Source organism: Eubalaena glacialis, chromosome 6 (assembly GCF_028564815.1).
Source record: "Eubalaena glacialis isolate mEubGla1 chromosome 6, mEubGla1.1.hap2.+ XY, whole genome shotgun sequence".
Lineage (NCBI taxonomy): Eukaryota > Metazoa > Chordata > Mammalia > Artiodactyla > Balaenidae > Eubalaena > Eubalaena glacialis.
Window position 1 is genome coordinate 95,163,027 of NC_083721.1, and position 144,179 is coordinate 95,307,205.

Genomic DNA, 144,179 nt, shown 5'->3' on the forward strand with positions numbered 1-144,179 from the left:
ACATCCCGTTTCCTAAGGAAAGTTTGAGTGGATTCTCCGTCCCCTCGGCTTTTTTCTTTTTTTTTTTTTCCCCGCCACAAAATCCTTTAAACGTAATCAGTGCCTTGACAGATGAATTTTTCCCCAGTGATTCCTGTGAGCTGTAAGATTTTTCTGCCTGAGCTTTAGGAATTTAAAGTTGGGTTAAGGGGTTTGGGGTTTGGTGGTTGTGTTGGCGCGGCGGGGCCCAGGACACGGGAACTCGGAGTCTCTCCAGATGGACTTCAAATCAGCAGCCTCTTATTTAAATCCTGACGTATGTAAAGCACTGTGCTCTGGTCTAGGGAATTTCACGGATGATTAGAATAAATTCTTAGGGTTTCTAAGCCTTTTTTTTTTTTTTTTTAATATAAGCTTGCATTTGAACAAATGTAAAAATACGTCACGAGATTCTAGACTCTCCTGGAGCCAAAGTAAATTGTTAGCTGCTGCACCCGCCCCTCCCCCCCTTCCCCGAGGTCTTTTGCTGCTTTCCTCTGAAGTCTAGCCAAGAATTTATCGGTTTTCCTATAATTACGATTGCTATCATGAAAATCTTTTATTTTCTTCGTTTTCTAAATATAATATCCTGGCGCACAACCTCTTAAAAAGACGCCTCCCGAAGGTGAGTTTTGCATAGTTGCCACCTAATCGCTGGTTTAAATAAAGGAAGAAAGGAGAATCCGCTGCTGAAACCTTAAATTTCAACAAGAGGAGGAGAACTTGTACTTTGGAATGGAACACTTCTGAACGTCTCAAACAGGTCGTCAGGATTTGGGATTTTTCCTAACTTTGTCGGACCACCTTAGAATGCCTGAAAAGTTTGTAATGCATTCCACAAAATGAGTGAAGCAGTCTGGTAATTATTGGTTTCCCTGTTGATAATTGAAGAATATTTACAGTCTGCCCTTCATTTAATGCCATGATAACCGTTAGGGCGAAAGCAAAGAAAAACAGTAATTGAAATTTCACTTTGGAATGTGCTTGCGTTCTTAAACTAGGGTGTGCCCAGCATTCCAAAAGGTCTCCTCACTGAAAATACGTTAAGCTAGTGAAGAAAGCAACCTGTTTCCTCTGTGCATTGCTCCGTTAGGCTTTGCACCCAAATCTATTGATTGCCTACACGGTATCACCACACAAATTGTATGCTAGCCTAACAAAAGCTATACTTGATTCCTTTTAAGGGTTATATGGCAGTTTGACCAGCAAATAAACGGGCAATACAGTCTTCTAACATTTCCTAACCATGTGACATCCTTTTCCATTTCCTAGGCAAGTAACCTCAAGGAAATAATTTAACCTCTCTATGCCTCAGTTTGAGTTTTTATAAAAGGGCATGATAGTACTTACCTCAGAGTATTGTTGTGAGGATTAAAAGTTAATACATGTAATTAAAACATATTCTAGCATATAATAAACATTCAGTAGACGTTAGCTGTTAATATTACTACTACTTTGCTGCTGTGGCTGCTGCTACTATTACCACTACTGTTACCTCAGCTGAGGCCCTATACTTGCCTGATGGGACTGATGGTCCTCTACACCGCCTTCTCACCCCTGACCACAGGAGCAGTGGTAGCAGTGCTTCTGTTCCCTTTGCCCCACCCATCCCCAGCCACAAATCCCGCCACCCACCAGACCAAGCTTGGTGCAGCGAAGACCTCCACTGCATTCTTTTCCTACCAGAGAGGGGACAGTCCTTCTACGCCAAACCTAATCTCTCTTCTCTTTTAAGGGAAAGCCTGCAATGCTCAAGATGTCTCCTCTTGTCTCAAAGATATGGCCTTCTTGCTGCTGCCCTTGGCTAGGCTTCTGTCCCCTTCCAAGGCAAGTCCCAGCCAAGATTCTTTACGCTAAATGCAAGCCTCTTCCTTCAGGTGCCTTCACTGGAAATGTAGTTATTGAATTCATATGTCAAGAGGACAAAACTGTTTGCAGTACAGGATAAATAGATAGATAGATAGATAAATCAAAATGAGAAGTTCCTTGAAAGAATAAACCATTTAAAAAATTCTTACGTGTCATTCACAACTCCTAAGATGCTGAATGAACAGTTTTCAACAAAAAATACTAAAGGAATTGAACTAAAGTACTTAGTATATTAAAATGCGTGACATATTTTCATCAAACAATACGATAATTTCTGAGGTGGGGAAATGAAATGTGGAAGATAGAACTAACTACTGAGATTCTTCCTTTGGAGGATCAACTTCCCCACCTCCATCTCTGAATTGAGTGACACGCTGGACCATCTTTCTTGACTCTCATCTTAACATTTGTTCCTCTTCCAGTTTATTCCCTCCTCTTTATTTATAGTTCCTTTCTTTCCTTACGCCCTCCCCTTTCCATCTCCATCTTTGTTTTCCATATGTACTCCTTCAGGGCAGCAGAGAATGGGGAGTTAGGAAAGTTAGTTTGGGGTTATGGAATATCTTTCTCCACCCTATACCCACCCGCATTCACAAGTATGCACACTGCCCATGCCATCACTCTTCGAATCAGAATGAAGAAGATTTCTCACACTTTTGTAGTTTGTTCTAATCTGCTAATAAGAATTAGTATATCTGAAAAGACTATTAAATTTTTGCAATAAATGGGCAATATTTGTTGTGGTGGATTTTGTTTTTATTACCTAAAGTTGTGATGAAATATAATTTCTAGGTTTTACTTTTTATTTTTATTTTTTAAAGGAACATTTCTTTCTCTTTTTTTAAATAAATTTATTTACTTATTTTTGTCTGCGTTGGGTCTTCATTGCTGCACACAGGTTTTCTCTGGTTGCGGCGAGTGAGGGCTACTTTTCTTTGCGGTACATGGGCTTCTCATTGTGGTGGCTTCTCTTGTTGCAGAGCACAGGCTCTACATGTGCGGGCTTCAGTAGTTGTGGCACATGGGCTCAGTAGTTGTGGCTCGCGGGCTCTAGAGCAGAGGCTCAGTAGTTGTGGTGCACAGGCTTAGTTGCTTCGTGGCATGTGGGACCTTCCTGCACCAGGGCTTGAACCCATGTCCCCTGCATTGGCAGGTGGATTCTTAACCACTGCACCACCAGGGAGGGAAGTCCTAGGTTTTATTTTTAAGTATGAAATGTTATCGACCAATAATACCATCTACTTTATAGTAAATTTAACTATTTCATCATAGAATTAAATGTTTTACTGTAACTAAATATTAACATTGTAATGGCACATAGAACTCATGTAATTGTTTTTCTCCTCTGTCACCATCCTTACCACCTCAAAGCATTTGTGAAATACATAGCTATATATAAAGCCACACTAGGTACAGTTACAAAGATTCAGTCCCTCTAAGAATTTATCACTTAAGATTTTTGTTTCAAAATCTTTAATGAGTAGCCATGGAATTTTGTACTTTCTTGGAATTATTAACATTTTCCAATTAAAATGTTGTATTTCCAAGTTGGTTATAATATAGCATCTTCTAACCTGTCATCTCTGCCTGTGAAACAAGCTTTAGAAATTATAATCACTGTGAGCCAGAAGAAGCTATTTTACATACCTCAACAGTCAGTAATTAGGATATGAATCATTGCTTTATTCATATGAATCATTAGGCTGTAAATCACTTGACACAGATTTGCAATACTATACAAATTTACCACTTAAAGTTTCACTTGGACAAATAGAATTACCGTTCCTTGATGGAGCAAGAGGTTTCCAAATATGGTGAGGCCATTTTTCAAATTATGTAATTTGATTAGCAAAATTTTAGATGTGGAAAAAAAAATCTCAGTTCACTAGTCTCATTCTTTATTTTACAAATGAATTTTACCGAGGCCCGCAACATAGAGCTTATATTCCTTTACCAAGGTCAGGTAACTGGTTAATGGAAAAACCAAGATCAAAAATTTTATTTCTATTAATCTATTTTGTCCTTATTCAATTAAAGGTACTAATATTTATATTTTACATTGAACTTATAAAAGTACCAATATCTTTATTCATACTGCTTATATATTTTACTTTTGAGGACATTAAGATGCTTTCAGGGACTTCCCTGGCAGTCCAACGCAGGGGGCGTGGGTTCCATCCCTGGTTGGGGAACTAAGATCCCGCATGCCACCCGGCATGGCCAAAAATAAAAAAAATTTTAAATTAAAAAAAAAAGATGCGGGCTTCCCTAGTGGCGCAGTGGTTGAGAGTCTGCCTGCCAATGCAGGGGACACGGGTTCGAGCCCTGGTCTGGGAAGATCCCACGTGCCGCAGAGCAGCTGGGCCCGTGAGCCACAATTACTGAGCCTGCGCGTCTGGAGCCTGTGCTCCGCAACAAGAGAGGCCGCGATAGTGAGAGGCCCGCGCACCGCGATGAAGAGTGGCCCCCGCTTGCCACAACTAGAGAAAGCCCTCGCATAGAAACGAAGACCCAACACAGCCATAAATAAATTAATTAATTAAAAAAAAAAAATCTAAAAAAAAAAAAAAAAATGCTTTCAGTCCCATAAGAGCCTTGTTGGTCTTGTTCACCAATGTATCTAGCTCCAGCACCTAGCAACAGTTCCTGGCATATAAGATGTTCTCAAAAGTTGTTGCATGAATAACATTGTAATTGATCTTCAGAATCCATATTGCCTTCTTCTAATTAATTCTCCAGTTTGCATTTAGAGTGACATTATGCAAATCCAAACTCATCATATTGCTACCTCCTTAAAACCCTTCAATCCTACTAGGCCTCCATGGCCTGACCTCTACTCATTTCCAGCTTCATCTTACACCATGTTCACTTTCTTTCTCTTGAGTTCTATACCTGGCCTTCCTTCTCAAGGATTTTTGCATCTGCTCTTCTCTCTACGAATTCCTTTGATCCCCATTCTTTTAACCTAAGAGACAACTTCTAATCCTTTTAGCATTTGCTCACTTACTACTCCTCAGAAGATCTTTGCTAACTACCCATAACATCAGAATCCCCATTATACAGCCCCCAGCACCATGAGTATCTCTTTTGTGGTACTTATCAAAGATGTGATTATTGGATTAATGTCTCTCTCCTCCACTATCTAAGCTACTTGAAAGGGAAAATGTCTTTTTGTTTACCATTTTGTCCACAGTGAAGGCACTCAATGAAATATTTGTTGAAATAACAAGTAAATGAATTAATGATTAAATGAACTTATTTTTATTATAATATCAGTGATGTCCTTTCTAAAGTTATTTTAAAAGTTTTCTTTTTTTTTTTCTGATTTTTTTTTTTTGTGGCTGTTCCGTGCAACTTGTGGGATCTCAGCTCCCCAACCAGGGATTGAATCCGGGCCACAGCAGTGAAAGTCCAGAGTCCTAACCACTAGGCCACCAGGGAACTCCCCTAAAAAAGGTTTCTATTATTTTTACTTTTATCTAACCCATTATTTATGACAATTTTTCAGGAAAAATTAAGTGGCATATTTCCAAAATTAATAAATTTACAAAAGGATAAAATAATTTACATCTTTTATTGACAATTGAGTAAATTACCCAAGAATTGAATGCTTCTTATACCATGCCTATTCCAGCTATGAGTGGAAGAGAGTTAATGCTAATAGTACTAAACTGATTGGATAAAACTTGCCAGTGTTTATGAACATAGGCAATTATCCATATCAAAAATTCAGTTTTCCTACAACCTACACTTCCATACATTATACACTGATACTTATAAATTGCCTCTTCCACACTGTCAACTGACTTGTAAACATCAAAGTTATCCCAAAGTGATTTTGTCTTCAGTTTAGTTTTGACAGTAACTCCATCTTTGTAGAGTAGTACTGATATTTACTATGACAACAATTTGAATACTTGGATTGTACTTAGCAATATTTTGTTGCTGCTATTCAAATGAATGGAAAAATGGAATTGCTAATGCAATTGAAATAAAAATGGAACCCAGGTCCTCAAAAAATGGTGGATATTTGACTTCAGTTGGCATGAGGATTTAGCATAAGCAGATTAACTGTGGGTTTAATAATGAAGGAAAAATTACATGTAAATAGAAATGCATTGGGGAAGGTATTTTAAAGGTGAGATATACTGTTGTAAGTGATATTCAAGTGTATAATGCAACTATATATAAATCCTATGCCTAGAAAAAAATTAACATTAATGAAATACACAAAATGTTCTTAGTGTCTCTATCTTGACCATTGCATTTGCATTATTTCCCCTTCTCCTTTCCTTTTTTTTTTTTTGGTACTTTTCAAATTTTCTATCATGAGCATTTTAGTGGACAGTTGTTGCTTTCCTGGCTGTTGAACATTTAACCATTCCTTCCTAATAATAGTCTGATTTCCCTTTTGAGAAATCACTCATTGAATATGGTTTTAGTGCAAGGTAATGTTCATCTGTTACCATAGATCTGAGTGGAGCCACATCCTCTTCCCATGCTTAAAGCTCAGTCATCATCTGCTCTTTCAAAGGATTTTGAATTTTTAGCATGTGCTAAAGATATGGGAAGGGTTAAGGATCATATATTGATACATTCTAATAGCATCAACAGTGTGCAGACCAGCTTCTTTGAGTCCAGTAATCTTTGATGGTATTTCCACTGCCTACACCTCCGGAGCTCTCTAGCTCCTCCCAATTCCCAAGGCTGACCCTCATACTGATTCTGTGAATTTGCAGAATAAATTAAATCCTTTTTTCCTTCAAGATAGTTAGAATTGGTTTCTATTGCTTGTGACCAAGAATGTCCAGATGCATTGCTTTTACAAATCCAAATCTTGTTGGGTCTACCTTCAAAATATGTCCATAATTAAATTAGTTCTTATCCCTCCATTACCCTTTTCTACACTACCATTATCTCTTACCTGAATTATTGCAATAGCCTCCTAACTCATGCCCCCAATTTTACCCATAAATCTTCACCATCTATCCTCAAAGAAGCAACTGGAATATTCCTGTTAAAATATAAGTCAGATCATGTCACTCTGCTCAAAACCTTTATTGGCTTCCAATTTCTTTCATACTAAAGCCAAAGTTCCCACAATAGTCTTCATGGCCCTACATAATCCTCATGACATCCTCACCCTCTCCCTTTCACACCTTTACTTACCTCTAGCCACACTGGCTTCTTTGCTGCTTCTCAAAGACACGAGGCACACTCCTAACTCAGGCTGATTTCTCTGCTTTTATGTTCTTCCTTCATATGTGCCTGACTTACCCCCTCTTCTCCTTCAATTCTTGCTCACATTCACCTTATCAGCTAGGTGGCTACCCCTCCAAAAATTGCAGGTCCTCCTCAAGCTCTCCTGGTCCCCTTTGCCTTACCCTTTTAATTTCATAGCCATTATCAACTACAAGTATATATTTATTTGTTATGTTATTATTTATTGTCTGTCTCTCCATACTAGAATGTGAGCTCCATGAAGGCGGCAGGGGGTTTTTGTCTGTTTGTTCCCTAGTATATTTCCAGTGACTAAGTCAGTACCTGCCACATGATAGGTACTCAGAAATTTTTTGAAAAAAAGAATAAATGAAAGAAGAAAGGAAGGAATAAAAATAAGGAAGAAAGGAAATAAATATTTCTAAATATTACTTACATAATATAATGAAAATTTAGTTAATAGTTTATCCACTGTTTTCAAGCTTTTTGAATATTTCTTCAAATGAAATGTCACAGTGAACTCCAATACATAAAACAGATAAATGCCAAGCTGAATTGACATAGAAGAAGAGAGGTCATGATTTATCTTCATAGAGACTGCAGGAATTTTAATTCTTCTCGAACATAGAATTTGAAAACCACTGACTACTGACAGAATTTGGAAATGATTGACCATGGTATCTGAAGGGCCAAACCCTTTATTTACAAAACAAGAAGATGAGATTTACTCCTAATAGATATTCACACCCATCTATGAAGTTATCTAGCAAAAAAAAAAAAAATTCTTTTTGAATTTGAATCTAGTTAATCTCTAGATCTGATTTTTAGGAAATACAGAGAACAGAGAAACGTGATAAATTATAGCACAGGGATACAGTCAGTAAGATCTAGCCTTGTAGAAACTCTACAAGAAACCCTGATTTCTTCAACAAATAATTGAAAGGGGAAAATGAGTAGTAAAGGGATAATCAATAGATGAGACTTAAAAGACATAAAACCAAATACAACATGTAGATTTTATTTGGATCATGATTCAAACTTTTTTAAAAATTATGACAACAGGATTTCTGCTTCTCCTATAGCTGAGTAAACTGCTGAACAACCAACTCTTTCACAAATAACTATAGATATAGGGGAAAAGTACAAAAAACAATTACCCAAAGGATTTGAACAGTGAACAAAAGCAGGTAGACTCTGCAGAGGAGTAAAAACTTGGACTGACATGGGGTGTTTAAAAATGTTATGACTTTTAGAATAAGAAAACTCTGCAGTTATTGTTATGCAGAGGCCAAAACTAAAAGTCAGTCTTTCTGTCATAAGGAGCAGAGGACAGAGTTTGGGGCAACCACAGCTGCTGGAAAGCAAAGGGGTACAGAGGGTCCTCTAGAGAGCCTAAGAGAAGCATGCTAAATTCTGCATATAAAATGAAACCATCTCTAGCTGGATCCTTAACCATGCAAATACAAGGAGGACTGCAAGTAATCCTGTCAAGGAAAAAAGAACAGAACTGAGATTTGAGCTGCTGCTCAAAAGACAGAGTTTTCAGTTTGAGTTCAAACAAGTAATTGCCTGACAATAGAAAAATATCAGCATGTTTTTGAAGAATAAAACAGAATTCAGAATCTCCAAGATATAACCATCACATCTATGTTCTGTGCCATATCAAAAAAAAAAAAAAAAAAAAAAAAGGCATGACACATTCTAAGAAAAATAAACCAATAGAGGCTAATTCTGAGGTAGCCCAGATTTGAAGATTAGGATACAAGGACTTTAAAGCAGTTATTATAACTATGCTGAATGAGATAAAGGAAAGTATTCTTGTAATTAGTGAAAACACAGAAAAATCTCAGCAGAGAAATAGTATTAAAAAGAATCAAATGGAGCACAAAAAGCAAGAATCATAATATAAATTAAGAAAAATTTTATAAATTATATTTCATAAAATTAAAAACTTCTACCCTCCAAAAGTCACTGTTAAGAAATGTCAACAGTTAAGAAAGTGAAAAGATAAGCCACAGACTGGAAAAAAATTACTTTCAAAATACCTATATGACTAAAGATTCATATTCAGAATATTTGAAGAACTCTCATGACTTAATAAAACAAGCAACCCACTTTTTTTAAATGGGCAAAGAAAGATTTGACAGATACCCCACCAAAGAAGAGATACTAATGGCAAATATGCACATTATAAGATGCTCAGCATCACTATTCATCAGGGAAATACAGGTTAAAACCACATTCAGGTACTACTACACATCTATTAGAGTGGCTAGAATTTAGAATAAAAATGGTCAGTACCAAGTTCTAGTGAGGATGTGGAGCAACATGACCTCTCATACATTGCTGGTTCTTACAAAGTTAAACATAATTGCCAAAAGACCCAATAATCCCATTCCTATGTATGAGAATCATGGAGGAAATTTTATTCATAATTGCTAAAAACTGGAAAGAACCCAACTGTATATCATTAGTGAATGCATAAACAAGTACATCCAAAACATGGGAAACTACTCAGCAGTTTACATGCAACAAAATGGATGACTCTCATAAGCATCATGTTAAGTGAAAGAAAACAGAAACAAAATACATGTTGTATGATTCCATTGATGTGGCATTCTGAAAAAGACAATGGTAAAGGGACAAAAAACAGATAATGGTTGATGGAGGCTAAAGGGTAGGAGTGGAGGCTTACTGCAAAATGGCACAAGAGAACTTTGGGGGATGATGGAAGTATGCATGTCTTGATTGTGGTAGTGGTTACACAAATGTATATCTCTGCCAAAAGTCATGAATTTACTGTATTGAATAATGTCTTAATAAGCATAACTTTAAAAAAAGAACAAAATGGGAATTCTAGGATGGAAAATAAAATAGCTAAAACAAAAAATTAACTGGATGGGCTTAACAGTAGATTATGAGCCTGGCACACTGCCTACTGTGCTAAGGAGGCAGATGGATGGACCTAGTAGAAGAATGAAGAGTCAGTCAGCTGGAACATAGACCAATAAAAATTACCCAATCATAAGGACAGAGAGAAAATTTTTGGATAAAAAATGAGAGCTTTAGGAACCTGTGGGAAAACATCACATATAACTGGAAACCCAGGAGGAGAGAGAGAAAGAGGAAAAAATAATTTTAAGAAATAATGGCCAAAATTTTCTCGAATATGGGAAAAGACATAGCATTTGCCAGAAGAAAAAGTTTCTATTTCCAGAAGCTCAGAAACCCAAATTAGGATAAATACAAAGAATGTCTCTCATATCATAGTCAAATTGCTGAAATCCAAAGATAAAGGCAAAATCTTAAAAGTGGCCATGGGGAAGAAAAAAAAGACACATTACAAATAGGAGAACAACAATTTGCAAATATACTAACTTCTCATTAGAAACTACAGAGACCAGGAGACAGTGGTACAACATCAAACAAATACTGAAAGAAAAATCTATTAACCCCAAATTCTATATCTAGTGAAAATATCCTTCCAGAATGAAGGCAAAATAAAGACATTTTCAAATAAAAGAAAACTAAGAAGTAACTGCTAGAACACTAGTATTACAAGAAATGCTAAAGAAAGTTTTTCAGGCTGATGTGAGATGATTCCAGCTAGAAACTTTAATACTCATGAAGAAATGAAGAACTTTAAGAAATGGTAAATAACTGAGTAAATGTGAAAGATTATTTTTCTATTGATTTCTTTAAAACACATGTAACTGCTTAAAACAAAAATTATAGGCTTTTTTATGGGGTTTATAATGTAAGTAGATGTAATACATATGACAACTACTGCATAAAGAAAGGCAGGAGCTCTAAACGAACCCACATGGTTGCAGAGTTTGCACATGTTGTCTTAATCTGTTTAGGCTGCTTTAACAAAAACAACATAGACTGGTTGGTTTATAAACAGCAGTAATTTATTTATTTTTCTTTTTCTTTTTCTTTTCTTTTTATTTATTTATTTATTTATTTTTTGACTGTGTTGGGTCTTCATTGCTGCATGCGGGCTTTCTCTAGTTGTGGCGAGAGGGGGCTACTCTTCATTGCGGTGCGCGGGCTTCTCATTGCGTTGGCTCCTCTTGTTGCGGAGCATGGGCTCTAGGTGTGCGGGCTTCAGTAGTTGCAGCATGTGGGCTCAGTAGTTGTGGATTGCAGGCTCTAGAGCGCAGGCTAGAGCTAGCGCAGGCTAGCTAGCGCAGGCGCAGTAGTTGTGCCGCACAGGCTTAGTTGCTCTGTAGAATGTGGGATCTTCCTGGACCAGGGCTCGAACCCATGTCCCCTGCATTGGCAGGCGGATTCTTAATCACTGCGTCACCAGGGAAGCCCCAACAGCAGTAATTTATTGCTCACCGTTCTATAGGCTGAAAGTCCAAAATCAGGGTAACAGGTGGTAAGGTTCTGGTGAAGACCCTCTTCCAGGTTGCAGACTTCTGACTTCTCACTGTGTCCTCACATGGTGGAAGGGGTGAGGGATCTCTGTGCAGTCTCTTTTAAAACAACAGTAATCCCATTCATGAGGGCTTCAGCCTCATGACATAAGCACCTCCTAGAGGCCCCACATCCTAATATTATCACATTGGGCATTGAGATTTCACCATATGAATTTTGGGGGAATGCAAATATTGAGACCACAGCACATGTTATATGAGGTAGAATATGAAAAGTTGACTGTATACTGTAATCCCTAGAGAAAACACTAAATTAATAATTCAAAGAGGCATAAATAAAAATGCAAAGAGGCAGAGAAAAAAATTAAGTAAAATTCTAAAAACATTTAAATAAACCAGAAGAAGGCAGAAAAAGGGAAAGGAGAGAATAAAAAACTGAGAATCCAAAAAACAAATAATAAATGATAGATCTAAATCCAGAAGGTTTAAACAGACACTTCACAAAAGAATACAAACTAATGGTAATGACCAAGAAGCACATAAAAAGGTGCTCAATGTCATTAGTCATCAGAGATAAGCAAATTAACAGCAAAATAAGATAACACTATACACTCATTAGAATATAAAAAGACTGATAATTAAAAAGACTGATAATACCAAATGTTGGTGAGGATGTGAGAAAATCAGAACCTTCATTGTTGGTCGATGTAAAAAGCTACAACCTCTTTGAAAAAATATCTGAACCATTTCCTGTAAAATAAGTATGCACCTACCCTATGACATTAATGCTTACTCAAGAAAAATCAGTACATCTGACCACAAGAAGACTTGTATAAGAACTTTCATAGCAGCTTTATTCATAATACCCCAAAACTGGAAACAGCTCAGATATCCATCAGAGACTATATAAACAAACTGTGGTATATTCACACAAAGGAATATTATTCAGCAGGAAAAAAAGGAATGAATCGCTGATTTCCACAACAGTGTGGATGACTGACTCTCAAAAACATTATGCTGAGTGGAAAAAAGCCTCACACAAAAGAGTAAGGCTATTTATATAAGGTTCAAGAACAGTAAAATCTAATCTATCATGGAAAATAATCAGAACAGTGGTTGTCTCTTAGGTAATGGAGATAGGGAGTAAATGGGGAGGGGCATGATGGCAATGGCAATATTTTGTATCTTGACAGCAGTTTGAGTTACAGATATATGCATTTGTCAAAACTCAGTATATACTTAAGATTTGTGCATTTTATTGTTTGGAAATTTTATGACAAAAGAAAAAGTAAACAAATATTTTACTCTAGTTAATGATGTGCATATTGAAGTAAATATTTAAGGGAAATTGTACTGATATCTGTAATTTACTTTGAAATGTGTAAAAAAAAATAGATGAACTAATGGATACACAGAGGGATAGATATATGATAAAACCAGAAATAGAAAAACATTAATGGTATCATCTAGGTGGTCTGAAAATAGGTGTTCACTGTAAAATTATTTCGACTTTGCTGTATGAAAATTTCACAATAAAATGTTGGGGGAAAGATTCAGTAAAAATTTATTTAAAATAAGAGGATATCAAAGAAATGTGAATGCAGACTGGATATTTGATGATATTAAGGAATTACGTTTATTTTTGTGTGTGTGATAATGGTATTGTGGTTATAGTCTTTAAAGATATCTTATCTTTTAGAGATGCATTACAAAAAAAAAATCACATTTTTGAGACCCTTGCAAGTTTTCCTTTGTTTGTTCCCCAAATTTATACTTTTTTATTCATGTAAATTGACCTTATGGGCTTCCCAGTTCTCTGTTTTCCTATGATTGTGATATATTGACCTGAATATGATACCTTTACTAAATTCTGGAGCAGAAATAGAACAAAAGAGTGACTGTTAGCAGGATTCACAACTTATGGGATATGAGTTCAAAGGCACTGGGACTCGAGAAGTTTTAAACCCACGATGACTGAGCTACTAAAATTCTAGCAAGCGTTAGCGATCAAGTAGTATGTAAGATGCTATAGACCAGAGCCACACACAGGAAAAGAAATTCCATACTTTGGACAACAAAGGTGAATCAGCGGAAACCTAAAATTCAGGCAATTGTGTGATTCCAGAAGTTCTTAACCTTTGCCCTATAGCAAATAAGCTAATGGGTACCCCATGAAGTGGTCTGTGAGTTTTTGTGCGAATTGTACAAAATGATGTTAGTGCTTAGAATAATGACACATAGAAAGCACTCAATCAATGCTAGATATTATTATTATTATGTATTTGACAAATATTTTTTAGGTACTTATTATACATCAGGCACTGTGCTAGGCACTGGGGATAAAATTATGAAACAAATTGGTGCAGCCTTTGCCACCATAGAGCTCAGAGTTTAGTGAGCTCTATCTAGACAATCCCCACTCCATCATAGTGCTTCCCTTTTTTTACAACTGGAGTTCACAAGGCCATATAGCATGCTAACCATCCATAACAGGTAGTTTTACTTTAATATGTATAAAATAGAAAAATGTTTCCCTAATGCCTACTAACATGAAAGTTGTGATGCTTGATAGACTCGCAGATGTGAAAAAAAAAAAAAAACTAATGCTTTATGTCTCATTATTTTTACCTTCTATTTCACACACAGTTGAACTTATAGAGGCTATTAAAATATTAGGCTATTGTCTCCTTCATTAAGCATAATTTCCTTTAATTTTTTATTAACATTTTGCATGCTTCTCTTTTTGAAGATTAAATGGAGCTATTATGTATAGTATCATAGAGTTGAGATGTTTATCAATATTTTCAAATTATGTTGTTTCATTTTCCTAATTAAAATCCTTTCTTTGTTTTCTTTTTTGCATGAATGTGACTGACCAAGGAATTGGTATATATTAAATCACTGCTCTTGAGAACACCAATGTGAAATTAAAAGCCAATATCTTATCATATAGTAGATACCTTTAGACAGCACTTCTATGTTGATTTTTTTTTTAATTATAAACATGGATTACTTATATAATTTAAAACTTGGGAAAACAAAGCAGTCCTAATTATGCCATTTTCCTTATCAAACCTTTGACTTCCTGTTACCAGTAGCATATGTCCAAGCACTTTCCCATGAACATCCAAGGCCTTTTACCAACTCTCCCCCAAGCAGAAAGTACAAATATGTTTCCATGCTTTGAAAATAAGGAACATAAGTTAAAAGACCCATTTCCTGGAAACTCTTGGAATACTTTAAGGTAGAAACCACAATTCATATATGTATCTGAAGTTTTAATAATATCTAATTAGATATTAAATCATCTACCCATAAACTTTACAAGTATAGTGTAAATCTCAAAACAAAACAAAGCTTGAGTTTCTAGTCTATTCATCCATTACATTATCTTGTTAAAATTGTAATGAATATATTTAGTATCTTACTATCTTAGGTTCCTAAAGAAAAACCAAATATGTGTTTGATTATCACAAGATTATCATAGGGAAAAGAATTTTTAGTAAAACAGACTTTGTACTGTCTTAAGCAAGGTCTGGCTTGATTTCTTGAGCGTACTTTAGAATTCCTCAAGACAGAAAAAAGTTTTATTATTGTGGCACAATTACTTTTCTTGAACCAGGAGAAGGGGGTTTAAGCATAGGCTTTGTTTCCTAGGCCATAGAAATGAAGGACTGGGTTCTAGTTCACCATCTTTGGCTTATACCACATTACTGGGCTTTACCTCCACCTGCTTCACTTGGTGGTCCTTTTTTATATCTCCTCTCAAATGTGGACACATTCTGCCAGGAACCAGGGATCCCACAGTGGTCTCCCTTTTCTATGGGTCCTAAATAGCTCAGGCTGAGTCAGAGTACACTGGGCTGCACTATATTTGTAAAGGATGTGAATCTGCTCCACAATCCTGGATCCAAAAAAAACATCATTTTCTTTATTGTTCTAAATTAGATATGCATGCCTAAGCTTTCTACTCAACAGGATTGGTGGGATATTTAATCCATCTTGTTTAGCTGATTATACAGGAGAATGCATATAAGGCAGACGGGCTGCACCCCTCTCTAGTATCATAAACAATCTGGGTCATCGTATACAATCCAGAAAATCTGGGGGAAAGGATTCTGGTCTTCAGTCCATTTTGATCACCGCTGAGATGTTAATTATTGATGCCTGCATAAATTATTTACAGGCAGCTACCTCTACTCTTATACATACCATGCTTGAAGAAGAGTACCATCTGTTCCCCAAATGATGACACTTCGCTTCAGTCCCCAGGCATCCCCAAGCTGCCCCTACTCAGCAGCTGCCCCGTTTCTTACTTTTCCTGGGGAGCCGCGTGGGAGTGGGTCTGAGATCTTCATCACTCTCAGGACTGCCTCCACCATGTTTCAGGAAAAATGCCCCAAAAGTCAGACCAGACTCCATCTTCACCTCAGGGAACTGGTCTCTATCTTCTCCCTCTCCTTCTTTCCAATCTTCTGAAACATAAAATGGCCTTCTTCCTTGAGGGCAACGGCGGGAGTGCAGATGGGATCTTCAATGTTATGGAGCTTTTCACGGAAAGGAACGCTCACTCCTATATATACTTTGTTTAATGCTAACTTACTGCACTAACTAAACGTGAGTTATTATGAGATACTAAATCAAAACAAATTTAAACATTGATTATTTAATGAAAAAAGTGTACAATAAAATTTCATATTTATTAATTAAAAATCATGTCTTATATATCAGGTCTTCTTAAATAATATATATACATTTATCAAACTAAAAAACACAGATTATATTGATTAAAAAACGTATTACTACTTTTATACTTCAAGTACTTAAAAAGTATTAATACTATGGATTTAAATTTGTTTTTCATTATTTCTATACTATTCTCATTATTATTTCTCATTACTCTTAGTGGTTGCCTTCCTAGGGTTACAGAAATATTAATTACCTGGAGGGGTATAGTGCCAAATTAAAAAGCAGAAAACGTCAATGCAGGGTAGCCAAGGTTACAGTTTCTGGATTGTCGGTATGTTGGGTCTGGCTGTATCTTTCAAATCTCAGCTGCTGATCTCCAGGCTGTACTTCCTTTTCGTAATTATTTTTGTAGCAAAGACTCTAATGTGAAATTTATGATAAGGTATTTTGGGCAAAGCAGAGCCAGAATCAATAAGAACAGCAGGGGATAAACCATGGAATATTAAAGCTAAAGACCACCTTAAAGTCAGTCTCTGCTCATTTCATTTATCAAATGAGGAAAAAGAAAAAGAAAAGATGCTGGTGGTAAGGAGACAATTAAGATGGCCTTTTTTTTTTCCCCCAGAAAATTGTTTATGTGATACTCTTCTTTTTTTTAAATAAATTTATTTATTTATTTGTTTGTTTGTTTTTGGCTGTGTTGGGTCTTCATTGCTGCGCATTGGGTCTTCGTTGCCGCACGCAGGCTTTCTCTAGCTGCGGCGAGCGGGGGCTACTCTTTGTTGCAGTGTATGGCCTTCTCATCGCAGTGGCTTCTCTTGTTGCGGAGCACAGGCTCCAGACGCGCAGGCTCAGTAGTTGTGGCTCGCGGGCTCAGTTGCTCCACGGCATGTGGGATCTTCCCAGACCAGGGTGCAAACCCATGTCCCCTGCACTGGCAGGAGGATTCCTAGGCACTGCGCCACCAGGGAAGTCCAAGATGACCTTTTTAATAGCCCAGGAATTGTGATTCTATGGTCTTGAACAAGGATGGCAGCAGTAAAAAAGAAGGCAGATGTCAGAGGCAGGGTAAACAAAACTGAAGACTTGCTGCTGACTAAGTTGAAATGCAAGTTTCTGTAATTGGTAACATGCTATGGGGAGTTGATTTTATAACAAAAGTGTAGTATATTTACAGCAGAGCTTGCCTTGTTTCTAAAAGCAGTAAAATTAGTAGAGCCAGCCAGTGAATGGAGTGATTGCCATTGAACAGTGTTATATCCCCAAAAGGATTGGTTATCAAATTGGTTTTTCTTCATACTATGCAGTAATTTTAGGTGTTCTAAAACAATGTTACCTAAAGTATGATCTGTAGATCAGAACCAGTCTATATACAGTTATCAATTCACAGTGAGATAAATACAGAAATTGTGAGTAAGCATTTAGAAACTTTAATACCAATTTAACATTGCTGTGACATTCAACTGCATGATCAGAGTAACTTAACAAAATATTGGTCTGAAAGGATTGGAAAAATGCCTGGTCCTTCACAGACAGTTTGAGAAACTCTGTTTTCAAAGACAAGGGAAGACTGGTGGCGCAGCGGTTAAGAATCCGCCTGCCAATGCAGGGGACACGGGTTCGATCCCTGGTCCGGGAAGATGCCACATGCCACAGAGCAACTAAGCCCATGCACCACAACTACTGAGCCTGCGCTCTGGAGCCCGCGAGCCACAACTACTGAGCCTGCGTGCCACAACTACTGAAGCCCGCACGCCTAGAGCCCGTGCTCTGCGACAAGAGAAGCCACCGCAATGAGAAGCCCACGCACCTCAACAATGAGTAGCCCCTGCTCGCTGCAACTAGAGGAAGCCCACACGCAGCAACGAAGACCCAGTGTAGCCAAAAATAAATAAATAAATAATAATAATTCTTTTAAAAGATAAGGGAAGATATTCACAATATATGAAATTACAAAAGCAGGTGACAAAAACTTAATATTGTATGAAACTATTTTTATAAATATATACACTTATCTATAGTAAAAGTAGAAATATATTAGCCAAAAAAGAGATTAAATAAAATAATGTATATAAAATACTTAGAACACTGCCTGGTACAGAGAAAGAAATACTCCATACGTGTTCCTCATGATGATGATGACGATGCTGGGACCGCTCTGCAGTTGCCAGTCCTATTCTGGCTGTTCTATAACCATCAAGGATTTTAATTCTATTCCATAGCTGCTGCTACTGCCACCACTGTGCTTGCTGGTCCCTCACTGTTGGTACAGACCCCACCCCAGGGTCTCTGCCTTATCACTGTGCCATTCCAAACACACATTCATCATTAATCATGGATTGTTCCCTCAGCAGCCAAGTCTCATGGCTCTTTCTCTTTCTGAGTCAGTTTCAACAGGAGTTAACAGGATGTTAAGCCTACCAAGAAACGTAACAATACCTTAGGCTGCTTAAAAATCAAAATGCATAGAGTTGCTTGTGAAAGTCAGCTTACATCTTCCTTGCCGTTCTTATCTAGATTTACGAAAGAATACATTTATTTAGAAGGGTATAGCTGAAAGAAACACAAGAGATCACCTAATGAAGGTTAAAGAGTAAAGCTTTGGTAACAATGTGTCAAAGTCCATAGTCCAGCTCTGCCCGTTGCCTAACTGTGTGACTTTGGGCAAGTTACTTAACCCTGCATAGCTCCTCTCTTAGCCTGAGATAGTAATATTACTTATCACTCCTTCAGCAGTGACTAGCAAAGTATGTGCTCAATAAATAATAGCTGTTGTTATGAACACAACCCTACCATTGACAGAGAAGGAAACTAGGTCAAAGAGGCCCAAGATCACATGATTGGTGCATTATTGAACTAGGACTAGATGCCAATGCTCTTTCTCATACCCCTCGCTGCCTTTCACAACTCTGTTCTGAAATTCTATAAATCCTCAGAGATGCCTCAGCATTGTGTTTATTTGTGTCTTGGAAAACATGGGCAAAAATATAGATATCAGGTTCAGCATATGTTTTTATTTTGTGCATTCATTAATTCTGGAAACGGGGTGGTATAGACCTATAGATGGATGTATATAGAGGAGGAGAGGAAAGGAGGAGAAAGAAATGCAACTAAGCTGTAATTCCTCTGTATCCTACAGATGTGCCACCACTGGCTAGCCTCTACCTTCAGGAATTCTCATATATTAATGAGCTGTGTTTATAAAATATTAAAAATCATCATAATTGTGAATTTATTCTGTAAACGATTGTATCTGGGCTTTCTGTTATAAACAACAGAACCAACTCAGTCTAGCTAGTTTTAACAGAAAAGGACCAATCATTCTCAGAGGCTAAAGCTTCTTGGAGCCGTACCCAAAGCCATGAGACTGTCCACTGTGCCTCTGGGAACAATGAGGACAAACAGTACCACCCACATTCACCTCTGACACCGCTGAGAGCTCTGTGCCTCTCAGCCAGACTCTTCATGATGCTCTTTTGAGTCAAAGGCATTCCATGAGTGCTGCTAATGGCAGAACCTAGGGCACGTACTGGGTGTCTGAGATGTGAAAGGGACTGGAGAGGTGACATTTATAGCTTCTAGCTTGCAGACCTGGGATTTACAATGTGGGAAATTACCAACATTTAGAGTGTTCAAAAGATTCTGAGAGGCCACAGATTTACAAAATGCCCACTATGATCCTCATGCAAGTTTTTTTTTTTGGAATAATGTCCCATTCACATGCCCCCAAACATATTTACTATAAGATGTATGAAGAGTCAGATGATTCACCTTTTAACATGGAATAAAATGAATATTTCTGAGGAGTTAAATAGTTAAAATTTTTTCTTTTTGTTCTCTTTCCCTCCAACACTCCCTCTTTATCCCCTACTTTCCTTCCTATTCTCCCTCCTTTTTCTCTTGTCTTTTTTCTGTATCTGTGATTTCTCTAAATACTTATCAATAACCTGTATAAGTGACAATTGTCATTAAATTTTAAGAAAATATTGAGTGAATTTACCAAGTTTTTTCATACTGTTAATGTTTTAAGTATTCAAATCTACATTTCACTAAGATCTCTCTCCTGAGATACACACCTATACATTGAACTGCCTCCCAGAATCTCCCTTTGGAAGTCTCACAATTACTCAATCTTCAGTAAGCCCCAAACTGAACTCAATATTATCTTACACAGACCTTCTTCTGCTGTATTTTCTAAGTGAATGGTGCCACCGACCCAATTGTCCATGACTTTAGAAACTTTGGAATCATCTTCCACTCCTCCCTTTTTCCAAGCTGTAATAGCCCAGCAATCCTGTGTACTATGCCCCTCTAAAATCCATCCAGTTATTTCCACGCCTTCTGCTGCTATGTTATTCAGGGTCTCAGCTCTTTTCACACAGACCTTGGAAGTGATGCTTCCAGGCTAACATCCTGACTTTCATCTTGCCCTACCCACTACAGCAAGCATATGTTATCAGAATTATCTTTTTAAAAATGTTGATCTGATTATGTTATTTACCTTCCATTAGACTATCTCAAACAACTTCCTTAGCCTTCAGGTCAGTATAAAGCTTAAGCTACACCTTGACAATCAAAGTTCTTCATGATGTATTTACTGTCCCCTTCTCTTGCCAAGGGGTAGGGCTTGCCCTGAGTTGTATATTGGAGTCCAAGGGTCCAACTGGGGCAGGGCACTCTACCTATCGAAGGATGGCATATATGCACACTTTAGACCAAGGATAGCTTTGCAGCATTCCAGGGTACCTTCCTCAAGTTTTTGAAGGGCTGCATTTAGCAAGTGAGCGATATATATTTGTTTAGTATCTGAGACCATACAAGATTGAACATTTGTACTTACGAGATTAAGCTTAATCAGCAGGGATTTTGGTTAGTCTTAAGAGAGATAAGTGTTTTCCTGTTAGTTTGATTAATCCTGAAAGCAAGTTGTCAAATCTCTAGAAGTGTTCAAAAACATAATCTTATTTTGAGTAATTAGACATTAATCTAATACCAGGAGACATGCAGTTGTAGGAAAGGATTTTTTTTAAAACAAAACATTTTATTAACAAAGTAATGGATTTAATATACACAAAAATATTATATCTTATCACAAGAAACCATGGTCCACTCTACATACTAAGGGGATAAGACACAAGCTTAAAGTTTTATGGGGAACGTCATCCCCCCAGTCCTGTTGGAGTAGCTCTGTATTCATCCATTTGACCTCATTTGGAAATAATTCAAGGTTCATCTTTGAGGTTGTTTGTTGGTGTGAGTTCAGGGCCAAATGGCCCTCTGCAACAACCCCTCCCTCCAGTTTCTGGTTATGACTCTTATTTTAAAAGAATACTCTTTGTTCAAATAATTAGTACAAATTAACAATGCTAAAATAAATAGCTACACAGTTTCAGGCAATGCTTTCCAGAAGAGTCTCTAAATGTTCACTGATTCATCAAGGGTAGGTTCCCACATCCTCTTTTGAGGGGCTTTAACTTGCTGCAGAAGACCTTGGCAAAGTGATATGTGATGGTTCCCTGCTCTGCCCCTGAGTGTTGGGCTGCAAAACAGGGCCAGGATCAGGCAAGAGAAACACGGATTTTAGAGCTGAGCCCCAGCAGAAACTTATTTAGAGTTTGTGTCAGTACTCAATATGGGTGTCTACAGGGCATTTACTGTTCCCTAGGGAAGGGTTATATCACCTCAGCACTGAGACATGAATGGGGTTTCAGTCAGGCCAGTGGTCACTGTCACAAAACAGCTTTGCCCACTGTGCCAATCATACTGTCATTCTTGTTGACCTAAAACAAATAGACTGCCAGTTATTTCTCCAGCAGAAAAGAAGTGAGTTTATTCAGGATCAGCAGAGAATTGCAGTTTGGGTTCTACAACCATGATGAGCCACGGGCAAGTCCTTGCATGGCAAGGGAAGGAGAACTCTTTTACAAAGGGGTAAAGAAAGTTGGGAGGGCTATAGTAAACAAAGAGTCCATGGCTTTTCATTGGTTGAGTCCTTGCCAGGAAACCAGTCTTTCTTCTTCCTGTTGGGGTCTGCTATCATTCAGGGTGTGCGAGCTCCACCTTCTGGCTTCCCAACTCAGTTTTTTTGAGGTTTCTGTTCATTAATTTTTTAGTTGTAATAATTGTTATCATTGGATCAATACCTTCTAATTTATATCACTCTTTACAGTTTACAGCATACTTTCACTTGCATACTCTCAGATTGTTCTCCCAACCATCCTATGATGTGGGCGTTATTATACTCCCATGTGTCAAATAAATGAGGGGACTGAGGTTTAGAGAGATTATCTCACAGCTAAGTCATTGGTATAGCTGGGATTTGAATTGAGAGTCCACATTCTTTTTTTTTTTTTGGCCGTGTCACACAGCTTGTGGGATCTTAGTCCCCCAACCAGGGATTGAACCCACGCCTTCGGCAGTGAAAGCGGGGAGTCCTAACCACGTGCAAGAGTCCATGTTCTTAACTGCTCCACTGCAACCATCTCAGCCAGAGCCTCTCCATCCCCAAAGCTGGTGCCAACCAGACTCTATTTGTTGAAATAGTCTGCTTTAGTGACTCAGCAGTCAGTGCAGTGGAGTGAAACGAGCATGGCTGTGCAGTCAGACTCAGGTTCAAATCCCAGCCATCTATCTGAGTAACCTTGGGCAAATGACCATGTCATTCTCAGCCCCAGCTTCCCATTGCGAAATGAGGCTATTGAAAGTATGCCTCAGGGAATTGTCATGGGTGATGGATGAGGGTGGGCAGGGCAGGGCAGGGCAGGAAGGGCAGAATTTGCTACTTCTTTTACCTTTATTGTACCTGTGGCTATGTTGTATGTTGAATGTCACAGGTATGATCTGGTCCCTAACTTCAAAGAGGGGAGGGCCATATGTAAAGTGGGAAATGAGTCAGAGAATTCAGAATAGGAATTAATTCTGCCAAGGGAGGCTTCACCCAGAAGAGAGTATGCAAATAAGGCTTTGAGAGAAATGAGGCCACGGGCTGGGTACACTCACATCTGCACAGGATATGTGGTTGACAAGGAATCTCATACCTGTTATCCAGTTGATCTCCACAGTAATGCTGGGCTGAGAATGGTCTTTAGCAGATTACACCTTTGCAACTGGGGAAACTGAAGCAGACTATATTCAGTCAAGGTCACAAGTCAGCAGGGAGCTTCCTGCCTGTCTTCTGACTCTAGACCAGTGCCCGATACCTCTGTTCCTCTCATAATAAAGTGACCCCAGGGTACCCGACTATCCCTGAACAGCTTGACTGAGCTTGTGTGCCCTTCTCTGGTCTCTGGCTGAAGAGACCAGGGTCATTCACATCTCCCTGGATTCCCACAGGGGACAGGCCCCACTTACTTCAGAAGGGGGAGGTGCCCAATTTGTGCAGATTCTCCTTCAGTTTCCCGTAGTCCACCTCTGCAGTGTCAGTGGAGGGGGTGGTCATGGAAGTAGATGCTTGTGATGCCCACCTTCCTCCCCTCCCTGAGGCCCAGCCACCCAGGTTCCTAGACAAGTTCAGGGGCCCAGCATCTCTGCAGGAAGGAGAGGCCCATTTGGTCTCCGCCCCAAGGGAGGCTGGGTTTGGGCTCCTTCCTACCCCTATTAATGATAAATGTGTCTAATTAAAAATTTGCTACCCCCTGACTTGTCAGCCCTGGGGCAGGCCTAGGCTGGGTGGACTTAGAACGTCCACATGGACTTAGAAAGAGTGGAAAGGATAACATTTTAAAACAACAAAAGTAAAAGAGTTAGCATAAAAGATAATTTTTAAAAACTAGGGAAATGCAGTTATTAAGTAGATGATCAAAGAATTTATAAAATTAATGAGACCTTCATTTAATAGAAATAGACCATTATATACAATAAAAAACTCATTATATATGTTTTTCAGACTAGCCTGAGAAGTAAGTTTCTTCTTACTTCCTTACTAGGACTAGAAAGAACACAACTTCCTTTGTTGGATGCTGAGATCTCTACCACTGATTATAGAATTGATCTTGTAATTCAATTCATTAAAGCTCTATTTATAAAGTAATTAGTAATGAGTTAGTTAGTCATAAGTATTGCAAAAGCTGAATGATTCATTTTACCTAAGGAAAGGAAAAATAACTTTAGGCCAGTGAGTCTAGAAGAGCTTAATTATGCTCCATGTTTTTTCCCAATGATAGAGTTTCTTGCCAAATATACATTTCTGTGAATTATGATCACCTATTGAACTAATACTGTATTTTAATGATTCCTTATTTTTTCCCCACATAAATTACTTTTTTGTGTGATAGTGTTTGTATTTTTCTTATAAAAGTACATTTTTAGAGCCTTAAAGTGCCTTTTGGAATATGATTAGCCTGTATTTGCATTCTCATATGACTGGTAGCTCTTGGAGCTAGAAGAAATCTTAGAGATACTAGGTCCAAATTATTATTTTACAGATGAAGAAACTAAGAGTCAAGAATGATGAGTAATTTTCCCTAGGTCATATAGATAGCCTGTGATAGAGCCAAGTCAATAACTCCCAGCCAGCTTTCTTACTATTAGGATAGGCTGTTTGAGGCAAATAAATTATAAAGGATTGTTTTATAAATAGAATTTTAAAATTGGATAAACAGATGTAAATAATGTAACTTTCAATGAAAGTCCAGGTTTATCTGGTATAAGATGGTTCCAGTACCAATTTTCTTTGGCATCTTTGTGACTTTTTGTTTCTAAGTTATTTTAAAAACATTATAGAGTAATGAATGAAGAAAATTGAAAATTTCAAAGTAATAAAAAGAAAATAAAATTATTCAAAGTTCTATTATACAAACACAAATGCATTTGAGGTTTGGGTGTATTTCCCTCCATTTATTGTATTTGTGTTGTTTTAAACATAATTGTTACCATAATATATATTCATTCACTTATAACTAAGCAGTTGTTTGTGGTGGTGGTATCCTGTTTTTTAAATTATTTTAAGGAGAAGGTATTCTATTTACATTTAGATATTTATTTTACTATGTAGAAGAAACTTATTTTAATATGTAGAAGAAACTTATATGTATTTATTTTAAAATAAATATTTTTCTACAAGAAACCATTTACATAGTTTCCAAGGTGTTTTTAAAAAAAATGTAGATAACTAATCTTTACTAAAGAATGTTTTCTACATAAAGATTCATAGCATCATTTATAAAAGAAAACTGGATACTGTCTATTTACCTACCTTTCCCAACATCTGTATGATCTATTCTAACTTTATAATTTTTTGGAGGAAAAACAGGACCCTGGAAATTATTTTACATTCCTTGACTCTTGGAAGGTTAAACATTTTCCTATGTGTCTCTTTACTACCTGTGTTTTCTGCTACATGAATATAAACATTGTTAAAATGTACTTATTTTTATCAATGGAGTTTTATATTGACACAAATTTTAAAATAACAGAAATTTTAAATGTTTAAACAAATGTATCAAAAGTCTACCATATTTTTTACTATGTGTAGCAAATTATCATACCTGAGTTACAAACTTGAGGGAAAAAAAATCCTAAAACAGAGTTGACATGATACAATGCTACAATAGTTGAATCACTTTTCAGGAGTCTTGAAATTACAACTTGCTGAATTAATTGTAAAGCTCCCCCTTTAATGACACACATGCACAAGCAAAAAATAAAATCCTGCACATTTTAACAATTTTTTCCCTTACCTTTTAATTATTGGTTTCAAGTGTTTGTTTGTTTGTTTGTTTGTAAGGGTGGGGGCACTGATATTAGTATGATGGTGGCATAGATATCCCTCATTTCTGTCTTCCTTCCCACCCCAGCAACAAAAAAGTGAGCATCCATCCACAGACAGAAGTGCCTTTGAGGGGGCTGTGGGTCCCCGCATCATATGTCAAGGGACCCAGGAGGAGTCTTGCCTACCCCTGTGTCAGGTAATAGGCAGACAAACCTTGACTCCAACTGTGGACCTTGCAGTGACCCATAAACCATTTCCAGCTTTTCTCAGTCAAGATCTGGGAGTCCCTAGAGAACACTGACTTGGACAATCACTCACAAACCAAAGAGCCTTTGTGGAAGTCCATGTTTGCAGAGAAGTTCCCACACTCCATTGGAGAAAAAAAAAATTTGAGACACATTGAACTGAGCATTTAGTAAAGACTAGAGGAAATGAGAAGACAGCAACACAAAAACTCCAAGGAACATGAAAAATCAAGGACACATGATACCACCAAAAAAATCACAATAATCTTCTGGTAACTGAACAGAAAGACATGGAGATCTCTGACTTACTGGACAAAGAATGCAAAATAACTATTTTTAGGAAACTCAGTGAGCTACAAGAAAACACAGAAAGACACTTCAGCAAAATCAGGAAAACGATACATGAACAAAATGAATTTAACAAAGAGATCGAAATCATCAGAAAGAACCAAACAAATTCTGGAGCTGAAGAATACAATGAATGAAATTTAAAATGCAATAGAGAACATAAGAGCAGACTTGATCAAACAGAAGAAAGAATCAGTGATATTGAAGACAGGAACTTTGAAGTTTTCCAGTCAGAAGAGAACAGAGAAAAAAGAATGGAAAAGAGGAAAGAAAGCCTATGCGAGTTATGGGATACCATCAAAAGGATCAGTTTGTGATCATTGCTGTTACAGAAGGAGAAGAGAGGGAGAAGGGGGTAGAAAACTTAATTAGAGAAATAATGCTGAGAAGTTCCCAAATTTGGGGAGAGATTTGGATATCCAAGTTCATGAAGCTCATAGGTGACTAAACAAAATCAAAGAAACCCTTCCAAGACACATTAGAATAAAAGTGTCAAAAATCAAAGACAAAGAAAATCTTAAAAGCAGAGAGGAAAAAGGGAAACCCTCAAAAGGCTATTAGTAGACTTTTCAGCAGGAACCTTACCAGCCAGAAGAGAGTAAAATGATATATTAAAAGTGCAGAAAGAAAACTGCCAACCAAGAGTACTTTACCTGGCAAAGCTGTCCTTCAGAAATGAAGGAGAGATGAATATTTTCCTAGACAAACAAAAGCTGAGGGAATTCATCACTACTAGACCTTCCTTACAAGAAATGCTGAAAGGAGGTCTTCATGCTGAAATGAAAGGATGATAATTAGTAACATGAAAACATATGAAGATATACAACACACTGCTAAAGGTAAGTATGTAGTCAAATTCAGAAAACTCTAATACTGTAATATGCTGGAGTGTTAAACACTTAACTCTAGTATAGAGGTTAAAAGACAAGAGTATTAAAAATAACTACAGCTACAATAATTTGTTAATAAATACACAATATTAAAAAAAGGTAAATTGTAACATCAAAACCATAAAAGGGGAGGAGTAAAGGGTAGAGTTTTTGTATGCAATCAAAGTTAAGTTGTTACCTGCATAAAATAGACTGTTATGTTTATATTTTATGTAAGCCTCATGGTAACCATGCAGCAAAAACCTAAAGTGGATTCACAAAAGATAAGGAGAAGAGAATAAAAGCATACCAATACAGAAAATCATTAATTCACAAAGGAAGACAGCAAGAGCGGAAGAAAGGAACAAGGCAATTGCAAAACATCCAGGAAACAATTGATAAGATGGCATATGTAAGTTCTTACCTATTAATGATCTCTTTTTCACAGTCAGCCTTTCAGATCTAAATATTAGACTTTACCAGCTATAACATTTATTGAACTTCAACTATGTGCCTAGAACTGAGAAGAGACCTGGATATAGGGCTTAGAGCTGGCACTGGAGTAGGTAATAACTATAATTTTGCATTCAAATTTTTAAAAAGAATAACTTTCTGGGAATATGCTACAGAACTAACAAAAGTAAATGCCCAATAGATCTAACCAATGGTTTATTTTTCCAAGATGAGTATTTAAAAACCATGAGGCAGTAGAGAAACCTAACTGTGTACATAGCTCACTTGATTTACTTTTAACATATCTAGTTGCTAAAATTAAAATGTCATCTTGACTACTTCGCCAGTAGACATTTTTAATAGCTAATTATTACAAAGCATATTTTTATCAATATAAATCATTTATTCCTGAGAAGTATACACTGATTATGCTATCATTAATTTACATAAATGCAATTAAATCACTGAAATGAATTATGATTGTAAATCACTAACTCAGGTCCCACCAGTAGTTCAGTTAAAAACAGACTTGTTTATGATTCATAAAATCAACAGAAGTTGCTCCTTGAAAGTGTCATGCCCTTGCACCCAAACCTTTGATTACACAATATGCTTGCATATGCCTTTCTGCCCTTGTCTGTGTACTTCTACTCAGATATTCTTTCTACACCTTTCCTATAGCACTTAGCAAGTTTTCTTCTGTTTATTTTCCTGTTTATTTATTTTCTTTCCTACTAGACTGAGAACTCCTTCCCTGCAGGGATATTGTCCCATTCCCAAGAATGAAACAGTGTTCAATACTTAGTAGGTCATCGGTAAATGTCTACAGATTTTGTAAATAAATGACATCTATGTCCAAAAATAATAAGGGAATTGTAACATATTGTGATATTATATAAGTTTAAATATTATCAATTCCTTTCTACATAGTTTCATGCATAGACCATGAAAAGATATCTGGTTCTTGAATGAACACATAAAATGGAAGGAGCTACTTTATATCAAGAACTATGAAATCATTTTCTCAGGGTTAAAAGGAATATAAGCCTTAAATGTGTTACCCACAGTCGTTTGCATCAATCTGAAATTCTGAAAAAAAAAATGGAAAATGGAGAAAAGATACTTAACCAGAACCCTACTAAAAGGCTAGCTTTTAAGCAGGCAAATATTCAATAATCTTTCCGAAACAAGATTCTGAAATAAGAAAATCATGTTAGTATTTCAGAAATATTGAAAATTACTTTAAAACAGGTTTCTTCAGGATATAAATATCCAATAACATAACTTTCTGTCTAACTCATCCCCTTTACCCAGAGGTAGGTCATTTAAGTTGGCTTTGTGAGAAAGGTAAGAGTCTTAACTGCTAACTGATCAGGTAGCAGTTACAGAAGGTGCTTCTATGACAAGCTTCAAGGTCCAAATGTATTACATGCTTAACATTGTAAGATATTGTCACTCCGAGGAAGTGACATTTAAACAGATACCTAAATAATAAGAATGGGCCAACTAGGATGAAAGGTAGAGGGCAAAGAGTGCCAGGTAGAGGAAATGGCACAGAATGACACAAATAAAGACCCAGAGGCAGAAGAGCCTTCGCAGAACTGACTTACTGAAAAGAAGCCAGTGTGGCTGCAGCATAGAGGACAGGTGAGGAGGGCACTAGGTGAGCTACAGAGTAGGCAGAAGCGGACCAGCCAAGGTTGGTAGGCTTGGGAAGAACTTTGGAATTTATTTGAAGATTATATTCAAATTCACAGGTGATTGACTGGAGCCCTGATTTCCAACTCACCACTTTCCATCAGACGCACCCCAGGACCAACAACCATGCCCAGTCATCTACCTGGGTCACACCTTTTCTGGTGGATAGATACACCAAGGACACCTTAATAACAATCAGTTCCTGGGAGAGCACAGAAGTTTTTAGAAAATGGAATGTGCCTGACTTTAAACGAGAAATACCTTTGGTCAAAGATCCCAACTTGTATCTTATTGCTGAGTACCTTTCTCCTTTGGCAGTACCTGAGCTAATGCTGACCAGATGCTGGTTTAAAAAAATGGTCTCACATGTTTTCTACTGACCTTATTTACCTTCTGATTTGTAAATTTCGATCTTATTTTAGAAGATGTGTGTGTGTGTGTGTGTGTGTATGTGCATGTGAACGCTCATGCACGCTGTAGATTCTTTGAGCAGTGCCACGGCCATGTTTCTGCAAACAGCCATCACCACTGGCCATGATCCTCCCCACATATACTCTTCTTCTATCAGCCTGAAATCTGAACAGTACAGTTTTGAGTTAGAAAGCAAAGGAAGTATTACTTCCAAGAGGCCGTCAGTCAATCATAAGGAAAGTTCCTATACATCCCCTACCCTCACCCCACCCCTATTCCCATCAGTCTGAATTAGTTATTAGATTAGGTGTCAATCCAAAGACAAAAGACTGAGCTTCAGAAGATGAGCAAGGGGAACATCACCTGTATAGGAACTGCCCAAACTATCTCAGGAGGCTTGGGAACCATGTGCACAGCCACTGTGGGGGAAGGGGCAGGATGCCCAGCTAATGTGCTTCCATTACTCATCTGACTCTTGGGTACCATACTGGATTGAATAGTGCCACACACCCTTCCCAAATTCTCTTCCTTCCCAGTACCTCAGCATATGACCTCATTTAGAAATAAGGTTGTTGCAGATGTAATTAGTTAAGATGAGGTCCCATTGAGATAGAAAGGACCCTTAATCCAATATGACCTATGTCCTTATAAGAAGATGAGACACAAAGACCTGTACACAGGGGGACAGTCATGTGAAGACAAGAGGCAGAGATTGGATGCATCTACAATCCAAGGAACGCTGAGGATTGCCAGCAACCACAGAAGGTAGCATGAGCGAGGCAAGGAAGTATTGTTTCCTAGAGCCTTCAGAGAGACCATGGATGTCTGACACCTTGATTTTAGACTTCTAGACTCCATAACTATGTGACTATAAGTTTCTGTTGTTTTAAGCCACTCAGTTTGTGCTACTTTATTACAACAGCAATAGGAAGCTAACACATTACTGAGGGCAAGATCCAGGAAACTGGGAGATTGGACGTCGCTGTGGTCGCTGAGTTGTGTGTTTATAATGGGAAGAGGAGGCAATATGATGCTCCCAATCAAGGAGCGTCACGGCTGTTTTTGTGAAGTTGCCACAGGCTGGTCCATGCTGGATCTGTGTGTGTGTGTGAAGTCATAGATCTTTGGATGATACTATAATAGGATGGTTGCAAGAAAAAAGAAAAACTTCCTTTTGTTCTTTGAACACAAGCCAAGGTTTTCTGTCTTAAGTGAGTATAATGTCACAATTGGCAAGATCAAGGATGAGCTTCAAACCATAATCAGTAGAGGGATTATGAAAATTAGGCACATACATTATAAATATGGTAATTCACAAACTAATTTTCTTCAACATATCATGTAGTGGCTTTGACCTTAATCAAGTATTTAACACTGAATTTAGATCATATTGATAAGGATGATGCTGAATATAATTCTTAGTACATCACAGCACTGAACTCATCATCTAACCCTCAAACCTGCTTTGCATTCAATATTTCTTATGTCAGTTGATGACATTACTCAAACCAGAAACTTTGAAGTCATTATTGACTCCATCCTCTCTCTCCCCTTTCAAGAATCCAGTTAGGAAACTCCATAAATTTAACTTCTGAATGATTTTCTCTCACTTTCACTATCCATCATTACTCAGTTGTCTAGATCAGACAGTCCCCTTTCTGACCACTTCTTCTTGGCCTCTGTTGTCAACTTGTCCTCTTCCTTCTCCTAATCAGTAAATGTCAAGGCCCTCAGGCCTGGCTTTCTTCCTCGCACTTCCCAAGCTCTTAGCTTCTCTCTCTTCCACTGTCAGGGCTTCAGTTATAGGATGAAGACTCCCACACTTACATCTCTAGCTTGGACCTCTCCCATGAGCTCCTGACTTGTATGTCTAGGAGTCTACTCAATATCTCTTCTTGGATGTTCCATGGAAACCTTAAACCCAAATACTCCCCAGTGAATTTGTCATTTTCCCTCAAATCTTTTACTCTTCCACCATTCTTTATCCAGTTGCTTCAACAAGAAATCTGGGAAATCACCTTTTCCCTCCCTCTCCAAGTCCTTTTGATTCTACCTCTCAGATCTCTTCGGACTCTTCAACCCCATTACCAACACTTCATACAAGTCTGAACTACAATAGCATCATCTTTCTCGGACACGTTGGAAGCGACACACTGCCAGCAGCTTCCCCTGCTCTCCTCCAGACCGCCTACCCTCTCCATCATCACTAGATCTAACGTAAATCATCCAGTGCCTCCCCACTGCCTAGGGGATAATGTTCAGGCTCCCTGGCACAACCCACCAGGCCCTGCATCGTGTGACCTCTGCCTAACTCTTCAGGTTAATCTCTCCACCTTCCTGCATTTGATGCCCGAGAAGTACCTGAACTGCCTGCAGCTCATACCACATTTCAGGACTTTTGTGTGTGCTCTCTCCTCTCTGCTTGGGATGATCTTACCTAATATCCACCTGCACACTCCTGTCCAACCTGCCCAATCTGCTCAGTCATCACCTTTCTTGTAGGTCTTCTTACTCCTCACTCTTCTAGAACAGATCTACTCATGACTTCCTCCTCTCTATAGCTCTGGAATTTGTATATTTCGAATAATAAGAAGTTTATCTGACTTTCTCTCTGACTAGAGTGGACATTGTTTTGTGGGAAAGGGACCATTTTTATCATGACAGCACCTACCACAGTGCTTTGTAGACAGCAGGACTCAGTAAGTGTTTGCTGAACTAAAGTTCTGCTTGTCCTTAGATGAAGAAGCCCACTTCACATGGCGTAGTATATGGCGTTTTGGGTAAATTATTTCAAGTAATAAAAGTAAAAATTCTGTTAAGCAATGATATTACTATGTCATATAATTAGGAGATCTTAATAAAAACTAATTTAAGATATTCTACATAAATAGAAACGTCAATTGCCTACACATCAAATCACACATTATTTCCTTAGAAGCAGAGCATTTTATTGACTCTTCTCCTTTTATCACCCTTCACAATCTGTGAGTATGTCCTGTCTCCCCTATCTCTAAAGTGTATTCTAAATCTGCCCCTTCTCTCTGTCCCACCGTTAACACTGCCCCTCCAGGCCACCATCATCTCTGATCTGGATGACTGAAAAAGCCTCCTGTTCTCTACACGGCAGCTGGAGTGCTTCCTTTCAAATACAGACCAAATTCTCTTGCTCCCCTGCTGCAAAGTCTTCAATGGCTTCCCATGCCACCTCCTCATCATGACCCACACAGTCCTAGACGATCCACCCTCCTGCATCCATGCTACCTCTCTGACTGTGCCTGCTCTACCGCCCCTTGCACATGACCCCTACCTCTCCAGCACTCTCTCTGTTCCCTGACCTGGTAACACCTCAGGGCCTCTACACTTGTTCCCCACCCTCTAGATTCCTGCATGGCTGTCTCCTTAGTCATTCATCTGTCAGCTCAAATGGCATCTCCTTAAAGAAGTCCCCTTCATCACCCAGTTTAAAGCAGCAACCAGCCACAAGGTATCACACTACCCTGTTCTATTTTCTTCCCAGTCCTAACCACTTGGCAGCAGAGTTGAGCAGTAAAGCACATGAGCACAAGGGCCAGACTCCATGGGCTCAAATCCCAGCTATACTTCCCACTACCTAGGTGACTTTGGGCAAGCACTTCATCTTTCAGTGCCTCTGTTTTCAGAATAAGAAGAGCACATACTTCATAGGAATTGTTGTGAAGACTAAATGAGTTAATACATTCAAAGTGTTAACCACAGAACCTGGCTTGTGGTTAGCGTTCCATGCCTGTTAATTGTTATCATTTATCTATTGTTTGGCTCTCCTTTCTCTACTTTCCTTACTCTCACCCCACAACTATCATCACTACCAAGCACGCAAAATCGAAAAGAGCAGAGACCTTACTGCCTTGCCCCCACTCCTTTATTTCCTGGTGTGGACCAGGTATATTTGTGGAATGACTGAAGTATTAGAAACAAGTGATGAAGGTGTTTAAATTTATCTCAGATTGGTTTCATTTTATAAAGACTCTCAGATCTACAGAAGAAGCACTGAGAATCATAGTGGTTTCTTTGTTTTTTCTTGGTTTCTATTTCTTAGTGCACTGCTGAAGGGAAGCTTCACAGCACTGAGAGGCAGGAGAAATGAATATTGGTTCTATCACTTACAAACTAGAAGACTATGAACAAGCTGCTCTGGGCCTCAAATGACTCATCTATAAACCAAGCTTGTAACTACTGGCTGAAGATGGAAGGATGGGTCAGGTGTGGGGTTGTTGTTGTTGTTTGTTTGTTTTGTCATCAGCTCTAAGATCTATGATTTTATGAATATAATCAAAATCCAGGAAGAAAATATTAAAGTCTACAAGGTAAAACTTTGAATTATTTTACAGATTACCTGAAAGAAAATTATGTGAATCAATCCAGTTGTCAATTCGGTTGGTAGCACTGGAATTGTTTGTAATCACCCGTAGAGATTAGCTTTTAACTTTATGCACATACATTCACTCACAAACTTATATATCTCTTTCTGTTTAGACTTATATGCTTAACTAGTAACTACAAAGAAAGATAAAATGATGATCTCAAACTCGAATGCTTGAAACATCATTGAAGTTTACCCCTCATATAAATGTTTTATTCCAAACTTTGAATCGGAAGCCAACTTTCTCCCAAGAATATCATTTTCAGTCCCAAATTTATGATTATTTCATTACTTTGGATTAGGTTAAATTTAAATTACTATATTAAGTTGCAAAAGTATATGTACCAGGTGTTTTAAGGCCTCGATCAATAAGTTTGGAGTTATTCTCTAACCACCTCCTTAAAACAGTTCTTCCAGTTTTTTCCTTCTGGATCTCTGGTTGTAATTCTGCTGGTGAAGTTTCCCTCTCTCTCTCTCTCTCTCTCTCTCTCTCTCTCTCTTTATCTCTCTCATTCTATATCCCCTCCCCTACCCTCATCTTTAATAGGAAATCTGGATTCAAATGCTTTTTGTTACCACTGACCCACTTGAAAGAATTTTTTTCACGTGGTGTTTCCCTATTTATTTATATTAGTATAGACTCCTAGATATTTATTTTATTCAATGGTTTGTAATCCATCATTATTTATTTTGATGGTAAAATTATCCCAGCTTTAGCCATGGGGAAACCCTTCAAGCTGCCACCTGTGTCCTTTTGACCAGTTCCCATCATTTTTTAGCACTTCTATCTTACAGAACAACAGGTTCATCCTGTACTTTACCTGTCCCAGCCCTATAATCAGGCTTTTCTCCACGGTGCCATGGCAAAGAGTCATGGTTCCTTTTATTGGAGAATGAGATCTGGAAACCAAGATTTGGGTGCTACATGTACTACTGGCTTAGCATTGCCTGAGCTATAAGAATTTGTTACCTTCTCTCACCACATAACAGCTAGAATTTACATTCCATTGCAAATCTGGCTGAAAACAGTGGATTTTTATCATTATCATTTTATTATCTTTCTCACATCGGACTCCATTTTGAGTCAGACTGGCCCCCGTGCTTTGGACAGACAGAAACTCATCACACCGAAACTATTCCGGGCATGTTTCCGTTTGGGAACATTCAGGAGGGAGCCCTTGGTCACAAGGGTGCAATACACACCTGTGTCCTCCGGAGTCCGCTGTTCTGCGCCCAGCACAGCCCCAGAACTTTCTCAAACCTGGAGTGTCTGCAACACTTTGCAAGGACACAGTGGAGGGGGCACGTCAGCGCTCCGACTTCCTCCCGACGCCGCCTCTGATTGGCTCCTGGATATGTAAGAAACCGGTGAATGAGCGGCTGGCCCTTGCAGAAACTTGCCTGAGGTCTTTGGTGGCATTGCCCTTTCCTCCTCGTCAACCCGGCAGGCCAGCCGATGCGGGGGAGGATGAGGTCGTCGTGTGTCCTGCTTACCGCCCTGGTGGCGCTGGCCGCCTATTACATCTACATCCCCCTGCCAAGCTCCGTGTCCGACCCCTGGAAGCTGATGCTGCTGGACGCCACTTTCCGGAGCGCACAGCAAGTGGTGAGACGTAGCCCAGCGCTGATTCTCTCTCCCTTCTCTTAAGCAATGTTTAAAGGGGGAAACAGAATTTCCGGACCTTGTCCCACGAGAATACAAATTTTTCTAACGCAGTGTGGCGATCGCTTTTTAAGGTGGCTCAGGCTGACATTTGCAGGGTGTCGCATTCGCCTCTTTGCTAGCGGCGGGTTAGGTCTATGTGCGTCTCTTAGTCTGTGTTGGTAATGGAGAAGGTGAAGTTCTTGAATAGAATTTGACGACTGTTTAATCCTTCGTCTTTCCTAAATGTCCCCCTCTTTCTTGGTTTGCAGCGCCAGAAACGGATCTTCCAGCCTTTTATAAACCACCCCTCCTCCATTTTTGTTCTCCCATAGAGGGCGGCAGAGAATGAGTTAAATGTTTTAGGAAGGCTCTGGGAAAAACGGGTTCTGGTTCCTGGGAATGCAGCCACCTTAAAAGCAGACTCGGGCGCGGGTGACCTCCCAATGTCCCCGACAGTGGAGCCCCCCATTCCCGGGGGCAACAGGCTGGGCTCCTCCAAGTACTTGGGGAACAGCACAGATCTCGCATTTCATGCGTGGCACTCATCACCTCAGCCCAAGAAAAGAGGCCAGGAGACCTGGCTGGCTGGAGAGGCAGTGGCAGCCGGTGTTTGCATGATGCATTTCTTTCCTGTCTGCCCTGCAGAATTTAGTTTGTCTTTAACTGTCGAGGAGATAACCTTTGCCTGAGCCAGGATACCCTGGCTTACCCTGGCAGGGTGACGGTTCTCTCTACTGTGTCATGGGTGTGTATTTCTTTAACCCCGTAGACAGGAAAATGTAACTTTCTGGTTTATTCTATGTAAGAGGCATTATTTTTAGTGCCAGACAATCTAAAATCTAAACTACAATCTGTAGTCAAGGCTGAGCCCTATGACTGAACAGTATTTCTAAGCATCCTGCTCTATCTAAACTCCTAACCCTCCTCCAAAACCGAGTCTCCTCCCTTCCCCCAACCTTGGGCTTTAATCTCGGGTTATTTTGGTAAACTCCTTTCAAGAATGACAACTAGAGAGAAAAAAAAAACCACATGATTTTCCTAGAGGGTCGATGTTCCTTTTCCCTGTCCGTTCTAATTGTGTGTAGGATTACATAGTCTCTGAAGCTTTGTCCTATCAAAAAGTCCCTTAGCTAGGGTATTGTAGCACATTCCTAGGACTTTGCTTTTCTTGAATCCAGCATCGTTCTCCACCCCTAAGTCCCCTATTGTCTCTTAGGTAGGGCCCATTGAGGCTATAGAGCCTCTTCCTGACCTCCTGCTTACTACAGTGTTGACGTGGTGAAAGAATTACCATCCCCTTCTCTAGCATTGGCTCCAAGAACGGCAATTTTCGTACAGGAAGCCCTACAATCACTCTCTTCCTCCAGAAATTATGTAGCTGGGGAGTAAAACCCTTTAAAGATTCTAGGGTACAATGGTATTTACCTGGGTGGCTTAAATGGCCCTCTACAATAAAAAGAATAATGACTAATAATAATAAGAAGAAAAACAGAAAAAAAGAGTCAAACTACTATGTTGGCCACAGAAATTATTCTTCCTTTTCTGGTCACCAAGGAAATCTTCCCTATCATAAGTAATTTGGGAAAAGCCAGGTTTGGAAAAAAGCTTTTCTTCCCCAACGAAGCAGCCAACCCATTAAGGCCTTTGGATCTTACAGTCCTCTGCAGAGTATGCTCTCAGCTGGTGTCTGGGAATGATAATGTTTGTAATGCCGGGTCACAGAGATAGATAAGGTAACAGAGTGTCCTTACTTGACACTGTGGCCGGAGGTGGGTTAGCACAGAAGTGGCTCTCATCACTTGTCTTCTGAATTGTAAAATATCAGAAAGATCATTCAGACCACAAGGAAGCATATTCTACCCAGGAAAGCAATTTACCAATGTCACTTCAAATTGTCCTGGGGAAAAGGAAACATGGCTTGACACTTGGTAGTAAATAGAATATGACTGTTAAAGTTAAGAGTCATGCTTCCCTGAATCCCACCTCAGCCAGGCCACTTGCTGGCTCTGAGGCCAGCCCATTTACTAACCTTCTCTGATCCTCAGCTTTCCTTGTAAAATAGGGCTAATAGCTACTTTGTAAGAGTGCCATAATGTATTTAAACGGCTAGAACTGGTTGTAGTTATTCTTCTAAGAGTTGTCCCAAAGGGCCACTATGGGTTGTGGGGAAAATCTGTGGTACTGCCCAACTTTGTTGAAACAATAAAGCAAATGCAAACTGGAAGTAGTTTACCTCCTGGAATGAAACCTGGAATGCTGTCACTAAATTGCATGGCATAACATTTGTTACCCAAATCATTTTAGTTTGAGTTGGTTAGCTTAACTACAAAGGCTATCAATACTTCAAAGATAAGGCTTGGCCTACTTCCTAACACAGCAGGCACCTGACTAGCATCAAGAAATGTGACTGCTCAGGACTTCCCTGATGGTCCAGTGGTTAAGACTCTGCCCTTCGACTGCAGGGGGTGCGGGTTCGGTCCCTGGTCTGGGAACTAAGATGCCGCGCGGCCAAGAAAGTGAATGCTACTCTTATCCTGTTGTCATTGGCAAATGATTCACCCCTAGCTGCCCCTTCTAATCTCCTTTATCTTCTGCAGATGAGTCAGATTATTGAGATTATGTTCCTTGTACTTTTCTTCCTTGGCATCCTCCAGTATTACGTAAGAAGAAACTACTTAGGATCTTTCTTAAGTCATCTCAAACACAGATGCTACATTAGAGTCACCTAGGGAGGCTTCAAAAATCCTAAAGCCCAAGTCACACAATATACCAAATTTATTCAGAATCTTTGGGAGATGAATCCCCGGCAGCAGTGTTCTTAACAGTTCCCAAGGTGATTTCACTGTGCAGCAAAATTGAGAACCACTGCCCTGTAAGTTAAATAAAATGCACTGCTGATGTAGATAATATATTTTTGTTAAACTGCTCGAGTTATATTTCACACATGTGGCTGGAAATGAGCTCCTTAACATTAGCATGGATTAGTTTATCAGATTTGTTGGTTGATACTTTGGCTCTAAGAGTCTAAGGGGATAAAATACTAGCTAGGCAACTTTCAGTGTTATAGCAAAGCCATTGTAAGACTTGAGCAGTGGAAAAGCACAAACAAAAATAGATCTGGGAAGGACAGTGGAGAGAGGTTTAGATGAAGATTGGGCAGCAGGAGACTAGAAGAACAAAAGCAGGGAGTTTGGGGGAGGTTCTGAAGACATTTCAAAATGCTGTGCAAGCAAAGATTTTTTAAAAATGGTAATCCCAGTACAGGTAGAGATATTGAGAAGTATACACTGCTGGAGAAAATGTAAATTTTAACAACTTTTTTGAGGGCAGTTTGGCAATATCCATCAGAAGCTGTAGAAGCATTTATTCTTTGACCCAGAAATCCCTCTGGATGAATTTATTTTAAGTAATTGTACATATAGTCAAAGCTGTAGCTATAAAGATAGAAACATTTCACAGGTACAGAAATCTTTTTAAACTAGTCCAAAAGCACTGCCATTTATGAGAAATATGAGGGAACATTCAGCAACCTTTCTTTTCTTTTTTTTGCAGTTATTTAAAAGAATTTAAGAACAATAAGAGATTAAGTAAATATGGTAAACCCATATTTTGGAAACTATGCAGTAAAAAAATTTAAGTTGTAAAAATAAAGTTTAATGGTCTACAAATGATTTGTACTGTGTGTTAAGTGGGAAAATGCTACAAAACAGCATATATGCTGTTATCCCATTTAAAATATCTATTTATCAAAACATACAGTTTTATATATCTATATATAGATTATAGAAAGAGCTAAAGGATATAATTTAAAATATAGTGTTTTTTTTCTGGGCCATAAGATTATATCTTCAGTTTTCCTATCTGTATAGTCTAGTTTTTCTACAATAAACATGGAATAAGAAATTAATTTAAAACTTTTTTGTAGTAGGTTTTCTACTTCTAAAGCAGAATTGATGTGCAATGCATATCAATGTGATTAATATTTTAGTAATTGTTCTATGAAGAAAATAGATTTCTTTCTTTCTTTTTTTTTTTTGGCTGTGCTGCATGGCTTGTGGGATCTTAGTTCTCTGACCAGGAACTGAACCCCGGCCAAGGCAGTGAAAGCGCCGAGTCCTAACCACTGGACTGCCAGGGAATTCCCAAAAATATTGGGGAAAAGTTCCTTCGGTTTTTAAGTAAAAATAAAAGACACATTTTTCATTTTCACCAAGAACTTTATTTAACAATGTATTCACTGTTTTGTTCCACTACCTTCTGTCATTTTTCAGGCAACTTCATAATTCCATCTTCCCAAAACTTTTTATCTTTTTTGAGCAAAGAACTGTTCCAGGTGCCTTTTACAGTCTTCCAGGGAATTTTCCATTAAGAGAATTTTGGGGCTTCCCTGGTGGGGCAGTGGTTAAGAATCCACCTGCCAATGCAGGGGACACGGGTTCGAGCCCTGGTCCAGGAAGATCCCACATGCTGCAGAGCAACTTAGCCCGTGAGCCACAGCTACTGAGCCTGCGTGCCACAACTACTGAAGCCCAAGCACCTAGAGCCCATGCTCCACAACAAGAGAAGCCACCGCAATGAGAAGCCCGCACACCACAACGAAGAATAGCCCCTGCTCACCGCAACTAGAGAAAGCCTGCACGCAGCAACGAAGACCCAATGCAGCCAAAAATAAATAAATAAAAAATAAATTTATTAAAAAAAAAGAATTTTGTAAAGGCCAAAATAAATGGAAATCCGAAGGTACAATGTCTGGTGAATATGAGGGATGAATCCGAACTTCCCAGCCAAGCTGTAACAGTTTTTGCCTGGTCATCAAAGAAACATACAGTCTTGCTTTATCCTGATGGAAGATTATGTGTTTTCTGTTGACTAATTCTGGATGCTTTTCGTCCAGTGCTGCTTTCAGTTGGTCTAATTGGGAGCAGTACTTGTTGGAATTAATTGTTTGGTTTTCCGGAAGGAGCTCATAATAGAGGACTCCCTTCCAATCCCACCATATACACAACATCACCTTCTTTGGATGAAGACTGGCCTTTGGTGTGGTTGGTTGTGGCTCATTTCGCTTGCCCCACGATCTCTTCCATCCCACATTATTGTACAGTATCCACTTTTCATCACCCGTCACAATTTGTTTTAAAAATGGAATGTTTTCGTTAGGTTCAAGTAGAGCTTTGCATGCGGAAATATGGTCAAGAAGGTTCTTTTTCACTTAACTTATGTGGAACCCAAACATCAAAGCAATTAACAAAACCAAGCTGGTGCAAATGATTTTCAGTGCTTGATTTGGATATTTTGAGTATGTCGGCTGTCTCCCTTGTGGTATAACATTGATTGTTTTCAATTAATGTCTCAACTTGATTGTTATCAACTTCAACTGGTCCACCTGACCGTGGAGCATCATCCAGTGAGAAACCTCCAGCACGAAACTTTGAAAACCACTTTTGACGTGTTTGATCAGTCACAGCACCTTCTCCATACACTGCACAAATCTTTTTTTGTGTTTCAGTTGCATATTTACCTTTCTTGAAATAATAAAGCATAATATGCTGAAAGTGTTGCTTTTCTTCTTCCATCTTCAATATTAAAATGAAAATTCACCAATTTTGATAAGTTTTTTAAAAATGCACGCTGATATGACAGCTGTCACAATACAATCTAACAAAATTGTTTCGAGTGAAGTTAAAGACAACTTAGTGCTACTAGAGCCATCTTATGGAAAAACCGAACAAAAGAACCTTCTGGCCAACCCTATATATACATTTCTTTTAAAAACACATCCTGGATCCTTTGACAGCTATCGTGATAGCAGGCTTCACGCTCAGTCACTTAGATGTAACACAGATTGAAAGCTTACTGTTTGAGTCTGACCTACAAGAAATTGCAGCCTAGTACGATGAGAAGCCATGTTAATATACAACTATTAAAAAGGCAAGGGACTTCCCTGGTAGTCCAGTGGTTAAGAGCCCACCTTCCAATGCAGGGGACTCGGATTCGATCCCTGGTTGGGGATCTAAGATCCCACATGCTGCGGGGCAACTAAGCTCGTGCGCTGCAACTACTGAGCCCACCCCTCAACTAGAGAGCCTGTGTGCCACAAACTACAGAGCCCATGCACTCTGGAGCCCTTGCACCACAACTAGAGAGAAGTCCGCGTGCTGCAACGAAAGATCCTGCGTGTTGCAATGAAGATCCCATGTACCGCAACTAAGACTCAACACAACCAAAAAAATAAATAAATAAAATAAAATGTAAAAAAAAAGGCAAGAGCTGACAAGTTTTTCAGAAGCTCATAGGAGGGAGTGGTTATGTACAGTTCAGAGGGGTGATAAAGATGGTGACTAAAGGTAATAATGGTATCTCAAAAGAATTCAGAGCCAGAGTGTGGCTTGCCTTACCTCAATCATTTCCTAGCTTTCTAGTTCTTACCCTACGTATCTTTTTGATGACATAATATAAAAGAGAGATTATTGAACCTGCTATTTCTGCTGACTTTATTTCTTATAAATGGCAGTGCTTTTGGACTAGTTGAGCAAGGTTTTTCATCCCGTAAAATATCTCCAAACTTGTTGAAATCTAATGTGACCTCACCTGAATTCTCTGTGCATGTGCCTTTGGACTGTGTGGGTATGGTTTAAATGACAGCTCAGCTGGATGCCATGCAGAATTCCAACTTGGTAACCTTTTTTGTAACCATTCATGAACTGGAATGTTTACTACTGTCACGTAAGTTTAACTTTAAAACATTAGTAAATAATAACTTTTGCCTACTGCCTTCTATATTTGCCTTGATACATATTTCTTCATGTAAATTAGAGATTTCACTAAGCACAATTTTTAGCTGATTTAGTGGGATTTTCTTTAAACACCTGGCAGCAGAATGGCTTTAAGAATAGCTTAAGGGCACAGTATTTAATCAGCATTAGTTCTGACAGGTGCTCAATATGAGTTGGTCTCGGTAGACAGTACCTGCCGGTGAATCCAATCAAATATCAAGGTCAGATTGAATCAACTACAAGTGTGTAAGACAATACCTAATTTATAATTCTCCTTTTTATTTTTCCCAGAACTCTACAAATATGGCCCTGAGCACAGAAATGCCATTATTATTACTCTATTTTAATGGGACATCCTATTTCTAACATGTGGCTTGAGCTTGATATGAAAACATTTCTGTGAGGTGTGAAAGTGTAATAATTGTTCTTAAACATTCTATTAATGCACAATTACTTCTTTTAAATTAGTGAGCATATTTTTACTTTTACTGCCAAGTGAAACTATATGGGAACTATCACTTATTTTCTTCTTCATTTATATTTATAAAGAATTAAGACATATAATTAAATTTCCAAGTGGCAAACCTAGCTATATCCCCTACCTAATCTGTCTTATTATGAAATTTTAACAATCTATCTTTCAGTGTTTCCAAAATGAAATTAAAATCCTACTTTAATATCCTATCCTTAACAAAATTAAAATTCAGAAGTCATCGTTAATTCAATGAATATTAACTGAACCCTAATGCTAGGAGTTGGTGAAACAGAATAAGACACACACCTAATCTGGAGAAGTTTACAGTCCAGTGAAGGGAGATAAACCTACTGACAATTACAGATTGTGCACTTGACTGATAGAGGAAGAGTTATGATGGAGGCATTTGTGGGTTGCCATAGGAGCCTTAAAAAGGACATCTAATGTTGACCTGGGCATTAGGAACAGATGTCTCCCTTTCACATTGATATCTACTGTGAATTATCAAGATTGAGCATTTATGGTAAAAATAACATCTATTAAGGATATAACTCAGCATTTACTCTGTGCCAGATACTGTGCTATGTGCTTTACATGCAATTCATTTAATCCATGCTATAATTCTATGAGATGGACGTTCTTATTTTCCTTATCTTACAAGGGAGGAAACTGAACTGTGAAGAAAAGTTAACTTGCTCATGATAACAAAGCTTATAAGAGGTGGAGTCACAATACAACTCGAGCCTGTCTTACTGTGAGTTCAAGAGTTCAACCATTGTGCTAGGTTGACTTTCCGTAAGAGCTAGCTGAGTGGAAGAGGTGAGGAAGAGAAGAGGAGAGAAAAGAGGGTGAAAAGGGCATTCCAGCCAAAGGGATTGTTCCAATGGGAGAGGATGGTACAAGCTAAGTCTCTAAAAGTGGTTCAGAGTGGCTGGAGCATAAAACTAAGAAGTCAGAGAGATGAGGTAGGAAGGAAGCACAGGCCAAGTAATGAAGGGCTCTGTGGGCCAAGAAAGGAGCCACTGAAAAAGATTTTTAGTAGGGAAATCACATGCTCAGATCTGCGTTTGAGAACAGTCTTTCTCAGTGGCAGTATAGAGACTAGAGTTTAAGAAACCAAATGAGGGTAAAAGACCACTTGGAAGCAATTATCCAGGTAAGAGGGGAGGGCATGAACTAATAAAATGGGACTGGTTTAGAGTGAGGCTGACCAGAGTTGCTGATGGAGGGGGCGTGGGAGGTTAATATGGAGTGAAGGAGAGAAAGGAGTCAAAGATGACTCTTGGGACAGACTCTGGAGTAACTGGGTGAATGGTGATGATGACCCTGATTAGGAAAAGGAGCATATCTGAGGGTGAAGGTAATAGAGTTTGGCACCTTGCTTTGAAGTGTCCGTGGGACGGGTTTAAGGATAGCTGTTCATAAATAGTTTGCATATACAAGACCAGAGCTTGGGAGTGAGAGAGAGAGAGAGAGACAGCTGGGCTCGAGATATGGATTTGGCAGAGGTCAGTGAAGGGGTGGTGGTGGGAGTGGTGGGAATGAATGTGTGTGGGGTGAGAGGAGGGTTGGTGATCCTACCAAGGAAACCCCAGAGGCTCACCAGTAAGAGGAGGAGGAGGCTAACCCTCATAGAAATGAGACCCTAAAGAACATAACTTTTTGTTATACCTTATATGTATATAGCACTCCAGGTTTTACAAAGGGTTTCACTTACAGCATCTCATTTTATTTTTACAATGAATAACTGGCTGGCATTAGTTATTTCCATTTGTCAAGTGAGGAAACAGGTTCAGAAAGGGTCGATGATATCCCCAAGGTCACATGATTAGTTATAATGGCAAAACAGAACTAGAATAAAAATTCCTAGACTCTTAATTTCATGTTCTCACTGCTGGGCCAGGGTGACCTGAAAACAAAGTCCTCCATGATGGATTTGCCCGTTTTTGTCCCTGGTGCTTGTTCTCTGCCAGGCCCCTCATAGCTGTGGCCATGCACGTGGGAATGCTCATGATAACTTTATCACAACTACACTGTATCTTGACTTCTTTTTGAGCTCCTACCATTAAATTAATCTACACTGGTGTTTCCCAATCTTTTTTCATGTCAGAGACTTGATGACTTTTGTATGCCAGGAAAAAGTGGAGGAAATACCAGGGGAATCTATAAGGGCTTGAATGACAGAATTCACAAGATTCAGAAAGAAAATTATACAAATGGTTCTCAAAGAGAATGCCAACTCTGACAAATTTTGAATAGTTATAAAAAATGGTTTTAAGTTTTTACCTCTGTAAAACACCTAACCATCAATATCTTATAGCTCATCTGTAACCCATTAGCAGCCTACCTGTTGGGAAGCTCTCTTCCTTACAGTTTGTAACTATTTAAATACACGTTTATTATTACTGCTATTAAACACAAACATACAGTCCTCAAGTTACATATACCTAGGTAGCCACATAATTTATTGTCCAAACCATGACATTTTTGAGAGTGATAGGGGCTGCTGTTAGTAATCATGCCAGGACAACCGTTTTAAACCAGAACTATTCCCAGACAAATCTGGACATATGTTCAGCCTGCATTTTTGTGACTTGCATTGATCAGCATAATCAACGCAAAGTTATGGAGTGATTCCTGTGCTCCCTGTTCTGCCCAGATTTGACTGTTAACCCTCCAGGGAACCAGCTCCCATCCATCACCCCCAGGCGGAATTCCTGTTCCCTAGGATAGTGGCCAAATAAAAGTGCTAAGTTCCTTAGCTGGCACTTAGGGTCTGCTCCAACCTGGTACCACGCTGCTGAATCTAGCCTCACAGTGTTCCCATGATAATCCTGACAGTTTTCCTCCTGTTGTCACCTCTGCCTCACATGCCCTCCCACCCTCTTACTTTAGCCAACATCCCACATGTCTTTCAACACCTACTCAAAAATCATTTCTTTTGGAAACTTCCTCTTTTTCCCCAGTCAATCCTAATTTCTCTCTCCTGTTATACTCTGCTAGCATTTCGTTTTTCTTTTATGGCCCTTGTATGTTTCTTTCCTAATGTTGATATTTCTTTACGTACAAGCTCCCCACCAAATCATAAGCTTTCTCACCTATCATAGACATAATTTTTCTCTTACTATTTTAGGACTTTTGTTTTTTGGGTTTTTGAGAGGGGAGGCTTGAAGATCATTCATGATAGAGGAAATAGGAATTCATAGTTCTGCTTTCTTTCAAGCCTCTGTGTTACTCCATTTGCCCCAAAGGGCAGACCTGGTGCTTTCTTGTGCTTCTGACTCTGAATTTATTCCCAAATGGCTTTTTGTTGTCCTTTGCAACTTTTTTTTTTTTTTGCAAGCCTTGCTGTTTTCTGGGTTTCTAACTTCCTCATAATATTTTTGTAGATTTATGGTTGTTTTTGAATTTGTAATGAATCATGTGTTTCTAGCTAAACATTAGTTATAATTACAGGCCATCTCCTTAAAAGATCACTAGCAAATTCCCACATTCATTTTGTATCATTCTACTTTTCTCTTTTCCTCCACAATGGATAATTGATGAATGCCCCCTGAGAAATTAATTTGACCGACACTCTTCTGCGCTTCCTGTCCCATAATATTTTCTCTGCCCTAGGACACAAATTACCTTTTCCTTGACCATTCTAAAGTCTACTTTTCTAAAATGCAAGATGTTTATTTCACTATTCCTACTTTATGCCATTTCGTGGCATAGTTCTTCCCTGTTAGAAGCAAGTCCAGAGCAGCAATAATCCCTGCTTCCTTGACTTTCTTAGCAAGACAAATCAATTTTGCTTTTAAAAGATGATCTGCTTTTAATAGAATAAGATTACTGGCAGATATCTGCATAATAATGGATCCATTTATTGAATAATAAACACAGCCACCTTTGAAATAGCAGTTAATGTCCTCACTTAACGAGAAGGGAAACAGAAGCTCAGCAAGGTTGGGTAACTTGTTCACAAACACATGACTGCCTGGGAGGCTGGCTGTGAACCAGGTCTGCTGGACTCCACAGCCCTTTCAACTGTATTCCACAGCTTCCTGTTATGATTGTTCAGTCTCCCTTCCTCTCCTTGTCACTTGCCCACTCCATTCTAAAATCTTTTGTGTAATCCACATTGAACAAGCATCACGAAGGCAAGGAGTGTGTTATGTACTACTTACACATTTTAGTCCTGGAGGGTTTTAGTATATGTTACACATTGAAAAGTGTTCCATGATTAAATAAGACTAGGAAATGCTGAGTTAAAGAAATCAGGATTTCTTTTTTAACTGTGAAACATTTCAGAATTCCTACCATACTAACATGTATTTTGAATTTTAAAGAGAGAATATTTAGTGAGTCCCATATTTAATTGACTATAGATCCTTATTTGAACCTCATGATACTGATGGTGTATTTGCTAAATTTGGGGGTCCATTTTCATAGTGTTTAAGAGCATGGATTTTGGGGTTAAGAAGACCGTGCTCAAATCCAGGCTTGAGCTATACTAGCTGTGTGACCTTGAAGAGTATATTTAACCTATGCGTGTTTCCTGATCTAGTAAGTGGTCACGATACTTAGCCCATAAAGTTATGATGAAGATTTCATGTGATAATGTGTACAGAGCTTTATCGTTTGTCATCATCATCACACAGTAGTTAATACGTAAAACACTTGGAAAAGTACCTGTCACATAAGAAATATATTTGGTCCAAGTCTGATTTTTGGCAACTGTCTACACTATACTCCAATAGTAATATGCAGTTTTTTTATTTTTAATTTTCACCATCATTCTTGTCAATCAGCTACTCCTCTCAGGTTTGTGGATTTCTATACAGCTGTAGATCTTTTTCACCTGGACTGCTGTTGGCTATGGCTACTGGGCTTAAATCGTGACTTTAGCAGTTACTAGTCGTGAGACTAATTGGGCAAGTTACTTAAACTCTCTAAGCTTTAGTTTCCTTATCTATAAAAGTGGGATAATGACAGTGCCTCCCTCAAGGCTTGTTATATGGATTAAATGTGATTGTGTATATAAAATTCTTAGCACAGTGACTGGTATACAGCAAGAACTAAAAACCTCTTCCTGCAGTTAAAATCTTGGAGTCCATGGGCTTAGTTTGCTGATGTTCTAACTGGATATATGAGTCATCGTCATCATGGCCAACTCATGCGGTCTGACCATTTCACATATATATTAATTCAATCTTTATAACAGCCCTGTGAGGTAAGTACTATTATTCCTATATTAGAAATGAAGAAACTGAGTCACAGAGGGGTTAAGTAACTTGCCCAGATCATACTCCCGGAGCCAGAACGCTAATTCAAGCAGTCTGGCTTTGAAGTTAGTGCTCTTAAAGCTGAAGAAATTGAATGTCTTTTAGACTGTCATTGTCTTATGTCAAAGATCTTCATCAGACGCTGCCAAGGTATCAATTCATTTTAGAATAATATGTGTCACCTGAAAAGAGTTCTTTAGACTTTAGGTACCTAAGGTACAGTTGGTGACATGACATTTTGTTATATAAATTAAAGTGCTTCGCTTGAATTCCGCCCTGATGGTGAGCCATATGCCACAATGTGAAGGTAGTAAAGAAGCACTTTACTTCGGGGTTGATACTTTCCTAAACAAAGGGCTTTGGATTTGCTCAAATGATTGCCATCTGTCGGGCCCAGAGATCTGGCCTATAACCTTGGAAAATATGACATTGACCTCTAAGGATACTAAAGGCAGGTGTCTTCAGCTGACCACCATAATAGAAGAAATTCACCATGGCCTCTATCACCTGTTTAATTGAGCAATCATTAAGTGCTGGGCCCTGGGGTTATAGCAATTCACAAAACAAATAGCACTTGGCCTTCCTGGAGCTACAACACTGAGCCAAAAATATGTGGCAAATAATTATATAAAGGAAAATCCAGGAAATATGGAGAAATTTGTTGGCAGGTCACTGGTAACTGAAATCCCCTAAAGACATGAAAGTCCCCTAAGGAAACAGTGTTGAATAAGAGAATAGTTTTAGAGTTGAGGAGAAGAGGCGGAGCCAGCAGAGGAGATAGAGCAATCAAAGAACAAAGGAAAACTGGGGAAACTAGAGTGTCAAAGAAACCAAAAACCACCGAAGAGCTCCACTAGGAGCGGGTGGTCATCTGTGTCGAATTCTCCTGAGAAAAGAGGAATCTGAGGATGGAATCAAGCCCATCAGCTCTGCATCCTGGTGGACCTCTCAGTGGATCAGCCACAAAATGTGCTTCCAGGCAACAGTGGCTTTTACATTTCAGTGTCTCAACCTGTAGCCTCTTCATTGGAATGATTTCAAGGATGTCTGCCAAAACTAATGTTTGACTTTGGCAATATTGTTATTGAGCTATCACTTATGACAGGAGATAGCCAGAATATCCTTTATAACTTGCGATTAAAAAACCTGAGATGGAAGTTACCGATGGATATTACTGAGGTACTAAATAGGTTTATCTAGAAATATATATGATAATTATAAATATATAACTACTTAGTACATTAAAGAAGTAAATATATATTTAAAAATAAAAATGTATATTTAAAAAATAAAAAACAAGGGGAAAGAAAAAGTCAAGAAACACCCCCTCCCCAAATAACTATGTCTAAATTTGTGTTGGTTGGTTCATCTATGTGGAAACATATTTTAAAATCTAGACTCTTACAGGCTAAGTAGCTTTTCCTGTCTGCTTCCCAGTGAGGTTCACATCAGATGAATATTAAACTTGCTCCCTTGCAGGTTGTTGCCTATTAATCCTATAGTTAGCAGTGTACCATTTAAATGCATGTGCTATACTTTTGTCAAGGATAGTGGGCCAGTATTTTACGGGACACACAGTGTGCCAGATTCAGGGCTTACTGGCCCCCTACTGACCAAAACCAATAACTTCTCAGTCTTATTGCCTCACATAGCTAATCCAAATGGCACCATCCTGCAACTTAAATGAAGATGTATCTTGGATGAAAAGAAGAACATTGTTATTGGTTATGTCTACAGAAGGAACCTGTTTGGAAGTGATTTTCAGTTACTCTAAAAACAGTAACATGATTTCCTGACTCCATAGAACCATATTTTGGGGCAAATCATAGAATTTAAACTGCTTAAAAAGTTGAACTTTCATTTAGGTGTTGTCAGTGGTTAAATGTATTCTGCCATTATCTCCCCCACCCTCCTTTTTTGTTTTTGTTTTTGTTTTGTTTCATTTCCACTTTCAGATTTCAGAGAGTGGCAAGCAACCATGGGTAGCATTTTTTAAGTTCTATACACCTGTGTTCCTTAAAGTTGCTGCACTACAGATTGGTTCCTGTGGTTTTTAGTGCATGTGGGTGAGCCAGATTTCCTTAGGGTCTTTTTGTAACTATTGAAATTATGCTTAATGTATAGTGTTATGCTGTTTCACCTATTTCTCTTTCTGTTCATGGAGGAAAATGGTGCATTGTTCATTCTCTAAAGTGCTGATATACTTTCAGCAATTTATTGAAAGGTGTCAGACACTGCAGAGACGTTGAGGTGCTCACATTCTAGTTGGGAAAAGCCAATGAGACACTTCCAACAAAACCTACTAAGTGCTGTGGTTCGTGGTACGTAGTGGGTGCTGTGGGAACCCAGCAGAAGAAGCTTCTGTGTGTCTGGGGAACTCAGGCAGAGGATCCCAGAGGAAGTGCTGGCTCAGCTGAGTCTGGAAGGATGAGAAGAAACACATCACACAGGTGTAGAAGGAAGGGCATTGCAGGAAGAGAAGAACAGCAGGTGCATATCCCTGAGGTGGGACAGCATGACACATACCGGGAGTTATTTCTATTGCATTTCTGAAAGGTATAAAATGTTTGAAGGAGATGTTTGCATAACTGGGCCATGGGTGGAACTAGTCTCAGTCTTGTGTTGTTAAGATACATTTCACAGTTTTAATTATGGTAACTTTAAGTAAGCTAATATGATTATGAAAACACACAACCAATATATGATTCTTCAAGAATAAGTACTACTTGGTAAAATAAGCTTTAATCTACTTATTAAAAATATTCTCTGTTATAAACCGGTAGAATAGCATTAAATTCTGGTGTCCAAATACATTAAAAAAATTTTTTTTTTATTTATTTAGTTTTGGCTGTGTTGGGTCTTCGTTGCTGTGCACGGGCTTTCTTTAGTTGCAGCGAGCGGGGGCTACTCTTCGTTGTGGTGCGAGGGCTCCTCATTGTCGTGGCTTCTCTTATTGCAGAGCAAGGGCTCTATGTGCGCGGGCTTCAGTAGTTGTGGCACGTGGGCTCAGTAGTTGTGGCTTGCGGGCTCTAGAGCTCAGGCTCAGTAGTTGTGGCGCATGGGCTTAGTTGCTCTGTGGCATGTGGGATCTTCCCAGGCCAGGGCTCGAACCCGTGTCCCTTGCATTGGCAGGCAGATTCTTAACCACTGCACCACCAGGGAAGCCCCCAAATACATAATTTGATTGAAAATAAATTATCTTTCTACTGTTGTTTGGTTTTAGTAACTTTTTGTCTTAGACTGACTTAACGAAATTGTTTTCCTTGTTGTGTTCCTACTGTGCTGCTGCAGAAAGTCTTTCTTTGTTTAAAGTTTGAAACAGACACTGCAGTTGTTGGCAGCTATGGTGCCTTAATTGAGACAAAAACTTCTTGCTTGGTCATCAGAGGAGTTAGGTGTCTGGTTAGAGACCTCTTGTTTTAACCACCCAGTCTAGTTTCTGTCTCACCCCTATTTTCCTCTCTCACTCTACCCTGACTTTTCCCTCCATGGAATATACCGCTATTGGTGATTGTTTCTTTAATTACTCCTAAGTAATTTGTCTCTCTAAGTAATCCTGTCTCCCCTGCTAGGTTGGAAGCTCTGTGAGGGGAAGGAGCAGGTCTGTGGGCTTCCCTGCTGTGTACCCAGCTCCTAAAAGTACCTGGCAGAAAGTAAACGCTCCCATAATTGCTGAGTGACTCAATGATAAGTGATTCAAAAATCCCTGGACAGCTTCCACAATAAAGAGGGTTGGTGATAACAACCGGCCAGGAAGTTTTCCCTGTACATCCTACTTCTCAAATAAGGCATCATCATCAGTAGGACCAAACAGCAAAATGTGTTTGCTTTTACCCTGGATTCCTGTTTCCTTTCCTTGAAGAGCCCAAGTAGGAAATGATAAGGGGTAAGCTGCCTGCTTTTTCAGAAAGCAGGAACTTGGAAGCAACAGTGAAAGAAAGCATAGTCAGCAATATAAGCCATTCATTCAGCAGTTATACTGAGCACTAATTATGTACCAGGCAGTGTGGTAGACCAAGGAGAACAAAGGTGAAGGGGATAGCTCTAGAAAATTCATAATGACAATACAGCAAGTGTCAAAAATAGAAACTTGAACCAAGTCCTAGAGAGCACTGAGGCAGGAGCAACTGTCTGAGGAGTGAGTTGGATAGGGTGTCACAGAGGAGGGTGCATTTGAGATGGACACTGAAGGAGGAACTGGAATTTGGTCAAGCGGGAGAAATTCCATTAGCAAATGGTGCCCTGCAGTTCAGCCTTCTGTTATCTTTGAGGAAAGTAAATACTTCATGGGCAAGACAGACAAGGTTTATAGGCAAAGGTGTGTACAGGGAAGTAGTGTGTAGGAATATGAGTAGGTATAGGGTGTGTTTGAGCAGTAGGTGGATGTCAGAGAGTGGGGAGTGTTTTGTTTTGTTTTTTTTAATTTATTTTTGGCTGTGTTGGGTCTTCGTTTCTGTGCGAGGGCTTTCTCTAGTTGCGGCAAGCGGGGGCCACTCTTCATCGCGGTGCGCGGGCCTCTCACTATCGCGGCCTCTCTTGTTGTGGAGCACAGGCTCCAGACGCGCAGGCTCAGTAGTTGTGGCTCACGGGCCTAGTTGCTCTGCGGCATGTGGGATCTTCCCAGACCAGGGCTCGAACCCGTGTCCCCTGCATTGGCAGGCAGATTCTCAACCACTGCGCCACGAGGGTAGCCCGAGAGTGTTCTTTAAGTTCTATAATCTCTGGCTATCACAGCCACTTAAAAATTTTTTCCCGTAGACGCATATTTCCTTTAGTAAATTAGAGGACTGGATTATTTTATATACTATAACAGGTACATAATTATGCTATAGAAAATTTAGAAAATAGAAAAATTCACCTACTCTAACTGTAACACAGCCACCATCTGCTTTTTGTTATATTTCCTTTCAGTCTCTCTTTTTGTGTATTTGTTGTCTTTTGTTAGATGCTGTCATATTATACAACTTTATGCACAACTTAATTTACTTGTCATTATACCAGAAGGATATACCACGTTATTACTGCATAGCATTCCTTTCTCTTTGTAATGGACGTATCAAAGAGCAGGTGCCATTTTTAACATAACTATTTCCCTATTACCAGAAACTTAGACTGTTTCGTTTCTTGCTATTATAAGTAATGTTACAGTGAACATATTTGTGTCTATAATCTTTTTTGCTTTTAGGATTTTTCCTCAAGAGATTCCTCCAAATTAGAACTACTAGATCAAAGAGTATAAATATTTTTGCAGATCCTCCTTCTTATTTCCAAGTTATTTTCCTATTTATATGATTAATAGCAATGTGAGAAAATGCCAGTCGTGCTATATTCTTTCTAGCGTGAACTGTTGTAATTGATTTTTTAAAAAACTTGTTAATTTAATAGCTTGCATGGATACCTTGTTTAATTGTAATTTCTTTGAAAACAGTTGACATTAGAATTTTTGTTCATTCCTTCAATGACTATTTATTGCATATGTATTTTGTATCAGCTCTACTCTGGGGAAAAAGTGGTAAACAAGTGTAATTCCTGCTCTCACACTATATATTCTTACATTTAAAGAAACTTGCATTTAAAAAAAAATACTTGAGAGGTAAAGTATTTTTTAAAAACTCATACAGCTGGTAAGCCACTAAAAAGGAATTTTAACCTAGTCTCTTATTTCAATCCCTTGGTCTTTCCAATCTGCTACGCTACCCTTCAAAGGGAAATATAGTGACTTGTTAGTAGAGTGCCTGTTCCTCCAGGTATCTTCCTCTAAGCTTTAATCTAATGATGATGCCATTGCTAATACTCAGAACTTGTCTAAAATATGTATACTTTTTAATTTTATTTTTATTTATTTATTTTTGGCTGCGTTGGGTCTTTGTTGCTGCGTGCGGGCTTTCTCTAGTTGCAGCGAGTGGGGGCTACTCTTTGTTGCAGTGCGGGGGCTTCTCATTGCGGTGGCTTCTCTTGTGGAGCACGGGCTCTAGGCGCGCGGGCTCTAGGCGCGCGGGCTCTAGGCGCGCGGGCTCTAGAGTGCAGGCTCAGTAGTTGTGGCACACGGGCTTAGTTGCTCTGCGACATGTGGGATCATCCCGGACCAGGGCTCGAACCCGTGTCCCCTGCATTGGCAGGCGGATTCGCAACCACTGCGCCACCAGGGAAGCCCTGAAATATTTTTTAAGAAATTTCATTCCAAGCCATTTCATGTGGTGCATGTCAACGTCATTCTCATTACTTTATAGTCTCATCTTGTTTATGAACGAAATGTGATCCTCAGCTTGATCACACACCTTGTTATCTAGAGGAACTTTGGCTTTTCCAGAAATCAAATCCAACTTCAGGGAAAGAGGATTTGTCCCCATTAAGGGTATACAGAGGAGTGAACCAAGGTCTCTGAAAGCAGTTCTAAAAAAATACTTTAGTCAGTATTCTTAGTCAGTTGGATCACACATGTGAACTCCCTACTTCTTTGCAAGGGTTAACATTTACATGCTATGGAAGCTGCTTTAGTTTTCGGTTTGTGTGAGAACTGTCAGCTTCCACTCCTGCTGGAGTTATAGGGCCCTGCATGTCCAGAGCACCTGTGGGTTATCACCAAGTGTTTAACACGTCTGTCAACTTCAAGGAAAAGGGCCAGTGACCCTTAGCACAGTACTGGACACCTATCATTGTAACACCCAGTTTTAAATAGCCCACTTCATGGCATCCTTGGGGTGGAGGGGAGAAGAAGGAGGTAGCATTTAGGCAGCTTGGACCTCCTTTCATACTCATATCATATGTCATATCATATTATAGTCTCTTTAACATATTTTCCTTTTATCTTCTTACTCTAACCCAGCTAATTGTCTCAGAAAAATTAGTCTTTACCCCCCATTTCTTTTGTGATCTCTCAAGAATGACCATAATTACCTCTAACAAGACTATAGTCAAATCAAGGAAAAGGAAATCTGTGTGGTTTCAAGGGAAAATAATTATTTTTTATTAAAGTATAGTTGATTTACAACACTGTATTAGTTTCAGGTATACAGCAAAGTGATTAAGTTATATGTCTACTATATATATTTTTCAGATTATTTTCCATTATAAGTTATTATAAGAAATTGAATATAGTTCCTTGTGTTATATAGTAAATCCTTGTTGCTTATCTATTTTATATGTAGTAGTTTGTATCTGTTAATCCCATATTCCTATTTTATCCTTCCCCCCGCCCTTTCCCCTTTGGTAACCATAAGTTTGTTTGCTATGTCTGTGAGTCTGTTTCTGTTTTGTATATACCTTCATTTGTGTTATTTTTTAGATTCCATATATAAGTGATATCATATATTTGTCTGACTTACTTCACTTCGTATGATAATCTCTACGTCCCTCCATGTTGCTGCAAATGGCAATATTTCATTCTTTTTTATGGCTGAGTAATATTCCATTCTACGTATGTATTACATCTCCTTAAACCAATCATCTGTTGATGGGCACTTGGGTTGTCTCCATGTCTTGGCTACTGTAAACAGTGCTGCTGTGAACATTGGGGTGCATGTATCTTTTTGAATTAGAGTTTTTGTCTTTTCTGGATATATGCCCAGGAGTGGGATTAGTGGGATCTCAATTCCCTGGCCCAGGGATTGAACCTGGGCCACGGCAGTGAAAGCCCAGAATCCTAACTGCTAGGCCACTAGGGAACTCCCTATTTTTAGTTTTTTAAGGAACCTCCATACTGTTCTCCATAGTGGCTGCACCAATTTACATTCCCACCAACAGTGTAAGAGGATTCCCTTTTCTCCACACCCTCTCCAGCATTTATTATTTGTAGACATTTTGGTCATATCCATTCTGACTTGTGTGAGGTGATACCTCATTGTGGTTTTGATTTACATTTCTCTAATAATTAACGACATTGAGCATCTTTTCATGTGCCTGTTGGCAATCTGTATGTCTTCTCTGGAGAAATGTCTATTCAGGTCTTCTGCCCATTTTTTGATTGGGTTGTTTGTTTTTTTGATATTGAGTTGTATGAGTGCTTTGTATATTTTAGATATTAACCCCTTGTTGCTTGTATCATTTGCAAATAATTTCTCCCATTCTGTAGGTTGTCTTTTTGTCTTGTTGATGATTTCCTCTGTTGTGCAAAAGCGTGTAAGTTTGATTAGGTCCCATTTGTTTCTTGTTTGCTTTTATTTCTTTTTCCTTGGGAGACTCATCTAAGAAAATATTGCTATGATTTATGTCTGAGAATATTTTGTCTATGTTCTCTTCTAGGAGTTTTATGGTGTCATGCCTTATATTCTTACCTTCTTTGTCATAGATTAACTGACTGTAGGTGTGTGGGTTTATTTCTGGACTTTCTATTCTGTTCCATTGATCTATATGTCTGTTTTTGTGCCAATACCATGCTGTTTTGATTACTGTAGCTTTGTAATATTGTCTGAAGTCTGGGAGGGTTGTGCCTCCAGCTTCGTTCTTTTTCCTCAGGATTGCTTTGGCAATTCTGGGTCTTTCGTGGTTCCATATAAATTTTAGGATTATTTGTTCTAGTGCTGTGAAAAATGTCATGGGTATTTTGATAAGGATCACACTTAATCTGTAGGTTGCTTTGGATAGTACAGACATTTTAACAACTTTAATTCTTCCAACGTAAGAGCATGAGATACCTTTAAGGGAAAATAATTTTTAAAAAGAAACAAGTGCATCAACCTGTGCAGTCCTTGGGAGGACCCATAACTCCCATTCAGAGTCTCTGTAATCCCCATTGCCATCACCTTCTAATTAAACTGCTTCTATGCATCACTGTAATTTAAAATGTAAAATGAAAACAAAAAAAGCCAAATATTTCTAATTTTATGCCTTAGTTTTGTTATTATTGTCCAGGTTTGGGGATAGAACATTGTCAATTACACACATTGTCTGTCTAAAAAAGTGATCTGACTTTCTCAAACAGCAAGCGTGAGAGCTACAGATTGACATGCAGATATTATTTTTGGTCCACACTTTTATTAAACATTTAAAAATTCATTGCCAACATCTAAAATTCAAAATATCTCACACAATAATCTGGACTTCCTATTTTTTGAAAAATCAGATCATCTGACAGCACTGGGCCAGACTTTCCACATCACACAATCACCTGGGGAGCCCCACAGCTTCTTCCTTATTCAGGGCATTGTTTTTCCAGTTTGCCGCAAGCCTCCCCACTCCCTGATGTTTACACCTGTTTTACTCATTTGCATGAGCTGCCCTGGCCCCTGAAGACATGAGTTTATGACCTATGTTCTACAATTAACACTCATTTAATGTTTCATGTAATTAACAAGTATGTTTCATTTTGCACAAGTGTTCCAAAAGGTTCCTATGCTTGAATGGTTCAGAATCTATTTGGGGAAACAAGACATAATTGCATAGCCAATAAAGTCATAACAGGAGCATAAACCTAGAGATGTCAGGACTCAGTAAATACATGGGTAATTTTCAAATGGGCAGTGGAGTTAACAAGGGCTGTAAGCTCCAAGATTGACTGGAATGACCTTGGGAGGGTTAAGATCAAAGCTGTACCTTAAAGAGTGGGTCAGAATAGCATTGCAGGGAGGCTAGGGGAAGGGGAGTGGGGGAAGAAAAGAATAAAATATGTACCAAAGCAAGTTGGTAAGAACGAGCATTTGGGGGAAATGTAAGTAGGCCTGTGAGTTTAGTTGGATAAAGGAGCTGTTTAGCAGAGTATGGGCTGCCCCTCATCAGTGAATACTATCTGACATCCATCCTTTAATTCTTCCCATCATTGTCTATTCACTTTACAGTTGTTCTGGAAATGCCCACACCAAAGGTAGCAAGCAATTTGTGCAAACACTTGGCCCACCGCTCTTTATGCAAAGCATGTTATCCACTCTCTTGAAACTCCTTCTTTGTGTTATTGCTTCCTAGCTCTCCCTCCCTCAAGAAAATATGGAGAGGAGACCTTGATTCCTGGCCTAATAAGGTCTCTAGAATCAACTAGGAAAACTTGGAGAAAATGAAAAGGAAGCACAGAGAGGAAGGAAGGGCAGTTTGACATGCACCAGCAAATTTTTGGAGAGGCCCACGTTCACCTAACTCTTTTACCTAGAGACTAAGGCCCCCATCTAGAGAGTCTTACCCTCAAATTGCCTCCATGACATTTTGCTTGGGACTTGTTCCTCTAATTCCCTAGAAACCCCTGAGAAAGATCCTTAGGATGGCTTTGCGTGCCTGTGTCCCAGTGTTTAGTGTTGCACAGAAGTTGTATAACTGAGGAAACCCAGCACAGTCCTATGTTGAATGGATGTAGGATCAAGCTGAAATAATATGATCAAGCATCCACCCTTCTCATCTCCCCCCACAGGCATACACTACATGAACATTTGTAGTCCATCCCAGGACAAAGGGTTGGATCTTGAGTGTGCTGAAGACCAGAAAGAATTGGATCCAGCAGAGGGGAAATAATACTTAAAGAGTAGGCCCTGGCCTGAGACTCAGAGCTGGATTGGAGCCCTGGCTCTGGCCCCAAAGTAGAGTAGGACCCTGGTCAGTCGTCATTGAAATGCGGATTCAGTTTTGATTGTAAAACAAGGGGGGGTGGACTAGGCAAGGCCTTCCCCAATCAGTTTTTTTTTTTAATTAATTAATTAATTTATTTATTTATTTTTGGCTGTGTTGGGTCTTCATTTCTGTGCGAGGGCTTTCTCTAGTTGTGGCAAGCGGGGGCCACTCTTCATCGCGGTGCGTGGGCCTCTCACTATCGCGGCCTCTCTTGTTGCGGAGCACAGGCTCCAGATGCGCAGGCTCAGTAGTTGTGGCTCATGGGCCTAGCTGCTCTGCGGCATGTGGGATCGTCCCAGACCAGGGCTTGAACCCGTGTCCCCTGCATTAGCAGGCAGATTCTTAACCACTGCGCCACCAGGGAAGCCCCCCAATCAGTTTTAAGGGAATTTAATAGGTGGAAAAGATGAATGACTCAGCAGAGTTAAATAAATTTCTTGTTTTCTTTTGGGACTTGTCAGTGTCTTTAAAAACCTGATGTGCACTGTGAATCTCTGAGAAAAGAATTGATATGCAGCATATCCTAAGCTTAGTTGATCACAGGATCACAGAACCCTTCACTCTTTGTCCTCTGTGTGAAATCATCACCTCAAAACTGCTGCTCCATAGAACTCAGTTTGGGAAAACGTGCTCTGTAGTCTTCCTTTCAGATCTCACATGCTAATATTCTAAGTATGTAAAGAGGCGACAAAAGCCTAGAAAGCCAGAGGTATCAAAGAGAGCTCAAGAATCATGTCTTTGGACAGTTCTGTAAAGGTTTCAGATGGTGAGGATTTAGGAGGATGCTGTTGAAACAGGGATGCTCTAGCTGTAGTTTTGGGAGGCAGATGGAATGGTAAAGTGGGAGGGTGGAATTAAAACAACAAAAATAAGTGTAGAGTTAAGCAATTTTGCTATGAAGGGGAAGCAAAAAAAAAAGGTTAGGGTCTTAGAAACTTTGAGGTAAATTGAAACTTTTTTCCGTAGAGATGTAGTGAAAGAACCTGAGACTAGGACTCTGTTGACCTGAGTTGTGGTCCAAACACGTCAGTAACTGGATGATTTGGAACTTGTCACCCCACCTCTCTGTGCATCAGTTTCCTCAGTTTTCAAAGAAGACAGTCTATATGCATAGGCCCTTAAGATTTTAAAATTATATGACTTTATTGGCATCTAGTTTAAGTTAGTAAGGATTGAGCCCTTCAGAAAGGGATTTGGCGAGAAAGATGTATGAGTAAATGAGAGCAGAGACCTAGATTAGAGAGAATTAGGTCAACAGAGGCCCTTTACAAGTTCCACAGGGATGGGTCTTTAATGGTACTCTGTGAAACAGTGTGTTCCAAGTACTGGCACTTCGCTGCAGCATTGCACATAGTATGTGTTCAGTTGGCTTTTTAATGTTAATGTGGTTTAATTTCTGAGCTAAACCCACCAGACATTTGAACTAGATGAGTTGTCATGAACTCTGCTGAAGAATTGATTTACTTGATTAACTTTCACCCTGATTTACTGAGTTGGCCAAAAAGTTCGTTCGGGTTTTTCCGTAAGTTACGGAAAAACCCGAACGAACTTTTTGGCCAACCCAATTTTTTTTCTGTTAGTAGAGTTTCCGGATAATGACAGTTTAGTGAGCCATTGCCAATTTTCATTGTTTGTAGTCTTGTGACATTTTCTACATTTGATTTTCTTGGGTATTTGCTAAGGTAGAATTAGTTTTAGTAATTTCATAATTATGAGACATGATAATGCTTGTCTTGGTAAATAGTTTAGATATATGAGAAGTACCAGTGTATTTCTTTTTCAAGCATTAAACACATACTTCTAAGTGTGGTTATGGACACCCATTTGTTCCACAAGTGTTTGCTGTACATGTACTGAATGCCCCGCAATGTACTAGAGATGAAGCAGTGCACAAATGCATTGTTATTATCCTTACAACCTGTGTTGATAGGTATCTAGCTTCAAAGAACTGTTGCCTATGCAAACATTCACTCCTTAATTCATTTTTATTTAATGATTCTATTCATTTTGTGTTATAAAAGAATGATGAAGTGGCAACTTTCAGCGAAGCATTGACGGAAAGAAAATGTGCTTAGTCACCTTATTTATCCAATACTCAGTAAGACAGGAAGAACATCTCTGACAATGCTAGGTTTTATTAATACCACAGTGGTAAATAACCTTAGGTTTATGTTTTTTTAAAATAAATTTCTGAGTCACGCACAATTCAAAACCCACAAAGAAGCTGAGTCTTCAAGTTAAATGCACTCTTCCTGAAAATTCTTAGCTGCTGTGTCTATCCTTGAACAGTAACATTTTATTATCTACCATTCAGTATCTACACAGCAAAATAATGAAGGCACAGCTAATGCAAGCAAACTTAAATCTTTTCTGCTTCTGAGCTGGGGGTGTGGGCACACACTTGGATTGGTGGTTTTCCCAGACTCATTAACAATAATGTCCTGATCTCCATCCAACACAAGCTTCTCCGAATCCATCACTCTCTTCTGAAGTGTAAAGCTGATGATCTCTGGGTTACAAAAGACAGCATTTTTCTTGGGTTCTGCTTTTTTCCGCACTAGGAAATTTCAGGGCTGTGAAGGCGTTGAAGAATTAAGCATCAAAAACATGTTAAGTTTTGGCTTGGTGTTCCATGTGTAGCATGCTGTTATGATGAATGGGTTTCAAAATGAAAATCTTTACCTTGTACCTACTTGACAACCTTTATAAGCCTCAATTTCCAATCCTCCCAGAAGAGCTCACGAAAAGGTCATCTCAAGGGTAAATCTTCTCCCACACCTTTGGATATATTTATTGTGTTCAAATGAAAGTCAAATTTAAAACTAAGGGACTGGCCAGGATCTGACTGCTTCCATTTCATATATTTTAAGAATGTCGGACCGGGTTCACATTGTATTTTAATGATAAACCTGGGCGTTTCTTAAGTTCACCAATATTTTAAAATGCTTTAGTGTTTTTGTTTTTGTTTCCTTAGTTTTCTTTCTCCTCTTCAAGCTCTGCCCTTTCTTATTTCTCTGGGTCATCAGACACTTCAGAGTGGGGATCCTGACCATTAAATACACCTCGTTATCGTCTTCTTCCTCTTCCTCCTCCCACCTCTTCGTCCCCTGGCCCTCAGCCTCTAAGGGTTCATCCCTGTCCCTCCATTTCGCCTGTGGGCTCGTGGATCTTGGCAAATGAGACCTTAGAGATGTCATTGTACTTGTTTCCCAGGGACTGAAGTTCCTTCAAATATGGCTTCTATCTGATCTTGTCGCTTCTGCAGCTTTTTGAGGGCAAGGACTGGGCTTTTCACAGAGCGCATCAAGCTCTCATGGAAGCCATTTTTAGGCCTGGTACATTCTCCTCCGGGGCCTGGGGCTCCTCTTCCAGGTGACCAGTGCACCCTGAGTCCCCACTGTGCTCCGGCTCTTGTGCCACCGCCTCTTCCACCGTCTGGCTTGGCTCCGGGGGTCCCTTGTTCCCTGAGTCTGGGGTGTTAGAGAAGTGGCAAAGGGGAGGGGTGGCATTTGTGAGGGCCCAGCTGCAGGGAGAGAAACTGGGCCGCGCCTGGGAGGGGCTGGAGGAGGTGGGAGAGGGCAGGCCTGTGACCGGAGCTCCTGCACAAAAGGAGGCTGGGGAGTAGAAGCCTCCCCTGTCCGGCAGCTTTGAGGCACATCTAACTCCCCCTCTGTATCCATTCATCTCTGCGTACCAGCTGCTTGGATATGCAGATTTCTTCAAATGGGTTCCTACTCTCAAAGAGTGGACGGGAGAGCAGGACACAAACCAAACCTCACACTGAGAAAGGAGAGGTGCAGAAAAGGAGATACATTCAAGCCACATCTTGACACACAGAGTGTGACACACAGAACACAAAGAGATCAGTTCTGTGCCGAGGAGGGTACAGTCAGGGGGGGGCCTTTACAGATGAGGTGTCTTGAAGGATAAGGAGGAGTTCAGAGAAGGGATCATTCAAGCCTGAAGGAAGCCAGTGTGGTCATTCAGACGTTCCACTGTGGCTTGTCATTGCAAGCCCCGCCCTTAGCAGCATTGTCCCAGGACTTTGACCCATTGCTGTTGCAAAGAAAATCAGTCACAACAAAAACTGCCTAATGAGAGACTGTTTCACACTTTGAAGAGTATAGGCCAGTGTTTCTCAACTCTAATGTGCAAGAGAACCACCTGGAGAGATTCCTGGGTCCCACTCCCAGAGATTCTAATTCAGTAGGCAGAGGTAGGGCACAAGAATTTGTACTCAGATGCTGCCAGTCTGGGGAACACCCTTTGAATAATCTTGGACTGGACAACTTGCCTGATTGTGTAATGGTGATAATAGAAATAAGAGACAAAAGAACTAGTTCTCAATGACCTTCTCTTAAAAACAGGTGAATTTTTAAACCGAATAACTTACTAACCTATTGTTTTGCCAAACTCCTTTAGTCTCTTCATTTGGGATTTATATCTTTTAGTGGAACCAGACTTTTGCTTCCCTAAGTTTTGTCCCTGGGATTGAAAGGGACGGGTGCGTGGAGAGGAAGAATAGATGTTCTTAAAAAGTATCATGAAGAGAGATGATTCAAAGTCATATCATAGATATGGACCATTTTCCTTATGATGGGATATCTAACCTATAAGTTCACCTTAGGACAGCAATACAGTCAGTCCTCGGTTTCCACCGTTCCTCACCTGGATGGATATTCTATGCTTCAAGCCCTGGATGTAGAGAGCCTACTGCATTACGCCACTTTATATAAGGGGCTTGAGCATCCACGGACTTTTGTATATGCTGGGGGTGGTGGTGCTGGAATCAATCCCCCACTGGTACCAAGGGACCACTGTATAGTTATCTCATCTGTTATACAGATATTTTGACTTAGACTTAATATGTTATACATTAAACACATTAGATTGTTGTGGATCATGATTAAACGTTTGTGAGGAGTAAATTGTTTCAACTTCCTGAATCTGTTAAATCGAGAAGCCTCTCCTGGGGTAAAAGTAAAACCTCCATCATTGGGGACTCCAGATTCTATCACAACAGCCCTGCCTTCTGCTTTCCTTCTTGAGCCTGGTGGTCCAGCCTGTCTCCTAATGCCTCAGGCCAAGGAGTGACTGAGCTGTATTAACTTGACACTGCTGGCTGTAGAAATTCTAATTGCTGTAAACACTGGCTTTTGCACTGATGCCAATTTTCTTAGGCACTGTTTACATAGGCAAACTGGTCCAGCTACCCAGCCCAGCAGATCTCCTGGCAAAGAGAGTATGTAGCCGGTAGGGTAGAGTTTGGGATACATTTCATGACCTTCTTCCCCTCTCTACCCTGATTTTACACTTTTTACTCCTAAGTGTTCAAGACCTGTGTGATGGGAAAAACTCAGCTTTAAACAGTGGTTTGGTTGTTGATTTTCTTCTGAGCTCTGAGTAATAACATTCAGAGTGATGGGGCAGTCAGCTGGGCTTTTGGGTACCCATACTCACTTTGTAACTTGGAGCTTTACGATCCTGGGCAAGGCATTTAACTTCTCTAAGCCTCAAATGAGCAAAAAATGAGTGTAATACCTGCTCTTCCTATTTCACAGGTCCTTGTGAAATTCAAACCAGTGAAAGCTCAAATGGTCATAAACTAAAGTACTGTACAAAAGAGTAATTATTATAAATATTGTAATTTATTATGTATTTTATATAGTATGTATTAATTTATTATAATCACATTCTGAATGTGCCAAAGGGGTGTTAATTTATTATAATTATCATCTGAATGTGTCTCTTCAGACATGAGTAGATATCTATAAAAATCACTTGCCTTTTATCTTTTGGGTTTATATACCATTTAATAAACAATTTTTCAAAGAGACATCTAATTTGCTGCTTTCTCCACTTTACATAGAGCAGAAGATTAACTCAACTCCTGGAGTATCCTGTGTAACACACTTGTGAAGCCAAGCAGAGGGCATGAGTGGGCAAGCTCTGAACTGCCATATAGCAGAAGGGAGTTTAGGAGGTTTTGTTTAGAAGTTTAATTCTTTTGTGCTGCGCTGATTCAGCTGCTATTTGGAACACTCAGATGAAGACAAATGCTGCTTGTCCTGACAGTGGAGGCTTTTTGCAGCTTGAGTAGCCTCATAAAGGACATTTGTTTATGACTGTGTACATGGGACACTGGAAAAAAATTTGATCTCCAAGCCTCAGACCTTGCCCCAAGGAGCTCACAATCTAGTTATTGCTGTTGTAGGTAACAGAGATGTGAGTACAAAAGAACTCTAATTTTTTTAATCAGCTCTCATGTGCGTGTGTATGGAAGGTAAAGGGGAGTAAGATAGGAACAGGACTGAGAAAGGTGTTAGCAGAGAAGGCTTGGGAGAGAAATGTGCTGGTGAGGAAGAGCTGGAGGACAGGGGCAGAGAGGAGTGCCTTCTCAGCCCAGAGCGGTCAAGGCTAAGCTGCTGTTCCTGGGAGAGTCATGTATCCATTCTGGGCCTCAGTTTCCCTTTGTGTAATATGGGACACTAAAGGGTCATTCCAGATGTGAAAATCTTCCAGTTTTCTGAAGTAGGTTTGAGAATCAATTGACTAATGAATGGCTATAGCAGATGATGGCTGAAGGTTCTGGAGCCAGAGGGGGTTCAAATCCAGCCCACCACTTTATGCCTATGTGACGTTGGGTGATTCACTGGAGTGCTCTTGGTCTGAGACTCCAGACTAAGAACGGTGACTGGCAGAGAGCAAATGTCAGTACATGTGACCTCTTATCCCCCTTGAATATAGGAGGCTTTTGGAGCTAAGCAAGTACATTGGCGATACAGAAACTGTCGTCTGTGTGATAGTAAAAAAATAAACAAAAAAGTTTAGGGACTGGAAAGAGACAAGCCTCTCCTTTTTGTGTTCCCCCAGGTTGAATTGCAGTGAGAGAAGAAACTGAAGGCTTTAGGGTGAAGGAGTTAGGGTGTCAGATCCCTTTGAGAGCTCTTGCCTTTCTCTCTTCTAGATTACCTTATTAGTGAGTGGTGGTGAGGTTCTCCTCAGGTTTGCTTTGTAACTTATAATAAAGTCTTCCATAAAAGGCTAAACAAGTATGAAATTGTAATACAGCAATCTCATCAGAGAACCCTACCGTTACATAATCACATTTGTGCTTCACAGGTTGGCTTCATAATTCCCTCCAGTGCTTTGCTCTATGGAGAGAGTGCCCTGCACAGAACTCTTTTGGTCCCTGACTGTTCTCAGAGTGTGGGCCAAAAGGTTTACTTTATAAAAATAATGCTGACTAAAGGAAATAAGGGAGAAAGGACAACTATAGGCAGGGTCCTTAACTGGATGGGGATCTACCAAAGGCCTGAGCAAGAATCCTGCCAATTCTGGGCCTCTGGAGAGAGGGGACAACGATCGATAACGTGGGTTTACTCCGCACGTGCACTCTTTTTTACTCCTTTATCTCGGAAACTTGGGCCCAGACAACTGGGGAAGCTTGCCCAGGTCACGTAGCTAATAAATGATGGAGCCAGGACTTGGCCTTGGGCTCTGTCCAAATTCTGTGCTCTTGTCTCTCTATCTTATTTTGTTAAGCCTTTCTGCCCTTGCTCAAAGAATCTCAAGGCAGGATCATGAAAAGTGATTCTTCACAACCTTTTCTTCTGAGGAAGCCTTGAAGATGGGGTTTACGTCACTTAAAGGGCTCTGCTACCCAGAAGTCCTTATATAGCTCTCAGTTTAGGAACATGCAGCTGATGATTCAGCCTGGCTCCAAGCTACTGTGAGATTTACTTTGTGAGTTACCAGAGCTGAGCTAAGGTAGCAAGATTTCATTATAGGACAGACTGAAGTGCTATGAAGCCCCCAATTTTACAGATGAAGAAACTGAGGCATAGAGAAGTTTGTGACTTGCCCAGAACTACCCAACTAGCAAGTATCAGAGCCAGGATTGAACCTTGGCTGACTGCCTTTATCATCCACACCCTAAAATGCTATGCTATGCTCTGGATGAGTTGGGGATGGGGAAGGGTGAAGTAGAGGCAGTGGAGTGCTCTCTGGGGGTGCGGCGTGGGGAAACGCTGATTTGGAGCTATTGCTGATTTCCATGATATAAATACCCACCCCACCCCCATGGTCTCTTTCAAGCTACTGACCTGATGTCAACTGACTTGTACATTTAACAAGTTGATTTTCGTGACATGGCAAGAGCCGGCTCCAGCACAGAACTGAAGGATATTGCCAAAGAGAATAGCAGGTAGTGGAAAAAATTGAGTTATGCAAGTTATGCCTGGGTACGTTTGACTCTAGAGAACTAGAAAGTACAAAGGGTGGGGTAGTGAGAAATGGAGCTGGAATGTAGAGAGGGACCAGACTGGAATGTCAAGTTCAGATTTTTTTTTTTCTGTAGGAAACCGGAAGTCAGTGGAAGTTTTTAAGCAGCCAGGTATTGTGGTCAGTCTTTTAGGATAAGAACCCTGACAGCAGTGTGGAGCAGGTTATAGAGAAAGCAAGTGCTCTCTAGAATTCAAGTTAGTAGGCAAATGATGAGCATCTAATCAAGGCAGCTATGGGAGTCGGGCTAGAGTCTTGGGGTAGAGCTAGATTCAGAAAATGTTGGCAGGTAGAGTTGACATGAATTGATGATTGATTAGATATCATGTGAGAGAAGGAAGGAGCTGAGGAAAATATTAAGATTTCTAGCTTGGAAGCTAGATTTATGGTCAGTTCAGTCATTGAAAATTTAATGGAGTGAGTTGCTGAGTCAGGAGTGGAGAAGCAAGTGTAGAACATGTTCATTTTGAAGAGCATATAGGGTATAATCCTGGAGATGGTTGGAAAAGTGAACCCAGAGCTTAAGAAAGACAGATCATGGATGGGAGATGTGGAAGTCACCAGCATACGGATAGAGATCGTAGCCATTTAATTTATTAGGCTGCTAGTAAGCACTTCCTATTTGCCAGGCATTATGGCATGGTGGCACATTGGTCTGCTCAGGGAAAGCAGGAATTATGTAGCTGAATAAAATAAAAAATGGAACCTTGGGGAAAACCATCATTTACAGGGCCAAGGGACAGGAAAGGAAGAAACAATCAATTAAAAACCCAAAAGAAAAAAAGGAGGAATTAATTATTAGCATGGCAAGAGACTAGAGAAGTTCAGGAGGAAGAGAGCTTCAAGAAAGAGCAAGTTATTAAATGCTCCCCGAGTAGGTCATTGGTGTTGGCAGTGGGGTCATGGTGTCATTGGTGAACCTAATAAGTCCAGTTTCATTAGAGATATGGGGCTGAAAGCCAGATTGTAATGGGTTGCCTTCAAAGAGGGTAGTCTTTGAAAAGTCACTGTCTTCTCTAGGGTAAAGGCAGAACTGACTCAACAGAAATCAAGTTCTATTTAGAGGCAGATCTTCTCTGCTTTCCTCCCTGCTTCCTATACACTCCTCTCTTACAGCTTACCCCAAGTCTAACCCTTCCTTCTGTTTTCTATATCCTATCTCCCCTTCATCCTCCAGGATCTTAATTCACACATCATTTCTTTTCTCCTCTGTAACCTTTGTTTCTCCTTGTTCACAGGCTCTTTCCCTAGAAGTGTGCTTAAGTGTCTCTCATCTTGGAAAAAAAAAAAAAAGGTTTTTCTTTACTGTTTCCCTCAGGCTGTTGTCCTACTGCCTTCTTTATCTCTACAGTGAAAGTACTGTCTACATTCACCGTATCTATTTCTTCACTCCTATGTACTTTGCAACCCATTACAATCTGGCTTCCAGGCCCACATCTCTGACTAAACTGTACTTGTTGGGTTCACCAAGATCCCATGACCCCATTGCCAACACCATAGACCTACTTTTCCTCTCTGCTGGCATTTTTTTTTTTAATATATTTATTTATTTATTTATTTTGGCTGCATTGGGTCTTCGTTGCTGCGCACACGGGGGCTACTCTTTGTTTTGATGCGTGGGCTTCTCATTGCGGTGGCTTCTCTTGTTACAGAGCACGGCCTCTAGGTGCACGGGCTTCAGTAGTTGCAGCACACAGGCTCAGTAGTTGCGGCCAGCAGGCTCTAGAGCGCAGGCTCTAGAGTGCAGGCTCAGTAGTTGTGGCTCATGGGCTTAGTTGCTCCGCGGCATGTGGGATCTTCCTGGACCAGGGCTCGAACCCGTGTCCCCTGCATTGGCAGGTGGATTCTTAACCACTGTGCCCCCAGGGAAGTCCCTCTGCTGACATTTAACAGCTTGCTCTTTCTTGAAACTCTCTGCCCTGCTGAACTTCTCCAATCTTTTTTTTTTCTTGCCATGATAATAATTACTTCCTCTTCTTTTGGGGGTGGAGGAGGGATCTTTTAATGATCGATTCTTCTCTCCTGCCTGCTATCCCTCTAAAGGATGGTGTTCCCTAAGGTTTCATTTTTATTTTATTCAACTTTACGATTCCTCCTTTCCCTGAGCAAATTGACTTTCCCTCTTTGGTGCAATTTACCATGTAACCTAAAGCCTGCCAGCAGAACCCCATCCTTTCATCAGAGTTGAGTTAGATTACAGATCCAACCCCCAGCAAATAAAGGGATGTTTTTATCCTTGTAATCTGGGTGGGACTAGGAAAGAGGACTTCGATGCCTTCTTAACCTTACTGGAGGAGGGTGATGCTGAACACTTGCAAAACAAAGTAAGATTAACGGGCAGAAGACTGAAGTGTGGCCCACATGCCCCACAACCACAGACATCTGTGTGCCTTTCCCCACCCTCCTCTCCTTCACCAGCCTACTGATCACTCATTAAACTCATTTCAATCAGCTGCTACTATCTCCAGGCAACCAGAAGAGGCCGACTCTGTCTCTTCTCTCCTAAGCTGGTTATACTGATACATACTTTTGTACTTTAAGGTACATATCTCTACTTTTTAAGTTTCTGCATCATATCATAATCATCTATTATGTCTAGGATGTTCCCACGTTTATATGTTCCTCAAAAATAGGCCATTGTGCTTTGTTCATCCTTGTACCCCCAATGGGCAGAACAGTCAGACCAAATAGGTACTTAAATGTTGGTCGAATGAATTTGTTGATTTACATAGTGATTCTCAACTTTGCTATGTATGCAAGGAATTCCTCTAGGAATTCACCTAGAGAGCTGAAAACAATACCTATGCCTTAGGTCACATTCCCAGAGATCATTGTTTAATAGGTGTGGAATGGGACTCAGGCATTGGTAATCTTTAAAAGTTTCCAGGTGATTCTAATATGCTTCCAGCTTTGAGAACCACTGGCTTAGAGGAATAAAATAAGATACACCAATGCCTGCTATGTGCCAGATGTTTTAATTACATTCTCACAATAACCAAATGAAAGGGGATGAGATTTGATTTTGTTAACACACGGGAAAAAACTGAGGCTCAGAATGACATAATAACTTTGCATAACCCACAAAGTTGGTAAGAGGCAGGGCTAGGACCTGATTCTGTTACCTTGCATTACCTTTCCAGCTTCCCAGGCAGCTTCCCTCCAGTGGTGAGGAATCCATTCAATCTCTTATCCATTCTCTCAGAGGTGGAGCGCTGGCCAGCTGGCTGAATTGTGTAACATTAGAAGAAATGTGTGATTAGCTCTATTCGACCTCCAAAAGTGAGGTTGGATTGGAATCAGCCCATGTAAGAACTTGTCTGTGTCACAACTTCATGTCTTTCACATTTGTAGGACAGTTATGCCTTTTTTTCTTTTTTCCCTGGGCTGGGCACTCAATCTTGCCTCTGGGTCTCTTTCTCTGAAGGGTGGCCATTCCAGTACCTTCTTAGTCAACCCTTTACACACCCCCTCTTACCCCTTCCATCTCTGAAATGAGCCTATAAATCTAATTTTTCTTTCCAGGTCACTTGCAATTTCTTTAAGGTCCTGATGCTAACAGTGTTTCTCCTTCTACAAGTTCTATATGATATATATTTATTACAAAGAGAACTAAAAAAATCACTTAGAGTTTTTGGAGAACTTTATAATATCTCAAATTCATTAGAAGATATGCTGGGATCTTACAAGTTAACCATAAATTACAAGTTAACATAAAAGTTACTGATGGCCAAAAGCAAGTCAAGTTGTTCTAAACATTTAGTTTGTAAATTTTAATAAATTAAGCAAACATTCTCTAAATACTCTAGTTAGTCTTAATTAACAGTAAGTTAGACCTAACTATTGTCAAGTTTGTAATTAACAGTAAGTTAGACCTAAATATTGTCCAGTTTGTTCTGTGGGATAAAAACTAAGTAACACTTTCACAATATTAATTATGAGTTGGTAATCATAATAGTTACGTAGTGTTTGCTATGTGGCAGGCACTGTTCTAAGTGCTTTCTACATGTTAACTCATTTAATCTTCAGAAACACTCTGTGAGTTAGGTACTATTATTCCCATTTTATTTTTATTTTTTATTCCCATTTTATAGATGAGGAAATTAAGGCATAGGAACATTAACTAAGACATACAACCAGCATGTAGTAGAAATAAGATTCAAACCTAGGCAGTCAAGCTTCCTAGTGTTTGCTCCTAACCAGTTTTCTAGATTTGCCTAACACAAAGCTTGGAAATTAGACCAGTTTTGCACATGAGTGAGGAAGACTGATATGGTGCTGTAATTCCTGAGTACCACTTAGCCTGGACTGACACTTTTACCACTTGGCTTGAGCAACCATGAACACGGGAATTCTCTGCAGGTTGGAATGGGAGGCATGAGAAGATCTTGACAAAGCCAAAAGGTTGGTACAACCATTAAATCTTTAAGGGAGCAGTAGTCGGAATGCAGAGCTAGCAATGACGAGGCTGTTGAAATAATTGGATTATGCCTCCACAATGTGCCTAAAACTTCTCCTGGCTAGTAGTGATGACTTCCTAATTATGTTAATGGCCATTTTTTTAGTCCTCAGCTCCCTCAAATTGCCAATTTATCAGTCTTATTTAAAAATTCTTCCAAATTTGACTTTTACTTTCTGATTCACTCTCAGTTTTGCTCTTGCCACTCTCTGGATTTCTCCCTCTAGATTCTTCTTTTCAGCCTGTCAAAGAATGTTTTCCTCCCTGGTCTATTTCTTTGTCACTGTGTTCTGTCTCTTCACTAAATTTCCTGAGTCTTACTACTGTCTGAGTTGTTAACAGTTACCTCTGAGCTCTTCCTCCAGGCCTGACCTCCTTGAATATCTGACCCTGCATTTGCTATCTGTCTTTTGGACCTATCTACCTAGATGTTCCATTGGCTTTAAATGGAATAATTTTAAAATGGAACTTTTCTTACTTTCGCTGACTGTTCTGCCTGTGTTCTCTGTTTCTCATTCTCCAAGTGAGGACCCTCCAGGATCTTTCAATCCTTTCTCTGTGTCCTACCAGCCTGCCTACCTGATCCCATATACTACTCTGTGAGCAGTTACCAAGGCCTATCAACTCCGTCTCAGTGAACTCTCTTGAATATATTCCCTCCTCTATATTCTCCTGGGGCAGACCTTCATTTCTCTCCTGTGGACAATTGCCAAACTATGATAGCTGTTGCCCTCTAGTCTCTTCTCCCACCAATCTACTGTGTACACCTCAGCTGCATAATTTTTCCCAAAGTATAGTCTCATTAAAGAGTGTCCACTGTATAGCACAGGGAATTCTGCTCAGTATTCTGTAACAACCTAATTGAGAAAAGAATTTGAAAAAGAATAAATACATTTATATGTATAACTGAATCACTTTGTTGTACATCTGAAACTAACACATTGTTAATCAACTATACTCCAATATAAAATAAAAAGTTAAAAAGAATGTCCAAAATCTTTGTTGTTTAACCATTAACAACTAAGAGCATTTCATCTGCCACCACCTTTCCAGCTGCACCTGCAGTAAGACTGGATCGTCCTCTACATCAGAAGTTGCAGCTTGTGGCCCTTAGTCCAGATTTGGCCTGCAGGCAAGTTTTGTTTGGTCTGCAACTTAAAAAAAAATTAATCTGAATCAATGCTTTAAAACCAGAGGATTTCCCTTAAAAGTTAAAGTCTTAGAGAAAGTTCAGAGAACTGTGAAAACTTAAGGACAGATGGAAATTTGCGGGAGTCAGTCAAGATTTAAATTCTTAGCTACGTAAGTTCTCAGTCCATCTTTCACCCATCTTTGTATCCTTGTAACATGTAGCAGAATCTTTACATACAGTAGGTGCCTAATTAACACTTGTTGAATTATAGTTACTTGACTTTTGATAGTTTCTTGGCGCAAACATTGAGGTTGTTTGTAGAACAAAAGTGCTGCATTAGTGAATCACAGGTGATCTGTACAGTGGTCTTAAGTGAAAGTCATATGATTTGTGCACCAATAGAAAAAAAAATCTGCATTTTAAAGTATACTCAAACTTTACAATGTTTAAAAAAATGTGACCATAAATTTTCATACAGGTACGTGTTCTACGAAATTGTTTTCCTGTAATAGGCAGAAAGAGAGCAGAATTTGGAGGGGAGAATTTAAAAGCTGCTTGACAGAATGAAATGGCCATCACTGGAAAAGTTGGGGAACCACTGGCATGGAATGCAAAACTTTGAATGTGAGAGATGAAGCAGGTAGTGAGTTATAATAGATGCTCTAACTATTTAATGTGGTTGGTTCATGTTGAAATTTGACCACATGCTAAGTTATTGATGTGTGTGGAATATCAGTGTACTATGGCTTTTCCCCACCTCTCCCTCCCACGTTGACATGAGCATACAGATGAACTTTTTAGAAATAACTATTTGACATCTTTTTCACCTGTAGTAATTTCAGAACTTGGTGATCATTGGGGTCCTAATAACAAATGTACATACTGGGAGAAAATGATAGTCTCAGCTTCCCTGGAAACATCGAGCTATCTGTCCCTGGGCTCACATTTCTTCGTGCAGTGATCTTCCGGATCAGAGGTGTGACAGTAACGGTAACTAACTCATAGAAGGCTTGGTATGTGCCAGGCACTGTTTTAAGGGTTTTTACTTTTTTAAGCTTCACAACAGTATTTTGAACCAGTTAGTATGTCATTTCTGTTTTATAGGTGAGAAATTGAGGCACAGAGAGGGTGAGGAACGTGCCCAAGACCCCACTGCTGGAAAGCGGGGGAGATGGGCTTTTAACCAGGTATTCAGTCTGCAGTCTGTGCTGCTGACTTTGGCTTCCTACCTGCCTCCTAGACTGAGCCTTTTATTGCCAGCTCCCCCTGCCTACACTTGCCTTACTTAGCTTTTCTTCCCATAGGCATTTGAATTATAACACTTGCCCGACACTTTGGCATCTTGGTTTCCTATCCTTTTCCTTGCTACTCGCACTTCGTCTTCTATTAAGGCACAATTCAGAATAGATGCCTTATCGGATTTCATCCCAGAACGAACAGACACAAGTAATTCCTTCCTTCTCTGGGCTTGTGCAACCCTTTATCTAGGTTTCCCTTACTAAGCTTGTATTGCTTAACTAACATCAGCTATTCATTTACAAGTCTTGGCTCTCCTCTGTTTCCCTGACCTCCAGAAGATGGTCTTTTTCTCCCCCTTAAGTTTCCCTGCCCGTTGAATAGATTTTCTAATTTGTATGGTGAATGAATTAGCAGAGAACAACCCCATTCATAAACTAACAACGAACATATTTTAATAAGCAGAGTATAGATTCTGCTTGGCTGCCTTTGATTTTTGCTTGTCCTCTGACCTTTGGTCATCAGACCTGGGTAGGGAGCCAGTGGCCACCTATTTTGCTGTATCTGGTTCTACTGAGGTGTAATGAGTGCCCTTCATCCCTTCCACCTCCTCAGGCAGAATTCCCTTCTACAGCCTGGAATGGTTATGGGGCAAGTTTTAAGACCTCTAGTACTGCCCTGGGGTACTTCAACTAGCCAAGACTGGGTCAATTCACAACCTGTGAAATTCTTAACACTTGGCTTGCTTCTTTGTGCTACTGGAGTTTTCCAGCTACTTCTCAATAGGTTTCAGGAAACTTTGTTAACTAGAGAATGTTTCTTGGGTGGATCTGAATCTCATTTCACAAACTCAAGGATGCAAGAAATATAACTTGATCTGTATTTTGAGCCTTCATTCTTTAGGTAGAACTTAATTCCAATGAATTTAGGTATTCCCCCATCACTGTTTTCTTTTAGGTTTTGAAGTGTCTCATGCGATGTTGAGGCATAATGCTTGGGGGAGCCATCTGGGTACTCATCCTTAGCCCACATTCATGTTCCACCTGGTCCATGGTGTTTGGTTCCTACAAGTTGCCCTGGGATATCCTTTGTTCTTATTTATAAGAGCCCTTCAGGTCCGTTAGTGCTCTCTTCTATTCCTGTTAGACCCTTGAGAACATGTAGTGGGCCACGGATAATGGAGAAGTTGTCTCAGACCCATCTGCAAGACACTTATGCAGCCTTCCTATTTTTATAGCTTTTTGGACACATGGAGTCATTCTGCTGCTCCTGCACAAGCTGGAGCCTGAGGGGCTCTCTGAGGCCATTTGAGGCACCACCTTCCTAAACATACCTTGCGGTCACTCTTCCCTAGAGTCTTGCCTTTTTCCACGGTTCTGTCTGGACATGGGGCACATGTCTGTTGCTCTCAGATTCCATAGACATATCTGAGGGTTGTTGTGTCCCAAGGTTCTTTTTTCATTGGATCTCAGATATCAATCCGTTCATTCCTCATTTCATCTCTAATAATTTCTCCTCCCCTCTTCCACCACCTAGCTCGGAGAATCACTTTCTATTCTAGGAGACTTCTTACTCATCATGTAATCTCCTAAATCAATGTCTTTTTTAATTCTCCAAAGGATATAGGCTTTTGAAAATCAAAAGCAGGAAGACATTTCTGTTTCTTTGCTATTTGTTCTCATATCCCTTCCCTGAAGTAACAACTACATAAAGGCTTGGCTACTGATTTTACTTGTTGGACAGTAGGGATGGGAGGGGAGTAGTGAGAGGACCTAAGGGAAACAGATATTAGGGAAAAAAGTTAGATACCATTCACAGTTTGATCATGCCACATGACAGCACATACACATACAGATGTCATCCTATCCTGGATAGGACTCAGAGCAGCTTCCTGGGCCCACACTACTGTTCTCAACCAGCATCTCTAGGGTAATTCTTTATGTCCTGCAGCCCTCTCATAGTTCCAGGAATCTAGCTTCTATACTGGTTACTTAGTCTCTAAACTTCTCTTCTCTCTTCTTCACAAGGAGGAAAATAACAGAATTGTAGATGGAATTCAACAACCTCTCCTCATACTGTAGGCACTCAGGCAGTGATAACTATTATTATTAATAATAGTAACGATAAATTGGTTAATGACAGATTACTGCTTGATTCTCTTCATTTTCAAATTTTGAAACAAAGTCAGTATTGTTTGTAGGATAATGATTTTTCATTCTCTAATTTATCAATACAATTCCAAACATTAGCACAATTTTATTTTAACACCTTTCTGGATTCTTCTTTTCCCACCCATCCAGCCTTTCTTACACCCATCTGCTTATCTTTTTCTCCTTCATAAACAAACTATCCCTTCTCCAATCAGCACTTCTGCTCCCACACCACCCTGTCAATGTTGTGAACAATGCAGATAGTTGTTCAGAAATTCTATTAATGCAAGTGCTCATAAGCTAATACAGCAGAGGTGCTTCTGGAAAGGTATGGGCAGATTGAGGCAAGTCTGCATGCACTCAGAGCATGCAGTACACATAAAGGAAACCAGGGGTGGATTCTATGAAAATGAATACTCTTCTCTAATCTGCCTTGTAAAGACAACTCACTTGTTTTACAGCTTTCCTTTAGTTGAAGAAACTCATATGATTTGTCTTAAATATTCAATGAAGTCTTCGTTTAACTAAAAACAAAAAATGTAGTTCAGAAAGTAACAGAGCCAAGCCTGCCATTTCTTTGTTCATAGTTTATTATTTGATGCCTATCAAGCTACTTGGCCTGTGAGAAATGGAATGGATCTTGCGTGTTCTCTGTTAATTGACAAGGGTTTATTGTGTGAACTCTAGAAATCTTAGTGAATACATTCTCAGCCATGTCCTGGCAGATCTCCATATACTCCAAGTTAGACTGACGTGTTACCACGAAACTTAAGTGATGATTGTTTTTTCCCAATTTGCCAAAGACCTTAAACCCTTAAACTTGTGGTTAGATCCCTCTGTATGTGTGTGCGTGCACACACTCACATTTGTTTGTTTCGTATCGAGAACGTTAACAGTTGTTTTAACTTTTTCAATAAATTGGTCAATTGTACGTATAGAAATTGAATTATTTTCTTAATATTCGTTTGCTTTCCTGTTGCATATATTTCCAGCAAATGAATATTAATAGAATTACTGGAAAAGCTGTTCATGGTTAGACAAATTGCCTCTTGTTCTTGTTTTTCATGAACACTCGCTAATGGTTTTATAATGCAGTCTTTCCAACTCTTTTCACAGCACGGCGTATGTATACAATTTTATATGGGACACTGGGGTAAACAGCTCAGGAACTTGGCTGCCCAGGGGCTGAGGGGATCAGTGTCACAGCACATCTGTATCCTCTTCAAGGCATACCAGTGTGCCCCCATGTACATGCTGGGAAGCTGTATTATGGTGTACTGCAGACTACATACAGTTCTCATTTCTATTAGTAACATTGTTTTCTTGATCTTATGAAGGCAATAAATATTTCACTAATCATCAGTGTTCTGTTTCATATTCTACAGAAGGGCACTGTTACTCTACAGCTGCTCCCCTTCAAGGTTTGAGATCCACTAGGCGATACAGTATCTGAGTTCACGCACCTGTGCCGGGAAGGTTTCTAATCACTCTGTGACACTTCTGGGCCTCTCTACCTTAACTAGTCACTGGCTTCCAGATGGCTTCTAATTCTCTGACTTTGAAACATGGCCAGTAGGTCTCGCAGGGAGGTCAGTTTTATAAGTGTACTCAATAGGAAGAGCTTGTATAAGAAGTAGAAAGAGGGAATACACTCCACAGAGTCTTTGCTGGGTGGATGGCCTGGGTCTCCTCTCCAACCAGATAACTTCCTGTGAACACTTAATGCAGAGCTCAATGCCCTCAGGGCTCAAAAGGGAAGCGACAACAGGCTGCATGTTCTTTGTACATTTCTGCAAAGCTCCTGGTTGTGTCTGAGCTGGTCTGCTTCTAAATGCCAGGGCTGCAGTTGACTCTGCTCCTTTCCTCTCACACACTCATTCCTTTCTCTCACTCTCAAAACAACCAGACACACTTAAATATATAAGCTTAAAAACACTTTAAAAATACTTATAGTAAATATAAAACTCTCCTCTCTTCTATTTGTATTCAAATAAAGTATTCTTCCTCCGTTCCTAGTATGTTATTGGAACTGTGATGTGCTGATTTAGGGTGGGCAGGGGTCGGGGGAAGGGACTGAATCCTGGAATTCACAGTTCCTAGGTTTGAGTCGCAGAACTGCCATTTATCCAGCGAAATGGGCAAGTTCAGCTAGTTTCTAAACCTTCTTGATAAAATGAGACTGATGACACATTTCCCTCTCAGAGACTATCTGAAGATCAAAGGAGATTTACTCTGATATTTTCAGATGAAAATAACTCTCGAAGCTCTGAAAACGAAAGGTAAATATGATTTGTTATTGTATTAAAAGTAGCCAGTGAGTCCTCAAGGGCAGCGACAATTGCTTGTAAGAATTCGAACACTGAAGGGTTGGTGAGTGTGGCTCAGGTGATAACTCAGCTGACACACACTCTCCCTCATTCCCCCCTCATCCTGCAGAGCAACCTGATACACTACTTGGGCCTCAGCCACCATCTGCTCGCGCTGAACTTCATCATCATTTCTTTTGGCAAGAAAAGCGCATGGTCATCTGCTCAGGTGAAAGTAACTGACACTGACTTTGACGGTGTGGAAGTCAGAGTGTTTGAAGCCTCTGCAAAGCCAGAAGAGCCGCTGAAACGCAGCGTTGTTTACATTCACGGAGGAGGCTGGGCCTTGGCAAGTGCAAGTATGTCCTGGTCACGTTCAGGTTGTTTGGGGTTGTAGCTGGCCCACAGAGATGTGTGATTGAATTGACTTTCTTACTGGGTAAGGAGAAGGGGGCCACTGGATTTGGTTCCCCTGGCAGTCCCAGTTATCCCTATTGTCTCAGCAAAATTATTCATAGTGCCCCCCCTTTCCATTCTTGAAAGGGTCCTGGTTTGGATGATTGATTATATAGCTACCCTACATCAAGGGTTTTGCCTGTTTGTTTGTTAATTCAGGCAGACTGTTTTGAAAATATTTCCTGTAACCTAAATCCTAGACTAACTTATTGTGAAGTACTGAAGTTGCTTTCTGCACCAAAACAAGGTAAAGTTTCCCTGGGCCAGAATATGAGGCAATTATCTGTAGCTCTATGCCAACTTGTGTTTTAAAGACATCTTTCTATGAAATAGAACAAGTATTTCTGAATACACGTTAACTCATCAACATTTCATCTGCTTGTGAAAACAAAGATGAAAATATAAAACATATGCCACAGTTAAAAGGAAATGACCTTGCAAAGTTCAAGAACATTCTCTTTAGTATTGGTTCATTTAGTATTTAGTTCATGAGCAGAGCACACATTAAAAATGTCAGGCAGCCAAGGGGAGCAGCCTAGTGAAAAGCATACTAAGGAGGAAATAAGGGCCTTATCTCTGCTTGTAATTATCATGGCGCTACTTTCTCATCTTCAGCCCAGAGCTTTTGGCATCCCCTAAGTTTAAAGGCGATAGCAACTTGTTTTAGTTTGTCTTTTTTTTTTTTTTTTAATGCAGCAAAAGCCAAAAAGTATAACTTTTCCTAGTAATCTCATTTCATTTAGCTCCATATTCATCATTTATTCTTTTATTCATTGATTTGTTCACATTTCCATAAGATGATTACTGAATATGTAGGTTTGCCCAGGACTGAGTAGTTTCCCAGGGTGCAGGACTTTCAGTACAAAAACTCAAAGAGTTGTATGCAAACCTGGACCTCTGGTCACCCTAATGTGTGCTTGGTGATGGGGATACAGAACTGAGTAAGACAGAGTCTCTGCCCTAGAAAAGATTGCATCTGTAGCACTGGACACTTGCCAGGTGAGATAGTATCAGTACATCAGAGGCCAGGAAGTATAAGTGCCAGGAATGGTATGGATTATGAGTCAGCCTGGCCTTTTCCACATAATTTTGACTGATCACTTCTGCCAGAGGAAGAGCTAGAGGTAGGTATGCAGGTGTTTATGTAGTTATTGAACTTCTGGTTCTTAGACTGCCTTGGAAAACCTATAAATAAGGTAGTATTTGGCTTTCTGTTGACACAATCCAGCTCTTAATATATTATAAAAACATTAATATATTAAAAGAACAGCCTAAGGGATTAAATTTTTACATATTAAAATTGCTTCTGTCATTGCAAACCTTTGGATTCTCTTTCTAAGAAATGCTAAGACTTCCTAAAATTCTATTTGTTCTGTGTTGGTTTAAACGAAACACCATATTCTTCAAATTGGTGACTTTTCTGAATCACAGCAAATGATGGTGTTAAAAGAGAAAAATTTTTTGGTTCTAAGGAGGAAACTGCTTATTTTCTATGACTTCTGGAAAGGCATACATTTGAAGAACTACAAAATCAGAATGAATCTGATGTACTTCATATAGTCCATTATGAAATAATTTTTTAGTTAGTTAAAAACACATTCAAAGGTAATCTAATATGGATTTCCTGTTATTTTATAGTAATTGCATTTTATGAGAAACCAGATTAATTTTTTCCATTTGTACATGTAGCTCTGTTAATGAGGTATATGTTCATATTTACTTTTTATTGTTTTTATTATTAATAACTTAAGTCCAAGTCTAAAAACAATCCATAGTTAGCAGAATTTAAGAATGGACAGTATTAAATAAGCTGCTTTATAGTGAGTGATTGCTCCTTTGTCTCTTTCAGAAATCAGATATTATGATGAACTGTGTAAAGCAATGGCTGAGGAATTGAATGCTGTCATTGTCTCCATTGAGTAAGTAATTAATAATAGTCACAGAAAAACATTCAAGAAGGAATCCTAGATAACCATCTAGTTATTTTATTTTACAAGTGCTAGAGTGTAAAATGAAAGTCCAGAGAGGTGAAGTGATTTTCCCAAAGTCACAGAAAATGATTTCTGATGTAACTTAGAATTTCTTGAACTAGCTTTATAATGCCTCAAACTATCTTTTTATTTTAGTTTTGGAAACTTCTGGAAACAGAATTAGCTGAAATTGAGAGAAATATATAATCAGTTATTTATAGTATATAGTTTGATTACAGCCTTTTTTTTTTTACTTTAGTATAGCTCTGTATTATTAGACTATTAAAGTGTAAGAAAGCCATGCAATGCCTTTCAAGAGGAATTAAAGTATAGCTAACTAACTTTAATAAGTTATAGTTGAATCATTAACCTTGTGAACTGCAAGGTCAGACAGTGTTCATGGAATTTCAGGAGAAAAACCCTAAAGGGAAAGATTATTTTGTTATGCTGTTATGTGGAAATAAACTATGATAAAAGCATAAGAGAGAAGGGATTTTTTCCATCAGGTTTTTTCTTAGACAGCCAAGTAAAAGCATATTCTAAAAATTACCACTATAAATTTCAACTAATGTTGAAGTTAAAAAAATTCCTGTATAGTGTGACTGTTTTCTGTGTTAATTCTCTCACTTTACCTTCACAAGTGCTGAGAAAGCAAAGGAAGTTTGGACATACCAGATAATTCCTACTATTCCATCAGATCCACTAATTTTTTTTTTTTTTTTTTAGATCCACTCATTTAAAATTAAGTGGAAATACAGTTAAGTCCCCTGCAGTAAGTCTCAGAACGAACAAGTTCTGTTCCGAGAGCACATTCCTAAGTCCAATTTGTTCGTAAGTCCAACAAACACAATCGTCATCGCTTGGTGCTTCTTAGCAGTGTACCAGCTACTTCACCGCTTCTTTTACACTTGCTTCCGGACACCCTGGGCTTGAAATAAAGATACTGTACTACTGTACTCCAGACAGTACTATACATGATTACTGCCTTTTTAAATCTAAAAACCAATCAGCATTTTAAGAGAATGTCTCCTACACCAAGAGTTGGAGAAGTTATTCTCCTGGAGTTAGGTTCTGTAATTCAGACCTTGTAAATAATAGTGTGTTCAACCAATCTTAGTTAATGTAGCTATTATTATCATTATTAGTATTAATATTAATATCAGTGTTTTGAGTTGTTTCTACCAGTTCTATATTAGCTATTTTTCTGGGACACTAAGAAGAAAGTGAATAATAATTATAATGATTGCAGTGATGGTAATAATACAAAAATCATGGTACCTATTCCATGGCAGGCATTGTGCAGGTGCTATGTATATATTGTTTCTCCTCCTTCAGATCTTTGTTCAAATATCATCCTTTCAGCAAGGCCTTCCTTGACACCCCTAAAATTGCAGTCCACTTTTCTTCTGCTTTATTTTTCTCCAAAATTATCATCAACATCTGACAGACCATATATATAACTTATTATGTATTTATTGTATTGAATATAAGTAGACAATGTAAGTTTTATGAAGGCAGAGGTTTTAGGGATTTTTGTCTGTTTTGTTCATTGCTGATCATTAGTGTCTGGAAACGTCCCTGGCAGATAGTGGAAATTTATGATACTGTGATTTGTAAGAAATATATATTTGGTCATTCAGATGACCAAAGTGTATTTTTCACATGTACTTGGTCTTTGTCCAAAGTTCCTGGGTCACAGCTCCCCAAATCCTTCAAATTTCCTAAGTGTTCAGAGAGTTAAAGGAGTCTTTTGTGGGACTTCCCTGGTAGTCCAGTGGTTAAGACTTCACCCTTCCACTGCAGGGGGCAAGGGTTCAATCCCTGGTCAGGGAACTATACCGCCCCTGCCCCCCTTGCACGGCCAAAAAAAAAAAAAAGGTGTCTTTTGTTATGTGAATGAGGTGACTTTTGGAAGCACCTAAGGATGGGGGCTGGTTGCCAGGAGAACCAACCATGTGATTAGAGGGTTGGGACTTTCCCACCCCGCTGGCCTCTGGGGAGGGGAGATGGGCTAGAGGTTGAATCAATCACCAATGGCCAATGATTTAATCAATCATGACTAGGTAATGAAGCCTCCATAAAAACCCAAAGGACAGAGTTCAGAAAGCTTCCAGTTGGTGAACAGATGTAGATTTGGGGAGAATAGTGCACCTCCAGAAGGCATGGAAGCTCTGCACCCCTTCCCACCTACCCTGACTTTCGCATCTCTTCCATCTGGCTGTTCCTGAGTTGTATTCTTTTTTTTTAATTAATTTATTTATTTTTATATTTATTTTTGGCTGTGTTGCGTCTTCGTTTCTGTGCGAGGGCTTTCTCTAGTTGCGGCGAGCGGGGGCCACTCTTCATCGCGGTGCGCGGGCCTCTCACTGTCGCGGCCTCTCTCGTTGCGGAGCACAGGCTCCAGACGCTCAGGCTCAGTAGTTGTGGCTCACGGGCCTAGTTGCTCTGCGGCATGTGGGATCCTCCCAGACCAGGGCTCGAACCCGTGTCCCCTGCATTGGCAGGCAGATTCTCAACCACTGCGCCACCAGGGAAGCCCAATACGTATTTATGGAATGAATGAATAAAGAGTCTTGCTTAACTTTCGTATAAGTCATCCAAAGTAAGTGTTTTGATATTTTCCTCATAGATGAGGAAATTGAGGTCCAAAAATTAAGTAACCTGCAAAAGGTCACATAGCTACTTAGTCACATATGTGGAGTGGGGAATTGAGGCAGGTGGAATCACTCCCCAGGCTCCTATGCTTCTTTGACCCAGTATCAAACTAATATTGAAGGAAGCTGATGATGCTGAGTGACAGGGTTATGGCAACATCAGCCACTTTCCATGCCCTACATCTATTCAATGTAGCATCCGGTTTATCAGCAGATAAGCATCACAGCAGTGGGCAAGTACCATTACTCAAGGCTGTGTAATCTCAGCTGCCTCTCTCTGCCAGCTGCACTCCCATTCATAACTCATCTCCTTCTTGCCCCTACTCCAGATCGCAGACCTAAGAGAATCCTTGCTTCTCCAGTTCCTTGGAAGGGTTGGTCTCCTAAGTCATTTAGGCAGCTCTGACCCTGTGAACAGGAGCCTTAGAATCAGAGTGATGCTGTGGCTTCCTCCTCTGCAAATGTGGCACTGGACAGCTCTGGACAGCTCCCAGGCTTCCCTGGATCCTCAGCTGGGCCTCCCAGATCACTCAAGGGCCCTTGATGCAGTTTTATAATGCAGGAACCTTCAAGTAAACGATTGTATCATCTGGCCTGGGTAGCTGCCCAGAGGAAGGCAGGGCTGTTTAAGCAGCTGAACCCCATTATGGAGCAAGGCCCTGCAGCTTGGTGCTGGTGAGCTGGCCTTAGCTCAGTGCCTCTTCAGTGGTTTCCTGTGTAGCTCCAGCTCCGCAAAGGCCTGAGGAAAGGAGAGAAGGTGGACTTGTTTTACTTGGTACCATAAGGATTCTCCACACAAGCCTTATCCTCTAGGGCTAATGTAAGCAACTGGCAACATGCCTAAGCTCTTCCTACATGCCCTTCTCCACCGGTTAGCATCTGTCTCCAGTGACACAGGTGTTCTTTTAAGTCTATGCTTATCATAAAACAAAGAAGGATGGATAGGGTGTTTTTGGTTTTTTTTAAAAAATAAATTTATTTATTTATTTATTTTTGGCTGCATTGGGTCTTCGTTGTGGCATGCGGGCTTTTCGTTGTGGTGGCTTCTCTTGTTGCAGAGCATGGGCTCTAGGCACGCGGGCTTCGGTAGTTGTGGCTCGCGGGCTCTAGAGCGCAGGCTCAGTAGTTGTGGCGCACGGGCTTAGTTGCTCTGCGGCATGTAGGATCTTCCCGGACCGGGGCTCGAACCTGTGTCCCCTGCATTGGCAGGCAGATTCTTAACCACTGCTCCACTGCATAGGGTGTTTTTAAGAAGATTTTTTTTTAAAAAAAGAACTAAAATATAGAAGGGCCCTGCTTTCATCTTCACTTGCCACTGCACCAAATCTATTCAACGTAGCATCCGGTTTATCAGCAGATAAGCATCACAGCAGTGGGCAAGTACCATTACTCAAGGCTGTGTAATCTCAGGCAAGTCACTTAACCTCACGTGCAGAATGGGGTTAGGAATCTTTCCTGTGTATGTAGAACGTGAGCTACTGGGAACAAGAATCATGTCCTCTTTCCTTTGGGCCCACTGCACCCAGTACATGGCTTCAACATGTATGCTAATAAGTAGATACACTTTGAGTTGGGTTAATGATTTCAGAGAGTTGTTATGAGAATCAGTTTGGACATTTGAGATAAAAGGGTTTCTGATACTCTAAATCACTAGACAAGTCTGAAGGGTTAGTGCTCTAGCCATAGGACAGAAAGGTCCAACTTAACTAATTTATTTATCAACGTGTTTGGAACTCACAGCACTTTTCTTTGCAGAAATAATGAGCTAAGGTGATTAGGATCCATCCAGGCGAGCCAACCCACAAAGAGCCACATAACCTATGCTCTAGTTGAGGTATAGCCAACATCATATGATCGTGATGTTTCTCTTGGAAAGTATGTTCAGAGGTCTAACGTGGGACCATATTTCTTCTCACTGCTCACCTCTTTCTTTTATTCCATAAACACCTATTGAATTCCTGTTATGTGCCAGCTATTGTGTTAAATTCTGGTGGCATAACAGTGTAAGACAGGCATAATTTCTGTCCTCATGGAGTTTACAATCTAGATGAGAAATCAAACCTTGAACAAGTAATATTAAATGTGATAAGTGATGTGAAGTAGTAATGGAGGCATCGAGTAGGTAAGATCTTACCTAGTTTGAAGGGTTTGAATCGAGCTCCTAGGGATGAGCAGAACCTAGTTAGACAGAATGAATTGGTCATGGAAGTCCAAAGTGGTGTAATGAGAGGGCTTGGGAGGACGGGAGGAGGCAGAGAGCATTAAGGGAATGAAATATGAGAGAAGACAGATGGGGGGACTTATGCTTCTGGCAATGACTAAGGAAAATAAGAAATAAGGGTGGATGATCCTGAGAGCCTTCAGAAGGATGGTGGACTCTTGGTTCTCTTGGAATTCCTTCTCCTATCAGGGAGGTTGTCTGGAGACAGCTGCTCCTTATCCTTGAGGCCAACAGGAGTGGGTAGTGGTGTCATGGCTTTACTTCATGTAGGGAGTGGCCTTGTGGAAGGTTAGTTATAATCTGAGGAAACTGGTAGGCAAGGGTTGGGGGCAGCCCTGGTGATGGAATCACTTCACATGAAGCAACACCAGGAGCTGGAACTTCTGAGTTTACATCACTGCTATTGGCTCAAGATTCTGGGAACAGATCCAACAACTGAGGTAGACAAAGATCTCAAGGTATAAAAACAGGCCATGACTTCTATTTAGTAGCTTCTACAACACTATGCTATTTTTACACATAATTGCACAGTAAGTATTTGTGAAATAAATGGAAGAGTTCATCTAATAATACCCAAGATACATGGATGTATCCTCATTTACATAATCTGGGAAGGAAGTTTATATTCATAAGCTTATTTTCATAAACTTCATTGCAGTTTAACTATAATATGGTACCTTTTTACCTGTAGTTTATATAATAAAACACAATACTAGAACCATAAGACATCAGGGAAAAGGAAGATTTAATTTCTTTTTTCTTTTTTTCTTAAATTAATTAATTTATTTTTATTTTTTTGGCTGTGTTGGATCTTAGTTGCAGCATGCCAGATCTTCATTGAGGCATGCGGGATCTTTTGTTGCGGCGTGAGGGCTCTTCGTTGTGGCGCGCAGGTTTTCTCTTCTCTAGTTGTGGCATGCGGGCTCCAGAACGTGTGGGCTCTGTAGTTTGCCGCCCGTGGCCTCTCTAGTTGAGGTGTGGGGGCTCAGTAGTTGCGGCGTGCAGGCTTAGTTGCCCCGCAGCATGTGGGATCTTAGTTCCCCGACCAGGGATCGAACCCATGTCCCCTGCATTGGAAGGCTGATTCCTTACCACTGGACCACCAGGGAAGTCCCTAGTTTTGTTTTTTTTTTAATTTATTTATTTTATTTATTTATTTTTGGCTGTGTTGGGTCTTCGTTGCTGCGCGCGGGCTTTCTCTAGTTGTGGTGAGCGGGGGCTACTCTTTGTTGCGGTGCGTGGGCTTCTCATTGCGGTGGCTTCTCTTGTTTTGGAGCATGGGCTCTAGGTGCATGGGCTTCAGTAGTTGTGTCACATGGGCTCAGTAGTTGTGGCTCGCGGGGTCTAGAGCGCAGGCTCAGTAGCTGTGGCGCACGGGCTTAGTTGTTCCGCGGCATGTGGGATCTTCCCGAAGCAGGGCTTGAACCCATGTCCCCTGCATTGGCAGGCGGATTCTTAACCACTGCGCCAGCAGGGAAGCCCCCTAATTTCTTTTTTTTAAAAGATAAAATGCTAATGTACAGCATGGGGAGTATAGTCAGTAATATTGTATTAACTATGTATGGTGACAAATGGTAACGACTTATTGTGGCGATCATGTCATAATGTATATAAATGTCGAATCACTATGTTGTGCCCCTGAAACTAATATAATATTGTATGGCAATTATACTTCAATTACAAAAAGATAAAATGCGAGATAATAACAAAGTAGGCATGTCAGATATTATTAAATTCTACAAGGCATTTACATTGCTTTTTTTAGTTGTCAAAAACGGTTTCAAGTTGTGTTTTGCTTTTAACTAAGTTTTTACGACACTAAAACTCTCTATTTTGTGTCAATGGAGACCTATTCCCATCCACCAAATATCAGGCGGCACTATGCACAGAAAACTTAAAACTTGACAGAGCTGTAAAGAAGAACGTTGCTCACGTAGACAGAATAGAAGCTGGACCGCGTATCTTAGTCTGCTGCTAACAGAGTTATAAGCAATGGGACTTTTATGACTCTGTCCTGCTCATCCATAAAATTAGATGAGTGCAAGCTGACAAAATCACAGAGCTTCTAGAGGCACAATACAACACACATCTCGATAAATAGTTGTTCAAACAAGATACTCTGAAAGACACGAGCCACGGTGACCTAGCTGTGACTCTCCCTCTGCTCCTTTTCCTGCTCTTCTTCCCAGACCTGCACGCAGAAATCCTCATGCCTCACCCCCACCTGGGCAGCCCTGGGAGACGGGCAGACTGAATTCCTCAGGGTTCCCCTCCAAGAAAGGGAAGATTTGTCCAAAACTTTCCTTCTACTCAGTCCAGGCTACCTTATTAGCAAACCCAAAGGCCAGTGTTACAAATAATTTATTAATGCTACAGAAAGATAATATTGAGGCTTCTTTTAAGAAGTAGGTTGTTTTAGTTCCTTCACTATCATTAACTAATGAATCTCCTTTTTAGACATATTAAGCTAATGTCTTCTTGGCTCTGTTTTCTACTAACATTAAAAAAAAAAATCCACTGGTTTCTCTCTTGTGGTTTAGGTCTTTTAGATTTGGGGAGGAGGGGGGCTTGGAGCTGTACAGAAAGCCTGTGCTGCACACTGCAGCGAGGTTGGGAAGCCTAGTTCCACCCACACCTGAGCCCAGAGCTCTGTTTAGCTTCTGAAATCACACAGAGAAAGGAGGTCCGAGGGACTTGGCACCAAGCCTGCTTGGGCTTCTGTAGCCACCTGAGGGAATGTTTGGCTCTCTATTCCCCCTTGAGGTTAAAGGCGAGGTTTATATCTGAATTGGGGAGGGGAGGCCTGGGGAGCTCCCTGCCCTGTCCATAGAGACGTCTCAGGAAGTCTTAACTTGTAAACAGTGTCAGAGCATCACATCATTTAAACGGATCACAATTCTAGGTTCAATCACTCCTAGGATTTTGGTGACACATCCTGACATCTGTCAGTTCTTTTGAACTTACTTATTATCCAATCAGCCAAGCCTTTGTTAAGCTCCGCTCTGCCTTGCTGAATGACTGGTAGTCAAAGCTATCTCCAGAGCCAATTTTGAGAGTAGAAACAGAAAGGAAGACCCTTCCTCAATCTTTATTCACAAACCTCATTGCACAAATAGAAAGAGAAACAATTATCCATTCACAATCTTTCCACTTTTATGTAATTTTATTATATATTCTTTTAATGGAAAGGAAGCTTCTACCTATTAGAGGAATAAATAGATTCTTCCCCTGGAGTTGTCGCCCTCAAATAACACAATATGACTGTAATTGTTGATTTGTTTCAGATAACCCCTACTGATATGGGTTCTTTAAGACTGAGGAGAATGTTAGCCTTTTTATGTTCTCAAGATGAATCTACTGAGCTCTTCTTGGGAGACAGTGAAAAAGGAAAAGAAAAAAAAAAAAAAGGCCAAAATGGAATGTGATTTTATCTCACTCCTGAATCAAATAGGAGTATAATTTCATTCCGGAATATCACATGTACCTTTCACCTAACTGGCACTACGTGAAGAGAACTCAGTGTCCTTGCCCGCTGCCGAAGACTGTCTCAGTGCTTCCAGGCTAGGTTATTTTGAGGGAGAATGCACTTTACAGCACTCTTAGAGCACTAGTATTATTCAGGGCTTCCACATCCTTAGTCTTGGAAGCAACTCACGTTTCCCTTCAGCTCTGGGCTTGTGTATCTGCCTTTGACTTAAGGAAGAATTTGTCAGTCTTTCTGAGCATTGCTCCATCTCCCTGGTCACTAACAAAGTAGGTAATAAAGTAATAGATTGTAGAAATGGTGCTGCTTATTTCAGGTGGGTATACATCAAACTCTAGTACGTAGCTGTGACTTTCCATCTACTCCTAGAGGAAGTTGACATGTCTGTTATGACCTATTGTAAGAGAGACTTTGAGGGCTTCAAGAAAGGAGAGTTACTTTTGGCTGGGCTCTTAGAAGATTTCATGGAGGAAGTGGCATTTGAGATGAGACTTAAAGAATGGCAACATTTGATGAGGAATTGCTGGGGGAAGGGCATAGGGGATGGAGAGAAGGACCAATGCATTGGGAACAGGAACAGGGAGTTGTGTTCGGAGGAGAGTGACAGTATGGTTGGATTCAGTAATATTTCTAAACCCCGGCTGCACATTAGAATTACGTGGGGGAATTTTTCTTCAAACATAGATGTGCTGGGCCCCACCTCAGATCAAATAAATTGGAATGTTTTGTAGAGGAGCTCAAACCTCAGTGTTTTTTTATAAAGTTCCCAAGATTATCCTAAGGTGCATATAGAGTTGAGAAACTCTGAGCTATGCAGAGCATACAGGCAGTCCTTGGAGATGTGCCCAAAGAGTAGGTGGGTTAGGAACAATTTCTTTTTTTTAATGTTTTTTAAAGGCATATAGCTTATTACTTTTCCCACCATAATAGTATGTAATAAAATGACATATTTTATATGTAAAAAGTATAAAAGAAATCTCTAAAATTTTGTTTGGGACGAATAAAAATATCTTATTAAAGATGTACCATGTGCCAGGTACTCTGCCAGGTGGTTTGTTTTGAGAATATCGCAAAAACATTGAAATCATGAGAGAAGTTCTGGGATGTCAGAAATCTACAGTTTTGAGAACTTACTGCTTTGGTGAGGTAATGAGAACACACACACATACATTTAAAGGCTGTGGGTTTGGAAGAATGAGAATATTTTAAAAGGGGGAGGCATGTGGATTTTGAAGTCAGTTGTGAATTCAGATCACAGCTTTGCCACTTACTAGCTGTTGTAGACTAGTTATGCATCCCCCTTGAGCCTCATGTTCTCAACCTTAAACCCACAGGTTTGCTCTGAGATTTGAGTGAAACATCTGTAGAGTACCTGGTGAGGTACCTCACCTAGCAGGAAAAAGATAATTTTTATAGAGTGTACATATTTATTAAATTGAGTAAACCTCATTCCTGAATTGACACCAAATTTTGTTCTTGTAGTGGGAGGCACGTGCAGTAATAGGTAGGTAGAAGCTGACACTGCAGAGTCATGTATCCTGCCCTGAGTTGGGCAAATTGAGACTGTATGTGCCACAAATTCGTTAGGTGCTTTCACTCAAGATCTACAATTGAAAGAAAAAAGAAAAGGTGGACTCGTCCTTCAGTACTTTGCAGGGACACAGCCTTGAACAAAAGCAGCAGATAAATGTATTTATGCATGCTTTCTTTGACTACGCTACTCATAAATCTCCTCCTGACTCTCAGTTTTCTGTGTCTATAATGATATTACAGAACTTTCGTGATACTTCTCAGGTCAGTTTCAAGCTACTTTGAAGGCTCATCTTAAAAATATCTAGTTTCACTACATCCTTCAGTCCATGAAAATAGTATCCCTTCTTATTGTATAAAACTAGAGAATGTTTCCAGAATGAACAAAGATAAGGGGAGGAGGGCTTAGGAGATAGATCTTCAAGGGCACCAGAGGACTAGGATATTTACTCTGTTATCTGAGCCAGTTATTAATCAACTTATAAGATTTGAGGCAGTAGCATATTTTTTAGATTACCAGTTCCTCTTGATTCAAAGTCATTAAGACCTTTTGTGAAACAACATCTGAAAATTTGATTCACATATGTGTTCTAGCAAAATATGTTCTGACCTCCTGGGCCACTAGGAAGATAGTCTATCATGCTATCTGGAATCTTCCTGAGACAAAATAGCCTTTATTTTCACACCTTGAGTCATGAAGTGCATTTGTTCTTATTTCATTGAAAGAATTAAGAATTCAGCTTGGTAATATTGAAAGTAACAAATTGAGACCTCATCCCAGAACTGAGGGTAAATAGAATCATATGAGATGACTCCACCTATTGGACAAAATGTTGTACTCCTACTCCTTTTACCCATTATTAATGAATGAAATAAAGTAGCAGCAGCTTCACTAAGACACTGTGAAAGTCAGCTGGAGAAAAAATATTTCAGATGATTACTTGATCATCACAGATGGAAAAAAAAAAGAAATTAGAAAACTTATTTTATCTGTTATAGGTCAACCACTAAGGGAATTTCTTATTGCATTTTGTGTTTTAAAAATATAGTAATTCCTGAAAGAGCAGATCTACATTCACTACTTATCAAAGTATTTCACAAATATTTGTCAGCTTGATTGTGTCTGCACAGAATGTCAAGATTTTTTTTTTTTTGGCTGCGCTGTGCAACTTTTGGGATCTTAGTTCCCCAACCAGGGATCGAACCTGTGCCCCCTGCAGTGGAAGCACGGCGTCCTAACCACCGGACCACCAGGGAATTCCCAGAATGTGCAGATATTTAATTAACTATCTGGAATTTAGATGGGGGAAATGAATGACCTTATATAGAGTAGTAAGTATAGAAAAAACTAGTTTCTGAGAATAAATATGCTCATTACAAATTGGAAATCAAAAGACTTGAGTATTAGCTGACTATTATTAGGTTTTAATTAATTAGTTCCTATCCTACCTTGTTTTGATTTGTGTTTGGTTTATTTTACAAATCAAGTAGTTTTTCTATGCCTCAGTTTTTTCAGTTGCAAAATGAAGGTATGTTAATACTCAGAAAAGTTTTACTAGATGCATGATTATGTGCTCAGCACATTGATAGATATACACTGGAAACACATAGTCCCTGATATCAGAGAACACACTCTTAAGAGGAAATACGGAAAGAAATCATGTTACTATGAGGCAATATGAACAATATACCCTTGCACATAGAAGTATCAAGGAATTGTAGCCAGCTGAGCCCCAGAAGCAAGTGGAGTTGTAGTCAAGGAGAGCTTCCTGGAGAAGGCAAACCCTCAAGTAAAGCTTAAAGGATGAGTGAGAAATAAGGAGGGTGGAGGCTGAGAGGGCACCTCAAGCCGAGACTACCAATGGATTTGTAAGGTGATATTATATATAGGTGGGGCATTTGACAAAGCCAGGGCTCTTGGGACTCTTAAGGGAATCTGAATCCTACTAAGTGTACAGAGCAGGATCCCAGAGGGACTCTAATCTTGCAAAGTGGGGCAGTAGGAGAAGCCCCAGAAGTGTCCCAGCAGGCCTGCCATGGGCCATCTGGAAACTTGGTTTCCCTTTTGCTGGTTGACAGCTGACGTTTTAGTTCCAGCCTTCCAGGGAGCAAATACATTGCTTGGGTTTAATGTCGGGCTGGCATGACCTCTTCAATGGAGTACAGTTTTACTATATTTATCAAGTAAATCATGAAGAATACCACATGGACTCATTAAACTTGAGACCAATGAAGTGGTTAGTGCTGCCGAGTCACCTTCTAACCCAGAGGTGTTGTGAACGGAACACTGACTTCCAGAAATAAAATTCCAGAATCTTTTGTGGTTCTATCTGTATTTTAATAATCAACATCTGCCTTTTACTTCAAAGTTTTGTTTTTGCCTTGGTGGTGGTTGTAGGTTTTTGTTTTTGTTTGTTTTGTTTTGTTTGGTGGCCCACAGTAAAAATTACTATGACAAAATCATTACTTTTTAAAAGTAAGTATTTGAATTGCAAGAAAATGGTTTATTTTTATATTTATTATAATTCCTTACCTGTTTGTTTCTGGCTTCAAAAGAACCAGTTTCCCCTTAAAGTTTAAATGGCCTATAAAGACTTGGTGAAGTCCTTAAATGAATACAATTTTTGTCTTCACAGATACAGGCTAGTTCCAAAGGTTTATTTTCCTGAGCAAATTCATGATGTTATACGTGCCACAAAGTACTTCCTGCAGCCAGAAGTCTTGCACAAGTATTCAGTTGACCCAGGCAGAATCGGCGTTTCTGGTGACAGTGCTGGTGGGAATTTGGCGGCTGCCCTGGGCCAACAGGTAACAGAGAGCCCTGAGGTGCTGGTGGAAGGAGAGCATGTGATAATGTTCAGCAGACCAACAGATCGTCCACTAGGCATGGCAAAGGCCTAGCTGGGTGGGCTGGTCACTTGGGGGCCAAGTAATTCAGATGACTGCACTTGGAAAGCTCTCAGAGATCTTTTGAAGTAGGAAGAGGGGTCATTGAAAGAATTGTAATCTCTGAGTCCTTGGAAGGGCCCTGATTACAATTAAGGTGAGTAATGTGAGAGGAGGGCTAAGCAGGGCTCCCTTACTCCTCAGGGATATGCATGGAAATTATCTTCTGCTCCTTTTCCATGTTGGACTTACAAAACAAGATAATTTTGCTTAAATTCCAATTGCTAAGATTGTTTCCTTAAACTTTGAGCCAAATTAAAAAATTTAAAAGTGTTTCCCAAAGGTGTTTTTTTTTTTAATATAAAAGAAAGAGTTAAATGGTTCATCCACTTTAAATGTTACAATACAAGTTAGCCTGAGCTTTAGCTGGTTAAATTCTTTGAAAACTGTCTAGCTCTAGTAGCATCCCCAATTTTGGGCAGCTGTGTAGACTCAAAGATAAGTACATTTTCTTCCTTTTCTGGGTTAAATAATTTAAGAATAGCATCTCTGTCTTCTTACCTCCAAATTTCTTTTGGCATTCTCAAATAGCATCTGCCTTTTCATTTGTGGCATGTCCTGGTTTCTTCTCTTTTGCTATAAATAAAGAACTTTGTTCTCCGCTTGGCATTGGTGGGTTTGGTATCCACACGTCCAAAGCAGTAAGAAGAAAGTCCTGGTACAGTGGGGAGAACATCATGGGCTTTAAAACCGGACACAACCAGGATGGAATCCAGGCCCCCCTGTGAGAGCTGTGGGGCTTTGGCAAGTCTTCTCACCTCTCTGAGCCTCAGGAAAATGAGGCTCATGCCATCTGATTGCAGGGCTGTTGCCAGGATTTAGTGATATGAGGTATATACAGTTCTTGGCACACATTAATAATACTATTAACTGATCATTTCCTCCTGCTTTTACAGAGCAGTTACATCTTCCCTCGGGATGGGGTTCTAAAGTGCGGTGTGAAACAAAATTTTATGCCTCACGTTACCTTGAAGATTGTTTAGCTGCTTGTGAAACACAGTGACCTAGTTAGCTGCCTTTTAGATGTTATATAAAAAATATATCATTTTAGTCACTAGAATTACACAGTGAGGCAATATATTTGCCTTTTGGGGAGGCCAGGGGGAATGGAGTTCTGCGGGGCGGGGGGATTCATTCACATTCCATCTCAACTGTACTCTCAGGCACATGCTCATTAAGTAGATTGGAAGGTGCACTGCCAGCACGATTTAAATTCTCACCCTCTCACCAGCCATGGGGACTAACGGCTCATGAGAGGAGACACCCTGAGGTCCTATTAAAACACTTTGGAGTCCCATTACCTGTTCATTTAGCTTTTCCTACCCGTCTACTCTGGAAGAGTCAGACTAGTTTTTTCTCCCTAGTAAGCCATTGCCTTTTGGGGCCTTTCAGGGAATACAAAACTAAATAAGATTCACACATTATCCACCCATAATACCCAGCCGGGTGAGTATTATGCCACAGGATAGATATAAGTAAAGTGTTGATGGGGATTTAAGGACCTAAGAGATCATGTACCTTTGAAGTGTTCACTCAGAACTATGAGTTGCAAACATCACACCTTTCTCAGTAAATATCCAGCAGCTTGAAGGGTGGTGGTAGTGGTGGCAATGGGGAAGTATTTATTTTTTAAACTACATTCCTTAATACCATGCCTGGTAGAAATGTAACACTTATACCCCTTTGATTGAGTCAAGGTAAAGCACTGGGCTACTTTAAAAGGTATGGTTTCTGTGAAAGAAGCCATTCAAAATGAAATAATGTGTTCGCTTTTTCTTCTCCAGTTTAATCAAGACGCCAACCTAAAAAGCAAGCTCAAAGTGCAAGCTTTAATTTATCCAGTTCTTCAAGCTTTAGACTTTAACACGCCCTCTTATCAGCAAAATGTGAACACCCCCATCCTGCCCCGTTATGTCATGGTGAAGTACTGGGTGGATTACTTCAACGGCAACTATGACTTTGTCCAGGCAATGATAGTTAACAATCACACTTCACTCGATGTGGAAGAGGCTGCTGCCCTCAGGGCCCATCTAAACTGGACATCCCTCTTGCCCGCATCCATCACAAAGAACTACAAGCCTGTCATGCAGACCACCGGCAACACCAGGATCGTCCAGGAGATCCCTCAGCTGCTGGATGCCCGCTCAGCCCCGCTCATCGCAGACCAGGAAGTCCTGCAGCACCTCCCAAAGACCTATATTCTAACCTGTGAGCACGACGTCCTAAGAGACGATGGAATCATGTATGCAAAGCGTTTGGAGAGTGCAGGTGTGGAGGTGACCCTTGATCACTTTGAGGATGGCTTCCACGGATGCATGATTTTCACCAGCTGGCCTACCAACTTCTCAGTGGGAATTCGGACTAGGAATAGTTACATCAAGTGGCTGGATCAAAACCTGTAAAGGAGTGAAATTTCTAAAAGGCTTGAGCCCCTCTTGATCTCCTGCACCTGCTCTGGAAAGACATTCACTCTTTAGTTGACTAATTTCCCCTCGTTACTTGAGTTATGGAATCTCTATTCCCTGCAGACATTATGTTAATTTAATTTTAAAAAATGCTTTTGAGTAACATAAGTGCAAAAACATCTGAATCTCTGGTTCTCTAAGTGAGCCAGTCTCTCTATTCTTGTTTTAACCAAATTACTACTAACACCCACAGCTGCAGAAAGCAGGGCTAGGAGCTGGAAATAGCTTTGGGTCTTGCCTCCACCAAGAAGTTCTTTTTAGAAGAAATTCTACCAGCTGCGGATGACCTTTAATGAGTAAAAAGAAAATGTGGGCTCTTCAACTTGCTAGAGTTTACTTTGAGTTAAGAGCAGTGTTAAATGTGTTCACTTCAAGGTCAGTGCTGGCTACCAAGTGCCCTCTGTTCTCTATGGATGGATGGCTTTGTTTCCTGTGGGAATTTTGGCAGAGCTGTTCTAGCAAGGACAAGTTTCTCAAATGACTTTCCTCCTTTAGAGTGTTAATTTTATGTGATAGCTATCTCTAAGTCCAGTTGGATTATGATAATACTTGAAAGTTACTTTCTACCACTATTATTAGAAACTATGAGGTTGCATGCACTGGATATCTGTACATCGTTAAGTTTTTTGGTTATGCCATCTCCCTGGGGGAGATCTTTTGGGAGCAAATTAATTTAGATTTAGAATAAATTTTCCTTTACAGAACAAGTAAAAACAGACAAATGAACCAACCTATTGTTTTCATAATGAATACTTCTCACATAAATTACCAAGAGTGGTGTGTATATATTTGGCATAGTCAGAAAAGAAGATACATTTAATATTAAAATTATGAAAAATAGCTTTAGAGGGTCTAGTTTATTCTTGAAAACTCAACTTTTTCACTTACATGGCTTTAAAATGGGGCTATTTTGGTATATATAATGTACTGTATTGTTTATTTTTTTAAGTTATTTAATGTTAATATATATAGCTAGACAAGATTTTTCAGAATACAGTCAGTAATGAATATTAAAAATAATGATTTTTTTAAAAACTACCTTAGGGTTTAAAAAAAACAACTTTAGAATTATATCCACATGTAATTTTATGGAAAGAGGTAAAATAGCTATTAATATTACTATATATAAGGCCTAAATATTTTGATGTTTATATGCATATACAAATCACAATAATTAGAAACTATGCCTACACCTAGTAAAGTCATCTAAGTTTATAGTTCAATAGCTTAGACAAGACACACATTGGTCATTTTTGCTCTCTGTGGTCGGAGGAACTACTTCATACTCTTCTGGGTGACACCCTTCATTATCGCCTTCCAGGTAGGTCTAAAGTTACAATAGACCAGGCTTAATTTCATGTGAAGGCTTCACTGCCAGTGGGACATCTTTGGCATAGAAAGAAACTCCAGTTCTGATTTGACTTGTGTACCTTCGCCCTCCCTCCTGCCACTCTTCCTACTGCTGCAATCTGTGCTACTTTCAGGGACTGCAGAGAGCGGCCACACAGCCAAGTCATGATCCAATAAATTTATCAGTGGAAAGAAAGTAGAGCCTTTTCACTCATTTGAAAGATGGGTATTTCCTACTTATGAGGATGAAATAACAAATGAAAATCTGCATGTTTATTTTTCATTTATTATTTAAGTCAGGAGCATTTTATGTACAAGACAGAAGTAAATGCAACAGTGAGTATCTGTCTGTGTGCCTGTGTATGTATAAAAATAATCATACAAATTAACATGCTAATGGATTCAGGCAAGTCACTTACCGTCTCCGGGCCTGTTTTCCCTCTCTAAAATCAGAGAATTGAATTACTTAATCTATGAGGTGTCTTCCAACTATAAATTCCAACCATTTTGTCAGACTGGAAAACTGTATTGGCCTCTTCTTCAACAGTGTTTTTTTTGTGTGTGTGTTTGTTTTTGTAGGTCATTATTCCATATACACAGACAGGTACATGATCAATTTTTTCCCCTAAAAACATGGGATTTTAGTTCTTACTCTATGACAGCTACCCTCCTCATTTAATACTATTCTTTTTGATGCCATTTGAAGGAACCAATGTTTTGACCTTATTTTGAGGTTACCCACCTCTATGAAAGCAAAGAAAATATAATACATGCACAGAATTCCTTAAAATGACATTCCCCCCCCCCCAGAATTGTGAGCCAAATCTTGTACTAACTACAGACAATGAATGATTCTAGGTCTCCAAAGGGCTCTCTCAGGTGAAAAGAGGGAGTGAAAGAAAAAAGGGGTCAAGCACTGTTTCTGATGAAGCATCTAAGTTTCATTAAAGCTTTTATTGGGAATTCCCTGGTGGCCCAGTGTTTAGGACCCAGCGTTTTCACTGCTGTGGCCTGGGTTCTACCCCTGGTCGGGGAACTAAGATCCCACATGCCACGCAGCATGGCCAAAAATAAATAAATAAATAAAGCTTTTATATATGTGAAAGTGACTTGTACTATATCCCACCTCAGACCTTTCTTGAAGGTCTTCCTTGAAATTTTCCTTGGTATAATAATTGGGAATCATGATACACAAAAACCACTAGATACAAGAGAGGCTAAACCAACCAAAAATCTGAGTGCTAAGAATTCCTTTGGGAAGCATACAGAGTTTATATTGAAGATATTTTGGCTTGGAATCAGTTTATTTTGTTTTAATTTTTGTTCTTATAAAAAATGTTTATGCTCTGCAGATTGATTTTTTTTAAGTGATACGGCTTTGTTTTGTTTTCCTATTTTAAGAAAAAATGGATAGTCTTTTTATAATATCGTTGTTGTTTGTGAAATGTGACCATAAATATATGATGAAAAAATCTTGAAGTGCTACAAAATATAGTGAAGTATACATTAGTTACTGTTTTATCATTGATTTGTGAAGAAGTTAAGACTGTTGTATATCTTGGTGGATATAATATTTTATGCCTGACCTTTTCACCTTTGACTTTTTGCTTATTTCTCACTGCAAAGGGCAAGGCAGATTTTATGAAGGATTTTGGTAGCCAGTCTATTTTGTAAGATGAAAATCCACTGTGGAGGTAGGAAAGTATAAATCTGTTTTGATTCATGTTTGTAAATAAAATGTCTCCATCTGGAAATGTGCCTCTTTCACTTCCCCTCATCTCATTTTCTGGTCCCCACCTCTCTTTTTCTTGGTATCCTAGATCCCTAGCCACAATTCAGCCCAAATCTTCTGCCCCCTGGAGTCCTCCAGCTGCCTTTCAATTACTGAGAGGTGACTCAGTGGCCTCTCTGATGACATCCATTTCACGTCTGGATACAGTATGTGCTGCTCGTAATGGAAACCCGCCTTGGACTGGCTAGAATATTCATAAAAGCTAGGCAGGCCATGAGACAATTTGGGGACTTTCCATACATATATTAGGAAGGGTTGATCACAGTGCAAATGAATTTGGATTTGACTAGTTCAGGCAAAGAAGTATTGATACCACTGAAGGCAAGTTTTCACATTGACTCTGTCATTACAAGCAAAGCTAATAATTTCATGCTTGAGTTCATTATACTTAGTTCACTTCAATATCATAGGAATTTGCAAAACTTTTTTTTTCAAAGTTAATTGTTTGTGTTGGTTCTAAATGGTCACATATGTGTGGGTAAATTAGATTTTCCTATTCAATTAGAGTTATTTTCATCTTCTCCAACAAAACCTCTGGTGCGTGGCTATATTTTGCTGAAGGGATCCACTAATGGTTGCAACAATTCTCCTTTAGGGCATTTAAAATGTACTCTATGTGTTTTAACATTGTTTTTTCTTGTGATTTTCATTCTTTTTTAATCCCCCATTTTTTAAAAAAAATAACATCTCATATTTTCCAATGGATCCCCTATTTAAACATCTAGAAGATACTGATATCAGCACCACATTCCCCAAATTTCAGAAATTGAAAATGTAAATGTGATTTCCAGTAGGCATACATGTATTGTTCAGCCCTGTCACTCAGCATTTTGTGTCATTAGAGAGGCTGGTGACATTTTGTGTCTTGTTAGAAATGTCCCTCCCAGATTTTCTCACCACTGGTATTTCAGATTGAGAGCTCCATCTTCTAACATAGGCTGCCTACCAGACCAGCTATTTGTTACTGTTTTTCTGTCATAAGTGTAGAGTGGAGTTTTCCAGCTGCTACTTGACATGTGGCGTTGTAGTAGGTGGGCTGTAGAGGCAGATATGAGAATCCAGATGGCTCCTGTTAAGCCATACATTAAAGAGTTTTGCAAACACGTAAAACAATGCCACGCTTCTCACTCGTTTGTGTTTGGAAAATTTAGTGATTTTTTCCCCCCATAGAATATAGCTTAAGGTAACATGTGATTAAGTATATGAATAACTATGTTTACAATCTCTCAGTTTTAATTCCTAATACAGTAAACATCAATAAAGTTCATATGAACAGAAGCTATTTGGGGTCCTCAATAATTTTTAAGAATGTAAGGTTCTGAGACCAAAACAGTCAAGAAGTGCTGTTGTACAGCATCATCTATGGCAAGACCTGTATTCTGTGCTAGGCTATATAGCCAGCCAACGCTGACCTTATCACCATGGAGAGACACATGCCATATTTCTCTTACCTACTACTCTTCCCTCCACCCAGAAGCCCTTTCTTTGCCTTTCCTTGTCTTCCTTTGCCAGCCTGCTCCAGGAAGCCGTTCCTAACTCCTCCCTCCTCAGGATATTTAGGTGTCCCTCCTCTGGTCCCACATTGCACTCAACACATGGCACGTAATTGGCTATTAGTGCGTCTGACTCCCTCACAAGACGGTGGGATCCTTGATGTGGGGTCATGTCAGCATCACCTTTGTGACCCCAGTGCCTGACACAGTGCCTCTCACAGAATAATCACTCAATAAGTCTTTGCTGAACAAATGTTCTTATGTTGTTGCAATTAAAGCATAGTGTTCTTTTCAATGGCATGTAAAACTATGACTGGTGCTATTATATATGTTTGCTTATTTATATTCTTAAGACACAAATCTCTGTTTGTTTTGATTTTTTTCCCCCTGCAGAAGTTTTCTTTCTACTCATGCATTAAAGACTTATTTGGTCAACAAATGAAATCCTGGAGCCCACAGAGTATTTTTAAAATTCAAGGCAACTGCCAGCAGAGGGCACTCTTGAAAGTAGATGGCATTAGCCATCCTCCACGCTGCTGCTTATGTTTCACCTGGAGTTTAAAAAGAAAAGATTTCCCAACAGCTTATAAAAGGTAAATAAAAAGATGCTATATTTAATCACAGAATAAATTAAACTGAGTATTTTTTTTAAATAGACTTTAAAATCCTCATAAGTACCTAGAGAAAAAGACTGCATTTTCAAAACAAAGAAAAACAAAACTAAAAAGCACTCACATTGATTCTTTGTTAAAGCATGACTCACCTCTCTGCCCACCAAAGTGTTTTGTCTTTTTTTTTACATGTTTTTATTCAAGGTAGGTATTTGCCATCCATTTGGAAAAAGGCTGACAGAAAAATGGTGTTCTACATTTTTGAAGGACCATTTAGTACAGCGGGAAATATAGGACCTGCATCTTTTGTTGTGCCCGCTGGCCAAACCCGGCACACAGCACCAGATGAATCCTTAGTTGGGAAGAAACTACCTTTGAAAACAATAAGTAAGGCAGAGCTAGATGGCCTTCAAAAGCTAAAGCACATTTTCAATTCAAACAGAATTCAGCAGTGACATTTTCAGTATTGCCATACTTTTTTTTTTTAATTTTTAAATTTTATTTATTTTTTTATACAGCAGGTTCTTATTAGTTATCCATTTTATACATATTAGTGTATATATGTCAATCCCAATCTAGTATTGCCATACTTTTAAAAACAGATATAATATGTTCCATGGTTAAGGGAAAAAACCTTGCCATTCAGCTCACGTGGAACAGAGGAAAGGGCATGAACTAGAATTTAGGAAACCACAATTCCAGTTCCAGCTCTGCCAGAAATTTCTCAGTGAATTTAGGTAAGTCTTTATTGGTAACTTGGTTTCCCCATTTTTAATTTATATTTATCTAAACTTTTTTTTTAACCTCTTTATTGGAGTATAATTGCTTTACAATGTTGTGTTAGTTTCTGCTGTATAACAAAGTGAATCAGCTATATGTATACATATATCCCCATATCCCCTCCCTCTTGCATCTCCCTCCCACCCTCCCTATCCCACCCCTCTAGGTGGTCACACAGCACTGAGCTGATCTCCCTGTGCGACGCAGCTGCTTCCCACTAGCTATCTATTTTACATTTGGTATCTAAACTTTCTTACTCCATGAAAATACTTGAAGCAGCTTATAATGTAAAAATACAATGAAATAGAGATATAGAAATGGGAGCTTATAGCCAAGGAAAAGAACAAAAATATGCCAAATAGAAAAATCAGTTGTGGTTAACTTCTGGTTTGGCTCTGAGTCCCCTGGCAGTTGAGGAAAAAAGTAAAAAACATGATTAGTGATTTGGCATTTCTGTCAGTGTTTCTGAGGCATTCCACTTTCTTAGGGTTGATGGTCTTTCCCTAAGAATTCTGAATTCCAAAAGAAAATCCCTCCATGTGACTTAATGGAAAATCTCCTCAATTATTTTAAAGCAAATACAATAGGAACTCTTACATAGCTATAATTTATTTAGTCAATTTCAATGAAACCTGAGGACATGATTTTAAACCTCAGTGTATCCATATGTTCACTCAACGAAAGTTAATAGTGCTTACCTTACTGCCTGCCTCAAAGGACTATTTAAAAAATAAAGCTAAAGAAGGACATTTTTTTTTAAGTTATGAGTTTGTTAACCTGAAACAAATAGGCTGCCAGATATTTCTCCAGCAGTGATGGGTTTATTCGGGATCAGCAGAGAATTGCAATTCAGGGTCTGCGGCTATGGTGATCCACATGCAAGTCCCAGTATGGCAGGGAAAGGAGAATACTTTTACAGAGAGGAAAAGGAAACTTGGGAGGACTATTTAGTAAACAAAGAGTCCAGTGGCTTTTCATTGGTTGAGTCCTTGTGGGGAAGAAAAGGAGGCTGTCTTCTTTTTGGGCTCTACTATCGCCACAGGGCACAAGAGCGACCCCTTCTGGTATCCCAACTCTATTTGATTGAGGTTTCTGTTCATTTTTTACAAGTTAGATGTTAGATATTATTAAATGTATCCCTCTAGGTATAGTAATAATAAGATGATCAGCTTTCTGTTCTTTTATTGATGCCAAGAGGGAAAAACTCAGGGGGCATTATAGGTAAGGTACGTAGGAAAATGATTAAAGGTTATACAAGACACTTAACTGGTTACCTCTGGGGAGTGAAGATAAGGGTCCTAGGGGAAGATCTTTTTCTCTACCTTGCTTCCCTCTGAAATTTTTGAATTTTTTATAATGACTATGCATTATTTAATATTTAAAAAGCATAAAAGAAAAGGCAATCTACTCATAAATAATATCTATACAATCTAGGGTATGCAAAATAATGCCAAATATCTATTTTTATTTCCTTTTAGTGGTGATTTAGTTCATCTCTTTGCAAGTCATCTCTTGCAAGAAACAGATACTCATTCAAGCTAACTTAAGTAAAAAAGGGAGGTTTATTATAAGGATACAACCAGAAATCTTCTGTACATCCAAGATAAAAAATGAAAGAAAGCCTGCTCTCACGGAGTTTGGTACAGAAAATTCAAGGAGCCAGTCTTCTTCCTCTGTCTCTCAGTGTATCTAATTTCTGCTTCTTCTTATCTTTCTAAATAACTAACTTCTCTCAGCAGATAGGCTTTCTTGGCTTGCTTTATGAATCCATCATAACTTTGTACGATCAAAAGTGACCACCAATTCTGGATAGGGTTAAAGCACCCACTACTGACTTTCTAAAATGTTTATGCCTCTTAAGCCAGCACTTGTCAAATGTTAATCTGCATTGGAATCACCTGAGGATCTTGTTACAACACAGATCCTAATTCAGTAGGTCTCTGTGGGTCCTGAGAACCCTAGGTGATCCCCTGATGCTGCTGGTAAGCAGACCACACTTTGAGCAGCAAGGCCTACTAAAAATAGCACGTGCACATTTCTGAGAGAAGGAATATGATTGGTGGCTAGCCAGCCAATGCTTTGGGTTGGATGCAATCATCTGGCCTGGGGTAACTATATGACATGCCCGCTTAGCATGAGCTATGGATGGAAGTAGAGTCTCGGAGAAAGTGGGGAGGCACCTCAAAACATAGACATTTTTCTCTTGTCTGCATCTAAAGTTGCCACAGACATGACCCAGCTACATACAATAGAAAAACCCTCTCTCCCTGTTCCCAGTAAGTAACAATCTAAATAAAGTCAGGTCCAAAAGTGACTCTGGTTTCCTCAGAGCTCACAACTTCATGATGAACATTCTTCCTTCAGGTTTGTTGCCGTCAGTTCCAGCTGTGGTTTTTCACCGTTTTGAGCTGATGGCATGATCAGTGGTTCCCAAACTTGAGATTCTGATTCAGTGAATCCGGTGTGGGACCTGGGCATTGGGATTTTGAACAAGCTTCACGGGTCATTCTGATGCATCATGGCAGTCCAGTCTGAGACCACTAAACTGAAAAAAAAAAGTCCTTTCCAGTGGAGTGGAGGGTGGGGCAGTAGAGGATAGTGTCCCTAACATTAAAATGCATGGGTAACCATATGTTACATCAGTGGTTTTCAAACTTTAGCATGTATTAGAATCCTTTGGAAGGCTTGTTAAAACACAGACTGTAGCACAGATTGCTGGCTCCCAAATTTCTGATTCAGTAGGTTTGGGACTAAGCCCCATAATTTATATTTTTACAAGGTCCCAGGTGACACTGTTGCTGCTGAGGCTGCACACATTGTGAGGGCCTCTGTGTTATATGATACCACTACTGATGATCACCTACCTCACAATCCTATGAGTATAGGATTGGTGGAAAGTGTGCATGTAAAAATTTACGGAATAGCTTAGAGCTATAAAAATGTCCCTTAGTTGTCAGTGAATAAGAGAGGAATGGATAGAAGATGGTTTCCATTCAGCTACTGGCTAATTTTTAAGGACCTAAGATAGAAAGGCCAAACTCACAGATGCATTATATTCTCTCTGCACCCGAGGTGTATCAGTCAGAGTCCTGGCACGTGAGAGATAGCACACTTAAATTGGTTCATTTGAGAAGCATTTAACAAAGTGACTCTATGCAAAGATGTGAGTAGGGTTTAAGGAAACCAACAAGAGACAGGGCAGTACTCTGGGGCTGGTAGCAACAGGGAGCTGTTATCTAGCCCTAGTGACACAAAGGAAGGAAGTAATCCCCCATTCTAAGAGAGGGTGGCTGTGTGAAGAAAGCCTGGCATCCACTGTGTCTTTTGGTGGACCATCAGAGAAGGAACCAGGGGAATAAATTCCCAAAACGTCATTCTTCTTCTGCCCTCCGTTCTCCTGCCTGTGCCTTCCCTGTTCTAAACTGGAAGTGAGGGAGCCCATTCACGCAGCCCATATCAGTCAGACTCTGTGGGCCCCCAGCAGGATAGAGAAGAGTAGAGAATGGAGCTGCAAAGAGGAGACACCCAACACACAGGTTCTGTAGGCTGAACCCCACATCTAGTGCTTTTGTAGCCCAGGGTTTAGCAGCAGAGATAAAAAGGAGAGGTAGATGTTTTCCATGTCAATTTCACACAGGCAGATTTTAGCTCTTCATGCTCTCTGAAGTAATTATACTTAAAAAAATAGTAGAAGTGATATTTAATTTAGGATGGCACTTAGCAGAAGTAATAGGTGTAGCTGTATTATGACATCTAGCCCTAGTGGTTACCCTGGCTCAAAATTTGTAAGCACAGTAACTAACAAAAAATACACTACTAGCCTTTCCTTTTAAGTATGAGTTTTAGGATCAAATGATTTTTCCTGCCTACTTCAGAGAAATAGCTTTGGCTTATAGTAGGCAACAAAAGGACCTCATAAACTGTAATTCCAGCATTTATAGGGATGAAGACTTCACTTAAACTGTCAGTTTACTGGTCAGTCAAGAAAGAGAATTGTGCTTCTCTTCTATGGCCAATGAGGACCGTTCAGGCACAGAAGGGACACAAGGATGGTACATTCAGCAAAATATTGGGTCTCAAAATACCCTCTTCTCCCGTGGTCTTTCATTGATTCATTCATTCATTTAATAACTGCTGTTGCATCCCTCCTAAATGCCTGGCCCAGTTCCAATCTCTAGGGATCACTGGTAAACAAAGCACTCTCCAGGCTCTCGAGGAACTTGCAATCCTGTGATGGAAATGCAAAAGTTAATGATATTCATCTAATTATGGAAATAACTAAACATGTTCATAATAATCCATGGTTTACCAAAGCATTTTTTTTACAGATGTTATCTTACTTAATCCTCATTCAACTTGGGAAGTAATTTTAATTGTCCTGATTTTACAGGTAAATAACTGAGACTCTGAAAAGATGGGTACTGACCAGTGATTGGCGGAGATGGAACTGAATCCCAAGTCGTAGGACATACACCTCTGTGCTGGGCATTGCTCTGTAATTGCCATCTTTGTTTAAAAGCCAAATACACAGGAAGGGTAAAGTATCAAGACAATTCCAAAATATAAGTCAACTTTAAGCGTGACAGGAATGGAACACCTTGAGAGAACACAGAAAAGAAAGTAAGTACGTAATGAAAGTTGGCCTGGAAAAGAGGAAAACAGCATAAAAATAGAAGATGAAGGTCACCAACAGGCAACAGTCTCTGCGTTATAACTTCGCTCAGCTCTGGCCCTGTTACCTACACAGTCTCCATGACTGCTGCCCCCAAGATTCATTTCCAGGCTTGAGTCTATAACCAGGTCAATTATAATTAAGCTGAATTATTTGTCTAGCTTTGCTGAGAGAGAGTGGGATACCAGGTTAATGTGATAAACAATGTTCTATCTGTCCTTGTGGTCAGCATTTGTTCTTTTCCTTGGGGCCATAATGAATTTGTGCCCCAAACAGCACATGAAGTTCTATGTAGCCAATTAAAATGCCCTGTAAGTAGTCCCAACAGCATGCTTTGTTTTGTTTTTTTTCCAGTTTCCAAATTGGCATGGCCTAAAAGGGAAAGAGTTTTGAAAACAAGTGGGAACACTTTGTTGTCCATCAATGGAGACGTGCCCTATTTCCTCCTTGGCTTACCTTGCCAAGTTTGGTACATCAGACACCCAGTGAAGATTCAGGATGTATCAAAATCAAAGCACATGATAGAGGAACATGGAACATACTAAGTATTAACATCATGGTCTGGTTTGATTTTCAAGACTTTACTAAAAGTTGTGGATACACTTTGGTGATTTTAAAAGAACACTGAACATACCTTAAAAAACAGTACATTCAAGCTACTCTGATTCATCTTCCATCTACAAACTATTTTCTATTTTACCTAAAGTACCAAGTGCAGAATAATTATTCTTTGGAACAATGCTATATAAATCCTGAGGGAAACACTAACAATAATAGATACGATGTGCTGAATGCTTACGTATGTGCTAAGCACATCACAATATTTTCCCCTAACAATCGGCAATATCTTGTACTTTGGGGATGAGGAAATTGAGAGGTTAATTAGCTTATCCAAGATCACATAGCTACAAAGTGGCTGAGATCAGGGATTTGAATCCAGATCAATTTAACTCTAAATCTGTGCTCTTTCATCACATCACTCTACCTCAAGGAGGTGAGTTTTCTGATCCCAAGCTCCGACTTTAAAGTCTTAAGAGCTGCATTGATTGTTTTGGGCAGTGGGGGAGATCCTGTTAGAACAACTCGTGATGGTTAATTTTATGTGTCAACTTGACTGGGCCACGAGGTGCCCAGATATTTGGTCCAACATTACTCGAGTGTGTTTGTGAGGGTGTTCTTGGATGATATTAACATTTGAATTGGTAGACTGAGTAAAGCAGATTGCCCTCCCTAATGTGGGTGGGCCTCATCTAAACAATTGAAGGCCTGAATAGAACCAAAAGGCTGACTGCCTGTGAATAAAAAGGAACTTCCGTCTGCCTGACTGTCTTTGAGCTGGGACATTGGTCTTCTCTGCTTTTGAACTTGGACTTGGACTGGAACTTACTCCATTGGCTTTCCTGGTTCTCAGGCCTTTGAAATTGAACTAGAACTATACCACCAGCTCTCCTGGGTCTCAGCTTGCAGACTGAAGATCTTGGGAGGCCTCAGCATCCATAATGACATGAACCCATTCCTTATTATAAATATCTGAATGAATATATATATATATATGAATATATATATATACATGTATATATTCAGCTTACCCTTGAACAACACGAATTTGGACTGTGCAGGTCCACTTATAAGATACGTGGATTTTTTTCAATAAATATAGTGCCTGTATTTTCATTTTACAGATCTTTACGTTAACAAAGTGTGGAGGAAAATTTGTGTTCGATTAGAGAGCGCAATATGTGGAATCAACAGAACTAAGGTTTGAGCCCTGATTTTATTCAAACTGTTTCAGCCTCCTGTCCTTGGGTGTCACTGATCAATTCCTTGTTTTTGAGGAAGAGATAGCAGTACACAGATTTTTGATTGGTTGGGGGCTGGGGTTGGTTGGCCCTCCTAACTGCCCCACATTGTTCAAGGGTCAGCTGCGTATATGTGTTTTTGTGTGTGTGTGTGTGTGTGTGTGCGTGCATATATGCATATATATCTCCTATCTCCTATTGGTTTTGTTTCTCTGGAGGACTCAAACTAATACACAGCTCTTCTCATCATGTATTCTGAGGTCAGCCAGTTGGCCAGCTGTTATTTAAGTTTCATTTGGTCCATCTCCAAGCCTCTGACGCATTCATCTCTCGTAATATTCTGGAAATTCCCACTACACTTCCCTGATGGCAAAATTCACACCCACTTACCCTTGATGTTACTGAGATTTTCAGGAGATAAAAGTGACTCACCATCCAAAAAGAACTAAAACCTTCTATCTTTTAAATTAAACTTTTAAACATAAAATTTATGTTTTAAAAGGTCAAGTTCTTTGGTTCAAAGTAGAAATTTATTTTATATTGAAGTTTGCATGTTTGGTTCAACATTCTTTTTTTTTTTTTTGGCTGCGTTGGGTCTTTGTTGCTGTGTGCGGGCTTTCTCTAGTTGCGGCGAGCTGGGGCTACTCTTCGTTGCGGTGCGCGGGCTTCTCATTGCAGTGGCTTCTCTTGTTGCTGAGCTTGGGCTCTAGGCACACAGTCTTCAGTAGTTGTGGCTCGCAGGCTCTAGAGTGCAGGCTCAGTAGTTGTGGTGCACGGGCTTAGTTGCTCAGTGGCATGTGGGATCTTCCCGGACCAGGGCTCGAACCCGTGTCCCCTGCACTGGCAGGCGGATTCTCAATGACTGTGCCACCAGGGAAAGCCCCTGAACATTCTTAGTAGATAAAATATACTGCCTAAACTACTTCAAGTATATCTCAAGCCGTATGAAACTCATCTTTGGGTCAGAAAGGGGGACATTAAAAACTTGAAATGCATAAAAATCAAAATGGATAATTCACCCAATTTCTAAGACCACATTTTGAATTAGTATAATCAACTGTGCCATACCTAAGAGGGTTTTCCAACCAGTCGCCTAAATTGTATTGAGGAGTCTGTGAAACAAACCAGTTGAATAGGATGTTGCCCTCGGCAGGAGCATCCTGACCCACCTGGGAAAAGGTTGGCTGCTTATCTGCCACCAACGGACCCTGGCCTCGGCTCTCTGACCTATTTGACATTCAGGGGATTTTCTGTGACTGCCCTATCTCTGTGGCTGTAAGAGTAAATGTGCCCACAAAGGAGAGCAATTTCATTTCCAGGATATTAATGAGATCAGACCCAAGGACAAGTGAGCAAGAATCCTATTTTTAAAACCTCAAAAAATTGTTCATGAGTGAAATGCAAGCTGAATCTGCAAGTCACTGGCTACATTCAAATATCCCAACAAGGGGAGGTGTTTCTGTGCATTATGATATATTCTCCCAAGCTTGTTTTGTAAATATATATTAAAAATGTGTACCTATTTGCCTGCTACATCATTAACTCATTTATTTATTATTCATTTATTCAATACACATCCATTAGGTATCTTCCATTTTTGAGCCATTATGCTGGGTACTGTAAGAGGTTTTAAGATAAATAATAGAAGCGTAGGGGGAAGACAATTACCCAAATAACTGAAATGCAAAACAGCTTTATATGTATAGGCGTATGAGGGAAAACAAATGGTTATCAGGATTCAAAACAGGCTAAAATTTAAATAGCGTACTGCATGAAGTAAATTAAGATATACTATGTGAAAGATGAAGAATGTGATTTTAGCATTGAAGTTTGGCAGACACTTCAGCAAAGGGCCACTATGAGTGTACATGTGTAAGTGGGAAAGTTCACTGACCAGCACAGTTGGTTGATGGGAAAAGCATGGGCGATTGGAATGGGATGATGGACCCAGCCCTGATCAAAGGAGAAACCAGAGAAGCATACAGGAATTAAAGGTTATACTCGACCAGAAAGAAATTGCCCTGTGCATACCATGGCCAGTATGACACGGTGGAGCAGGTGCTGCCAGGTCTGTGAGTCAGAAAATCTCTACTCTACTCTGGGCTCTTCCTTGTCTTCTGGGGGCTCATTTCCCCTCTTTGGGTCTCAGTGTCAATATATGTGAAATGGGAGTACTACTCTGCCTACTTCACAGAGTCCTTATGAGGATTAGACAATGCAGATGATTACTGATTTCCAGTGTAGCGTGGAAGATCAATTGGTTAGCACTATGCTATTCAATTTTTGAGAGCTCAGAACACTAATTCATTTTTAATGTAAAAACATCCCTCAAAATTCTGCTTAAACAATATAACTACTAGATGTAGAGCAAAAACAATCTAATCATATTATAGCAATGATGATAAAATTTACTTTGATTTTTTAAATAACCCTCTTGATATGGATACTATTATCACCCCTAATTCAGAGGAAACTGCAAATTAAAGGGAGTAAATCAGTTGCCTACAGTCAATGGACTAGAAAATGGCAGAGTTGAGTCTATAAACTCAAGCAGTCAGTCATGAGCCCGCACCAAGCTACACTACTTTCACATAAAGCAAGAAAGACATAACCTTGCACATGGTTTTAATAAAAGAAAAACTATATACCTTCAGTGTCTATTGTCCAAATGAGTCTTAGCCCAAAGAGACCTAATATTCAATTCTCTCCTTTCTTAAAAAAAGTGCACAAAAGAACCTTATTTAATGTTAATACTATAACTCAATGAATTGAAATTAAATGAGATACTACTTTAGTTAACATTATAGCAGATCCTTTAAAAATCATTTGCATATATTTTTCTGATTTTAAATTGACAGGCTCATCATAGAAAATTGAAAAAATATTGAAAAGTATAAAGAAGACCATAAAAATAACACACAATCCCATTATTAACATTTTCTTTTGTTTTTGTTTTTTGGCCGTGCCGCACGGCTTGTGGGATCTTAGTTCCCTGACCAGGGATCGAACCTGAGCCCTCGGCAGCAAAAGCGCAGAATCCTAACCACTGGACCGCCAGGGAATTCCCTAACATTTTGTTAAATGTCTTTTCAGCCTTTTTTAAATCCAAAGATAATATTTTTAGGCTTTTCTGTCCCTAGTGAAATATAGCTACTTTGTTAAAAAATTAAAAATATATGCATCTGAAGGTCTAGGTTCCTCAGCAACAGAATTTTCACTCACTGCTAGCTTTTTCCTTTATTATATATAGTTATATGTATATGTAAAATATAACAGGTATAACATAAATTACACCTATATGTTTAATTTACACACAAAGTGTACACATCTTAAGAGTCTAGGTCAGTTAATTTTTACATACACCCATGTAACCACCACCTATGTCAAAATATAAAACATTTCCAACATTCCAGGAGGCTCACTTTTGTCACCTCTCTGTCAATACTGTCCCCCAACCTGGGATAGCTATTGTTCTCATCTCTCAACCTTCCCAGCTTGGCTTGAATGACTATCCTTGATCAACCGATCAAAATTTTACAGTCTGTCTCTTACTTATTATATAACATAAACATCTGACAATGCAAAGCAACTAGGTGGAAAAATGAAATTGCAATTCTTGCAAAAGCAGAATTTCATGACGTTGATAAAAGTGAAGTTGGAGAACTGTTCCAATCTCATGTATATTCACGTATCAAGAGACTAGGTAAAAACTGAAGAATAAAAGAAGAGAAAATGGTTCCAAAAGGTACTGGCTTAAATACCAAAGAATTTTTACAAATCTCTTTGGAAGATTGAATAAAACCCTTGATTTTTAAAAATTCTTAATTTTAAATTATTTTGGAAAAATGATCCCCTTTGATAGTGTTGCACAGGGTAACATGAACTAAAGGATATTGCATTGTGCCATTCTACAATTTTGCCCAAGAAAATGTGTCTTCTCTCTCCAAGCCAAATCAGCTCCCTAACATTCTTTGGAGTAAGAATTTGTGCATTGTTGCAATTAATCATAAATTCTGTTAACTTTAAGATAATTATTTTTATTATATACTTTGAAATTTGCTCCTTATTATGAGAGTTAATTCACTTTGACCCTTTGCTGCTACCATTTATCCTTGGATGACAAGTGTTTCTTGTAACTCTGGTCTCTGTGATGAAGTTTAGAGATGTAATTTATTTATTGCATCCACACTGTCCTCACTTGGCCAACAGAATAGAAGCATAGAGCAGATAAGTGATCTGCAAGGGCCACAGTGATGGTGTTTGCATCCATGTCTGTCTGACTCCAGAGTCTATTCTCTTTAGGTCAGAATTCCTCCCAGGACCTCAAAAGTGGAGGCAGCCGGAAACCCAGGGTGATTCCTTTTACTTTCCAATCCTCAGTCCTTTGAATGAGAAAATGATGTCTGTATTCTTACTCTTATTACTAATACGAATGCTTTATGACTGCAAGGGCAAACCACCTCCACACACATCTCATTTGGTCCTTACTACCACCCAAGAGGTGGCGGAGAAACAGGCGAGCAGGAAGCTGAATGACTCGCCCCAGGACCCCCAGCTCACAAGCAGCAGTGCTGTTAACTGGAATTAACACCTTTAGACTTAGAGAAGAGCAGTACTCTTTTCTCTTTACAACTGTCTCCTGGCATGAAAAGAGGTCTGGGGAAGTTAGAAAAGAAGTTCACTGACCAAGTTAACGTCTAAGTAACATCTCTACCTAATATATGGCCTTCTATTGTGATATTTTCCAGGTGAACAACCATACTGTCTCCCCCTAAGGGCGGTGCCTGCAACCCCAGCGAGAGGGAGGCTTTGAAGTCACAATTCTCACCTTGGAGGCTCAAGAAGTTTCTAGCATTTGAATTCTGTACCAGTAAGAAAACCGGCCCCACCCAGTGCACTATCCAGGGGAGCCGACAGAGGGCAGTGACCCAACACAGACCCTGTGAAAATCAACCCCCTGAGTCGTTTTCTTTCAAACAGCTTTAACAGTTTTACTTTCTATTTCTTGAACTAACTTCTCAATTTCCATTCTTGTCAGGGGAAGGCTGAAGACCACAGCAGCAACACACCAGGATTTATAAATCCTGTTTAGCCCTTATTTCCCATAGAACCCTCGGCTTTTCAGACCTATAAGATTTATTCTAATAAACCCTGATCAACGTACACTCCCGCCCCTCTGGATATGACTGGTAATAGCATAAAAAGCAACAGGGTCAAATGTGGGGACCCAACATTGCAGGGCGGGGAAAAAGCACAAAACCAACCGTTTGGTACTGCACAGCCTATGAGAGGAAGCAGCAGCTTGAAATAGAAACAAACACATTTTGAAATAAAAACAAAAACATACACATTCTGAGCTCATCTACATCTAAAGCTAGTTTGAAAAAGTTATTATTCCTTTTTCCTTCTCTATCATGTTTATCAGGATTTTCTCTCCATCTAGGGAAAGATTTTTTTTTTTTCTTTTTTAGATTAGTAAAGCTTTTGCTCAGTTTTTCAGTCGAAAAAGAACATGAACTTTCATATCATCTTGGAGTTCTTATCTAAGAACTCCACCCAGTTCTTGGCAAATTCCAGATTAACTTCCCGCTAGCTCTAGTTAATCAGTTAAGCTGTGTGTTAGCTACTCAGGGGAGCAGTTTCTAGATGATTGAACCTGCTTAGCTGAATTCAAATGTCTTCATGTCCCCTGAACCGGCACACACATTCTCTACCTGAGGAATAAAGTGTAAGGGTCAAAGTGAAGTAACCCTCTTATAATAAGGAGCAAATTTCAAAGTATATAATAGAAATAATTATCTTAAAGTTAACAGAATTTATGATTAATTGCAACAATGCACAAATTCTTAGTCCAAAGAATGTTAGGGAGCTGATTTGGCATGGAGAGAGAAGACACATTTTCTTGGACAAAATTGTAGAATGGCACAATGCAATGTCCTTTAGTTCATGTTACCCTGTGCAACACTATCAAAGGGGATCATTTTTCCAAAATAATTTAAAATTAAGAATTTTAAAAAATCAAGGGTTTTAATCAATCTTCCAAAGAGATTTTTAAAATTCTTCGGTATTTAAGCCAGTACCTTTTGGAATCATTTATTGTGTCATTATCCTTACCATAAGATAGACAAGACATTTCAACAGCTTTCAGGATATATATGTACAAACTATATATATTCATTTGATATATATGAATATAGACAATATGCAACATCTATCTGTCTGTTTATCTATCTATCGTCTATATTGGTAGCTAGTTGTTAAAGTAATAATAATTCTTTACCTCTGGAGAACTCAAAGTGTAATTACAGCTATTATTCTCCTGTCTGCATTGTCTTTGGGATGGAGGGAGGGACGGAAGGCAGGAACGAGAGAGGGAAAGAGGGAGGGAGAAATCAAAACCGAGATTCCCTTCTCCAGAGCTGCTCAACTTCTAGACCCCCTTAACCATATTTAAAGCATCATACTCCAAAAAAAAAAAAGTTGAGCAGCTCTGGAGAAGGGACCCTGGGGAGGAGGTATATGGTTCCCTGGCTCCTTCCTCCAGGGCTTCTCTAGGCTTTGGAGGCTGCCACGTCCCCATTCACATAATCGGGCTTCCCGCCGTCCTTGTCTGGGCTTGCTACCGGGGAGGAAGGTGCTTCCCTCGGGACTGGCTCTGCGACTCTCACTGTTGGATGTAAGCCGAGTTCTGATAATCCTCAGAGCCCTCCTTCCCTTGGGGAATTTGGCCAAGTTTGAACAAACAGGAACACCTGCCTGTTAGACTTTGACGCTTGTGGGAAAACTTCCAAAGCACATACACACTGGCCTTGATTGCCTTAAGTGGCTTAGAGTGGATTTGCCTGGGTTGAGTTCTGGAGTCTCCAGAATTTTAAGGAGAAACAGTAAATTATTTCTTGGTCTTTGCTGTGTTTACAACAAAGCCAGCATGACAATCACATCCTCAGGGACATGTGGAGGAAGCTTTTTTAGGACTCTGAAGCTCTGCTTCTACCCCAGCACACATCACCATACACACATTATGGCTCAGAACTGTGTCTTCAAGGGGCCTAAAAATGCTGGGCAGGAAAGGGAACAAAACAGCCTATCTCTGGCCTCTGGACCTCTGCCCATCTTTCTACCTGCCACCCTAAACTAGGAGAGGCAAAAGCTTTAAGGAAAGTTCACCAGTGGAGATCCCAGTGTTAAAGAAAATCCACTGGGATATTTTGGACTGAACTGACGTTTCCTTTCCTTTCATACAATTGTATGGCTGGAAGTCCAAGAGTCTCAGAGAAGCCTTACCAAAGGTGAGTGAGAGAGAGGCAGCTGGACCCAGGAAAAGTATTGACTAACTCTTCCCTCATCCTATCCTAGCAAATGCAAAAAAAACATATTAAATCTTCTTTTAACTGAATGCCTCACCTGTCAAGATTTAGCTTATCCTGCTTCTTTTTTTTTTTAGAATTTTGTTTATTTATTTATTTATTTATGGCTGTCTTGGGTCTTCGTTTCTGTGCGAGGGCTTTCTCTAGTTGCGGCAAGTGGGGGCCACTCTTCACCGCGGTGCGCGGGCCTCTCACTATCGCGGCCTCTCTTGTTGGGGAGCACAGGCTCCAGACGCGCAGGCTCAGTAATTGTGGCTCACGGGCCTAGTTGCTCCGCGGCATGTGGGATCTTCCCAGACCAGGGCTCGAACCCGTGTCCCCTGCATTGGCAGGCAGATTCTCAACCACTGCGCCACCAGGGAAGCCCCTTATCCTGCTTTTTGAAAGAAAAAAAAAGTCACAATAATAAGGATCTGGCATCTGGCTCTGTGTAAAAGCTGATGTTCTTAAACCCCAAGGGTCTCTCTGAAGAATTATCATTATTTCAAGGAAAAAAAAATGCATTGGGGAAAATAAACCTACATACTTGTATATTTAATTTGTAAAGAAGAATACGTTTTCCTGCTCTTTTCTTTAGGAAATGACTCCACTGATTCTTTGTAATGTTTCTTCTTATAGTAAACACATTAAAGGATATTTTTCTTATGCTCAGACCTAAATCCTTTTCCTGTGTTTTCTTTTTTTCTGTCTTCTTCCTCTCTTTACTCTCCTTTTCTGATCTCTACTCTCTCTGATTTTCTTCTGTTTCTGAAGATAAAATCAGGAAAAGAGAAGAAAGAAAAAAGTTAGGTGTGTACTTACCACACTGGCAAGACTTCCATACGTATTTGTACTGGAGTAAACAAAGAGATAAGCCTGAGTATACCTAGATTAGCTGGCAAAATGTGCCTTAAATATTCTCAGTTTAGTCTGAGAAGGACCAGTGTACTATAGTTCCATATCCCAGAAGTAAATAAATGCCTGTAACACTATCTCATGAATCCACTCACGCTTTTTTTGAGTTTAAATAAAATAAGGTGCTTTCATGAGATGCTTTTTTCATAGCTTGTGTCTGGGTGTTCGTGTGGAAGAGTGACTGTAGGTATGTGTTTGAATGTGTAGGTGTTTATTCATGTCAAGTGTTCTTGCCAAATTTTGAGCTGATGCCTTATTTCCTAGAATTAGCCCATTTATAAATATGTTTCTTTTTGCTTAGCTTTCACTTTTGTTTACCCTTACCTCAGATGAACTGTAGAGGCTTTTGGTTTCTTAGAAAATAAGCTTGGAGTTTCTCTTCTATTAGCCTCTGTTGATTTACATTTGTTCAGTTCCACAGATCTTGATGAATTACGGTTCTGGAATCAAGAGCTAAATCTGAGGCATTCTGTCATACAGCAACAGTTTCTAGAGCTTCATCCATTCTGTAAGTGTTCAGCATTCAACTTGGCAGTGGAAAACTCTAGCCCTGTAGCCTGGGTTGGAGAAGAACAGTTCACCTTCCCCTTACCCCATGTTCCACGTCATGGAATGGTTTTTACAGTGGGGGTAATTGTCATCTTTGCCAATAAAAAGAACCCAAAAAGATGTGTTAGGAGCTGAAGAATCAAACTCCTCCAGGTCTCAATCTTATGTCCAACCACATCCCCCTTTATTTGCTTTCCCTGACTTTAGTTTGGTGCAAAGAATCCAGCTTTTTAACTCTGCAAAGCTCAAGTCTATCCATCGTTCAACCATATTGGATTTATGGTCATAGGCAAAATGTATCTTTCTCAGAAAAGCTGTATTTCCTTCTTCTCTGCCTTTCAGGGAGGCCACACTTGATAGAAGCTTCTCACTTGTATGATTTTACTGAAGTTTTCAGGACATAGTCAACACATCCTAACATCCTGATATTGTCCCATCAAGCCCTCCAAAATCAAGGCTTGGTACCAGGCTGTGCTATGATTTTATTTTTAAAAAACAGGTGGGGAGAAAATATTTGCAAAAGGTATGTCTGATAAAAGATTGTTATCCAAATTTTATAAAGAACTCTTAAAACTCAACATAAGAAAACAAACAACCTGTTTGGAAAATGGGCAAAGGACCTGAACAGACACCTCACCAAAGAAGATATATGGATAGCTAATAAGCATATGAAAAGATGTTTAATGTCACATGTCATTAGGAAATTGAATATTAAAATAACAATGAGATACCACTACACACTTATTAGAATGACTAAAATCCAAACTACTGAAAGCACCACATGTTGAGGAGGATGTGGAGCAACAGGAACTCTCATTCATTGCTGGCGGGAATGCAAAGTGGTGCAGCCACTTTGGAAGTCAGCTTGGCAATTCCTTACAATACTAAACATACTCTTACCATATGATCCAGCAATTCCATTACTTGTTATTTACTCAAGTGAATTGAAAATGTATGTCCACAAAAATCCTGCACACAGATGTTCATAGCAGCTTTGTTCATAATTGCCAAATGTTGAAAGCCACCAAGATGTCCTTCAGTAGGTGAACGAATAAACTGTGGTATATCCAGACAATGGAATATTTCAGCACTAAGAGGAATGAGATATCAAGCCATGAAAAAACATAGAGGAAACTTAAATGCATATTACTAAGTCCAAGAAGTCAATCTGAAAAGGCTACATACTGTATGATTCCAAATATTATGACATTCTGGAAGAGGCAAAGCTACAGAGACAGTTCAGTGGTTGCCAAGGGTTAGAGAGGAGGGAGGGATGAATAGGCAGAGCACAGAGGATTTTTAGGGCAGTGAAAGTACTTTGTTTGATGCTATAATGGTGGGCACACATCATTATACATTTGTCAAAACCCACACAATGTCCAACACCAAGAGTTACATATACCCTAATGTAAACTATGGGCTTTGGGTGATAAGGATGTGTCAATGTAGGTTTGTCAATTGTAGCAAATGTACCACTATGGTGTGGGATATTGATAGTGGTGGAATTTGTGCATGTATGGGAGTAAGGGGTATATGGGAACTCTCTCCACTTTCTTTTTTTGGCCTTTGAGTCGTACAGAAACCCAACTTAAACTGGCTTATTCAAAAATGAGAATGTATCAACTATATAACTGAAAAGTGCAGGGATGAGACTGGATTCAGGTTTAACTAAATCCAAGTGGTTAAAAGATACAGTCAGATTCCCCTCACCTCCCCTCCCTGCCACCCACTCCAATGAGGGCTGGCTCTCTCCATGTGGTGGCCATATGGATACCAGCACCTCTGGACTCATGTTACACTGGTTAATCCATAGTTAGAAGAAAGAATGCTCCTTTCTCAGTAAAATTTAAGCTGCTATCTCATTGGAAAGCTACTTGCTGAAACAACTTTAGTCCACTCTTTCCAAAAGTGTGTATGCATGTCACTAGTGCTCTATGAGATGATTCAGTGGTAAGCAATCATTTTTCTTAACTTCAAGAATTACATTAATTTTCATGTATATAAAAAATAACTAGTACAACGAAATTTCTTTTATACTTTGGGTGAAGCTGAAATATTATAGAAAGGAAGGTAGTAAGCCACTTTTCGTGGCTAGGATGAGTGTCAAGTAAGATGTTCAGGCATGTTCATGAACATTTCAAACCGTTGGTAATCTGAATCACTCACCAAGTTTTCATCTTTTCCATGAAGGCAAAGTGTTGCATAGGCAGAAAAATCTAAGCATGTTGTATATTGAGGGGAAAAGTTTAGGATAATTTAAGTCAAGGATTCTGGAAAGATCCTTGTGATCCATGCGATTATTCATCAGGCAACTTTTGAAATGAAGTCGATATGCCACAAATATTTAGTATTTGATGGTTTCACATTCCATATTACAGTTGATAAATGAAAGATTTACTTCTGTGGAATGTCATAATATCATGTATGACCCAGGGGAGTTTGAATTAATGAGGTATGTAGGCCCATAAGTGTACCTTTGAAAATTTTTTCCCCACTTGAGAATAGTGTCATTTTAGTGTAAAGCAAAATTAATTACGTGACTGACTCACCCACAGTTAAGTTCCTTATCAACCAACATTACATAACTGATTTTTGTTCCTTCTGATTTATTTTCATGCAGTTTGATTTCCGAGATAAAGCAAGCTTCCTTCTTAAGTTTAATTTGGATTCTATTCCAGGAACAAACACAAGTTGTTTCTTTTTACATTTTCTTTTAAGGTATCACTTTTGCTTCTCTGTTGTTTCACTATGAGGAGTAACCCAAGGAGGAAGAAGGCTGTTATAATATGTTCGTATTTCTATACATGAGTGAGTTCTTAAAAATTCCTTCAGGTAAGTAGAGTATGTAGTTAAAATGTAATTTTCATGAATTTACAATAATAAAAATTTATAAGGATTCATCCACCACAAAAATATAAAATAAGCTTTCATTGCTCTATATAAATGATTATTCTACATGATGACCAATATACCAAACCTAAATTGTCTATATCCTTCCTATGGTCATTCCAATTGTCTATATCCTTCCTATGGTCATTTCTTTTTATTCATTTTGTCACGAAAGAACTCAGTGAACCCATACCCACAATCAGGGCAAAACAAAACTGAGGATACATCTAAACAATGGTCAAAACACATACAGGAAAGAAGTGAAAATTAAAAAGAAGCACTTGTAAACTAAGGAAGGGAAGGAAATAGATATTTACTAAGCACTTTATTACACATGCTATTTATATAGTACTCACATGTGGAATATTATTTCTGTATATATACACACACACATATATATATATATACACATATTTTTTAAGAGGTTAAATAATTTTCTCCAGTTCATCTGGCTTGTAAGTGGTATTTTGTTTGACTCCAAAGACATTGCTTTACCATTCAGCCTCAGGAGGAAAATCTCACAGGCAAAATTAATGTAACTTATTTAAAACTCTTTGGAATTTCTTTTGTGCATTCTAATATTTCCTGCCACATTAGAAGGTGATTTCTCTAATAAAATAGATTGGAGGCCAGAAAAACCACTATTTGGCTAACCTGCTTCTTGAGCACAGCCTGGGTGAAAGGTCTTGCTCAATAGTAGGAGAGGCAGACACCTGAGAACCCATAAGGATCACTCAAAGCATGGGGGAAGCAGCTCAGAAAACTGTAAAGGCCTTGCAAATACCATTATCCATGTACAATTTGCTCTCGCCCAAGTACCCTCTAAGCAACGATAGTGAAACCCCACGTTTCCAGTGTGGGGGAGGGGAGGGGACATTCTGAGGCCTTCTGTCTTAAGTGGAGAGTAAAAAGCAACTACCAGTTGAAATTCTACAGTGAGGCCAGGCCCACACGGACAGGCCACAGTAACAAGGAGTAGCCAGTGAACTAGGAAACAGAGGGACTGTTTAAAACCTAGGTGTGGCCTTATTGCCAGTCATAGGAGCCACACAGATCTACCACGCTCTGCTATTGTGATAATAACACAATAATACACAATATTATTATTGTGTGTTATAATACACAATAACACAGTAACAGTAATATATATTTTTTAAATGTATTTATTTTATTTATTTTTATTTTTGGCTGCATTGGGTCTACGTTGCTGCACACGGGCTTTCTCTAGTTGCGGCAAGCGGCAGCTACTCTTTGTTGTGGTGTGCGGGCTTCTCATTGCGGTGGCTTCTCTTGTTGCGGAGCACGGGCTCTAGGAGCGCAGGCTCAGTAGTTGTGGTGCACGGGCTTAGTTGGATGTGGGATCTTCCCGGACCAGGGCTCCAACCCATGTCCCCTGCATTGGCAGGCGGGTTCTTAACCACTGCACCACCAGGGAAGTCCCAACAGTAACAGTAATATTAATAATACTTTATCATAGGTGCTTTAGATATATTATTTCTTATTCTGAAAACAACACTGCAAGGTTAGTATTAACATTTTGCTGTGAGGTACAATGAAGTTCAGAAATGCAAATCCACCCAGCAAGGGTGGAGCTGGAGCCCTCCCAGGTCCTGGGCTACTTGATTTCTCCAAGTCCCTGCTTGTTACACAGTCATACCAAGCAGAACACATGTGTTAAATGTGTAGCCTTTCACTTAGTACATGCTAGGGCACTCAATAAATTTTAGCTCTCTTCGTCTTGCCTGTGACTTGCCTGTTGGAAAGAAACTTCTGATCTTGTTTCATCTTTGGGTCTGATTGTTGGCTGTCTTTATTAACATCCTATTGCTGCTACAAATTTAATGTCTTTAAACAACACAAATTTATTATCTTATATTTCTGGAGGTCAGAAGTTCAAAATCAATCTCACTGGCCTAAAATCAAGACGGTGGCAGGACCGGTTCTTTCTTGAGGCTACAGGAGGGAATATGTTGCCTTTTCCAGCAGCCAGAGGCTACCTGCATTCCTTGACTTGTGGCCTCTCATCACATCTCCTTTTCCTCTCTGTGCCTGTCATCACATCTTCACAACTCTCATCCTTTTGCCTCTCTCTTGTTAAACCTGTGATTGCAGTGGACCCACCTGGATAATCCAGGAGCGTCTCCTTAACTCAAGATCCTTAATTTAATCCCACAGCAAAGTCCCTTTTACCGTGTAAAGTAACATAGTCACAGTTTCTGGGGATTAGGGCATGAACATCTTTGAGGGGCCATTATTCAGGTATCACACCATGTGGGTGACCACTGGGTGGTCAGGCTGTGCTGCAGGATAGAGTATAACATGAGTGGGGCCCAGGCTAAAGGGCAGGCATGTCACCCAGGGAAGAAACCAGTACATGATTTGAGGTCACTGCGAACAAACAACGCACACACCAAGCTCAAGTGGCACAGCATTTATTCATAGCAAGAGGAGAGAAAGCGTGCATAAGATCCAGCTCCTTGCAAAGCGTTGGGCCCCCAGGGCCAGCTGATCCACTTAACCACCAATTCAGGTAGCGTGGCTGCACGTACTCTATTTTGTGCTGCAGTAAAATGACCCAGACTCCAACCCCACACCTGTGGGCTCTGACTTACAGAAAGCTGGGAGTGTGCCTGAGGGCACTGACACATGCACACGGTCCGGTCATGTGCATGCAGACGGTCATGCACAGTCCTAAGCAAAACAAAGGAGCACACGGTGAGTCTGAAACAGGGAAAGCTATTCCCACACAAGGCGGTAAACCCAGCACAGGTGTGTGGGCTCCCTATCTCTTGGGAAAGCCCATTCTTACGTGGCTGAAAGACTGCATGCTTGAGACTGCCTTTCCCAACACTTTTTTTATCCCCTTCACTGGGAGCTGGTTTGGGAGCTGCAACCGGGAAGTATAGGAAGAGGGGAGTGGCCAAGATGGTGGGGTAGGAAGACTCTGAGCTCACCTGCTCCCACGGGCACCCAAAATTACAACTATTTACAGAGCAACTATGGATGAGAGTGACCTGAAGACTAGCAGCAAAGATCTACAACTAAAGATATAAAGAAGGAGCCACAATAAGATGGTAGGAGGAGCAAAGGCACAATGTAGTCAAGACTCACACCCCCAGGTAGGTGACCCACAAACAGGAGGATAATCACAATTGTAAATGTTCTCCCGAAGGAGCCAGGGGTCCGAGCCCCACATTGGGCTCCCCAGCCCAGGGGTCCTGCACTGGGAAGACGAGCCCGCAGAACACCTGGCTTTGAAGGCCAGGAGGGCATACTTTCAGGAGGGCCAGAGGGCTGCAGGAAACAGAGACTTCACTCTGAAAAGGAGCTCACACGCTCTGAGACCCAGGGCAGAAGCAGTCATTTAAAAGGAGCCTGGTCAGACCCACCTGCTGATCTTGGAGAGTCTCCTGGAGAGGCAGGGGGCAATTAAAACTCACCCTGGGGACACAGATGCTGGCAGCAGTCTTTTGCGGAGCTCGGAGCTCATGCTACCGTAAGGACACAGGTGCTGGTTGGCACCGTTTTGGAGTCCTTCCTCCAGCTTTTCAGCAGCTGGGACCCATCCCCATCCACCAGCTGGTCTGCACCAGTTCTGGGAAGCCCCCAGGCGAAGCAGCCAGGAGGCTGTCAGCTGCCATAGGTCCCTGTGAGCCCACCTAGGGACCCCGCCTTGCCCACCACCGAGCCAACACTAGCCACAGACCAGCCTCACCCACCAGCAGGCGGGCAACAGCCCCAGGACCCACCCGGGGCCCTGCCTACCTGGGGGTGCCATTCACAGAGCACACATTGTAGATCTGTGTGTTTATTACATCAATTTTCCAACAGATAGAAGTAAAGTGTCTTGAGAAAAGATTTCTTTTATTAATCTGCACAATGGTGTAGCGCTGGCAAGCACTGGTCCTGCTCTGCCCTGAGAAGAAGAAAAAGCAACTCTGGGGTTGGGGGGAAGGGGAAAGAAAGGCTTATCACAAAGAAGGCTGGTTCTCATCAAGAGTTCCTTAACCACCTGCTCAAGGAACTCAGCTTAAGGATGTTTAAAAGAACAGTTATCACTTGAAGATACCAAGTAGACTAGCAAGTTAAGTCACCCCCTTATTCTGAAATTTTGACTTGATGGTCTTAATTTTCACAACATTTTACAATTTGTTTTAGTCTTGGGAGATTTGGAGCAATTCCTATGAAAATCCAGCTGAAGTAATTGCCGGATAAGAAACATTGACAAGGTAAAGTCTTTTTTTTTTTTTTTTTTAATAAATTTATTTATTTTATTTATTTATTTATTTTATTTTTGGCTGCGTTCGGTCTTTGTTGCTGCACGCGGGCTTTCTCTAGTTGCGGCGAGCGGGGGCTACTCTTCGTTGCGGTGCGTGGGCTTCTCATTGCAGTGGCTTCTCGTTGCGGAGCACGGGCTCTAGGCGCGTGGGCTTCAGTAGTTGCGGCACGCGGGCTCTAGAGCACAGGCTCAGTAGTTGTGGCGCACGGGCTTAGTTGCTCAGTGGCGTGTGGGACCTTCCCAGACCAGGGCTCGAACCCGTGTCCCCTGCATTGGCAGGTGGGTTCTTAACCACTGCGCCACCAGGGAAGCCCCAAGGTAAAGTTTTGCTTGTGTTTTTTGCTTCCTTTCTACCCTCCAGGGCTGCCTTAGCTGGGCTCAAATCCTGAACCATATTCAGGAAAAAGTTCTGTCATCTACAGGAGGGAAAAAAATGGCTGCCCATCCATTTAACCTCTATATTACTCCGCCTCATGTGTGTTTTGTGAGATCTGTAAAAAGAATGGTGTCCAGCTTGCATCTCTGGAGTAAAACTACTTACTGTGGACATACCCAGTGCACAAATTACACAGGGAACTATACTCAATATCTTGAAATAACGTATAATGGAAAAGAAGCTGAAAAAGAATACATATGTTCACTTTGTTGTACATTTGAAACTAACACAATATTGTAAGTTAACTACACTTCAATAAAAAAAACTTAAAAAGGGAGCCCTACCTATGCTCGTCTATGCTGGATGATGATGGTCACCAATATGTGAAATATTTTAAAATTTGGTATAGATAAACAGAAATAACCTCAAACTGTAGTTTTCCTTCAATAGATCTTGAAATATCTAAGGAAAATCATGGAATGGAATCATGCCTTTTTTGCCTATATGGCTTGATGGTGTGTGTGTGTGTGTGTGTGTGTGTGTGTGTGTGTAGTTGGGGGAGATGAAACTTACTACCAAATACCCAAGATCTCATTGAGGACCTCAAGGAAAAAATCTCAGTGGACACCTCCTCAAGTAACTGTAAAATCCTTCTGGAAAATGGCCCTCAAGACTGTCCTCTGGTCTCCACCCCACCCTACACTTGACAGGAGTATAAGTCTGTTCAGTTAGGCTTCTCTCTTCCTCTGCTCCCAAAGTCCCCTAGACCCTCTCTGTTCTGAATCCTCAGGAGCCTCCCAGTAAACCATCCCCTGAGACTCTGTGATCCCATACATCAGGTTGCGTCAGAATAAGGTTAAGCCTTCAAGGCATTATCTCTAAAATCTTGAAACAGTTAGGAAGATCCGCTCTGGAAATAATGGACTCAATATCTGGGACATTTGATCTTCATAGTTGGAAACTGGAAAGAGTCAACGTGAAGTAGCTGTATCCTCAGAGTAAGCCTAGATTGCAAACGGCAGAGGATAGAGCAATGGCTTGTATCAAAGAATCTGAATCTAGCAAGCAGCATTGATCCTGAGATTTGAATAAGTATAACTGGAAGCAACTTGGCCTTTACATGTGAAGTAATTTTTGTTTTACAGATTTAAAAAATATTTCCACAGGAGCTTAGATATAATATTAACATACCTTATAATTATAGGATATTTAAGGCAGAATTGGTTTGCCCAGCAGGGACTCATGCATTTGAATCTTACACATACCATACATTTAGTTACTGATGATGAACCAAATGGTGGCTTAAATGAAATTTATACACAGAACTTTGGCGATTCAGTGGCTGACTTTTTCCCTCCTACCTGTTAAGGGACTTTTGTTTTCCTCTGAAGTAAAACTTAAAATCTTCTAAAACCTGAGAATGGTCACCATAAGAATATGAACAACCTCAAATTGAAAAAGAACAAACAATCGCACATTAGGTGTTTCTATAACATGTAGAAATGAAGGATTGTGAATGACTGTAGACCAAAATAAGTTGACAATACATCCATAATGAGATGTATTCTAAGGACAAAAACAAGTGAAAGAAAATCTCGAACTTCATCCCATCATCTTATAGTTTGTATTAATGGTGTTATTGTTTTGGAGTTATTTTCTTTTTATTGTTAGGTAAAAACTAATCAGCAATAATATTTATTTTGTTAAAAATCAAGATTTTTTTTCAGCATAAAAGAAGTGGAGTTACAATTATAGAAAATAATTTAAGTAATAGCACAATAGTGTTAGAACTGAATGAGAAAAATCAATATAAACTCACGCGTTAAGAGGAAAAAAATGTGTCTTTACTAGAACTATCCACTAAAATTGTTTTCTAACAATGACATCCCAGGTGGAATACAATGACTATGTATGTTTAGTATACATATTATGGTTTATAATACCATATTTCCACAAAAACAAACCAGGACTCCTTGGAAAAATAGCCAATTCCATGTCTGGGTCTAGAAAGGTGTAAGGCAGAAGACAGGAAAACTTTCCAAGAACAATCTGCATAGGTGCTTTAAAAAAAATTTTTTTTTTTCATTTTGATAGAATTTCTGTCTTACAGAGAAGTTGCAATGTTATTACAAAGAATTCCTGAATGCTCTTCGTTCAAATTTCCCAAATGTTAACATTTTAGTGCATTTGCTTCATTTTTTTCTCCCTCAATATATATTCTGAAATATTTGAAAATAAATTGCAGGCATGCTAGCCATTACCACTAAATACCTTAGTACATTCTTCTATATAATCACACAACAATAATCAAAATCAGGAAATTAACACTGATATAATTCTTATCTAATATCAGATCTTATTCCAATACAGCAAATTATTCCAATAATGTCTTTTATAACAAGTGAAAATCTTGGATCATGCATTGCATTCAATTATCATGTCTTTTAAGTCTCCATTAATCTGAAATAGTTCCTCAGATCTCCTGTGTTTTATGACACTAACATTTTTGAAGCACACAGGCCAGCTATTTTGTAGAATGTCTTTCGGTTTGGATTTGTCTGACATTGTCTAACCATTAGATTAGGATTATTTGTCTTTGTCAGGAATATCACTCAAGTGTTGCTGTGTTCTCACTGCCTCACACCAGGAGATACATGATGTTGATTTGTCCCTTTACTAATGATGTTGACTTTGGCCAGTTGCTTAAAGTGGTGTGATAAAGGTTCTTTTCTGTATATTTCTTCTATATGTTTCAGTTTGCTTTGTTGGGGGTTATAAAGGAGACAACTAAGTCATATTTGTTAGCAACTAAAAGTAAAAAAATCAGAAAGTATTTCAGCAGAGATTATATTTGAGAAACTATTATATCAATATACACTGGGAAAGCATTTAAATGAATATAAAGGATTGTTATTATTTTTAATAATTATTCTACTTTTAACATTTCCCAAGAAAAAAGTTATTTAATACGTGAAAGGGTAAGCCACTCAGCTTTTTAATCTGGATTTTGTCAAGTAAAACAATCACATGAAAGTAGTATCAATCCAAAGTCAAATGCCCTAGAACTCTGGATGAAGGATGACTTCTATGTTTCTCAAAGTCTTATGATCTCAGCTCATTCACCTACACCTTGGATAAATTACCTAGGGTCTCCAAGTATTAATTTCTTCTTCTATAAAAGAGAGAGGCGGGGGGGAGAGAGAGAGAAACCCTTAGTTTCCAGAATAGTTGGGAGGAACATATATAAAGTACAAGGCACTTAGAGTAATGCATGATGCTTGGCAAGTCACTGTGAAAAAGAAGACATTATTGTGGAAGTTGTCCCTATCCTTATGTCCTGTGGGTCCCCATAAGATAGTTAGGATAAGCATTTGTTATTATCTCCATTTTAGATGTGGTAACTGTCTCCAAGATGACCTAAATCAAACTAGATGTGGGGCTGGTGCCTGCTTTTGGGTTACTATTTTATTGTTGTTTCTTCTACATTATGGCCATGACCTTGTGTTTGTGCTTAAAGAATTAGTTTCACGTTTAATGCATATACAGTTTTGCTTACACTTTTCATAGCTTTCATGCAGATCAAAAAGTGATCATGCAGGGAATTCCCTGTCTGTCCAGTGGTTAGGACTTGGAGCTTTCACTGCTGTGGCCCAGGTTCAATCCCTGGTCGGGGAACTAAGATCCCACAAGCTGCGCAGTGCGGCCAAAAAAAAAAATGATCATGCAAAAGATAATAATAGCCTCTATTTAATATCAATTAAATAATTTTTTTTCACTTATCTCTTGTGTTGAAAAGAAAGTTCTCAATAGAATGAAAGGTGACCTGAGTATGACTGCAAAACCAAGTCATATATCAGTGCTGGAGGCAACAGCTGTAAACATTTCTCTAATCTGAATTCAGGGGCATTCTCACCAATCATGCTGGCAGAAAGCAAAGCAACATTGCTTTTACCCAGAGCAACCTTCCATCTGACCAGTAACCATAAAAACATGTGATATATTCTGTTGAAAATATATTACCTTGAAACCTCACCCAGGAAAGACCAATAAGTCTGTTTCTGTGGCATTCAGTTTTCTAATTGCAACTTTGTTTTTATCAAACTGTTTCTCAGATCTAGATCTTTAGCTTATAAATACAGTTGCCAAAATGTGAAGAAAAAATTATTAGTTTTCTTTGGTTGGCCATATTCTTTGGTTTGGTGTTATATAATCCAGAAATGAAAGAGAGTCAGAACACTGCTAAATAGTTAAACAACTTCAATTGCTTAATAATTTGAAAAAGGTCCAATTAGTAGGAAAAATTGCTAATAGGAGGCTCCCAAGACAGTGTCTATTCCTGGAACTTTCCCCACCTCAGGGAACCCAGGAGCAGGGTAGCAAATCCACCCAAGCATAACCACCTCATTCCTATCCCCCAGATCATATTCTCCCCCTTACCCACCCGCCACCTCTCTCTCTCTCTCTCTCTCCTTTCTGTTTCCTGACTCATACCTTTTTTGTGAAAACAATCTAACATTAATTTAAAAAGTAAAGGCTGGATGCTGACAATCTTAAAACAACTTTTGAGAGAAAACCTCTTTGGTCTTCTTCTTATATGTAAATGCAGATAATATTGTGATGGTTTTTTTCTTCTTTACCGAATTGTAAAATGGGTAAAGTTTTGTTTCATTTCCCCCCTCTCAAAAATATGTTTTCCATTTGACCTTGATGATTATGGGTATTCAGTTTGTGTAGATGTTTTTAGTCAATTGTGAAAGCTCAGACAAACCCATTCCAGATCCAGGAAGCCTAGAGAGTTCCAAATAAGATGACTAAGATGAATCCAAAGAAATCTACACTGAGACACATTATAATTAAATTGTCAAAAAGTTAAAGACAAGGAGAGAATCTTAAAAGCAGCAAGAGGAAGACAGCTCGTATGTACAAGGGAATCAAGTTTTTTAGCAGAAACTTTGCAGGCCAGGAGGGAGTGACACACTATATTCAGAGTGTTGAAAAAAAGAAACTGCCAACCAAGAATACTATAATCAGCAAAATGTTTTTCATGCTTTTTTCAAAAATGCAGAAGAGATAGACTTTCCCAGATAAACAAAAGCTGAGGAAGTTCATCACCATTAGACCCACCTTACAAGAAATACTAAAGGGAGTTCTTCAAGTTGAAATAAAAAGATGTTAACCAGCAACATGACAGCATAAGAAAGTATAAAATTTTTGATAAAGATAAATATATGGATAAATACAGAATATTGTAATGATGGTGGGTAAGTCACTTCTAATTCAGCATAAAAGTTAAAAGACAAAAGTATTAAAAATAATTATAACTTTAAAGATGTTAATGGGTACCCAGTACAAATAGATATAAATTGTGACATCAATAACAGTGCATGTGGTAGAGGGAGAAGTAAAAGTGTAGAGTTTTTATATGTGATTGAAAATAAGTTCTCATCAGCTTAAAATAGACTTATAACTATAGGAAAATTTATGTAAGCCCTATGGTAACTACAAAGAAAATACCTATAGAAGTTACATAAGAGAAAAAGAGAAAGAAATCAAAGCATATTAATATAAAAAATAAATGAAACATGAAGACAGCAAGAGAAAAAAAGAGATGAATGAAGTACAATACAAACAGAAAACAGCAAAATGGCGATATTAAATCCTTCCCTAACAATAATTACATTAAATGTAAGTCAATTAAACTCCCTAATCAAAAGACACAGAGTGGCTGAATGGATTTAAAAAACAAGGTCCAACTGTGTACTATCAACAAGGAACTCACTTTGGATTGAAAGACACACATAGACTGAAAGTGAAGAGTTGCGAAAAGATAGTCCATGAAAATTGTGACCAGAAAACAGCATGAGTGGCTATACTTTTATCAGACAAAATAGACACTAAGTCAAAAACTGTCACAAGAGACAAAGAAGGATGTTATATAATGATAAAAGATCAATTCAACAGGAAGACACAACAATGATAAATATATATCCATTCAACATCAGAGCACCTATATTTATGAAGCAAACATTGACAGAACTAGAGAAGAAATAGACAGCAATACAATAATATTAGGAGATTCAATACCTCACTTTTAATAATGGCTAGAACAGCTAGACAGAAAATCAACAAAGAAACAGTGGACTTGAAGAACACTACAGAGCAAATAGACTTAACAGACGGATATAGAACATCCCACCCAACAGCAGCAGCATAGGCATTCTTCTCAAGCGTTCACAAAACATTCTCAAGAATAAATCCCATATTAGTCACAAAACAAGCAGACAACTTATCTGATTCCACAGGTTCACAGCTGGAGAGGAATTTTGCTTCAGGATGAATCGTACCTGTCTCACCCATACTTGATTTAGATATTTAGATGAGATTTGGGACTTAGAGTTGATGCTTAGAGTCAAGACTTGGGGGCTATTGGGACTGGGGGGGGGGTGAATGTATTTTGCATGTAAAAGAACATGAATTGAAGGAGACAGGATATTATGAGCTGGATTGTGTGCCCCCCAAATTCATATGTTGAAGTCCTAACACCTAGTGCCTCAGAATGTAACTGTATATGGAGATAGGGCTTTTAAAGATTAAGTTAAAATGAGGCCATCAGACTGTGCCCTCATTCAATCTGACTGGTGTCCCTATGAGAAGAGAAAATTTAGATGCACAGAGACACCAGAGATGTGTATGCACAGAGGAAAGACCATGTGAGGACATAGCAAAAAGGCGGCCATCTGCAAACCCAGGAGAGAAGCCTCAGAAGAAAATCAAACCTGCCAACATCTTGATCTTTGAGTTCTAGTCTCCAGAACTGTGAGAAAATAAATTTCTATTGTTTAAGTCACCCAGTCCATGGTGCTTTGTTAAGGTAGCCCTGGTGGACTAATACAGGAGTCCACTGTTGACCACTGTCTCACCAGTTGACCTTAGCAGGACCCTCCTGCTCTCCAGGCTCTGGGTTCCACATCTGAAAATGACAGTTCAGATTAGATGGTATATGAAGGTCCCATATGTTTTTATGGTCAACCATTCCAGAATTATCATTGATTTTGATCTGACAGATTTTACTGTGAGAGGATAATCACTAGAACAGGTGTGCTTTTGTTTTTTAACGTCCCATTGTTCCTCATCTCTAAAAGCCGGGAGGTTATAATTAGGCACTCAGCATCTGTACTACTACAGGGCTGCTACAACAGAGTATCACAAAGTAGGTAGCAAAAACAACAGGAATTTTTTGTCTCACGGTGCTGGAGGCTGGATGTCTGAGGTGTCAGCAGGGTTGGCTCCTTCTGAAAGCTGTGAGAAAGAATCTCCTGCTGCCTCTCCCCTAGCTTCTGGTGTTTTGCTGGCCATCTTTGGCATTCCTGGATGTACAGAAGCATCATCCCGATCTCTGGTCTCTGCCTTTGTCTTCATATGGTTCTCTTCTGTGTGCATGTCTGTGACCAAATGCCCTGAGCACTAGTCATATTGGATTAGGGCCCACTCTAGTGACCTTATATTAACTTAATTACCTCTGTAGAGACCGTATCTCCAAATAAGGTCACATTCTGAGGTGCTGGGTATTAGGACTCCCCCATAGGAATTTGAGGGGGACACAATTCAACCCATAAATAACAGCATCCCTAATGGCTCACCTCCCACCTTCCAAAGAAACGATCACAGAAATCTTCCAGGGCAGCCTCCTGTCATTGTTCGTCTCACACCCACATGCTCATCCTGGGTTCTCTTGCCTGCTGCTTTGTGTCTATTACCTGGTTCTCTGTCTCTGGAAGCTCCAGAGCTGACAACAACTTAGAGAATCTGTTTGGTAATCACCTTCACCTTCCATTGGAGGTTACAACAGTGTAGGTGCATATTTTCCCAGCCTCCCTTAGATCCATATCCTCAAGCCCATGGACACGCCCATTTTCAAAAACCCATGCGGGCCAAAAATCCCCACCCAAGTCAAAACCCTAGATCCCACCCTCCAACCCTACAATCTTCTGAGAGGGGAGTTGAACAAGAAAACTCACAGATCCTGAGATGGTAGATTAAAAACGATCTCTAAAACAATAAGCAGAAGTAGAAAAAAGGCAATAGGGCAAGGAGTACCACCCCAATTTGTAAAAACATTCATTTTGCCACACCCCATCTCCTTCCTAGCAGACTGCTTTCATGTTCTCAGAACTTGGATGTGGAGAGTTCTGCAAGTCAACAGCAGCCTCCCTGCTTTCGTAAACAGTAAGAAGTGTCACCCAGGACCAGGCAAGAAGACCAATTCACATGCTCTCAACCTTTTGGAAGCCCTGGTTTAAGAATTAATTCACTCCACTGGGAAAGCACAATTATCATTTGTCACTTAAGGATGTTGGTACGCTGAAGGAGAGTAATTAAATAACATATGTTAAAAAGATGATTCCTTAAAAAAAATTGATCCCTACAGAAATGTTCCTTGAGCCTCGGCATACAAAACACAATTAGAAATGGCGTTTTCCACAGCCAGCACTGAGGTTGCCATGGTAAGAACAATTTTTTAGAGCTACCTAGGAAAAAAAAAAACCCAGAAACATGTACAGTTTGTTATGTTCTAAACACTAGCATAGAGATGTTTTTCTTTTTCTAAAAAGGCAAATTTAATGGAAGATAAAACTTTCTATTCTAGAAACTTTCTATTCTATTCTAGACCATGATTCCCCACAAAGCTTCCTATTTCAAGGAGAACTGTAAACATATTTGAATGCTGCCTTGTATGAAATGTCAGTAAGGGAGCAACTAAGTTCCTTGAGTAGGTCCTGAGGTGCTGGAGAAAACACCTCCCTGTCAGGATTGTTCCAGACACATGCAGTCATAGGCTATCTCGTTTTCCCCTGGCCCTTGCGTCTGTTACGTGTTATCTCTATTTCATGCTGGGCTGAGCTGATCTCACAGTTTAATGCCTCTCAACCCTTTGAAATTGCTAAAGAGAATTCACTTACACAAAAGTATGTAGACTTTCTGAAAATGTCAAAGGGTAAATGAAAAAGACAGTTTCGCGTTGCACAACTCCCTCTCTCCTTATCTCAATTTTTTAAAAAAAATCTCTATTTGGTATTTTTTTCTCTAATGTTTCTTCTTTGGCTGTTTTAGCCACTGAAAACGGGCTACCTACACACACTGCTCACTGGCCCAGGCTTACCATCCACACTTTCTGTTTCTCCCGAATCCCTCCTCACCATTGTCCCTCCTCCCTTCTATTTTGCTGAAGAATTCAGTCTGTCTTTACTCCTAAATCCAAAGTTGCACAATCTAAACCATTACGAAATTCAGGAAAAGTCCTCTGTTACGTAAGGATAGAAACAGCCCGTGTTAGGGACTATGCCCACTCCCCAGCCCATGGTAGGCCCTCAAAAGCCTAGGGTTAGTATAACTCTCCTCCTGTCCTTGAAATTCAGCCTCTTCTCACTTCTTCAGCTGTTTTCCTCCCCTACAATGTTCCCTGCAGCTCCTAGAATGAAAGACTCCTAAAAGCTTAAAGCTGAAAAAGACTTCAGAAGCAAATTTCACACTCTCACTTGACAGAGAAGATCAGTAAAACCCAGAGAAGGAAGGAGACTTACTTGTCCAGGTCACAGGGGACTGATAGTGACAGAACTATGATTATAGCCCAGATCTCCAGGTTCCTCACATCTCCCAACACTCTTTCCACAGCATCAGTGACATTCAAAATATTTTTGACCACAACCTGCAGTCACAAATACATTTTACATTAGGTCCCTGAATATCAATATGTGTGTAAATATATGATGTAAGATGCTTAGCCTTACTACATGTGATGCATGTCGATATTTTCTATTTTGTTCTATTGAATCTCACTTTTTACTTTTTTGTCTTTTCTTTTTCTTTTTTTTTAACATCGAGTATAATTGCTTTACAATGGTGTGTTAGTTTCTGCTGTATCACAAAGTGAATAATCTATACATATACATATATCCCCATATCCCCTCCCTCTTGCATCTCCCTCCCACCCTCCCTATCCCACCCTTCTAGGTGGTCGCAAAGCACTGAGCTGATCTCCCTGTGCTATGTGGCTGCTTCCCACTAGCTATCTATTTTACATTTGGTAGTGTATATATGTCCATGCCACTCTCTCACTTCGTCCCAGCTTACCCTTCCCCCTCCCCATGTCCTCAAGTCCATTCTCTATGTCTGTGTCTTTATTCCTGTCCTCCCCCTACGTTCTTCAGAACCTTTTTTTTTTTTTTAGATTCCATATACATATGTTAGCATACAGTATTTGTTTTTCTCTTTCTGACTTATTTCACTCTGTATGACAGACTCTAACTCCATCCACCTCACTACAAATACCTCCATTTCATTTCTTTTTATGGCTGAGTAATATTCCATTGTATATATGTGCCACATCTTCTTTATCCATTCATCTGTTGATGGACACTGCAGTAGCTTCCATGTCCCAGCTATTGTAAATAGTGCTGCAATGAACATTGTGGTACATGACCCTTTTGAATTATGCTTTTCTCCAGGTATATGCCCAATAGTGGGATTGCTGGGTAATATGGTAGTTCTATTTTTAGTTTTTTAAGGAACCTCCATACTGTTCTCCATAGTGGCTGTATCAATTTACATTCCCACCAATAGTGCAAGAGGGTTCCCTTTTCTCCATGCACTCTCCAGCATTTATTATTTGTAGACTTCTTGATGATGGCCATTCTGACTGGTGTGAGGTGATACCTCATTGTAGTTTTGATTTGCATTTCTCTAATGATTAGTGATGTTGAGCATCCTTTCATGTGTTTGTTGGCAATCTGTATATCTTCTTTGGAGAAATGTCTATTTAGGTCTTCTGCCCATTTTGGGGTTGGGTTGTTTGTTTTTTTGATATTGAGCTGCATGAGCTGCTTGTATATTTTGGAGATTAATCCTTTGTCAGTTGCTTTGTTTGCAAGTATTTTCTCCCATTCTGAGGGTTGTCTTTTCGTCTTGTTTATGGTTTCCTTTGCTGTGCAAAAGCTTTCAAGTTTCATTATGTCCCATTTGTTTATTTTTGTTTTTATTTCCATTTCTCTAGGAGGTGGGTCAAAAAGGATCTTGCTGTGATTTATGTCATAGAGTATTCTGCCTATGTTTTCCTCTAAGAGTTTTATAGTGTTTGGCCTTACATTTAGGTCTTTAATCCATCTGAAGTTTATTTTTGTGTATGGTGTTAGGGAGTGTTCTAATTTCCTTCTTTTACATGTAGCTGTCCAGTTTTTCCACCACCACTTATTGAAGAAGCTGTCTTTTCTCCATTGTATATTCTTGCCTCCTTTATCAAAAATAAGTTGACCATATGTGCGTGGGTTTATCTCTGGACTTTCTATCCTGTTCCATTGACCTATATTTATGTTTTCATGCCAGTACCATAATGTCTTGATTACTATAGCTTTGTAGTATAGTCTGAAGTCAGGGAGCCTGATTCCTCCAGCTCCGTTTTTCTTTCTCAAGATTGCTTTGGCTATTTGGGGTCTTTTGTGCTTCCATACAAATTGTGAAATTTTTTGTTCTAGCTCTGTGAAAAATGCCATTGGTAGTTTGATAGGGATTGCATTGAATCTGTAGATTGCTTTGGGTAGTAGAGTCATTTTCACAGTGTTGATTCTTCCAATCCAAGAACATGGTATATCTCTCCATCTGTTGGTATTATCTTTAATTTCTTTCATCAGTGTCTTATAGTTTCCTGCATACAGGTCTTTTGTCTCCTTAGGTAGGTTTATTCCTAGATATTTTATTCTTTTTGTTGCAATGGTAAATGGGAGTGTTTCCTTAATTTCTCTTTCAGATTTTTCATCATTAGTGTATAGGAATTCAAGAGATTACTGCGCATTAATTTTGTATCCTACTACTTTACCAAATTCATTGATCAGCTCTAGTAGTTTTCTGGTACCATCTTTAGGATTCTCTATGTATAGTGTCATGTCATCTGCAAACAGTGACAGCTTTACTTCATCTTTTCTGATTTGGATTCCTTTTATTTCTTTTTCTTCTCTGATTGCTGTGGCTAAAACTTCCGAAACTACATTGAATAATAGCGGTGAGAGTGGGCAACCTTGTCTTGTTCCTGATCTTAGTGGAAATGGTTTCAGTTTTTCACCATTGAGAACAATGTTGGCTGTGGGTTTGTCATATATTGCTTTTATCATGTTAAGGTTAAGTTCCCTCTATGTCTACTTTCGGGAGGGTTTTTATCATAAATGGGTGTTGAATTTTGTCAAAAGCTTTTTCTGCATCTATTGAGAAGATCATATGGTTTTTCTCCTTCAGTTTGTTAATATGGTGTATCACATTGAACGATTTGTGCATATTGAAGAATCCTTGCATTCCTGGGATATACCCCACTTGATCATGGTGTATGATCCTTTTAATGTGCTGTTGGATTCTGTTTGCTAGTATTTTTTGAGGATTTTTGCATCTATGTTCATCAGTGATATTGGCCTGTAGTTTTCTTTTTTTGTGACATTTTTTTCTGGTTTTGGTATCAGGGTGATGGTGGCCTTGTAGAATGAGTTTGGGAGTGTTCCTCCCTCTGCAATATTTTGGAAGAGTTTGAGAAGGATGGGTGTTAGCTCTTCTCTAAATGTTTGATAAAATTTGCCTGTGAAGCCATCTGGTCCTGGACTTTTGTTTGTTGGAAGATTTTTAATCACAGTTTCAATTTCAGTGCTTGTGATTGGTCTGTTTATATTTTCTATTTCTTCCTGATTCAGTCTCAGAATGTTGTGCTTTTCTAAGAATTTGTCCATTTCTTCCAAGTTGTCCATTTTATTGGCATAGTTGCTTGTAGTAATCTCTCATGATCCTTTGTATTTCTGCAGTGTCAGTTGTTACTTCTCCTTTTTCATTTCTAATTCTATTGATTTGAGTCTTTTCCCTTTTTTTTCTTGATGAGTCTGGCTAATGGTTTATCAATTTTGTTTATCTTCTCAAAGAACCAACTTTTAGTTTTATTGATCTTTGCTGTCATTACCTTCATTTCTTTTTCATTTATTTCTGATCTGATCTTTATGATTTATTTCCTCCTGCTAACTTTGGGGTTCTTTTGTTCTTCTTTCTCTAATTGCTTTAGGTGTAAGGTTAGGTTCTTTATTTGAGATTTTTCTTGTTTCTTGAGGTAGGATTGTATTGCTATAAACTTCCCTCTTAGAACTGCTTTTGCTGCATCCCATAGGTTTTGGGTCATCGTCATTTGTTTCTAGGTATTTTTTGATTTCCTCCTTGATTTCTTCAGTGATTTCTTGGTTATTTAGAAGCGTATTTTTTAGCCTCCATGTGTTTGTATTTTTTACAGATTTTTTCCTGTAATTGATATCTAGTCTCATAGTGTTGTGGTCAGAAAAGATACTTGATACAATTTTAATTTTCTTAAATTTACCAAGGCTTGATTTGTGACCCAAGATATGATCTATCCTGGAGAATGTTCTATGAGCACTTGAGAAGAAAGTGTATTGTGTTGTTTTTGGATGGAATGTCCTATAAATATCAATTAAGTCCATCTTGTGTAATGTATCATTTAAAGCTTGTGTTTCCTTATTTATTTCCATTTTGGATGATCTGTCCACTGGTGAAAGTGGGGTGTTAAATCCCTTACTATGATTATGTTACTGTTGATTCCCCCTTTTATGGCTGTTAGCATTTGCCTTATGTATTGAGGTGCCCGTATGTCAGGTGCATAAATATTTACAATTGTTATATCTTCTTCTTGGATTGATCCCTTGATCATTATGTAGTGTACTTCTTTGTCTCTTGTAATAGTCTTTATTTTAAAGTCTATTTTGTCTGATATGAGAATTGCTACTCCAGCTTTCTTTTGATTTCCATGTGCATGGAATATCTTTTTGCATCCCCTCACTTTCAGTCTGTATGTGTCCCTAGGTCTGAAGTGGGTCTCTTGTAGACAGCATATGTACGGGTCTTGTTTTTGTATCCATTCAGCCAGTCTATGTCTTTTGGTTGGAGCATTTAATCCATTTACATTTAAGGTAATTATAGATATGTATGTTCCTGTTACCATTTTCTTAATTGTTTTGGTTTGTTATTGTAGGTCTTTTCCTTCTCTTGTGTTTCCTGCCTAGAGTAGTTCCTTTAGCATTTGTTGTAAAGCTGGTTTGGTGGTCCTGAATTCTCTTAGCTTTTGCTTGTCTGTAAAGGTTTTAATTTCTCCACTGAATGTGAATGAGATCCTTGCTGGGTAGAGTAATCTTGGTTGTAGGTTTTCCCCTTTCATCACTTTAAATATGTCCTGCCACTCCCTTCTGGCTTGCAGAGTTTCTGCTGAGAGATCAGCTATTAACCTTATGGGGAGTCCCTTATGTGTTATTTGTTGCTTTTCCCTTGCTGCTTTTAATATTTGTTCTTTGTATTTAATTTTTGATAGTTTGATTAATATGCGTCCTTGGTTTTATCCTATATGGGACTCTCTGCACTTCCTGGAGTTGATTGACTGTTTCCTTTCCTATATTAGGGAAGTTTTCAACTATAATCTCTTCAAATATTTTCTCAGTCCCTTTCTTTTTCTCTTCTTCTTCTGGGACCCCTAAAATTCGAATGTTGGTGCATTTAATGTTATCCCAGAGGTCCCTGAGACTGTCCTCAATTCTTTTCATTCTTTTTTCTTTATTCTGCTCTGCGGTAGTTATTTCCACTATTTTATCTTCCATGTCACTTATCCATTCTTCTTTGTCAGTTATTCTGCTATTGATTCCTTCTAGAGAATTTTAAATTTCATTTATTGTGTTGTTCATCCTTGTTTGTTTACTCTTTAATTCTTCTAGGTCTTTGTTAAACGTTTCTTGTATTTTCTCCATTCTATTTCCAAGATTTTGGATCATCTTTACTATCATTACTCTGAATTCGTTTTCAGTAGTCTGCCTACTTCCTCTTCATTTGTTTGGTCTGGTGGGTTTTTACCTTGCTCCTTCATCTGCTGTGTATTTCTCTTTCTTCTCATTTTGCTTAAGTTACTGTGTTTGGGGTCTCCTTTTCACAGGCTGCAGGTTCGTAGTTTCCATTGTTTTTGGTGCTTGCCCCCAGTGGGTAAAGTTGGTTCAGTGGGTTGTGTAAGCTTCCTGGTGGAGGAGACTGGTGCCTGTGTTCTGATGGATCAGGCTGGATATTGTCTTTCTGGGGCAGTTCCATGTCCAGTGGTGTGTTTTGGGGTGTCTGTGACCTTATTATGATTTTAGGCAGCCTCTCTGCTGGGGCTGTCTGTGGGGTTGTGTTCCTGTCTTGCTAGTTGTTTGGCGTGGGGTATCCAGCACTTGCTGGATAGCTTGCTGGTCATTGAGTGGAGCTGGGTCTTAGCGTTGAGACAGAGATCTCCGGGAGACCTCTCGCTGATTGATATTACAAGGTGCCAGGAGGTCGCTGTTGGACCAATGTCCTGAACTCAGCTCTCCCACCTCAGAGGCTCAGGCCTGACACCCGGCCAGAGCACCAAGACCTTGTCAGCCACACTGCAGATGGGTGGTTTATTACCGAGGATATTAAAGCACAGGAACCAACAGCCAGATGAAGAGATTCATAGCGTGAGGTTGAGAAACTTCAGTCCTTTTGCAGTTTGGAGCCCAGCATGGTGGCATGTGGAGGTATTCTGCTTCACCAACCTGGAAGCTCTCTGAAATCCCTCCTTTTGGATTTTAATGGTCGAATTTCACTTTTTAAAATGTTGATCCTAACTCTCCTAACTTGATTTCAGACTCCAGTAGCGGTTATAACAAAGAGATTGAAAAGTGCTGTACTAAACCCATGACCAATGTCATCTGAAGTGAGGGAAGTTTCCATAGAAAACTTAAGGCTTGTGTTGGAACTCAATATATGGACTGAATAAGTCGAGATGAGCAGATGAGATAGAACAAGGATGAGGAAATGTGGTGGCTAAATAGTACATATGTAAATATCTCCTTAGATAAAACAATTTGAAGAAATGAAGAGAATAACTTAGGAAGCAGCATGTAGTAAATTCTAGTAACAAGTCTATCAATGACAATTGATAAAAGATGGATGGAATAGTTAGTTCAAAAATAAAACAATTTTATACTATAGAGAAAATCTTAGTTGTAAAAACTATGTACAACTGTATACAAATGAGATGAGTTACAACCACAGGTTTTCATGTAATTCACAAACTTGTCATAGATTTAAAGCATGGAGCACTGCTTTACTGTCTTCACTGACCTTGCCTGCAAAAGCAGCCTCCATCTTCCTCTTTTCCTCCCTATTCTAGACGAAGCCAAGTTTTCTCTCAGCTGCCTATATCTCTTCGTATTAGGGTTCTTTAATGACAAGGTCTCAGGAGGATCTTTCTCGGTTCAGAACTCTCTCTCTAGACATGTTTATCCCAGCACATTACTGCTGGACACTTCCCACAGAAATGCCCAGCCAAGCTTTACTCTTAGCTCTGTACCCTCAGCCTCCAACTCCTCCTCCTGTACGGAGCCTCCAATCTGCAGCTTCTTTCCTTCCCCAATCTCTAAATATGCTCCTCTATTGTTCTTGATGGTTCCCAATGGGCTGCATACACACCCTACTCCTCTTTTAATCCACTCATTTAACCCCTCTTGACTTTTGAACTCCCCGAATTCATTAAAGGACTATGTTCCTTCACAGCTCACTACCCCATTCTAGATCCCTTGCATTGACTGCTTAGTTCAGACTCCATTTTGGCCCATCTTCCTACCCCAACCCTCATTAGGAGGCCCCTGGAAGGCCCAAAGCTCACATCTGCAAGTTCAGATTTAAAACTCATTTGACTGCCTCAACCTGTCTTTGGATATTCCAGCATTAATCCTGCCCTTAAAATGGTAGTAGACACTCTACAACTTAACTCTGCCCAAGACCTTTCTCCATCCTGATTAGAATTTAAGCCCCTTATAGAAGCAAGACAGAAGTCCTAAACTAAGGGCTGGGATATGAGGAAGCTCTGGTTTTGATAGCTTTTCTCTTTATTGACAGACAAAGTCAATTCTGGTCTAACTGTTTAGCCAGAGTTTCCTTCCTCCCTCCTTCTCACTATGCTCCAGGTGCATCCTTCCCAGAGCTTTGAGCTCCATAGAGGAAAACCTTCTGACATAGATGAAGGGGAAGTTGCTGCTGGTGGGGGGGTGGGGGGCATGGAGTGGGAACAAGTCAGAGACTTACTGGTGTCCAGGGGGCCCATAGAAGGACCTTTTCATGTTTTTCTGGGGACAGTGACATAGAGATCCCTGCAGAAGCAAACCTAGGAGTTCTCAGAATGGAAGAATCCTAGAACTAGAATCAGGAGTAGAGAAAGAGCAGAGGGGACCACAGAGCAAAAGCCCTAAGACTCTGTAGCAGCCAGGTGGGAAAAATTCTGAACACATCTGTCTTTCCTTCATATGCCTTCCTTCTAATCTCACCCCATCACTCCAGCTGAAATTAATTGTTGCATTTCTGCAACATTGCCTCTGTACTAAAACACTTCTTTCACTTAAATTTTAATGACAGATATTTAGTTTTATATCTCAATGCCTATATATGTCCCTATGGCCATCAGGGCCTGGCCCCATGCTATATACATAGCAGGGATGTAATCAATGACTGTCGAATTGCAGCTATGACCCCATACGCATCCTGAGTTGGTGCTACACTCTACTCAGTGTCTCTGACATAGCCTAACCCACATTTCCCTAGATAACGCTCTTTCCAAGATGAAAGGAACCAAATTTCCCAAATAAGATTGATCAGTGGTCTCTTTCTGGACATTTTCCATGATACATAACTCAAGGAATAGCCTACCAAACCCAGAAATGTGATCACTCTGCCTTTTAGGAAACTTTACAGCATCATAAGTTTGTTAGGTAATGAGGTGAAAAGAGAATGTCGGATAACTATGATATTAAATGGAATTTATACAGCTACCTAGACTATGCAAATGTTATTTCTAAGTGTACTTGCTTTACATTCTTCAATAGATAATGCCAATGCATTTGGTATACTATTTAGTGCTTACTATTTTTCTTATGAGTTTTTAATTCTCAAGCATATTTATAATAACTATTTGAAAGTCCTTATATATTAATTTAATTTCACTATTATTATTTTTAATTTTAGATTTTTCTCCTCATAGCTTATATTTTCCATCTTTGCATGTCTAGTAAATCTTTTATTTTATGTTAGATATTATCAGTAATATTGTTGAGGGGTCAACTTTGTTTTTCCCTTTAAAGAGTTATTTTGTTCTTGTGAGCACTTAGTATTCTTGTAGATCAGCCTGAATTTTTTGAGATTGTTTTTAAGCATTGTTATGGAGGATCCTGATTTGCATTTACTCTAGAGCTCGATAAGCCCTATTCCTAGGGCATCACATTTCTAGGGTCTCCACTGAACGCCCAGAGGGTACAGATGTCCCTTCATTCAAGGTAGTTGGAACAGAGACATTTTCCAGCCTTCTGGAAACTCTAGTAGCTGTTTAGCTCACAGTTCCCTGGTAGTTTTTCTTTCCTCAGTAGTTCTTCTTTGTCTAGCCTCATGAAGTTGCATCCAGGGAATGAGCCAATTAGTAGTAGGCAGAGACCAGGGGACCACTGTGTAGGTTTTTCCATGCAGCTCCCTTCTCCCTGGTACTCAGCACAGGAAGATGGCCATGCTGTGCTTGGGTTCTCCCTCCTTGTGCCTCTGTCTCAAAAGTGCCTCCAGGCAGAAAGCCCGGTGATCACCAAGCTCACCTTGTTTGTTCCCCTTCTTTCGAGGGTCACTACAACTGCCTGTTGTTCAACATCTGAAAACAATCATGCATACATACATCCATTTGTTTAATGGTGGGAAGACTGGTCCATGTCAAGTTACCCCATTGTGGTTGGAATAGAAAGTTATGTTAATTTAAATCTACACTCAATCTGAATTAAGAATACACTCCTGGGATTTATAGTAACGTTTAAAAACCTACGACAGTTGGGTGGGATGGGGGCGGGAGAGAGGTCCAAGAGGGAGGGAATGTGTGTATGCGTATGGCTGATTCACTTTGCCGTGCGGCAGAAACTAACACAACGTTGTAAAGCAA

At 39.6% G+C, this 144,179-nt stretch overlaps 1 protein-coding gene across 1 annotated transcript; it reads left to right on the plus strand.

Annotated features, from left to right (window-relative positions):
- The first annotated feature begins 35,619 nt into the window (after window positions 1–35,619).
- On the plus strand, window positions 35,620–99,607 carry NCEH1 (neutral cholesterol ester hydrolase 1). Its single transcript, XM_061194467.1, has 5 exons — window positions 35,620–35,919; window positions 78,697–78,925; window positions 80,872–80,941; window positions 93,518–93,689; window positions 95,612–99,607. Exons 1-5 carry the CDS (start codon window positions 35,770–35,772, stop codon window positions 96,227–96,229), a joined length of 1,239 nt encoding a protein of 412 aa, XP_061050450.1. The 5' UTR covers window positions 35,620–35,769; the 3' UTR covers window positions 96,230–99,607.
- Window positions 99,608–144,179: the final 44,572 nt, after the last annotated feature.

Bases quoted from the DNA above. Each gene is read 5' to 3' on its own strand.
- NCEH1 (XM_061194467.1), top strand. From the start codon at position 35,770: ATGCGGGGGAGGATGAGGTCGTCGTGTGTCCTGCTTACCGCCCTGGTG. The intron at 78,926-80,871 runs GTATGTCCTGGT...TGTCTCTTTCAG, and splicing joins CTGGGCCTTGGCAAGTGCAA to AAATCAGATATTATGATGAA. The intron at 93,690-95,611 runs GTAACAGAGAGC...TTTCTTCTCCAG, and splicing joins CGGCTGCCCTGGGCCAACAG to TTTAATCAAGACGCCAACCT.